Source organism: Dicentrarchus labrax, unplaced genomic scaffold (genome assembly GCF_905237075.1).
Source record: "Dicentrarchus labrax unplaced genomic scaffold, dlabrax2021, whole genome shotgun sequence".
Taxonomy (NCBI): domain Eukaryota; kingdom Metazoa; phylum Chordata; class Actinopteri; family Moronidae; genus Dicentrarchus; species Dicentrarchus labrax.
The window spans coordinates 24,641,953-24,751,871 of record NW_026136723.1 but is presented as its reverse complement, the minus strand read 5'-3'; the positions used below and the strand labels follow the sequence as shown (position 1 = coordinate 24,751,871).

The window sequence follows — 109,919 nt, the reverse complement described above, 5'->3', positions numbered from 1 at the left end:
ACAGAAGAACCAGGACATTATTTGGCTTGAGGTTGGGTGACCACATCACTGGTAAACAAACTCACAGAGGACGTCTTCATGTAACACAGCACAAACAAAGCACCACAGAAATAACGTTGCTCCACGATGCATTATAGATCTTCTTTGTGTTATTTGCAGGTTCATCATCGTACTTAGATTGGAAAATGATCAGAGTCTTATGTGGCTTTTGGAATCCACCATCTGATAAAAAAATTAATAATAATGTAGGTTACTTTCCTACTCTGCTCATCGTATTGACACAATTACATTTACAATATAGATTGTGTAGTAGTTAACTTTAAGAAAATGGTTCTCAAATACACAACATAGAAAAACATAAAGTGATTTTTTGTTCCATGTAAACCTCTTAAAATACAACATAATAGGTCATTTATACTAGCATCCAACAGATAATAAGGAAGATTGTGTGTGATAAGATTTATTATATTATTTTTATTATATTAGGTTAGACCTTTTAAAATCTGAACAAATGTGTGCGATTTAAAATTGAGGTGACATTAGAAAGAAACCATCTAATACAGCGAGGTAGCAGCAGTAGCTTCTCTTTAAGAAGTGACGTGCAGTTTAAAAAACCTGATTAAAATTCCTGCAGTGTTCGGCCAATATGAGCACATTTACCGACAAGCATAAAAATCCTCAGCACCGCAAACTGAATCATTTGCTAATATGGTTACCTAATAGAGAGGGACATCTAGAGGTACTACTTCTCAACACACACCAGTACAAATAAACTCCCGTTAACATGAATCCTATAATCATACAGTGTTTCAACTACTTTATCTCTTCACTCTGAGCTGTGTGTTGTCTAAAAAGTAAGTATTATTATAAACAATTATGGTATACAACATACCGTGATACATCTCAAAAGACCTTTAAAGCCTTCTCGCTTGACTTAATAATGAATAAAGAATTTATATATATAATTTTCTGCCTTGTTTGTATCAGTTTTATATTTATGTTTTAACATTTGTAATGATGTAACCTCAGTTGACATACATGACACAGAACATGAATAGTACAAAATAATTGTATCATATTGATTTGAATCTTCTAACACAATAAAACCAGTAGTTTTAAGAAGGGTTAGAGGAAAAGTATTGAGTTTTTTATTGTTTACACTCTATTTTAATTATTTAAACAACTGTATTGATTATGAATGTATTTTAGTTGTACTGAATGTAGCTTATTAGTGACCTTTTTCACTTTTCAGCCTTCAAAGTAAGACACATTCATCAATTTGTACATTAATTACAGGAATGTCCTCTTAGAAAAGCCTAGAAACAGAAACATACTCAGTTTGGGTTCGATAGTTTTATGCTTCCACTTGTGAACGGATGAGTCTCTCTCCCTCTCTCTCACACACACACACACACACACACACACACAGGCACAGAGTGACTGAGAGCAACGGTGTCCATGTTTCATGAATACTATTACAAGCCTCACAGAGCAAATGAGTGCTCCTGCCCACTTGACACACACACACACACACCCTTCTAACCCAGGGATATAGGTCACCTCTTTTGTGAGTTCCTTGTTTTTCTCTCTCCTGTTTCATTGTCTCTGGAGTTTAGTGCAACCTAAGCTACTCTGATTTCTTCCTGTTGTTCATTAACTACAGTTAGAGAGTTAAAAGGGATAAATTCGCTCATCAAATAGCTGCTGGTGCGTTTTTTCTCTCGTTTTAAATCTGTTCGATTATGTTTTTGATCAAGCATCCATCCTTGTGGACTTTAGGATGTGCTTTTCTTTTTCATCGTGTTTTATTAACTAGTGAACCACAAGATCAATGATATTCATATGCAGTCTACAGGCTGCCTGCTTTGGATAGTAGCTGTTCTCTTTAATCCATACGCAATATGTATGCAAATGTACTTAGGAGAAAAAAAGTGTTTTAAAAGGTCTTGGGTACAACAATGTAAGTGAGGCAGAAAGACGACAAACTACTTGCATGGAAAAGTTTACTTAGCATGGCTGCCAAACTAAACAAATATCTAATGTAACAGATCTAATCTTAATCTTTTACTGGAATTGTTCAAATAACTATCCACAAGAAAGTAATTTTCAAAGTTTGGTTTACACTGTCAATTAAAACTATAAAATAAATAATTGTCAGAGGAAATCTTAAGCAGAATATATTTTGTTATCGGTCACATATATCACTTATAAAGCGTTGTGTCAGCCTTAAAAAGACCACAGTACAGAGGTGTGTCTGTGCTCAGAGAGCTTCCATCCTCTGGAGACAGTTATTTAAAAGGGGAAATACATATTGTTATATATTGCTCACTGTTATAATTACTTACTTATTAGATTTTATGCAGATCAGTTCATAAAATGTGCATCATTTGTCAGAGATTAAAATACCAAGTTCCTTTTGTAGTAACACAAATCAAACATAGAAACATATAAATAAAATACTGTATTACATTGTAAGTGCTTTTTAAATTACCTAGTACTGTGAAGGAGCTGAAGTACATGTAGCACTTAGTTAAACAAAAAAATAACCCCATTATAATAAACTCATACAGCCTGTAACTACACTGTAATTACAGTCATGAAGGAGGGAACACTTTATTTTGCAGCCCAGCATTTAATCATGATTTTACAGACTTAAACACAGCCCATAATACTATAAACTATTTTATAAGTATAAAGGCACACCCTTCACACAGCTTTTGTTTGGCAGCAACAACAATAATGTAAAGAAATATTAAAACTCACCTAACCCAAAGTCATTTTATTTCCCCTTCATTTCACTATCCGCACTGTTAACCCATCGTTTGCCTTGTCACCCAGAAATACTGCCACTGTACCCTGTAATGACTGAATACATACTCAGTAATATAAAAGATTAATTCTTAACTATTTATTTCTAGGTCCCTCTTAAACAGAGAGTAGTGACCTCCTTCTACTCTAACATTTGTCTACTTCCCTTTGTTCTTACATATACTGCAGGCACCCAGTAGGTACTCTGATGCTACCCTAAATATTTACACATTTTACACCCAATTTGAAGACTGTAATCTAAACCCTTACCTATTTTGCTGCTAATACGTTTGTACTTTAACTGAGAAGACTTTCTCATATAACAGCGTATTATTTAATTGTGGCATTGCTACTTTAACATAAATAGAGGATATGAATACTTCTTCCACGACTGATGTCAGCTTTTATTAGAGGCTTCCCATTAACGTTGTATGTTTAATGTCACATTCACATCTGACAAGCTGTTCTTCTTTGAGTGCGTATGGATGCTTGTATTGTTCTTGCTTTCCTTTTTGTTCTCTCTTGCCTCTGTATGTAATGTAAGTAATGTTCTATAAGCCCCTGTGAGCTGGGCACCCTCGGGTGTGTGACACTCGAATAAAAGTATTCAATTCATAAGGACACACACACACACACACACACACACACACACACACACACACACACACACACACACACACACAGGGCTCCACTAACAAATATCTGTTAGAATAAAAAAGAGAGGAGATGCCTTATAGCGTTGCAGCTCCACTCGACTCATAATGATGCACACACACACACACACACACACACACACACACACCTCCCTTTCTTATCCACCATAACAACCACGCTAAAACACCTTTCCTCTGACACACACAAACACACACACATACCTTCTCTCAATCTTCTACCCACTTACACTCTCAGCCCCCTCCTACAACTACCTCTTTCTTCCAAATCACACACACACACACACACACACACACACACACATCCTCTCTCAATCTCCTACCCGATTACACCCGCACGCTAAAACCCCTTTTTGCACACCTCCCCAACACACACATCTCCTACCTTCCCTAAAACCCTTTTCGTTTCCTCTGCTCTGACACACACACACACACACACTGGCTCTCTTTTTGTCAACCACTAACCCCCCCCCTTCGCTCACTCCATCCTCCCCCTCCCTCCCCCCTCCTCCCAGTAATCTGGCTGGCCCGTGGCCTCCTCTCTCTCGCTCCACTGTTCTGTGTGATAGAATATCGATCGGTTTGCCTCGGCTCGGCGTGGAGCAGGAGGAGGGGGGCAGCTGTAGGGCTAAAGGGAGTGTGTGTGTGTGTGTGTGTGTGTGTGTGTGTGTGTGTGTGTGTGTGTGTGTGTGTTAGGGGGGCAGTGGTCAGACATGCTCCAAGGTTGTTACCACAGCAACAGTGGGATGGGTCAGAGGGTTGCCATGGTGCCTAGGTCGCAGGGTCAGGGGGAGGGTCCTGGAGGGCTCTCATTCTCTCCCTATATATGTGTGTGTGTGTGTGTGTGTGTGTGTGTGTGTGTGTGTGTGTGTGTGTGTGTGTGTGTGTGTGTGTGCGTGTGTGTGTTAATAGGGAGGGAGGGGGCGAGGAGAGAGAGGTGTCCAGTCCAGCTATATTGGGTGTGTTAATAATGAATGGTGTTGTATGTGGTCGCTGTCTCTTTCTCTCTCCCTCCATCTGTGTCTGTCTCTCCCTCTGTCTGTGTGTCACAATAATATATGAATCAGTTTAACGCCGCCTCCATTCAAGAGTCCAGGTTGTCTATTTAATCTTTATTTAAAAAATGAACTTTAATAAGAAGACTTTTTGTCGCCAAGCTGTGCTTTAGAAAGCAGAGACAGTGTGAACAAATGCATCCTCAAATCTTTTAGGGTATCCATGTCTCAGAGAGAGCTGACACACACACACACACACAACATACAAGAGGAAACTCAAAGACTTAGCATCAAAATGTATATGTAGTTTAATACAACAAGAATATGCTGAGCAGCTTTTCGTTCTTTGTTTTATTTCATGCCTCCTGTAGACAGATTGCATACACACACATTCACACACTCACTGAGATTTAAAATATAAAATACATACAGGCCTACTGAGACAATTTATGATGAAATAAAACAACCCACATTATTATTACATTTAATTTTTACATTTATTGTTTTTCTTCACATGTGTAAAATTAATTAGATTTAATAAATCCAACTGCAGAGCGATGTGGTTAGATATTTCCAGAAGAAATTAAACTGTTTCTCAGAATGTAAAGTTTTTCTTAAAATCTGAAATATAGTTTTAGTTTTTACTCACACATTCTGAAAGTTTAGGATCTATACTGATGGAAATCCAATATAAAACCATAATGAAATGTGTACAAATATCACGTAAAGTGTAGCTGCAATCAGTTTTGAGCTCTCTTATCGGTCATATAGTGGAGGAGCAACAGTGAGAACACACATAGAGCCCCACAGTTCATTGCTCACTGCAGAATAATACTGAAGTGTTTACAGTTGCGTTGTGTTTAATTAAAACTTCTCCAGGAGTCCTGTGATTGTTTGCACTTCTTCTCTCCTCGGCGGTACTGAACGGGTGTTTTTCAACGCCTTCTTCACGAATACGCCGACCACAAGGACAGCAAGAGCTACAGGAGACACACAAAGAAGAAAACCAGAGTCCGGGTGAGATTCTCTGACCCTGTGTCACCACATCAATACAGCTCAAACCCGGTCATCCATGCACATGTAGATTGTCATCTGTAGAAGTTATTATTAGTTATTATTTAATACAAAATGACATAAAATTGTGAAAAAACAAATGCAATTAAAGACAAAAGCTCTGCTAGAACACTCCCCTTTTTCTTTTTAACTTATACAGTAAAAGGTAAAATACAAAAAAAATGTCATATTTGTTGAGATAAGAGAGATGTGTCTAGGAAATTTTGAGGTATATAATGTAAGGTGAGGCTCATACTTTCATCCACACACCCCATTTATGTACCAGTGTGGCACAGAAAAACAAACTCCATTCAATTTAATAAAAGCCTAAAAATTCTTCAAACAGTGGCATCAGACAACATTTGAAGCTGCACCAAAAACCTTCACATTTTTAACAGAAAATACACTTTAAAAGCTTCACAAAGATACAAATGAACTGCAGGACTGCTGTATTTGATTGGATTAGACTGCAGGTGTTTAAGATATTGGGTCCACCCGTGGTTATTTGCCACTTTTTAACCTGTGCTCAATTCTGTTAAATGTAACAGAGGATGCTTCAGTGTTTAGAGAAGTGAAAAATGTTGCCAGTCCGTGGTTCAGAATACAAATTCACATCCAGCTTGACTTATCTGGTCAAAAGCACCTTAGTACCAAGATTTCCTTTTTTTAGATTTTAAGCCAGTGGACCAAATAGGATCTTAAAGTCACAAGGCGTCCGTGCAAAGCCAATCTCTCAGTGCCGCAGACCCCCAGCCCCTTCCCCTCCAATATCCTGCATTACCACTGCAGGGTTATCAAACAGTCCCTGTGCAGCTTGGACGACTACATCTGTGTGACTGATTTCAGACACATTTCACTGCTGCTGTTAGTGTTTGCTCGCTGCGTGTTTAAGAAAACTTTGTGGCAGGACATGAATACAAATCCACGTTTAAAAAGCATAGAACAAAAGCTCACCAAACACTGCCAGTAGTACGACCGCTGTAGTATCTACCCGAGGTAAAAGGTCTTGCAGGAGGAAGAGGAGACAATAACATCACTGAATTAACACCTTTTTAATTGAATTTAGAAGCAAAATTTCAAGTTATCTTCCATCCTAGACAAAATACTCACCATATGAGGGACATCTATATGTAAAACGTTGTTCCGAATATATTATACTGTGGAGAAGAGAAAAGGGAAACACATAATTATGGATAAAACACTTTGTAAATTCTGTTTAACTCAGTATAATAATGTCTGTGTGATTCAAATGGATTTATTTATCATTATATACAGTCTATAGCAATAAAGCTGGAAAAAATAGTTGATTTGATCAATTTAGCATTTGACAATCATCAAGAAAGGTGAAGAATTGCTGCTTTTCCTGCTGTTTTCTATCATTATAAAGTAAAGATCTTTTGTACCCCCCTCCCCCAGCCTTTTATTCACACCCACACAACTGTCCCTGGAGCAGCTATAACTGCACAATAACTCAATCCATTTACTTGATCAGAGCCAAACCGAGTGTGAAGAGGAAGATGAACATCAGGACACGGTTGAACTTGGACTCCCCGACGCTGTTGGACCAACACTGGCAGTTCGGCCATGTGACCACACGGTGGCACCCTCCGTCCTCCGGCCGCAGCCGCCTGAGCCAGACCCTGCACGGAGGAAGCGGGGTCGGCGGGTTTAAACCAAAGCTTTCCACTGGTGACACTTCAGAAAGCAGCCCACTAAAACACCTCAGCTCCAGGTTTTAGTCTCGGAGTCTGGTGGGTTTGTTTCCCAGGAATTGCACAATAGATTAAATATAACGGGCATTATTATTATTATTATTATTATTATTATTATTATTATTACGGGTTTTAAAGGCCCATATGTTATAGAAACCAGCGATACACACATTTAATATAAAAGTAGGGTCACTAAGCAGTTATAAACACATCTAAACCCCCCTAAAGGCATATCAAAGGGTTCTTATATAACTGCTCAGACTGCTGCGTTCACGTACCTTAGATCATAATGCCTGACGACCTTTAGAGCTCCTTCCTCATTCATACAGATCTCCACCGACCCCATGTGATCCTCCGGGTTATGATCCAGATGTGTTAAAGTGTGTGTTGTGTTAATTGTTCGTTTCTCCGTCTCAAAGCTGCCCTTTAGTTTCCCGTTATCATCGTTTCCTTGTATGTTGATTACGGGAAGTTTCTGCCCACATACAGCAATGGGAGGAGGAGGGACTCAAACATGGGCACAAAGTGAAAGCTCATGAACCTGATCAGAATATGAGTTTACTGTATTAATGTTAATATATATATGTGTGTGTGTGTGTGTGTGTGTGTGTGTGTGTGTGTGTGTGTGTGTGTGTGTGTATCCAGGGTTGGGAGGATTACTTTACAAATGTAATCCCATACTGTTACTGTATTACCTGTTTAAATATGTAGTCAGTAACCTAATTCAAGCATCACAATGTTAAAGCAATGTAATGTGACTACTTTCTGTTACTTTTGGATCACCTCAACACCAAAAATGTAAATAATAACAAGAGAAAAGGAATGTAAATAAGTCTATTGATGCAAGTCTATAAGACAACAGGACAATAACCTTAGAAAATAAAATGGACACAGTAACAATGTGTCCGCTCAGTGTATTTATAAAGGAAACTGATGTAATTTAAAATTGTAATCCTGCTAAATAATCCCAATTTTTCATTTACTAAATGTAACTGTAATCTCTTCTCGTAACTATAATGGATTACAGTTACCCCCCTTTTTTTTATATCTGATTACGTAACTCAGTAACAAGTAATCTGTTACTCCCAAGCTTGTTTGTATCAAATTACATATTAAATAATGTTAAAAGCAATGTTAATGCAATGGACGGCCACAGGAAATAAAGTCTGTAAAACATTTTAATTTCCATCATGGAGATCTGAAGTATTAAGATTTTGTTTCAAATCCAATAGTTGTTTGTTTTTTATTATTGTTGTTGGCCTAAAAGTACACACAGTCACATTTCTACATATTGTGTTAAATTTAAACAATCAATTTTCAAGTTCAAGTTTATGATCACATTGATTCTTTTGTCATAATCTTGGCTGATGGTGTTGTGATAGGAGGGGGTGAAATAACAGGTGTCCAACAGCAATATTAACATTAACCACTACATAAATATATAATTTAATTCAATCCTCTCTTTAGAAAAACACCATTTCACATATAGTGACAGGACGAAATGCGTCACCTTGTGTCATAAATACGTGACTCGTTGGATACTACAGCAGAAAAACACTCATCTAACTGAGTTACATTTGATTTTGTTACTGTTCTTTCTTCAGTTGTTTGAATTAATTTACTAATGCCCAGAGCACACTGATACTGAACTGCTTTTACACCTCAGACAGATGCAGAAGTAAGGTGACAGACAGTGTATGTTAATATAGGCTATATTTTATATGTAATATTATATTAAATGTAAATAATAAAAGAAATGATGATCATTTAGCTGCGTCACTGCCCCCCCCCACCTTGGTGATCCAGGCATTCAGGCAATGACCTTGAGCTTCAGTGTCCCAGGTCCCATTTCAGCTGTTTGTCATACTGTAAAACTATTCCTGTAATTCGAGATATAATCCTCTAATAAGGGAAGAAAAAATGTGCCGTCACTATTTCTCTATACAACAACATTCTCGAGTATCTAAAGAACTGAATGTGGAAAATAACTCTGTACACTGACCGACTCCCTGGAAGTTTCTGCTCTGTATTCCACCACCACATTATGGCGTTAAACCTGGTGTTTTATCCAGATTATATTTTTATTTACATTACCCAGAATCACAGACTTGTGTCGGGGGCCTTTAGAGTATCTTTATCTTTACAGGTCTATCTGCTGTATAGTCTGTACTCTGTTGTCTACAGCACTGTTGAATTTGTTGGTAAAGGTTAAATTTGTTTAATAGTTAAAATTTTAACAAATAAAACGTAACTTTTCACACATAGAAAATTAAGTAAACTACAGAAAGTGTCCCACATTTTGTGATTCAGGCGTTTAGAGAATTCAACAGGACCACAGAGGTGCTGATATTAAAAGTATCCTGATTCACTTTTGCTTACTTTACTTCACCCCTTACACTCTGTGTTTTCTCTCTTTAATGATCATAACAATGTCTGTTCTTGTTTTGTTTTTTTTGTCCCCTTCCTCTCTCTTTGACCTTAATATAACTTTTATTAGACAGGAAAGAAATCACTCTCCCAGATGCTGAAGCACTGTCTGCCATGAGCTGAGCCTCATCACCTGCTGCTGCTGCTGCTGCTGCTGTCCACACACAGACACACGCACACACACGCACACAGACACGCACACACACACACACAGACACGCACGCCCCCTTTCTGGTTGCAGTTTCAACTCCGTCGCCATGGAAACAGCTAAGATGCCGAGTGCAGGAGAGGTAAGGGGTGTGTGTGTTTGAGAGAGAGATGGTGGTGAGGGGGGGCGCTGCGGAGGTATAGAAAAATCTTCTGAAGGACACATATAGATTAAAGGTGAGTGTGTTTTATTGACGCTGTTGAATACCACCCTGCCCTCACACACACACACACACACACACACACACACACACACACACACACTGTGCTGTTTATTAAAATTATTTCTGAATGTGGGGGGGGGTTCCAACACAAACAAATATCTTTCACTTTTCTCCGACTTTTCCAGATTTCTTCTGAACCGCTTTTTCTCTCTGACATTCTCTTCCCCTCTCTCTCTCTCTCTCTCTCTCTCTCTCTCTCTCTCTCGTGTCCCCCCCACCCTCTCACCTGCTCACTCTGACACTAACCCCAACCCCTTTCAGAGCTCTCACTCAAAAGCACCTTACATTACAATGAGAGCCTATATTTTTACCATCGTGACCCCCCAGAGGGAATCAAGCGCCCTAAACGCCTGGCTGTGTTAATGTCACAGTTTCTCCATTGAGCAACACAGGACCCCTCTTTCTCTCTCTCTCTCTCTCTCTCTCTCTCTCTCTCTCTCTCTCTCTCTCTCTCTCTCTCTCTCTCTCTCTCTCTCTCTCTCTCCCTCTCTCTCTCTCTCTCTCTCTCCCGCCTTTCTTCCTGCCTCTAAAAAGCCAGATGGGCCAGCTCCTTTTATTCTTGAGGCCCGGTGCACGTGCCGAGGACACAGGGCCTCACAGCGTTTAATTCACAAGCTTTAGACGCCCCCTTCTTTTAACCCCCCGTGACCAACACCATCACCCACCTCCCTCCTTCCCCACTCACTCTCTTTCTGCTTTCTGTCCTTCCTGGCCCCCTCTATTCTACTCTACTCTATTATCTCTTCTTCAATTACACTCTTTTCTGGCCTGTCCTGCTCTTCTTTGGTCTGCTTTGTTCTATTTTTGTCAAGCTTTGTGTAGTCTCTTCTATTTTTACCTGATCTTTCTGTTTTCTTGCTGTTCTTCTTGACATTTTTCTACTTTGTTCTCTCCAGTCGACTCTATGCTCTTACTTTTTTTATGATATAAAACTGTTTTGTTCTCTTTTGTTCTACGCGTAATTAAAATGGCCTTGTACGTCCAGTAGAAGCTACAGGACATGCACAACATATTTCCCCAAGTTTGAATCCAGTTTAGTGAGTTTTTATTCTATAAACTGAATTTTTATTCTCTAAATAAGTTTATCTTATATTTATTAAACTGCTTAAAATTCCTCTCCAGAGGAAGATTTTATAATGTAATCAAAAGCTCCAGAACAGCTATTTATTGAACTTTACTTTACTTTAGTCAATTATTTATCAGGGACAACACACATTAATTGCCACCAATATGATACAAATGTGTCAGATTTAGTCAAAAAGTCAATTTTGCATCTCATATTTAAATCTGACAGAAAAATAAATTGAAATGCACACACATAAAAGAAGAAATGTAGGTTAAACAACACTTAGGAAATGCATAATTTGGGTTGTGAAATGAATATAGTCAGTTATCAGGTTCCTTATTTCTAAAAGGTCAGAGAGCAAATGCTGCAAAAATACAGAAAAGGTGAAAGTTTATGCTCATGTTCAACTTTCCTTTCACACTGAAACCAGATTTCTATGTACATACCTCCCACACATAACGAAAACATTTCATATTTACATAATGACAAGATGGTGTTTCTTTTACACGGAAAACAGAAAATATATAGTTTCCTCATTTGTATTTTTCAGGAGGAGAACATGAAGGTTGAGGGAGGCAGAAGTCGGAGCTGAGTGTCGGTTGAACTGCTGCCTGCAGGCTTGTTTGACCTCCTCCTCCCCTCTTATAGAGCCACTGAACCTGGCAGAGAGATGCTACAGCTTGACATTTCACACACTGACCAGAGTCAAAGTGACTGATGTGCACAGCAGGCCTTTTAATTGGCTGAGCTGGTGTGTAACAGGATTTAATTAGGGTTAATTCATGAAATGGTGGAGAAAGTGAACAACAAACACTGCAGCATGGACCGAGCTTCCGCGGGTTCCAGGTTATTGGTTTTTAATATCTTTAAATAGGTTTGAGTATATTTGCACACAGTGGCTCTTTCACATGCATTCTGCACCAAAGCATGATGATGTTCAAAGTCAAACCTACATGTGGAACATTTTGAAGAAGATGCATTGATCACACATGTCAAGACTGAAGCACTTTCTCTGCAAAATATTCTCATTTTTTTCCAACTTCAAGCTCAGCACGGATACTTGTGTCCTCTTATTTCAGTGCAACCTGGTCCCGAGGTCATCCAAAGGAAACGGGATTATTTAGTGCTGTCTGCAGTCTAATTGTTATTGAATGTGGTCAGTATTTATTCGGGATTATTCGGGTTAACGTGGAAATAATGAGGTTGCCGATCTCGAGGCGGTGTTGGACGGTCGCAGGCAGATCGATGGACACACTGAGTTAATTATGAGAAATCAATTAAAAGGAAGGAGAGGGGGCTCTGAGAGGAACACCACTGCCGGCCACAGACGACGGGGGAGGACGAAAAGAGCAAAGTGATGTCCCCCTCCCTCGGTTCTTGCTTCTTGCGTTAAAATAAGAGGAAACGATTTATGCTGCCCCCCCCCCCCTTTTTTTTTTTATACGAGCTCTCCTATCAGTTGTGTTTTATGATCCAGATTTTTCTTTCTCTATCTCTTTAAAACACACACCCACACACACACACACACACACACACACACACACACACACACACACACGTGCTCACACTTGACAGCAATTGACATCAAACAAAAGCCCCTCTTCCTCCCTCTTTACTGCTTTCTGAGGCTCATCCTGCAGACGGATCCATCCGTGACATATGTTTGGTTTTCCTCCGAAAACTCCGAGGCTGCAGGTAAATTAATGGAAATCCTATCGGTCAGGGATGTGAACACACACACACACACACACACACACACAGGTCAATGGGATTTCCACCCTGATCTTGAGACGGAGGGTAAACACACTCGGTCCAGAACCTGCTGCCCATCTGAACCCTGCGTGGACGCAGACACGCGCGCTGTATGAGCCATTGATCCCTCTAATACGCCTAATTCCCGATCAATAAATGGCACAAGTTGTAATCAATTCATCGCCATGGACTTTAGCACGCCCTGACACACTTTCTTGAGCCAGCAATATGATTGTTTCAGACTATAAATTCTCCCTAAATCCAGATTCAGCAATGTAATGTTGCTTAAATCAGTTCCAACGTCAGAATATAACAAATCTATTGATTACTATTATTATTATTAGGTTATTGTCAATATGTTCTTTAGGTTATTTAATGTTTACTTCAGGCCTTTTTGCTGCTCTCCAACAAACCCTTTCACCCACGAAGATCATTTAAACTATTTATGAATGAAAGTGAGAAAAAAAAATAGCTAAATTATTCTAATATAGTTGAATTCAAGCACAGCAGTCATATCACCATATAATGACTCCTTTAATGTAACCTGGCTGACCTGGAATCAGCTGATGAATGAGGAAATCAGCAGCAAGTTTTCTTTACTGTTTCATGAATGTATTAATGCCAATCAGAAACTGCACATTTGTTGTTCACATTTATCTGCTCTTAAAAAGCATTTTGTTAAATAAGAGAAAACTAGTTCTGAGCTTTTTCCTTTTCTTTAAAACTATACATTTTTTGTTATTTTAAATTATTGATAGTTTTCCAAAGCTGGTATTTCATTATTTTTCGTTTTGTATATAAAAACTGAAGCTACTTTTGTCAAATTTAAACAAAATGCAAGAAGATTGATGCCCATTCTGTGAGTTTAAATATTTTTGCTTATATGCAAATCAGCCACAGTCAGTGAAAATGCGCAATGGTTCCCATCAACTTCAGTAATAAATACCAAACCGCATTCATGCATACAGTATTAAGTCACTCTGCATGTATTTGTATTTATTTGAGTAAAGTTTTGATTTATGCATCGGATGTAAATGGCCTGTCGACAAAACGCAGGAAGCGCAGAAAACAGTTTATTTGTCACCAAAAAAAAAAATCAAAATCAGAGAGAAAAAGGTTTTATTAAAAGCAGAAAAGTGAAAGTAAACGAAATTAAATGCATGAATAAATTATCTAAAAGGGGAAAAAATATCATAGTATAAAATACATTCAGGAGTCTTGTTTAATTCCTGCTCTGATATTTAGGCTACACATTTATTTAGTTAATATTCATCTTATTGCATAAATGAAAATATATTGAAGTCATTTAAATCCGGTTTCACTGTGTAGATTTTCATATTATTTTGTAAATAAAGTTAAAGACTAAAAAGACTGACCCTCTGGAAAAGCAGATTTCCTCATTGTGCCTGAAAATCGTCAAGGCTTTCAAATGTCCATTTGTCATCGATCGATTTTCCATCAAACCCCAAACAGTTTGACTTTCATTTGAATTGATGAATAACAACCACAATTTCATATCTGGAGGGCCAGCCGTCCCCTGATGCTCACACCAGTTTGCATCTCTTACTGGTCGACATTACACACCTTCTGCTGTCCTTTCATGCAACTTATTATCGAAATGAATGTTTTAACTCGACCTATAGGTTTGTTAGTCTGATTCCTGAAATGCTGAATCTCAAGAAAAACCACTGAAGGCCTGAAAAATCAGTTTGGAGGAAAACAAAAAGAGAAGAAAGAGAAGATGCAGCTGTAGCCTATAGGTGGATTATTATTATTATTATTTAGCTTTTATGGAAACAATAAACACAATCACTGCACTTGAGACATAAACACATCCTTCTTAAACATCTCCAATAATCTGCAGGTGTAATTGTAAATATATTCTCCAGTGAATTTCGATGAAACCTGTATAACAGAGCATCGTTATTGTCATTGAGCTGATGGGATTATTATGGGACGGCGGCTGCTGGCTTTTATTGCAGACTCTATTGCCTTTTTTCATCAATTTGCGGGGAGCGTCTGTCACCGCGGCCCCTCGAGCCAGACCCCGCCGTCCGACCCCTGGGTCAAAGGTCAGCCGGCCACTCCGCCATTACCGCAACTCATCAGCGGCCCTGCAAACCCCCGGCGAACCCAGCTCCGTTTTAATTATGGGTAAGTACCCTGCAGGCCCCACTAATAACTACCCCCTTTTTTATATCTAAAGCACTGTAAAACACGGTGGTTTAACGTGTATTGCTGTAAACAAACGGTTAACACTTGCCTTTGAATCATAAACTCAAATGTAAGTTAGTTTCTTGTTGTATTGATTAGACTGTATCCCTCCGCCCAGCAGTATAGTTCTACTGCAGCGTGGTTGTGCTAGTATAAGAGGTGAGTTTTGGTCAGGTGGAAGCTTTTCAGCCACCTTTTCATCAGGTAATTTGACTGAAAATTACAAGTTAGGATATAAATTGCTTTATTAGTTTGTCTGTTATTAAAAACACGTCGAAATAACAACCGAGGTGTAAGCAGAAGGACAGGGTGTGTTCAGGCCAGGTTCCCTAAGGTATTGGAAATACTCCACTCATTCATCAATACCTCAACCAAATCCCACCCAGAAGCTTTTATACTGAAAGAAATCAGCTTCATTAAGCTTTTTAAACCTGTTTAATGCGCAGATAAATTGTATAGTTGTGTAAAAACGTTTGCTCTGTTAGTGCAAAGTTGAACTTGAATAGTCACATCCCCTTATTTTCCATACAGTTAACTCAACTGTGTTCCTGAACACACAGACACATAAAGCCAGTTACTGTGTCTGCTGCACTGAAGCTTCACTGTCTTCATCATTATACAATCCTTTCATAATTATTGATCTGATCTGCTTTTTTCATGATTACATTTATGTATGTTGTAGGTGAGGTAGGTTACATGTCATCTGAAACGTAACCTTCCATAAGTGTGATCAGTGAGAGAGAGAGGCGGATCATTAGCTGCCCAGTTATTACCAGAATACTGTGACTGTAAAGTTGTGCAGCTAAGCTCAAACTGTAGGCTGTTAAATAACGTTCCCTCCATCGCTCCGTGGAAAATAAGGATAAGGACTGTCCAGTGACTGATAAGAAAGAAAAGCCCTTCACATATAGGCCTACTCCTACCCCCCGTGGTTCACTGTCACCTCTGTGAAACTCACTAGTCTCAAATGAATTAATTCCAAATTAACTGATACTATCTATGAGTATATATGTTTAATTTCTCCATGACGTTTTACTGTATCGAAAATGGTGCAGTCAGCAAAAAAGAAACAACAACCTCAGTATATAAATAATAAATGTAAAATCTTTTCAATCCATGTAACTAACTATTTCTTTTTTTTCTGACATCAAATGGCTTCCAGCTAACGTCTGATTTATGAACCTCAAAATAATTAACCGCAATCATAATACCCATTGTATATTGACTCCAGTCGTTGCATGTATTGACGTCTGTGTAAACCTCACAATAGTCGACGTTTGACCAGCTTTCCTCAATAAATAGTGGAAATGAAGCTTGGGAGGTCAGGGAAACAGTAACTCCCTTGGATTGATTTCCAATAATCTGGTCATTGCCTGTCTGATCCACAGGATGCAGGCTACGGGGAATTGTCAGCTCTTGTCCCGCTGGCTGTTGCCGTGGTGACCGGTGTGGAGATAATAGCAGTTAATGAGATATTAACCCTGAATAAGGAAGAGGACAGGAAGTGATGAGCGTTTGCAGGAAAGACTAAAGACAGGATTCGTCAATGGATGACCTGAGCCTGATCAATATTGGTCTGTTATTCAGCGTCGGTAACAAGCAGTGCGACCCCCGTCCCTTTGAGACTGAGGAGGTAAATCCAATTTCTCAGTATGGACACACACTCACACACAGTCAACATAAGAACATGCATTTACAGACACTTAAATCACACACACACACACACACACACACATCACCGAAACGCAAACCGACAAAAAAATAAAATATATATCTTTGCACACGCGTGCACATACGTACGTACACCGATCGCAAACACACACACATAAACAGACACAGCGATGGTTGGACGGCTTGCTCATTGTCCAGCTGGTTAGGATGCAAGCAGGCGATCATGCCCTCCAGGTCAACGGTCAACTTCATCCCAGACGCCTGACCTCATCCACCAAAGGTTGACCTCTCTGGGCCAGGAGTGTATGTGTGTGTGTGTGTGTGTGTGTGTGTGTGTGAGGGTAGAGAGAGGGGAGGGTGTTCAGGGTGGGAGTGAAGGAGGTGGACAATAAGGTGAAAAGCACAAGTGAAATACAGTTTCAATTGTTTAATATAAGAACCGGCGTGTGATTGAGTGTTCGAGGGACGGCAGAAGAGACAGACAGACGGTAGCAGGTGGGAGGATTTTAAGATATTGATTATTTAAAGGTGAGAAAACTGTTATTTTAGTGTGTTTATTCACATTTTTGTACCAAATTTGGTCCTACAATTGTAAACCGCTGAAGATGAGAGATGGGAAGCGGAGACAAAAAGTGAATGAAATGAGAAAGGGAGAAAAATTAGAGACAGAACAAAGGACGAGCTGGCCTCAATACAACGATGACGGATTGGTGGATAGTTGCAGTTGCAGGTTTTCTTCTTCCTCAATGATTGGCCTCCTCTTCTTTCTCAGTATCACTTTGCTATCATTTCGTCCTTCTCTTTTACTTGTTCTTCTCTCTCCTCCTGCTCCTCTGTTCCTCCATCCCTCCATCTCTCTCCAGCTTTTCTGGCAAATTATCACCTGACCTTGACTTGTGACCCCTGTGTCACACACACACACACACATACACACACACACACACACACACACACACACACAAACAGAAGAGTTGCAGGCTTACAGACTCTCCTGAGTACAGCAGCCCTTGTTCAAGTGGACATCCACACACACATACTGCTGTAGTCGGTTGAAGTTCCCTGACATGCATCAGATATTTTTTACTGTACTGTAGAAGTTTATATTTGGAGTTATGTGCACAGTCGTACTGCTAAAAGAGATTCAACAAATATCTTAAAATCTGTATTTTCGAGGCATTTCTGAAAGTCATTTTTTGAATTTATTTGACACACTCAAATACTGTAAATAGAGCAAGGAAATTGTTTGATTTCAGTACTATTAACGCTGATAGTTTTGCACAATTTGTTTGATATTTGCACTTGATTCTGACAAGACTGCAGGAAACTACTAACAATTGAGAACAATTGAGTATTTGTCGTAGTTTATTGGTTTCTGCACTGTGGAATTTACATATGAATGCAGGTAGTTTGAGTGCAGTATGGGCCCATAGGCACACATGCAGAATAATATAATGGTGAAAATTCAGACCAGAGAGTTATTTAGTAGATTATACTAATATAGGAAAAAAATAAGTCATTTGAAAAATATAAGCATAACCCAGGTCTTCTAATTGATTTATGCTGACACATCTTGTACCTTATTTTAGGTCAGATAACTTGATGAAGATTAAGACAGACAGTTGCAGTAATCAGAAAACCACTATCAATCTCACAATGCAATGTGTTGCATTTTATAGATGCAAAAATTACAGTCGTGTGGCTGCACTTCAGTCAGTTATGAAGCAAAATAAATCTCAGTTTACTGCTCACTGTAAATCAAACTGCTGAGTAGAGAATGAGTGAACGTGTTCAGACACAGCCAGAGAGACATTAAAATGAATAAAGATTTGTCACAATTACGGTGATGTTTTAAACAAATTTATGAATTTATTTTGCCTCCTAAACTGTAAAATCAAAATGCTTTCTGTTTGCTTCTCTTTTTAAATGAAATGAAAAAATCAGCCCTCAGATCGACACCAAGTCGCCGGCCATGTTCTATGGAAACTAAAAGGAATTAAGGTCAAGGTTTTAACTCATTTTTCCAATATTCCCTGATATGTTTCTTGTGTTCGCAGCAAATAACCACAATCAAAGGATGGCGCCAGCAAGTGGCCTCCTCCCTTGTCTCCCTCTGAGTCCTTGCACACCAATCTCGTCATCCCAGAGGTTCAAAGATGAAGGTGAGTGGGTGGGAGGAGGAGGAGGAGGAGGAGGAGGGGGAGGAGGAGGAGGAGGACGGTAGAGGAGGGGATGCAGGATGAAAGCGGGGTGGAAATACGCCTGGCCGAGCACTTGTGTTTCCACCCCTCCCCTTCACCCCTCCTCTCCTCCCCAAAAAAACATTCTTTTCCTTCTTCCAGCTTTCGTTCACCCCCTAATCCCTCGCTACTCCACTGCATATGTTTCCTAATCCGGAGTGTGTGGGAGGCCCATGCACCTCCCCGCCTCCTCCTCACCCACCTCCACCCTCCTCTTTCTCTTGGTGGCTGTAATGCTGTAACCTGCCTCCATTCGTCTTTCTTTTAGCCCTGTTCTCCCTCTCTGTCTTTCATTCTGCAGCTCTTATCGTTAGACAGCAGTGTGTACCAGCCTGCCCCCAACCGACGCCTTGTCTTCTTGTCTTTTTGCCTCCTTTTTTTTTCTTTACTTAGAAAATGTAGTCTGTTCTTTCTTCTCTTTTTTTCCTCTACTCTTTTATTCTTTTAGCCAATTTTCTTGAGCTTGTTTACATTACACCAAAACCAAAACAATTAGATTGAAACACTCTAGACCAAAATCCTAATACAATTCATCCAATTTACCCAAAGCGTATCCTTAAACCTGAAAAGTCAATGGTGAGCAGATGATGAATGCACATTTTATATATTGTTGTAAAACTTGCTCTGTTAAGGACCACTTCACTTCATGAATTACTTGTAATTTAGTTATTTTTGTAGGATATAAAACTAGTGCGACCTCGTCTCTTTTTTCACCACTTGATTATTTTCCACTGGTTTCTCTGCTGCTCATTGATCCTTTTTTTTTCCTCCCGCTAGCTGTCTTATTTTCTCTCAGGTGATTTCGTTCTCTCTCTTCTCCCTCATTTCAGCTGCTGTTGTAACACACACACACACACACACACACACACACACACACACACACACACACACAGGCTTTTTGTCCTGCCTGCTTCTTCTCTTGCTTTGCCCCATTACTGAATAGTATTCCTGGAGCCTTTTGTAGAGCCTTGTATAGGCACATGCCAAGTCAAGTTATTTCAGAGCGGTTTCAATGGAATTACCCACCAAAATAATCTCCTTTTGGCCCCCCCCAAAAAAAAAGTAGAAAAGGACAGAAGAATAGAAGAGAATAATGTAAAATGAACCAGCACCCTTGACACAGAATAAGCCTGTAGTTCCACACTAGAGGAACATGAGAATATCAAAAGATCAGAGAGTCTACATATTAAAGAAGCACCAAGGAATCTGGATATGAATTGTGGATAAAAGCAGGGATGTAGTGGAGAATAAAGCCACCTAACTCAGCTTACCCTGCTTTTTTATGTTGAGAATAAAGACTACTCACCTCTTTGAGCTGACAGAAATGTTCAGGACTCGGTGCAGGTAACTGTTAGTAGTAACTTAGGAAACAGTCTGTAAAGGAAGCAGTACATGGTAGCATTTTTAACATATGAGTGGTTGTTTAATTTAAAGGTTAAACAAATGGATTTTAGTACTAATTAACTATTTAGTATGCAGGAAACAAGGCTTAGTCGTCAGCACTCGAAGCACAATAGAGATATTGAGACATGCAAAGCCTACAACAGTGGAATACATTTAAATTTCAGTTTCACCAACATTCAAAGGCATTAGTGGTGTGGAGGTCATGGGTCAAAGCAGTGGCGCGTACAAAGTAATAAAACTGAATGATGGCTGTTCATTTCAAATTATCCTTAAATGAACTGTGACTACTGAATGGGGATCAATGCATGTTCTGTGTTTTCTGAATGTAACCGTTGTCCTCGGATGTATTCAAAGTATGTCTTTGTTCCAGGAGCAGCAGGAAGCAGAATTACAAAATGGCAAGTTATATAAATGTGTCTTTGTCATTCAGCTGTATTGTCTTACCTGTTTTAAGCTTTGTCGATGTGTATAATGAAGTAGTATTCATCTGTGACAGCACATACCATCCACGTGTGTACATGAGTGTGCATATGATCTACTGTATATCCACAGAGAGTAAATGTGTGCCTGCGTGTGTGTATCAACGACTATTCTGTAAGCGTGTGCCAGTCCACATGTGTGCAGGCGTTGGAGACGCCTTCAGGCATTCACATACGTGTTTCCATCTGCGTGTGTGTTCATCAATACATTTATATATATATATCCATGTGTGTGAGTGTGTGTCAGTGCCAAGTGTCATATCGATAGGTTAATAGCTGTGGTGTCAGATTCAGTAACTCTCTGATTAGTTGACAGTTCACTAATCCACACACCATCCTGAGTTATTGGCCCGGCCCATTGATTTCCAGCCTGCCAGCCAAGCCAGGAGGAACTCAGGGGTCGTAAGAGAGCCTGCCTCTATTGATTGGCCCCAGATCAACCCCACCACCACCTCCCCATAACACACACACACACACACACACACACACACACACACACACACACACACACACATCAAACCCAACTGCAGTCCGATGGTATGCAGCCTCACCATACCTTCAGATAGTTTGTTTCTACATTTCTATGGCTCTCCACTTGCTACCTATCCACCTTCTGTATCTCTCCTAGTGTGCCATTGGGTATATCTGTGTCATGTTGTGGTGTCATCTCCATCAGTCAATTTTTGTTTTTTTAGAGTGAAATATTTTTATTGACAGATTTTATGAGTTGTAGGAGGCATCTAACAAAACTGCTTCTCTCTCTCTCTCTCTCTCTCTCTCTCTCTCTCTCTCTCTCTCTCTCTCTCTCTCCTTCTCTAGCTGCTCTGCCCCACTGTCAATACTTTCATATCCTTTCATATCTCTATCAGTACTTTAAAGTGATACTCTTTTGTGTATCAAAAACCTTCACTGTCTGCCGATTTGAAGGATGGGTGTAAAACATTTGTAGTTTTTGTTCTAGTGAAAGCAGCCATGGTCAGTTTAAAATGTTCCAATGGATTTAGATGGTGTCACGTTTCACAGAGGAAAAAAAATTATCTTTGTAGTAATTAAAAAGTTTAATTCAATTCCACAGTTCTTTATGAAAAAGGAAAGTGCAAACTATTTACAACAGCCTCTCACGCCTACAGAGTTGAATTTTTGAGAGTTTACTTTAACTTTGGATGTGGAGAATCACAGAGTTGGTTAAAGATTTTAGATGTTTTGTTTTTTTTTTCTCATCCAATAAGTGGGAGCTTATTGTTTTATTGTTTTGCGTGGGACTGGGACAACACAACTTGGGAGTGTTGTCGAGGGCGAGAGCTCCTGGCAGGGTTTCCCAAGGCAAATTTATCTGAGGGTAACTAAGAGCCATTCAAAGATTGCCATCTATGGATTGGTACCTCCTCCAGATCTGCAAACCCAATTCAGGGCTTTGAAGGCTTTCTCACCGGCAAGTACTCGATGGCCACGATTGCATCACAACGGCCTGGTCAGGTTCAGTATCGTGCCACCACCAAGAGGACCCACCACCCACGAAGGCAGGTTTGAAAGCCTGGTGTGTAACCAGTTCAGTGGGAGGTGAATGTTAGGGCTTTGATGGATTGGTCTGAAAAAAACTCTCTGTTGGGGAAAGACTTATGCAGGAGGTGGTCAGCTCTGTGTTGGTGGGCTCATCTCTATGCACAGCACCCTGGAACCAAACTCCAGCTAGGGGCTCATTTTTAGAACTGCCCAGAGAGGCACCAGGTGAGTGTGGGAATATATAATACAACCTGGCTGTATCCTGGACCTGTGTGGACACCAGTAGTCGAGGCAGCTGTCAAGCTGACTCTTTGAGCTTGGTTATCCCAGGGAACTCTTGAATCAGCAGATAGCTATAGTAAGGTACCAGCACAGTCAGAGGACTTGGCACAAACCGAAAGAGCAGAGAGTGGCATGGTTTGGTGACCTCAGAATTTTGTCTCAGAGATAATGTGGTTCTTCTGGTTTTTATCAGAGCGTGACCTCCACTGTGCACTGCCATAAAACAGTGCATTGCCCCCTCTGGTTGGGAGTGAGTGGCTGTTCCAAGTAACCTGTGTTCGTAGTCATGAGTCAGGGTGAAAAGGAGCGTGAGATTCGTGCTCCCCACTGGGCTGGAGGTGCCTCAGGATGCCCCAGGAATAATTGGACATAGCTAGGGAGAAGAGCGTCTTCAGTAGCCTATCTACCGTAGCCTGTTACCACCACAGATTAGCAGCCAAGAGTGTATGGATGAATGATGAAGTGATTCTTATTCTGCATTAACAATTTAATATACAAATAATATCTGGACAGTATATTGGTCTTACTGTGTTTAGATTCCTCCTTCTTTGTCAAATGTGTTCTTTCTCCCTCGTTTTTACCGATTATTGTGGGCGACCTGGTCTTGAAGGTGAGCGGAAAGATGAAGAAATGGGTGGACTCCCATACCTGCAACAATTTATAAGGTTAATGCATTTGCTTCTGTTGATCCAAGTACATTCAAACATTGCTGTCATTGTCCTTTCAACATTCCTAACATACCTTCTATTATTTCCTCTCTTTTCAGCCCTCTGTTTTCCTTTCTTCCCTCTGCTCCCTCCATCTCTCCTCGGCCCGTGTGTAAGCATTGGGGTGGGGTGGGGTGGTGGTGGGGGGTTGTTAAACATTTTTCTTCCTTCTTAATTGTTTTGACTTGTGCCATTGGCATCCCGATTAGGCTCCATTGATTTCCCACTGCTAAGTGCATTGATTTCTACATTTCTCATTGATCTCCGCTTCTAAATCTACCGACACACACACTCTGTGTCTGTCTCCCTCTTTCTCTCCATGAACACTACGCAGGCCGAGCATGAACACGTGCGTGTGTGTGTGTGTGTGTGTGTGTGCGTGCGTGCCTGTGTGAAAGAGAGAGGGAGGCAGGTAGTAAATATGGAAGAAAAAACGCACAGAAAAGCCATTTGAGAGTTTAGTCGATGGTGTTTATGTATTACAAGAAAAGAATCTTTGGTGAATTTCATCATCCATAATTTAAGTGATCTTTTCAAATACACCCCCCTTGCCTCACATACAACACACAAAACTTAGCAAAATGAATATAGGACATGAATAGTAATATATCAGCTATTTCTGCCTAATTTTTAAACGATTTTTTGTACACGTTTAACATTTATACATACAACATTTAAATGCTGTTGCTTTAAAATGTGTAAACTTTGAATATAATAGCTGATGCTGTGTGACAAGTTATTTCAGTGCCAGAATACTTGTGAAAGACAACATTCGAAACACCTTTCACTTCTTATATCTGTAGTATTTTTGCAGCTATGTCTTGCTATCATTCTTGTACACACACAGACACATGCACACACTCTTTCCTCTTGATCGTATTCCATGGTGTCCAGGAGAGCTGGGCCTGATCCTCTCAGTGTTTAAGGCTCTCATCTCCCCCCCATGTCTGCAACGAGCACACACATGAACACACACACATACACACACACACACACACACTCCAGGCTGCATGGGCTGGAAAGCTCCATCCATGTCATTGGCATTACCTCAAGCCTTGATGCTGCATTTGTGCTAAGCTAAGCTGTTTGGGCCTCTCTGAGCACAAGAACCAGAGGCTGAGTGTGTGTGTGTGTGCTTGTGAGTACTTTTCGTGCGTTCATGCATGTTACGGTGTGTTTGCATGTACGTGAATATCGTGCATGAGTGTGTTGGTCTGGTGTTTTCGTGCTTTCTGGCATGTTACGGTGTACTTGCGTGTGTGTGCTGCTAAGTTTGCACATAAATTTGTGGGGGGGGTTGTGTGTATGTATACATGTGTGTGGAATACAGGATTGTGTGTGAACCTGATAGCAAGAATGACAGCAAAAAGGCGATATTGCACCCGCTCCCCCTCCCTCACTTCAGTGCTGTCTTGCGTTTTACATCTTAAATCCATTACAACCATCCAGGATGAAATACGATGCAGAACACGTGTGAAATGTGAACAGTGGAAAATTCACAGATCTTCAAAGTCGAAAATAAAATTATGCGTGAAATAAAAGAGAATATACATGAAAAAAAATCACTAGCCTATAGAGATAAGAACATGGGAAGACATCCAGTGAGAGAAAATGCTTATTCACAAACCAATTTTCACGCTAACTATTATTTCCAGCGCGCTCGAAGTCGAAGCGAGCTCATGAGCTGTAAGCAAGAGCATTGATCTGCCTCAATGATCGTATCAAGGTGGCGTATCGACAGCATCGTGTTTTACTCTTTTCTGTGTTTGTCCTCGGCGGCATTAAGAGGAATAATGGATATGTAGGAGAGGTATTGGCAGGGCCCGCACCGGCCTATTGACAATCTGTCAGCATTGATTACTTAGTCAGGCCGCAGGAGGAAGGAGAGAGAGACATAGACTGAGAATGAGAGGGACAGAGAGAAAGAGAGAGATGCTGAAAATAGATAAAATGTCAGAAGCTAAAAATAATGTGTGTTTAGAGTGTGTGTGTGTGTTTGTATTTTTTAGGGTCACATGAATGATTTCTTCTGTGTATGTGTGTGCAAGAGTGTGTCTTTGTGTGTGTGTGTTTTTAATGCAACACCCAAGTAATAATTCTCTCTTCAGTGTGTGTGAGAGAATATTTTAATGTTTATTAAGCCCCATGTTACAGCTAGGTAATGATTCTTCCCTCTCCAGCGCTATCTCTTGGTGGGTGTGTGTGTGTGTGTGTGTGTGTGTGTGTGTGTGTGTGTGTGTGTGTGTGTTACAGCAGAGGGGTAGGCGGTGATATAATTGTAAGCTGGTATTGATTGGCCCCCTCTTGTTATTGATGAGGGAGAATTTAATTCAACCAACTCGTTTGTCAACATGACACTGCCATTTAACAATGAACTCTCTCTCTCTCTCTCACACACACACACACACACACACACACACACACACACACACACACACCACACACACACTCACAGAAAGCAGAGCGATAGAGAGCAATAAGATCTAATTCTGCAATAGACTTCCTTTACTGGGTAGGATGCGTTCACTTACTCGGGTTTGGGTTTTCTTCAGACATGTTTGTATTTTTAGCAGAAATAGTAAAGTCTAATGTGATATTATGACACTAATATAATTAAAATAATGTTACTGTAAGAAGAATTGAATGCGACAAACATTTATCTTTTAGATTTTATGCTTTTAAAGGCTGTCTCAGTTGGAGACTGTGGTGTGTATGTGTGTATGCCGTTGAACCAATTGACTCAATTTATCAGACGTATCGATTGGATATCATTATTTTTAATACCATTAATAGTACAGCGGTGGAGTCTCAGGGCCTGGATGCAGAAACAACAGGTTTGGTTTGATAGGTAAGAGCCCAAGCCTATTTTAGTTTCCTTTTATACTGCTGTCTGGTCATATGTGTGTTTGTGTGTGTGTGTGTGTGTGTGTGTGTGTGTGTGTGTGTGTGTAACTGATCAGAAGTCCACTATGGCTTATAAGCCCACTATGTCAGACAAAGCAACCACCGCAGCAGGTTGCAGAGTAGTTATAAAAGGATAGATATTACAGAAGGGAAAAAGAACATATTGCTATTGATGAGGCCCGCCGTGCGCCATATTCTTCACCTCTCCTTCAAATCCACACACACCTCCCTCCCCTCCTGCGATGGACGCACAAAACACACTATATTCTACAAGAAATAATTGCTTTTGTCTGGAAGGAGTTTGGATCGGGGCTCCTCTGCGCTCGCCCCCATCTGGAGAGAGGGGGGCTCTAGAGGGACAACCGGTCGCTTCTTTCTATGGCCTCTCCTCTCCCTCCTCCTCCTCCTTTTCTTTTTCCTCCCTCTCTCGCTCGTTGGGCTTGTGGATGTCATCTGTCAATGGGGAGTGGGTTTTTTTTTTATGGGGGGGCCTCCTTTGTGATGTGACGTGTGTCTATGCATAGATGACATCAAAAGCGGCAGCGGGTTACGAAAATGTTCTGAATTGTAGGACAAGGACAAGTACTGTAGTAGAAGCAACAGAGACCGCAGCAGCAGTCACAGTATTAGTAATAGTAGGATTAGTAGTAGTAGTAGAAATAGCAATAGTAGCACTAACAGTACTATTATTAATGGAAGCAGTAGTAATAGAGATAGAAGTTATAAAAGTGGCTTTAGTATTGGTAAAGGAGTAGTAGTGGGAGTAGAAGCCGAAGTTGTAGTCACAATATTAATAGTAATAATTGATGGTATAGCAGCATTAGTAGCAGTAACAGTACTACTATTAATACTGGAAGTTGTAGTAATAGAAGTTCTAAAAGTGGTTGCAGTATTTAGAGTAGAGGCTACAGCAGCAGTTATAGTCAAAGCATTGCTGCTAATAGTAGTACCGATAGAGGGTAAAGCAGTGTTAGTAGCAGTAGCAGTACTACTGTTAATAGAAGCAGTAGTAATACAAACTTATAGAAGTGGTTGTATTACTAATAGAGTAGTAGTAGTAGTAGTAGTAGTAGTATCAGCTGCACAAGCATGAAAAGTAGTGAGAGTTATAGTAGTGGTAGTAGTGGCATTAGTAGTTGGAAGCAGTTTAAATATTATAGACTATAATAACTGTAGTATCTGCATTAGTTGCAGTATATAGCAGCAGTTATAGTAGTCTGGGTGGTAGTAATAGCATTAATTATGATAGAAGTATTTTATTAAAGCACACAGGGTACTGATAGTAGCAGTAATAGTACACATAGTAGGAGCACTGGAGTTGTAAAGTCAGTGGTTCTGGACGCTTCTGATGATGTTTTATCCGCGTAGCAGATAGTTTATTTGACGTTTTCTTTCTCTCCCTGCATAGACATTAGCATCGGCAAAGAGCCTGAGGCCTTTCCATATATGAGGCCATAATTGATCGATAACTTATTAACAGCTCAGTCCCACCTCGGAGTGTATACAGAGTGAGTGAGAGAGAGACGTGTGTGAGGTTTTGGTCGATTTTCTTTTATTGACTGCGATATTTAGCGTATAGATTTTTCTATTTAAAAAAATCTATGATGGCGATAATCTTGAGTGTAAATGCACAGCGCAGTTTGGGGCGTCTGACAGCCGGGCGGAGGAGAGTGCAGTGGGGAGAGAGCTGATGGCCGGGAGGCACCTTTCCTCGGACACACACACACACACACACACACACACACACACACAGTGGCAGCCAAAACACTCTCACCGACCCTTAATAGGAAAACATGCAATTTAGATTCAGTTCAACTGACATTTTACGCACATTTTACGCACACGCGCACGTAGCCTTCCCGAGCCCCAAATAATTACTAATTTAACACCCTTGGCTCTGCAAGCTTTGATTATTCACCTCTGCGTTGAAAAAAAAATACATTGGTTGAGTGCTGCAGGTGACCTTGCATAGGCCAGACTCACGTAAATTTATATGAGAGAGAGAGAGAGAGAGAGAGAGAGAGAGAGAGAGAGATCCTCCTGCTGAAATATACATCAAAGGTTCCCCTCCTTTGAATTCATGTCCGCACATTGTGAAGAGGCGATCGATTTTTCGGAGGCCGGCGATGATGTGATTATTGGCTTCATTATAATGAAGTAATCAGAAGATCAATTGGCTGGATCTGTGCTCGTCTTGTACGGGATTATAGTGGTCAGAGAGAGCATGTGTGTGTGCGTCTCTCTCTGTGTGTATATGTGTGTGTAGAGGTGTGTGTTTTTTAAAATACCAGTAATTCAGCATAGACTCGCAGAGAATAAATCATTTAATGAAATTGATTTTACACATGTACATAGTATTTTAAATCGGGTTCTATAATATTAATCCCCCCATATGTAACTTCAATACAGATCAGATACAAGGAACGTAAGTGTCAATACATGCCCCAAATGTGTGCAACAACAAAAAACTGGACAGAGAAAGTGTATGCTTGTGTGCATCTGCGAGTGTGTTGGGGTGAGGGGGTAGAGGGAGAAAAGGGGGATAGAGGTAGAGAGGGGAGGGAAGGGAAGGGAAGGGAAGGGGTTAAAAAAAAAAAAAAAAAAAAAGGGGGCTGGGTATTTCTGTCTGTCTCCTGGCCGGAGCGCTTCGCCGTGCCAGAGTGCGTTCAGGCTGCGCGGTGTCGGACCGAAACCACCGGGGTTCCCAAAATAAACTGAGGGGACGCAGATACGCGCGCACACACACACGTAGGATACACACAGAAAGGCTGAAGAGTGAGAGAGAGATACACACCGTCGGATGGCGGAGCAGAGCCAAAGAAAAGACACTACAGCGTAAAAAGAAAAGGGGTATCGCTTCTCCCCCCCCACCACCTCTTTTTCTTGCTTTCGAGTGCACATCAGTGGAGGAGGAAAGCAGAGGACAGGTGTACTTATTGATATGGATTTATTCATTTATTTATCTATTGATTTTGCTTTAATTAGTGACCCGCGGTAGAGAAAGAGGGCGAGAGAGAAACAACGAGGGGAGGAGAGGGAGGAGCGAAAGTCAGACAGGAGGTGCCTGCATAGCCTTACTTTATTATTTGATTATTTCCGTCTTTTACCAAATAATGCTTTTGCGTTTTATTATTGTGTCGCTTTGTGTGCATGTATTCTTCAGCAGACCAGCCAGCTACTAACCAAATCTTTACGAGAACCAAAAAGAAGCAACTATTGTGTTACACGGACAGTTTTCCCCCCTCATCTCTCTACACCAAGGATTCACCGGTGGACAGTGTTTGTTTGAGACTTTTCATGACAGTGCAGGAGGAGAAATTTCTCTTTTCCCAACCTAAACCAAAGCAAAACCCCGCCGAGGAGAAGAGACCGAGACCGAGAGCCACTGCGATCTTTACGCACAGCTGTCTGGACACAATAAATGGAGTCTAATTGTGTCTGCGTTACATCCAATGGAGAGCAGCTGACAGAGGAGCACCAACTGCACTAGATTCACATGGGTGCGACGATAACAGATATCCTCCACTGTCCAGTCACCTGCAGCCCGTATTAGCCTGTATGGAGAACCACTGGTAGCTTTCTATCTCCTACCAGAGCTGAAACAGTCGTGGCTGCGCGTCCTGCACATCGCTGTGTGTACGTGCGTGTGTGTGTGTGTGTGTGTGTGTCGGACTAGTTGACTCCGAGAAGACACAAGTAAAGGGACCGTAATATCCTTCTGTATCCCAGAGCTATACAAATCTAAAAACCGAGAGATGTGAATCCGCTGAGGCACAGGCTCAACCCACGGAAGAAAAAGCCAAATACAGAGTCTCTCTTTTTTTTTTTTCCCCCCAAAAACCATCCAAGCTTCTTCACACCCGGCTGTCCACAAACCTGGAGAAGCATACGAAGAAAGGCCAAAGAACGACCGACGGACGACGGATCAGAAAAGAAAAGTGAGACTAAAATAAAAACGACGACCCCCAGGTCGACAGAGGACCATGTTTGTCCCCCTGCCGGTCCCCTTCGTCTTTCAGAGAACAGCGTCCGACTTCAGCGCCTGGAGACTCAAGTCCTCGCTGGCTCCGCGGTCCAGCCCCGGTAAGACGCTTTTCTACCGGTCCTTTTTTATCTCCACTGTGCACCTACACAAAGAATAAAACCCGGTTATTATCTTAATTTTAATATCTTTTAATTTCTAATCCAGATTTAGCTACAATTATATTCAGAACATATTCTTCCCCCACTTTAATCTCACATTTAACTAACGGTGCAGTGAACTTATACGGGTATATTACAGGGGTACACATACATCATTTTAATCCTGTCTATATTTTACTTAATACATAACATACAACTCACAATAAGCATTTTTCCACATATGAAAGTTATTTTACAGCTGCGAGATGAGCACCATAACCATAATGTCTTCAAGAGTCTTCAAATGTCATTTCTAATCCAATGTGTTTTAGATTGTTCATTTGTATAAAATTCACATCATCTTATCTCCTGAATTAATAATGATTTTCTTGTGATTTGCCTTATTCTGATTTGTTTCCAATCACACAAACAAGTAAAGCTGTATTCAAAGTTAAATGAATCGGACTCACTTGTGTGAAGAAAAAAAGACTAGATGCTAGGTGCATATCTTTTTTATCATTACCCTCTTTTTTCTCCTATTTATGTCCGCAAATAGAAATAAACTGGATTTATCATTAGCAAGGCAGAGAGTTTAATTAAAATACTTACTTGCATATAAATCCAAAAATGTAAAACACACCCCAAAATTGGATGCATGAATATATGGCTCATTAGCATCCATCACAGTGTCATAGAGGCGCCACACTCTCTGCTCATCTTTTCCTCTTTCATTCAGGGCAATCTATCCATCTCAACCTCCAACCCATCTGTCTCCTCTCCTCTCCTCTCTCCTCTCCTCTCCTTCAGTCTTTCTCGGTCAGGTTAGGGGGGGAATATTCATGGTCATCTATCGATCAGAACGTATTGATCTCTGACTGGGGCCACATTGGGAAAACGGGAGTACAGTCAAGTTGGCTGAGGGAGAAAGTTTGACTTCACTGGAGATAATGTGTGAAGAAAAAAAAGAACACAGTGACATTTTCTAAATGGCTGAAATTCAAATTGTGTTGACAAAATGAAGTTTCAATATTAGTCCCTAAAAACACACACAAGTATCCTTTTATACCTTTACAGTTTTCCTACAGAATAAAAGTAATATTCCTATAATTGTCCTATCACTGAAGGGACTTGCAGTGAGTTTGTCAATCAATAGTACTTACTATAATGACCGTATCATGCCTTTATGCTATGTTTTAATACCCTATGATCACTATAATATTGTTTTAGTGACTTGCAGTGTGATCAATAATGGCAGGGCTCTTTATGGTATTTTTCCATCTCCTATAGTATCACTCTAATGTCCCTGTTATATTCCTTAAGGGCTCTATCCCATATCTGTGATATTTGCTCAGCATTGTAGTCTTAAATTCATAATGAGTTTCCTTCAGTTCCTCTAGCTACAGTACTCCAAAAGTTTATGAGAAATTAAAAAAGAAATCTGGAATTGAATGTGTTGAATGTAACACAAAAGAGAAATTAGTCAAAGAAAATGAAATGTATTCTTCTGTCAGCTGGATTTTTGTTTATCCTGATGCACCTGCTAGAGGTCATCCAGCATCCAACTCGCCTGCTCTAGTTTTTCTTACCACCTGTGGGAGTTTTTAAACTTAAGAGTGTGACTTGTTGGTCACTGTTTCAACATAACCTCTGTGTGTGTGTGTGTGTGTGTGTGTGTGTGTGTGTGTGTGTGTGTGTGTGTGTGTGTGTGTGGTGTCTACATGTTTGAGTGGGGTTCCTAGAGGGTGACAGTGTCAGTGGCTCCCCTTTCCCCATCCCCACAGCCTTAATCCATCCAGGCGGAAATTTCAAATGACAGATGGGGGGTAGGTGTGTATGCCGAGCCGTGCAGGGGTAATTCAGGCTATCACCTTAAGTAGGTGTCAGGAGGAGAAAAACGGTTGAGGTTTTAATGAGAGCTGCTCCTGGCGGCTTTGACAGGCGACATATAACCACTGGCTTGTGTTTTGGGGGTGGGGTCAATTTCTCTTTTGGTCCTTTAAGAAATTAAAGTAAAAGACACAGTGAGAGAACAAAAATGAGAGGTGGAGGCTGGGTCCGAGGGAGTGAATGGATGATTGAATGAATAACATTATGAAGAATGAAGTGCATAAATGAATAATAAATGAATGAGAAGGTGAAAGTGTCAGGGAGGGAATTAACAGGTAAAAGAATCACTGAATTGAATTTATAACAGCAGTGAAATAAACTGACTGAGTGCCTGAGTGAAAGAATTAATAAGCTAAAAATGAATAAACGCAGATGAAACTATAAGTAATTTAATGATTGGGTGAAAGAATCAATCATTTAATGAACAGAATCCAGTCTAAAGAATGAATACATGAGTGTGACTGAATATATGGATAATTAAATGATTTAACGAGTGAGTAGAGAGGTGGAGGGCCTTGGTAGCCGGATTGGTTACAGCGTCAGCCGCACAGTTGCAACTGTCACCGGTTCGATTCCAGCCTGGCGACCTTTGTTGCATGTCATCCCCCCTCTTCCTCCCCCGTTTCCTGTCTGCCTCTTCACTGTCCCTATCCAACAAAGGCAAAAAAATTATATAAAAAAAATGAACGGATGTGTGAGCCAGTCTCCCTCGCGTTTTTTCCTCGTGAGAGGGTCAAAGTGCCCAAACGGGCCACTTTTTTGTATTTAAACATGTCGGTGTGATAAGCAGCCAATACACATGAGAGAAATAAACTTGGTAGGAGAGCAAAGGCCAACACTCATCCCTCATTTCCCCTTCTGTTTTTTCTTCTCCTTTCTCCGTCTTTCATCCTTAATCTCTGGAGAGAAAGAAACTCAGAATCCTCTGTTTCTCATTCTCTCTCTCATTTCTGTGAAGTATTCACTTGACACGAAAGCCTTTTCAGTAAAATGCAAACTCTCCTCTCTCTCTCTCTCTCTCTCTCTCTCTCTCTCTCCTTTCTTTATCTCTCTTTCTCTCTCTCTTGTTCCCTATGGACAGGGAGGTTGTTGAATTGGATTTGCCTGGTGTGGTTTGGCCAGGCCCCATAAGCCACTTTAGCTAAGTCTGTTACCCACAATTCTCTGTCTCTCTCTGATCTGCGCCTTTGACCAAGGTGTGCATGTGTGCAGCTGTACGATTGCCTCCACCTGTAAGTGTGTGTGTGTGTGTGTGTGTGTGTGTGTGTGTGTGTGCATATCTGGGTGTGTTTGCGTTTGTGTGAGCAAAGACAGGGTGTCAAAAGTCTAAGATGAGGTGAGTGAGGTTCAGTGGAGAAGGAGAGAGAGAGAGGTCCTAAACAGCAGACGTTAGCAGACAGTGGTTTTACAGTGGATCTAAACTGAGGGCTTATGGGTTTTTTGTCAGCTCGACTCTTTAACACTACAGTGTTGAGACCGCTGGCCTCAGCTCAGCTGGGCCTAAGACACATCACCACAGTAAAACGCTTTTAAAACAGTCACTGGATTGAATTTGTTATCGGAGATTTAATATATTTTCATTTAAGTGCCCAGTAATATATTGTTGTAAATACATTGTTCATTTGAAGGCAGTAAACTGTCTCAGACTGTCGGCGCTCCATCTATGGAAATATTGTTAGTGTATGAAAATGCAAAAGTTTTAGGATACTGACTATCTGCAGGAATAAAAGAAAATAATCTTGATTGATCAAAGTTTGATATTTGATATTTATTATTTTTCACTCTGAAATTCGCCATTTTTAAACCACCTGACAGTGCTGCAATATTAATGCAAGCTTTTTATACTGAGTGGACCTTTTTAACTCATTAAGTATGCAGGAAAATCCATCAAGTTTACAACTCAAATACATTAAGTATAATACCTTTTCTAGTTTTTTTTCCTGTACTTATTAGCATTTTGATGCAGTGGAGTAAAAACATACTTCCATAATCAAAAGCATAGATTTTAAAGTAGTAATTTAACACATTTGCCCAGTTATTTTTGAAGATATGTTGTCTTTATGTTGATCTTTGTAGCATTCAATGTTTAGTTATTTTTTAAAATTCAAGCTGGAAATTTGAAATTCATCAGTACAGTATAGTTTAGCTAAGAAGGCTCAAATGTAATTATTTGAGGTTTTAATTTCTCTCACTGTATACAGCATGTAATTTCTATATTTAACAGCAAGAACCAACTGTGGGGATGAACCCTGACATCTCTGTGTTGACTGTGGTCATAAACCAGTTGGAAGAAAAGAAAGGAGAGTGGAAACCACATCCTTTGTCCTAAAACGCACCTCATTGAATTCTTTCTTGTTTGCTCCTCATTAATACACTTGTGCTGTGCAACTTTCACAGATTTACTGCTAAAGAGAAGAGACTGATGCTCTGCAGTTCATTTTGAGCATCACATCTTGGCCACAAAGACTTAAAAAGCTTCTCTTTTGTGCAGCTCAGAGATCTGACCAGACAGTCTCCTCCGCTGTGTGGTTTTCAGAGGGCAGGCAGGGCGGAGAGGGACCTGTAGCTGCTGCTGCTCTGTCCCTCCTCTGCACCACAACAAAGGAAATCTAAATGCTCTTTTATTTTATGTACACTGCTGTAAAATCCTCCAGGGCCACTGTGGCCCATATAAAACTGAGAGCTGTCAAATTCTCAGAGAGAAGGCACGTGTCTAGATTGAGAGGGATGGTTTATTTATGTTGGCTACTCTGAGAGGCCTCTTATCTGAGCTGTAGTTATTCAGCACAGTGTTGATTTTATTCTCTGGTCCGACCTGTTCTTTTCTACTGTCTGCTTTTCTAGTTTACATCTTTTACACAGCAGGAAAGCACATAAGTAGAGTGATGGAAAGTCATGATAGGACACGATCATACAGAAAGAGCTGTGTAGAAATGATTGTATGCAGATGGTATTAAAAATATAACAAAGAAAACAGCTAAATCTGATGATGGTTGAATCCAAATCACCACGGCAATATAGATACTGAAAACAATAAGGTAGTGTGGCAATAGTGTTCTGTTCTATTCTATTGTTTAACAGTGTAGAGAAACTTTTATTGCAGAGTTCAAAGCACAAACCTCCTGCCCACACTCGCACACACACATTTTATACAGACCAGAAAAGTGCTCCGTGCTGCTCGATAACTACCTCCTCTCCCACCTAGGATCTTCACCTCGCAGTGCCCAGGAGGGGGTTGTGTTGTCTGGGCCACACCAAACTGGGCCTGAGCAAAGGCCCCTGTGCCTGGATTAATTGGCTGTGTGTGTTTTGTGTGTTTGTGTACGAGCTTGTGTGTAACAGTGTATATTAGCAGCAAGTATTTGTGTTTGTGCAAAGACGTTTGAGAATGTGTTCAAGTTGGAGCAGAATATCTTTGTGTGTCTATGCATATGGAGAGGTTTATCAGTGTGTATGCTAGAAGGTATGTGTGAAACAGCGGTGTGTACAAGGAGGAGTTTGCTCTGTGTGTGTGTGCGTATGCATGAAGCTACCGGTCCTGTGTGTGTGAGCAGGCAGACAGGTAGACGATTCAATAATTGCACGTTGAGGTCAGTTATGGATCTGTCCAGCATGTGTGGTTTATCTGGAAACCACAAGCAGCTCATAGCTGCCCATTGTGTGAGTGGTTTTAACCTTCCACCACTATTGATTAGCCAGCATTGACTACTCTCCCGCCACCCCGTGTGTGTGTGTGTGTGTGTGTGTGTGTGTGTGTGTGTGTGTGTGTGTGTGTGTGTGTGTGTGTGTGTGTGTGTGTTGATATGTGCGCACGATAATTCGTGATTCTAACATGTTTGTGTGGGTGGACTGGGTGTGTGTGAATGTGTGGTGACATGAACGATTGCCGTGGAAGTGTAGGAATTCGAGATAGTGTGTGTGTGTGTGTGTGTGTGTGTGTGTGTGTGCCGCGCATGTGAGGGCACCTGCTTCTGCATGTGTGTGTGTGTACGCGTGTGTGTGTATGGATCAGATTTTAAAAGGGGCAGCGTTGTTGGTGAGTCCTGGTGCTAACGTGATTGCGAATGACAAAGCGTCCAGGCGGGTTTGTTAGCTCCATAATGGGGAATCAATAGACACAACACAGATGTCAATACAACATGCTTTATTGCGTTAAGCCGCTTCACCCCCACCCCTGGCTTTGCACGCACACACACATTCACACACCAACTGTATCTGAGGATGTATCTGCTCTGTAGTTGCTGTCTAAAACACATGCATGCAGATATCAGTGTATTTAAACCTCACACACACATAAGCAGGCACACTGGTATCACTGTCAACCCAGGTCGTACGAGCTGCTACACATACGCGATCTCTTTTGACACCTACATTATGTATTTATGTACCTCACCTTCACACATTTTTATACAGTGTGTACTGTACCCAGTCAGTGTCATGCTATAGCAAACGTTTCTGTAACTTCGCATATCAAACAGGTTACCAGTGACGTGTTTTTTATAAACATCTGTCTCCTTCTTGACGATTACTGTAGTGTTTCTTCACTACATTTCCCAAAGTTCACTGGCAGGGAATAACAAAGAAGCATTTTTTCGTTGCATCCAAAACAGATAGTAGTAGGGTGATTATGTACCTCATGATTAAAAGCTCTTTAAATAACTTAATGCACAGTTACTATCCATGTAGAGGAGCAAAACAGTCATACAGTTTACACACATACATGTACTGTACATTGCCTTCTAAACATGCACAAACCTGTGTGTGCAGCTGTGAACACACACACATACACACACACAGGCCTTTTGTCTTTGTTGCACACAGATGATAGAAGTCATTTCATACCATGGACACTTCCTGCTGTGCAGATATGAAATAAAAATCCCCCCACAGCCAAATATGGTCACCTGAACTCTGCTTCCCCCTCTGCTTGTCCATATGTCGGTCCATCCAACCAGCTCAAACTGTCATTGTTACCGTGGAAACATTCATAGGCCATTAGACACACATATAGAAGGAAAGCAACCTAGGTAAACACTGTCCTCCTCCACACATACGCACATAAAGACTGACACACATACATGCACCCTCCATTGGGCAGTCATCTTCGTCTTGTGCTCTTGATGGTCACAAAGACCATTAAGGGCTAAATTGGTTGTACTCAGGCTACATTTGACTGCCCTGTGTGTCTCACTCTCTTTGGGTTTGTAATCGCCAATCATATGTAAGTGTGTGTGTTTGTGGCTATTTGTGAGGACATTTCCGGTATGTCTGTGTGAGTAAACATGAGTACCCGTGTACTTACGGAGTACTTATTACATGTGTATGTGTAAAAATTGGTGTTTCCCTGATGGCTCATCTCAGTACTTGTGTGTATGTGTTCATATACAGGCCAGTGACTATTTTACACTCTTGCTAAATAATGAATCTGGGCACAGCAGGGGACCTTTTTTGGTTTAACACCAATGCGCACCCCTAATCGAATGCACTCAGCGTGTGCTGCCCCTTTGTCCGACAAGGTGTCCATCGATAGGCTTTCTCCTCAGCGCACATAAATGCCATAAAGAATCCCGTGCCTATTCATTCGTCTCATAGCTCACATTCCTTCTCTTCACGCTCCTCTCCATCCCTCCTTTCACTCCCTCCATCAGTCTAATTCCCTGCCTTGGCCTGGCATGCCACTGGGTGTGTTCGGCTGGAAGAAGGGAAGGTGGAAAGAAAGGAGAACATGAGGGCAAGAGCTGGCGAGAAAGGCCTGAAGGCTGTTCAAATGATTAGCAGCTGGTCTGAGGTCAGGGCTGCTGTTCACCTTCTAATTAAGCAGAATAATTAGGTTCCACACTACACACATATCAGACGTGTGTGTGTGTGTGTGTGTGTGTGTGTGTGTGTGTGTGTGTGTGTGTGTGTGTTAGTGTGAGGTTTAACATATATGTGTTGCTTTTATTGTAGTGTTTTGTGGGCACCTGTTGTTTTTTGCTTATCTTCTTGTAAACTGTGTGTGTGTGGAGTCTGTGAAAAGGTATTCCATCATAGCTACTGTGTAGCTCTTTTAAGGGATTACCCAATGTTCGAATCACGTTTGAAATACGTTACAAGTTTTAAAGGCAGACGGAGAATTTCAAAAATCAAAGGCAGAGTGCATCCGTCACTGCTTAAACCTTTAAATATCCAGGTAAATTGGTTTCTTGACCGCACATACCCTCAGGATTAAGAACCAAGACTTTAGTTCCACTGTTATGGCTAAAAAAAATGATAATCGTCTTATTCTCTTAATCCCTGATCCAGATCATGGATAATATGTAATCTGTATGTCCAAGACCTGTGTGCCCACCAGCTTCCATAAAAATCTGTTGGTCAGTTTTTGAAACATTCTGCTGCCAGGAAGACAAAGCAACTAATGGGAAAAACATATCCCTCTGGCCAGAGAGCGTTCATCAGGAAATACATTTTGGGCTTTTATTGAAGCACAATTTCTGCTGTTAAATTTGTTAAGATGTAGTATTAGATACTCCTGTGAGTAATTTGCTGTAATTTACAAGCACTGTACTGTGTTAACACAAGGAATGAAATGTTTACAGAACATAGTAATGCTATGTACTATATGTTTGTTAGTGTATGGAAGGTCATGCATGTTTGTGATCTCCAGCAGGTGTGTGGTCTGTTAGCGAATGTCTGTCACTACCTGCCGCTGCTGTGTGTAATACAGAAGTGCTGGTCTTTTGTGCCAACCTGAAGGCAGTGATCTTGTTCCCCTGCTTGCATGAACAGAGAGAACAGGGCTTAGCAAAGGCTCCTGTCCTCCTTCACAGGTCTCTGACATAATGAAGCCAGTGTGTGATCTCACGCAAAACCTTTCTGTGGAGCTGTGAGTAAGCTCGTCTTGATGCGCGCTTCTGCCGTCTCAAAGCTTTAGGACTTTTTTTTAATAGAGATTAAAATGACAAGGCCGTGGATAAGCAGAACGGTGTGTGTGTGTGTGTTTGTGTGTGTGTATTCCTGTGTCAGTGTGCCTGTGCATGCGTGTGTGTGTGTGTGCTTGAGTACACTTTGCTCTCTGAGTGTTTGCATGTTTATGTGCGCCACTGTAATGTAATCTCGCCGTTTGCTGCGCCGCAGGGACGTTTTATGCTCGCCAACATAGTTTGTATTGAATAAACCACACACAGAGAGCCAACGCGTGTCCTTTGTGCAGCCCTTTTGCATGTCCGCAACTGTCTGTGTGTCTGTGTGTGTGTTCCTAAGCAGTATGAATCCCTGCAGCCAACAATGCGTTTCTTGCCGCCGCTGATACATTTAGCTAATAAAGTCGGATGACAAAAGTGGGGTTAGTTAGATTGGATTCCACCTCTTTTGTCTCCTCTATCCACCCGTCCATCCCCTTGGCTGGTGGTCAGCGCTGTTTTGGGGGGAAGAGGGGAGATTTAGACCCCCCAATTTAATTTAGCGGACAGGAGTTATGGTAATGAACGTTGGGGAGAGAGAAGGGGCGTGTAAAGAGAGGGGAGGACGGATTGGGAGGAGGGGCGGGGGTCCCCATTTACCTCAGGAATACCACATCCTTCCTCTCCTTCGTCCCCTCGACCCCTCCTTCCTTTCAGCCTGTCTTATTGAGGGACCAGCGGTGACTGTGAAGGGTTTTTAGTGAAAAACGTAATATCATGCAGGATGAAGGGAGGGGGGGCTGTATGTATGCACAGAGACAGAAGTAAAGTGACAACAATAGAGGATGGAGGAAGAGAGGAGGGATTGGGGGGGTGGGGGGTGGACAGGCGCTGGGTCCGGCCCTTTTTAATAAATCTGAGTGCTCTGGTTAGTGCTTCAATCTGCTGTGCTCAACTAACCTCCTACCCACATTACACACAAACACACACACATACACGCGCTTTCAAATACATACATGCACTTACTCCCTGTGACTCATTTTCACCCACATATGCTGTCGCCAGACTACAAGCTCAAGGGCTTTTAGAAGTTGTTTTCGGCAGGCTGTACAGCTGATGCTGCTCCCAATTGTACTGTCTGCCAGATGTGGGCACAAATGTATGAAAAACAGAGGTATTAGTACTCGATATTTGTTGTTTCAATATTATTTAGATTTCTGTTTTTTCTTTTTCTGAACTTTGTTGAGTGTCTTCTTCACTGCCTCCGCTGTGAAACACTGCAGAAACTTAAAAAGTGGAACTGTAAATGTGCAATTTCAACAAGCATAACAGACTAAGAGCAATACTAGACAGCGAGCTATTCCCCACAAGTACCTGGATGGGCTGTATACTGCATCTAATGCACGCAATGAATCCAGTTTGGATGCTCTTTGAGTGCCTGGTGAGTTAAAGGGAAAAATCCACGCAAACACACTAGAAAACAGCTACTGGCTATGTGTCTTGCATTTCTGGGTCCATTTTGTTGTTTGATGGTGTAATTTTCTTATTCGTTATAGATAACTGGCCCAATACAGATGGCATGATGTCACGTTGAGACATCTCGAGCAGCTACAGTGGAGTCTAATAGTAGAAAATCTTTCACCTGTCTGAAGCCTCAACAGTAAACATCAGGTTTTGGCCTGAGATGGAAAGAGCAGGAGCCTGTTTGTAGACCCACCATTTTGTACCATTGCAGAGTACAGTCCTCAATTATATGTTACAGCAGTCACAAGACATGGTGGGTTTTTTTTTTTTTTTTGCATATGGGGTTCAAGTCTCTCCGTACTGGAAACGCTGTTCCTGTCGTTATCACTATAGTTGTTCATGTGATACATGAAACTGACACTTCAAACCCACCGAGTTCAGGCTCATTCTCTGAGTGCTGTCAAAAGGCACTGTGGGAAAAATGCCTGGAGAAATCACAAACCTAAGTAGCAGTAGGCTGGTTCAGGGAAAGTAGGAAAATTACACCACTTCACCATGTAATAACTTCTGAAACGCTGGAATATTACTTTAAATCAAGTGCACCTAAAGTAGTTCACATTTACAACTGCATACAGTATTTGCTCAGGTGAGATATGGGTTAAACTATTACTGATAGCATGCACTCCACCACCTACACCCATACATCTTTAACTGTTAAAACAAAACACAACAGACACGTATTGGCTGTGGTTATGAGGGTTACCTAGCAACCAAAAGGTTACTGGGCTGCTGACATTATACTGACACTTAAAGCTGCTAAACTGGAGAAAGTAACCTACGTGAGAGTGTTTAGACGTATGTAGAAGTTTGTTGAGGAACAGGAAAAGTAGGAACATCGTTAGAAAATAGTTGAATATGAGAGGCATTTCTTATTAAGGTTTTGTTTTCTTTGTTTTCATGCAAGCAAAAGAAATGAAACAAAACCATGAGTGGAGTAGGCTCTATTTTGAAGAAATGGGACAGATTTGAAGAGTAGCCTTCACAGTCTCTCCGTTCTGCATGATTTAAAGTACCTAAGTCAGTCTGTGAAGTTGCGACGTATCCCCCCTCAGACGCACAGAGGCCAGACATACTCACGAGCAGTTTTGAACACATAATCGTCTTCACACTCCGTGACTCCAATCTCTCCCACATACAGTACACACACATTTACTACATCAGATAAAGGAGCGAAAAAACACTTTTTTCTTTACCCTTTTTTCTCTCCTCCCAGCTCTCCTGCTTATCACTGCCCCCCTCCCCTCTCCTTTTTTATCCTCTTTTATTATCCTCTGCTTTTTTTCCTTGAGCAGAGGAGTGCTCAGTCCAGAAATGAAATTAATCTGTTGTACTACACCCCTCCCTCCTTCCTCCCTCCTCCTGTTCTTCTTCCTCCCTGCTTTCCCTCCTCCTCCCGCATCTCAATCTCATTCTCTCTTTGCTCTGTGGGGAGGATTGGACTCGTCACTTTAACCTCTTCATATTGGATATGAATCTGTTAGCCTGCCTGCCCCTCTCTCTAACACTCCCCACCTCAATCCACATAGTTCATGCACACACTGGGAAGTGCATGTACACAAATACACACGCATACACACACACAAAGGCACTGTCACACTTATTTACGCACATGCATGCACACACACACACACACTTTGGTGAACATAAGCATGCACATACACTGTACTCACTCATACTTTCCACACAGGTATCTAAACAAATCTTTCGACAAATCCCAAATCCGCACACACACACACACGTAGACATCTCTGACAAACGGTCCTCTGGCGGGTTTCTCCCAGTGCTTCAATCAAAGCCATTGATATGAATCTGGGCTGTTTTCTCCATACTGGCAGCAGCAGCAATATACCAGCTGTACTTTTTAGCAGCTACACATCTTTCATCAGGGCCTGTGCCTGGAAAATAGCTGTTTACAGCCACCCCCACCCTCCTTTTATTCCTGCCACTTCTACATAGAGACAGGCGATATTGCCAGATTTTAGCTTTGGCCTTGGCTGAACCACCCTGCCTTATTAGTGTGGATATCGAATGAATGAGAGAGGCTCCATACTTCATATGAAAAAGGGAGGCAGGGAGATGCGAGGAGGGGAGGGAGGCAGAAATGGGGGGATGAGGGAGAGAAATGTGGGGAGTGAGCGAGGTTCTCCTTAATGGTTCCCCCTAGGGGTTTTAGCGGCCGTGCGAGCTGGTGCAGCCACATACAGTCATAGCAGCGAAATGGGACAGGTGAAGATCCTCTCCCTCCTCCTCCTCCTCTCTAAAGAGTGGTATGAATATGGTAAATCCGCTGTCCGCTTGGCGGCATGATTCTCTCCCAGAAAATGGCCCTGTGTCTGCGTCCCTCGGGGGTATAAGCTAAGGAGATTCTGCATTTAGGCCCAGCACTCACTCCCTTTCTGCTCTCTGGGGGTTTGAAAGGGCCCCGGCCTGCCCCAATCCTCCTATCTATCTCAGCACCGCAGCAGCAGCAGTGATAGCACACAACACAGCAGCTCAGCTTAAACATGGTGGCTGGAGCTACACAGCTATCGCTGTCTGGATGCATGGGTTTTACACTCACATACACACACACACAAACACACACACACACACACACACACACACACATGCACACACACATGCACACACACACATACAGAGCCTCTATCCATGTCAGTGTCTCGCTGACTGAGTGAGGTACATTTAGCTAGTGCTCGCCTGAGGCAGTGAGGGATCACCGATGACCATCGTCATGTTCTGTTACACTCACACACACACACACACACACACACACACACACACACACACACACACACACACACACACACACAGTTGTTTTCTGCTACCAGCTCTGCAGCTCCAGTCTTGTCGGGGTCAGAGAACATGGTTGGATGGCAGCTCACTCAGACAGTCTGTCAGTCATCCATTACCGGAGAAGACAAAACATTCAGTTTATTTGCACCTAGTTGGCCTCCATAGTGGAGCTGAGAAATACTGACACAATCAAACAACATAATATTTCTGACTCAGTACTTCAGTGTCAATAATATGACTCGCTCATGGATATGATTATTGGCTCTTTCACACAGTATTTAATCTAAACTAGGTAGTGTAATATCATCTCTGAGGGGTTGAAAAGGGTTAGTAACAGCCTGTAATGCAGCCTTTAAGAGCAGGAAGAGGTAACATTTGAGCTGGATATGATTACAATAACCACAGTCCCAGAAGATATAAAGTCATTACATCAAGATATCGCCATTAAATTGATATATTTCCTCATTCTACTCAGTAGGTGATTAAGTTGTTCATGCGATATACAGCCTATGTGTAAATCTTAATCACCTAGGCTTGTAAAATTAAACATTTATTAGGGTCAGGCTGCAGAGAGAAAGAAATTTGGTATCTTGCCCAAGGACACATGACCTGTATATGGAATCAATCCTGTGACCTCTCAGTAGAGGGACAGTTTCTCTAATCAGCTGACAAATTCTAGTAGAGACTGCTGGGAAACCTACACATAAAGACTGATGAAGGGGATTTTTCTTTTATTCAAACACCATATAATAGTGTGTGTGTGTGTGTGTGTGTGTGTGTGTGTGTGTGTGTGTGTGTGGGAGAGAGAAATACTGTGGTCATTTTGTAACATGAAATAGATACTTTTTACTGGTACTTTTTAAGCTATATGATGTTTGTTTTTTTTTACCACCACCAACATAAGTTAAATTGATGCATTTAGACAATGAGGTTAAATAGTGTAAGTGGGCTGATAGTGATTTGGTGTGTTTGAATATAATCAATGATCACTGAGTAAAGTGCTCCCTGCTCATCACAGCAGTGTGCACAAATGTTAGCATTTGAATTTAACCGTGATGAAATATTGATGCAAATGTCCTCAGTGTGTTCACTCATGTGAGTTGAGGCCCAAGTGTGTGTGTTTGTGTGTGTTTGTGTGTTTTCAGATGAAATGGACTTAAGTGTTCGTAGGCGTCTGTTTGTCTGTGTGTGTGTGTGTGTGTGTGTGTGTGTGTGTGTGTGTGTGTGTGTGTGTGTGTCCGAATGTTTTTGTCCTTCAGCTGCGGCACATGCGAGCCTTGGTGTGTTTGCATAGTGCATCTGTGTGTCCATGCATATGTGTGTTAATTTCCCAGCCCCCAACTCTCCCTCCTTCCCCCTGATGGGGGGGCAGCAGGGGTCCGAGCGCCCAGCGCCCCGTGTCATCCTGAACCCCCTCCTCATCTCCTTTGTCTGCTCGTCAGTTAGGGAGCGGTCTGTGCGGGACCCGGGGATGCGGGGGGTTGACCTTTACCCTTCACCCCCTAACCCCACCCCTCCCCTCTCCGTTGCCCCGGCGATTCAAATGCAAGCAACCCGTCACCCGCCTATTCTTTTCTTTTCTTTCATCTGTCCACGCCTGGCCAGGCTGTTGTGTCACGTCTCAAGTTCAAGTCCTGGGACAGGCCAGGCCATCCAGGGCCAATGTTAGGCCACAACAGACCAGACCTGGCAGGCGGCAGGAATCGAGGGAGGGAGGGGAACCAGTGTTTGGCTGCTCATTTTTCATCGGGGGGTCAGAGAGAGACGGTCGGTCGGTGTTTTGGGGATGGGCTGGGGGTCATACACTGAGGTCAGCTTCACTCTGACAAACATGTCTGTTTTCACTGGTGATTTAATCCGCTATTAAGCCTGGAAATGGTATTAGCTAGAGAACAAGTGAAACTTATCTGGTAATTAAATGTGGTGATTTGTCGTGTTGACTTGGTTCAAGTGTTTAAAATATATGACGCACACTCAGTTGCCAGTTTATTAGGCACACCTATCTGTATCTAATGCAGTCTAATGCAACAGTACTGCAATAAATTCTGTCTTCATGAAAATTATAATGTTTTTCTTGAAACTATTTTAGGGAGTGTTGTCTGAACTGTATGGTTAGACATTTCTAATATTGCTGAAGGTAGGCTACATAACAGAAACACCTCCCAGTATAATGCAGTGCAGTTCAACCAAAGCTGAACATTATAACCTTCTTGAAGGTAGGATTTAATGCAGGGCTGTTGTATTAGATTGCATTAGTTTTAGCTAGGTGTTTCTATTAAACTGTCCACTAAGTGTATTTGAAGATGATATGAGTGAAGTACAAAGAAAATAATCTCAATCAAATGTCAAATATAATTTCTCTTATTTTAAAAGGATTTGCAAATATAAAAAATATATATATTTTATTATTTGATTTAGTTTTTATTTGTAATTTTGACTCAAAGTAAAGATGGGCAGCCAGTTGTGGTTCTGGATTTCTTGCAGTGACTCTTTAAAACCAGCCTTTCACCTTTACAATCTTAAGTCGTTACGTTTTTGTCAAGAGGCTCCATTGTAACCTTCACCGAGGGGCCTGCTTTGGGGGGTTGGTGCTGCAGTCTCAGGGTCAGGGTCAAGGTGGGTGGGGCCCGGGTCAGCTAGCCAGACGGACGCACAGACGGTGGACTTGACATTGAGTGGATGAGTGGATTAACAGGATTGGGAGGCTCCTTGTATTTAAGTGTATTGTCAGTTAGGAAGGCTTGAATGTGATGGTTTTGACGGGTAAGGATTGTATTAGTTTGTTCTGGGCAGAGGATTGTGTAGACTTTCCATTCATATTTGTTGTAAGGGTACTAGAAATTAATTATGTCTCTTATCCAGTTTTCGTTTGTGGTGCAAGAGGTGATCTTTTGTGAGTTTGGAGTGCAAAGTTAATGTTCTCCTTGCATTTTTCTTCATGAGCTGACTTATTTATTGCCTTTATTGGAAGGGAGACACACCTTGTAATATATCCACTAACAAATGAAGTGTATATGAGAACACACACACTGTCCTTCAGTTTGTATGTGTAGCGGTGAATGAATGCGATGAATGAACCATCTACTGACAATAACTATGCTTTCATTAAACTGAAAAATACCTCCATTGTCCCAGCGCAGCACTGTTAGTCTGCAGAGGACACTCTGAGATGAATAAACACCCACTCAGAGCAAAATAATGAAAAAAGAAATCTTCGCATTGTACACTTCACATTCCACACACATTATCGTCAGAAAACATACAAATATGGTTTTTTTTCTGTTTTGTGTTAAAGAAGCATTCTGTGAGGAGATGCAGAGCCTCACAAAGTCCAAGGATACGTTAAGTGGGAAACCAATTTTTTTTGGCATCTGACATTTAACCCACTGCTTGTGTTTGGGGCATTCTTGCTGATAATGGGCTGGAGTTTGTTTTGAAAGCATCCCAATTGACAGTTGATTGAGCTGGCCTGAAGGTTATGCAGCAAATGGAGAATGACTTCCGCCCTCTGAGCCAAAGACTTGGCAATGTTTTCATTTTTCAGATGAGCCTGTATCGTATGCTAAGGCTCCGAAAACTGACTGTAACTTTACACAGACAAAAGAATTGTGTTTACTATATACCAGCATTTAAATTTTAAAAGTAAACTGTGTGTCTGTGTAATGCGTTTCTGTGTGTTTGTGTCCCTGTCTATTAAACAGCAGCAGAGGCTGAAGTTTGAGGGCTTGCACATTACAGAAATGCTTCCACTAAAGTCCCCACCACCTGACATGTTAAACATAAAGCTAATATGTGTTTGTGGAAGAATTGTATTCCTAGAAAAGCCACTAAAACAGCATTCAGACACTCATAAGACACACAAACTGAGACAAATCAAAGGTAGGATCCAACTGTGACTAAAATATCAGCGTAACACGAGTTGAAACACTGATTCTATCAGAACTCGTCTGGATTAGTTCGGACACTTTAAATGCTGGAAGTAAACAGTTCTTGTGTGCTTGTTTGACTTTCAACTGAGGTGGAGCCATTGTGTTTGAGTCCCCCTGATACTTCTCTGTGTGTGTGTGTGTGTGTGTGTGTGTGTGTGTGTGTGTGTGTGTGTGTGTGTGTGCCAGTGTGTTTCTTTCTGGCCTTGACCCACATATCAGTGTGCTATATATTAGTTTAATGTGGTCTTTGTTAGTCTTACAATATGACCCATATCATAAGAAAAAATGCCTACACAGTGACAAAAAACAAGAGACTCTTAAACGCAAAAAAGAATCCATTCATGACATTGTGATGAGACTGTTTACCTTTGCTACATGCACCTGACTACTTATTGAAAAGTGTGGACTCTGGAGCGCTTTCGCTTGTTCAGAAAGACATCTGCTCACAGGTAAATAGGGTGAATTCGCAAAAGAAGCACAAATCATACTTTGTTTTTCTTTTACAGTTTTACTAAATAAATTGAGGTATTTGGTTTTTTTTAAATTGAATCTGATGTTCAGATATTATCTTTATCTACCTGTATCCTCAGTCCTACACTGCATAGTGACCGATCGCTGGTGTGATTACAGGTTACTGTAGTTTTGGAACCCCATATGTAATATATTCTGGTGGTTTCAGTTTTTATATTTGAAAAATCGCACTGCTGGCCACGTAGCTTGTAATTTTAGCATTTTTCTTTTTGCTTGATTGAACTGAAAGCTTGTTATTTATGTAATAAGGGAGTTATATGAACCATGAAAGTTAACACCCGATATTACAATTTTAGAAAAATCCAACTGAAAATCTTTCCTGAAAATTGTGCTTTTTGCGAAAAACAGAGTTTTTACCTGACAACGATGATATGCAGTCGCCACTGACAGGAGCATGCAACCTGTCATTGATGGCAATTGCCACTTTCTTCTTCTGTTCCTGAGTGGCAAAATCACTATGTTCCAACTTGTCAGTTTTCTCCCTTCAGTACTGTGTTTTACCATCATATTGATAAAATTACACAGTACATACATCATTTTCTTGAATATGTGCAAAATGAAAAATATACGTTTTTGTTGAAACATGATCCCATTATTCCTGCAAATTTGGAAAACAGTAGGATGTGTTTTCTTTTCATAGTATCTTTCTCACTTCACTCAGCATTAGCCAGCGTCAAATGTAGTGGTCACCAGTGGCTACTCTCAGTCTTAATAACCATCTGAAAAACAAGAAAAATCCAATAGAGCTCTGCTGCAGCTGTAGTTGAGGGTAAGACAGCGTGAAACGGCTCGCTGGTGTTAGAGCCAGAATTTGTGATCTAGATAAAAAGACGATTCTTTTCTCAGGTGGTTCAACAAAATAATGATCAAATGCTGTCTGTTCTGGGTTTTTAATGAGCTAATGTTTTAATAAGACATAAGACAGATTTTTTTTATCTCCAAATATTGGCATTCTTTCAAAATCCCACCACACTCTCGCTCCCTCACACACACACACACACACACGCACAGATTAGTTAACAGGAGTGGTGCTGTATAAGCTTGGAAATGGCCGATGACCCAAACACACACACATACACATATCACTGCATCCTCCACACCTGCCTCCCCACTTTTTTCTTTCCCCTATCCTTCCCTCAGGAAAAAAAATGAGAGAAAGAAAAACAGAGAGAGAGAGAGAGAGAGAGAGAGAGAGAGAAGAATGGTGTTGGGTGGGTTTGGTGAAAGGACAGAGAGAGGGGGGAGAGAGAGAGCATTGGTCAGAGAAGAAAGAAAGTGAGAGAGAGGAAGGGATGGACAGACAGAGAGATACATCAGAGAAAGGCAAAGAGAGAGATGGCTCTAAGAATAAAAGGAGAGGAGGTGAAGATGAGTACTAAGAGAATGGGAGAGAGAGAGAGAAAAAGGGGAGAGAGGGTGGGCGGGCGACAGACAGACAGACAGTGAGGCATTAAAATTCATGGCCTTTTTTATTTTCCGTGCTGAAAATCAATACTGTCTACTATGGATGAGGTGAGATGTGGACAACAGCGGTTGCCGGCCAAAGCAGGGGGGAGTGAGGGAGGGAGGGAGGGGGAGTGAGGAGAGAGAGAGAGAGAGGGGAGAGAGAGGGGGGGTGTCGTCAATATTAGCAGTGACATAGCCACTGCAGGCCAAGGTAGAGTTGGAGAGGAGAGAGAGCCACCGGGGGGGATGGGCGGTGTGTTTATATGTGTGTGTGTGTGTGTGTGTGTGTGTGTGTGTGTGTGTGTGATGGAGCGGGGGGTAGGGTAAGGTTCATTAAGTCTGACCAGCAGAGCTTTTGGCCAACGTAGCAGCAGCAGGCCTTTTGTCCGAGGTCCGGACACACACACACACACACACACACACACACACACACACACACACACACACGCACACAGATGGATGGACTGATGGATATTACCCCTCTTTCCCATTGTAATTTACAACCCCCTCAGAAGCTCCATCATTCAGCCAATGGTGTGTTTGACTAATGTCTGGCAGATGTTCTAACGCTACACGCCAACTATTGTCGCAGGGCTGGGGTCAGTTCGCTTCTAATTCAGGAAATGGAGATTCTTCTGCGCTCCAAAACTATAAATCTTCCACCATGAAAAGCTTCATCCCTTCTAGGCTCTGCGGTTATTACATTAGTTTCATTTTACACTTTAACTGCATGCGGAGGCCACCAAGCCTGTACTGTGCATGTCAACCTTCTGGACAGTGTGGAGGACATGCATTCTGTTTTTTAGTTAAATTATGAAAATACATGCACTTTAGCTAGATTTATCTTTGAGGAAGATAGTAGAGAGCCCTCAAGTATTTTATTTCCTATATTCTGTTGTATCCTGGAGTATGTTTGTAGAGCAGCTGAGCACCAGAGAGGCACAGTAAAGATGATTCTCAAGGGCAGCATGGTTTTTGTATAATACTAACTGAAGTGTGCATATTCTGTACTAAAATGTTGTCAGGTCAGTATTCTCTCTGAGTTGAAAGTCAAGTGAAAACCACAAAGATCCTCTTATAACTTTTATGTTAAATGGGAGTCAGAACGGGTGAATCAGAATTGGTGTCACGCCCTTTTGACTATAGAGTAAACTTGATCCTACCGGTGAAGGAATTTTGTATTTAAAGGAAAAATTACTGTGATTTTCAACCTTTTTTTAATTTGTGGCCATTCTGATATCGGGTCATAATAACTTTACACTCACCACCTTCATTGTAGAGACTCAGGAAGTGCGACTCCAGCAAAACAGTACACAGCGGGGCAGCAAGTATGTTTGGACTAACCCAAATTAATCTGGCATTAAATAAAACCCCTGTGCAGTTAACTACAATCAATTTAGGCAACTACTGTCTGTTTACCTTCAGTTTAAATGATTTATGGATTTATTTGGCCAAATATACATTGTTTTGTTGTCGTCTCTACAATGGAGGTGGCGAATGCAGCCCAGGTTAAAATATAAATATTAATATATATATATATATATATATATATATATATATACATATATTAGATATATATTGGCATTCCCCATCAGCGTATGATAATGTGTTAGAAATAGCCAAGTTAAGTTGCAAGTAAACATGCTGAAAGTGGAACTGAACCGATTATCCATTGACCGATCTTGGAGAGCGCTACTGCCTATGTGAAAAAGGTTGCATAAAGCTTGTGTGGCTCCACAGGAAACTGCCTGCAATCTGACGAACTGGGTCTGAAGACTACAAGTTTGAAAATGAAGTGGGGTTACCAGACCTCTCTAGACCACTCCTCATCTCTGCTTGAGGCTACATTAGCTGCTACTGGCATAACAAACTCAAATCTGTGACCATTGTGGGTAATGTAGGCGTCAGATTTTGACAGTGAAGAAGAGTGTGATAGAATAAAAAAGACAGTCTTTGGTTGTGCTGCAGACATTTTTGATACTTTTTTAAACTATCCATCCATCATTAGTCTGACTGTATTGTAGGAGTGCAAAGCTAAGTCAGTTCAGCACTCTTTTAAGATTTCCATGATATTATGGCATCATGGAACCACATTTACCATCTGAAAAGTCTGATGCTGAGTAAACTGCCACTTCCAGTGTTCCTTAGTTTATTGTCAAAGTACTGTAGATATTTTCATGTATTATTAACTTTCTTCTTATGTTCTGAATTGAAAATATGTTTACCTTGGAACGAGACCAATGGAACTGAAGCTGAAACCAATCCAATAATGGGTTTGTTGCTTGCCCCTTGACAAAATACTACAGGCAAATATATTGTGAGTGCTGCTTGTATCATTTCTAACAATGGGTAAATTGTTCTTCCTTGATGTAACCGGTATATTCCAGCTTCTATTTTATGTTGTTGATAGTGTTGGTGCTACAGTTTCTCACTATATTTCCCATAAACCTTGTTACATCCTGTTGTGAAGGGGATGTTGCCACTGACAAATAAGGTGAAATAAAGAGTAGATGTTGTCAGCAGCGGGTTCTAGTCTATTGTAAATACTTAGATATCTGATAACTATTGTGGCAGTAATTTGTGCATGTTACAGTAAAAGGCTTATTTTGCATGTAGCATCTTTAACTTTGTAGAGATTCTACATGTCTGAGGATTTTAAGCATCGAGCAGAACTTTGTTTTTAGTTGAGTGTGGATATGCAGTTCCTGGCAGTGCAGCATCTCGCGTGTCAAGATAAAACTCTGCTTCCTTTCAGGCAGGGAGACCGACAGGAAGACACCAAAGAGGGAACATTTTGACGTGGAATAGATGTCGATATGACAGCCGCTACTATCGCTGAACCAACTTGCAGATATAACACTGAAATGAAAGTTGAGAAAATATCTGTAGTCATCTGTAGCTGTTGTCTGCAACCATAAAATCTTCCTTTCGGTCTTCAGAGATGTTTATACATCAAGTTTAGTATCGTGTTTTGATAATTCAGTGATCGTCTAAGTTTGTTTGGAACTTCCTGCCTGTTGTCACCCCATCAAATGCCTGATGGTACCGAACCATCCTGCAGGCCGCTGTCTCTTTCTATACACACAGGCAGTGCTGGAGACCCAGGGCTAGTGGTTACTATGGGGATAAGGGGAGAGAGAGAGTCGGAGTGAGTGAGGTAGAGAGAGGCAGGCCGTGGTTTTGAGGTGTAAAGCATCATAAATAATGGAGGCTGCACCTCACATTGAAATGCAAAGGCTGGAGCTCGGCCTGAGCAGAGGTAATGCTGGCTTTTTGAAATTTATTTTTCATAAGCGTGATTCCCCCCCAGCCTCCCCCAATCACACACCCACACGCATACACACCCATTGCTCCTTATAAGCAAGGCAAGTCTGCACTCCCCCCACCCCCGTCCCATACAGAAAACATACCTTAACATACGTTTGCATTCCAAATTTCATCAAGTCTGCCAGAGTAGATTGTATTTTATTGAATTCAGTCATTCATCAATCGCACGTCAGAAGCAATATCAAAGCGAGGCTAGTTACTGAGGCATCCTCATAACAATATATCAAAGTATTTCATCTTTTTCCTCAGTGGAATGAAAATTTGATGTGGTAATAACGTATCTGCATATCATTTATGTTGGACAGGTATTAAAAAGCTGCACTCCTTATTTAAAGTCTCAGTTGTTGATAAACTGAAATTAATTTTGTTTTTCTGATTAAATCGAGGGTTAGATTTCTACATCCGTTTGTGTGAGAATGAGAAAGTGTGAAAGAGGAGAGAGACCAGACATCGTGCGTGTGCATTTATGTTTATGTTCATGTGTGCGTATGTGAACATACGCACTCCTTTGTGTTCACATTGTGTCCACAGTAACATGCCAACGTCAGCTGAAGAAAAAGAAGCCAGACATTCGGCCAGAATGTGGATGAGACTCCTAACTACATATGACTGACTGAGGCCACTCATATGTAGCCTTCACGTGTGTGTGTGTGTGTGTCTCTGTGTCTGTGTGTGTGGGTGTGTGGTGAAGCAGGAACCAGAGATATGGCCAGGCCACCGCAGTGGTTTTTCTCCACAGCGACTAGAGTTTTGACACCAACATGCGGTTATCAGTTCCAGTCGTGTTTTTAAAGGATTGTGACCATTGGAGGATAGAGATAGAGGTTTACATAAATGCATCATGCCTGATTAGACGCTATTGATGAGGCTTGATTTAGCTCTTTTTAAAACCACTAGAACACAGTGTGAACATGTGTTATTACTTGTTTGACAGCACATAATTTCATGTTTTGATTTGGAAGGGAATAACCTTTTTAAAAACTCCCCTTTTACACTCAAATAATTCAGAAGAGTTTATCTGGTCAATCAGAATAACCTTAAAGTTTTAAAAAGGACACTTTATTGTTTGGGTCAATTAAAAGGCGTCAGGACTTGAGTAAGAAACAGAAAGGTTCTGTCAATAGAAGTCTATAAATGTCTCAGATCCCCTAATGCTCCTTTAAACTCTAAGGAATTGATGTGGTTTCTTGTGATGTGCCAACTTTCATTGTAGTGACCAAACATTTCGTGATGACTCTGAACAAATGTGGCTCTTTGTCAGCGTATTACAACATACACTGAAGACTCTCACTGCAACTGATGCTGGTGAATCCGTTTGCTTTTAACTGCGAAAAACTTCACAAGAAGCTCGAGAGCAAGGGGAATGTGTTCAAGCAACATTCTCAATTTAGCTTAAACCTACATAATCAAAGCAGATGTAGAATGAATCAGTGCGGGCAACACTTGCAGTGCATTGCAGCAGAATGCATTCGCAAGAGAGTGACGGAGTGAAACAAGCTAAATCCAAATGGATCATTTCGGCTTATTTTAACATATTTTCGTTACAGATCAGAATGCGCTTAAACATTTTAATTCCATAAATGTTAAACAAGAGTTACTTACTTCATGGAGGTTTCCATTACTTGTTTTTCCATTTAACTCATACATACACAGTCTATTTAAAATTACCCAACTCAGTGCATGAAACCCGAACCAGTGTTGTGTTTTCCACCTGTCTCTGTCTTGTCTCTCCACACCATCTGTGTTAAGAAGCTTTCAGAGAGGTGTAGGACTATTCTGTATAATCAACATAGCAATCAGCGCCACTCTCCCCCTGACTCTCTCTCACACACACACACACATACACACACACACACACCCCACACACACACACAAAGTGTTGAGGCTAGCTGGCGTCAGGCCAGAGCATCAATAAAGCCAGTGTGAGTTTGAGAGCCATTTAAGGGCCATTTCGCCCCAGACCTACAATCCTCCATACTGCTCACTACAGCACCTTGGTGACCATCGGACTGACCCTGTGGAAGGAGAGATAGAGTGAGAGAGAAATGAAGAGGCAATGAATAGGGAGTAGCAAGACTGAAGAGAGAGACAAATTGAGATGGAGAAATTGTGAATGAAAGTGGGAAAGTGAAAGAAAAGAGATTGTAGAGGAAAGAAGAGAGAATTAGAAAATAAAGGAGAGTTAAGGAAAGTGATGATGAGGGAGATAGAAAGAGAAGCTAGTTCTATTTCTAACATTTGCATGATTAAAAAGTGAACAATAAAATGATCAATATGACAGCATCAGACAGGCCACACAGCTTGAATGTGTAACCGTTGGGACTGCATTGTTTATGAAGACTTTCGAATTCACTCTGACTTGCCCCAAATCACTTACATGCAGCAGCAGTAATTTCCTAGCGTACTGGCTAATTATCATGCTGTAAAACAGCAATGAGCTTGTATACATGGAAGTGAGACCTGCTTTATTGAGTTTATGTATTTGATGGATATCTACTGTCACAGTCAACAAGCCTCTTTGCTCCAGATGTGGTTTTCTGGTATGCAAATGTAACCCACACATAAAAACCACAAACATGAGATGGTGTCTGAGCAGCGTTCGTTCCCCCAGCGATGGTCTCCTCCTGTCCCCAGAGAGCGACTGAGGATGATGTTACGCACATACGACCAAACAGCTGTCCTTGTTCCATCTCTCTGCTCATCCATCTCTTTCTTTGCTCCTCAGCTCCATTTTTTTGTGTGTTCGCCTGCTCCCTCCCCTTCTTACATCCTGAGCCTTTTCCCGTCGTCCTCTTCAGTTTTTCTCCCCTTCCTTGAGTCCGTCCATCTACACGTACAGTGGATCCGTCTACTTATCGATCTCCTTACACTCTCTTCCTCAAGTACATTACATGCTAAGTCATCAAATACCCACCCGTCATTTTCATTAACACTTTTACTATCATCGGTTAAATTCATCGACCTCATCCCTCGCAGTGAGATTTCTTGCCAGTCATCTCTTCTTCACCGCCTCTCCCTCTCACTCCTCCCTCATCTTGCTTTAATTCATTTTCTCTTTTTATTCGCTCGTAATACTCTGTCTCTCAACTCACTTTTTCATCCGTCGAGTCTCGGCCTCGTCTCTCTTCAAGCCCTCACCGTCTCGTCTGTCTCCAACTATCCCTCTTTCCTCTGCCCTACATCCCTCTCTCCCTCCCTCCCTCCCTCTCTATTGATCCAGCCATAGTTTTCTGTCTTCCCTGTGCTGGCTGGCTGGCTTTAATCAATATAGATAATTGTCTGCTTTCTCTTCATGCCAAACACGCTGTGTTTTTTCTCAATGAATCCAGGTCTTTCCCCTACGCAACCCGCCTGCCCCTCCCTCCTTCCCTCCACACGGGAATCCCTCCGTTAATGACAGGAGATAACCTGCTTTCCTTACCGATTTTTTCCTTCCCCCCCCCCACCCCGATCCCTCTCACCCCCTCCCTCCCCCCCTCTCGTTCCCTTGTTCATCGATTACCGTGAGATATCGCCCCGCGTGCCCCGTCAACAAATGTAAACACACCGGGCCACGTGGCTCGCCTGTGAGTACACACACACGGCGATATACAAATATTCAGATGTACACTAAGTTAGACCAACACACGACCACACACGGCCAGGTGGGAGCCACCAGGGAGATCCTCGTGTGATATTATAAACATACTCGGGCATTGGGTTTGTGAATACGTCTTATATATGTGGATCTGAACCAGTACTACAAATATTATTCAGTTTTCGGAGGCATAAACCCTCTCATTTCAATATAACACATCACTTCCTGTGTACCACTTTACCTGAAACAGCTTAGAGTTTCAAACAATTAAAGAACAAAGGAAATTTATATAGGAAAACATTTGTAACTGCAGAATATGTTGAAAATCCGGTGTCCGACTGGTTCATGCACTCGTGCCAACAAAGGAAGCGCTGCTTTCTTGCACACTACTGATCTGACCTCTAATAATCTACAGGTCAAAATGCAGTACTGTGATTTTAGAGCGACAGACAAAGGTATCCTACCCAGTAATCTCCAACCGCACCATCAAAGCATCAATCACTCCGAATAATTTGCCAGAGTCAATAGAGTCTCAAAACAAGTGTGGACCAATACAGCACAGCAGTTACTGGCTCGAGAAGGCAAACATGAATATATCTGTGTGAAAAGCATAAGAACATATTGGACACAGTGTTTGAGCTCTTCTGTGGCTTGAATGAAAAAAACTGCACAGAGAGCAAAGATGAGAACTGGGAAACAATCATTTTTAATTACTTCTATTAAGATTAGGAGGACTTTTTCCTCTGGCTTTTGTGTCTAGTTTAAAATTTCTCAGATGCACTAAAACTGCACCCAGCTGGTGCGTACATACATCAAAGATGACACATGATAACACCTGTATTAGCTCTTATTCTGTTAGTGTCAGATAGTGTATGTAATTAACTGTTATTTGTTCAAAAATAAACTGCTTGCCTGCTTTGATTTTCATGATTTGGATTCATGTATTGTATATCATAGTGTATGGACTCAGTTGTTAGTTTATTAGGTATTAGCTAAAACTGCTACAGTCTAATACAGCTGCTGTAACTCCTTCCTTCATACACTGTTGTTGAGAAGTGCTAATTCAACTTAATGGTCAGTTTGAGAGGAGTTTTTTAATTTTCTGTCCGCCTCACTTATATAAATGTGGGTAGACTCATTTAATATACAGTACATTTTAAAACTAAAACACACAAAGTGGATCAGAGTTTGTAATATAGTATCACTTTTTGAGTTAATTATTCACCAGCATTTGTCACATTATCTGTCTTTTACCAGATTCACTACACTTAAAAGTAGAAAAATTAAAAAGTAGATTATTTGTCCAAAAAGAATAGTAAGGATTAATTACACCACTTACTATTTAAACCACAGAACAATGAACAATAAACTTGACCTAAGGTTTTTCGCAGATAGATACACCACACCAGCATTCAAAGACGGAGTCAGAATGCAGGACCAACGAAGGTAAAACACATTTTTCTTTCCACCGCCCTGCTCATATGGACATTAGTACACCAGACCTGCACATGAAGGCAAACATCTGAAACCTACACAATGCAGCCGCTCCCTAACAGCATGCAGTCCTGGCATCCACACAATTAGGCGCTATAGGGGGGTATGGCAAGGCCACGCTGTAATTACATAGCTCTATATGAAGCTGAGTGGGGTGGGGACGAGTGAAGCAAAGGGTAGCGTGCACTATATACTGTGCTGCATTGTGACCCAAGCTGCCGCATTGAAAACCTGGCTTACAATCAATAGTCTTTCATTGAAGTGAATAGAGAGGTGAGAACATTGAGTCAACTTTATTTATATAGGCCAATATCACAATAACACGTTTTTCTCAAGGGCCTTCACAATGTGTATAGAATATGTCCGTAGACCCTCAATTTGGAGAAGGAAAAAACTCCCCAAGAAATACAAGAAACCTCAAGAAGAGCAACAGAGGAGGGATCTGTCTTCCAGGAAGGACAGACATGCAATAGAACATTAAATCACAGCAATAAAATTAATACGAAACTGAGAATATGAATCCAGGGGTACGTCAAGCAACTTTACTTTACGCTACCATGGAGACCTGGAAAGATGACAGGCTATTCCCACAGATAGGAGAAACAAACAAACACACAGAGGGAGAGAGAGAGAGAGAGAGACATAGGCCACATGCATTCAAGACAGAGAACTTAGATCCAGATCCAAAACATCTGGGATCGACAGCCAGGGGTGAGAGAGAGAGGTTCCAGAACAGCTGATGGTCCAGCAAAGAGAAGCCTGAGTGAAAAGAGGACAAGGGGGAGAAACCAGGGACAGAGAGGGCGAAGAGAGAGATAGGCACACAGTGTGCATGCTCAAACAACCAGAGGGTTAAACAGATGCAGTGGTCTTAAGAAAGTTTACTGTACAACACTGTCAGGACTGTCGAGGTCAATAGTAGACGAGACACCCTATCTGCAAAGGCGGAACAATTAACACAAACCATCGTCACGCTGTTGGCAGTGTCAGGTTAGGTTAGAGGCTAAGCTAACAGGGCAGCACCAGAACCCCTGCCACTAAGATCTTTTCGAAAATAAAAAGTCCTTAACGCGAAGCAGCATCCACTACAAATACTGTAGAAATTGTGGGTTTGAAGTATGCAAGGTCACACTGTTAATAAAGAACAGCTGTACACGCATTATTAAACACAAATTTAACAAAAGGCAAAAGGTAGGAACAAATCCTTGCAGACTGTTCGTGTTTAGTCTTCAAGGAAACTCAGCAGCAGAAATGACAAAGTGGGATCTTAAAGCAGAAAGGAAAGAATGTACAGAGACCACTGAGGGTCGGGACATGTAGCAACAAGGTCTATACTACGATGACAATAACATGTATGATCATCAGTGTGAAGGAGAGATGGGGCTGTTTAGTGTGGGAAGATCGTGATCGAAATTTGTTTTGGTTAGTTTTGAGCTTCTAATCAGCTTCAATTTTTTTTTTTTTTTTATGCAGTCTGTAAAACTGAACAGAAACATTTAAATAATCACAAAATCTGACAAAGTTTAGCACAAAGGAGAATAAGAAGCCACAGGCACCTTCCTTATCTCACCTCTCCTTCTCTTTCTGCTCTGTAACTTTACTCGCCACTGAGAGGCCGACTCTAACCGCAGCGTTTCGGCCATTTTGAGCTTGTTGTGTAGGGCGTGTTTGTGCATGCGTGTGTGTGTGTGTATGTGTGTGTGTGTGTGTGTGTGTGTGTGTATATCTGAACTTGTGCACATTGTGTCTGTGTGAAAGTGTGCTGGTGCAGAGAGAATGGACCCTTATCCAATTTGTACTGGTCAGTAGTGTGAAATGGCGGTAGGTCAGTCAGCCAGGCAGCGTGTGTGTGTGTGTGTGTGTGTGTGTGTGTGTGTGTGTGTGTGTGTGTGTGTGTGTGTGTGTGTCTGTCTGTTTGTCTGTGTGTGTTAAGGAGAGAGTGGTCTTAGTTGCACATAACACTGTGGTGGTCCAACATGTGCCAGCGTGTTTTCATCTACAGTGAATAACGACCAATGTCCACGCACACACTCACACACAGCGAAGAAAGGACATGATTATAGTACAAATAATAAAGACACGTAGTGTAAAGCATAATATTATAGTGGAAAGTATAATGGCATCATGCTGGCATCCCTGTTGTGTGTGTTGGTCTAAATACACACACACACACACGCACACACACACATACATTCCACCCACGAAAAGATAGACTTTTCCATTAAATTGGTCGTTATTGTATAGTCTACCCCCTATGGATCTGATCCATACAATGACACACACACACACACACCTGTTCTCTCTATGGTTGTTACAATTATCTCTGCTCTGGAAGCCTGTAATTGTGCGTGTGTATGTGTGTGTATCTGTGTGGACTTTAACCTCACTGATGTGATTATTTTCAGTGTTATTATTTGTCTATATTTTCAGGTGTTGTAGGAATCATCAAAGCATCTTAAACTGCCTCTGTGCCGCGCGTTTGATTTTAAATTATTTACATTTTAAGAGAAAAATGTGTTTTGCTTATAAAATAGTGAAATAGTTCAGATGAAAAAAAAAATCACCTGAATGGAACAACCTTGATATACCTCAAGTTCTTATCGGCGTTTTGGCTTTTTGTTTCCAAGGAATTCACTGAGTCAAATTTAAAATCGCTTCACATATAAAACATTTCAGAGAAACATTTCTAAACCAGCCTAATGCCGAAGAAAGCCACTCCTGATCAAACCTCTGGTCAAACAGCAGGGCAGCAGGTGATTTGCAGTGTCTGTAAAAGGTTACGCACTGCACATACAACCCACGTAAAAAAAAAAAATACACTCGCACTCGCTTAATGACTCACAGTGGCTTAGCAGCGCCACGGTCATTGTCTACATCTGTAATTGTGTATTTTTCTGTGTGTGCGTTGTGTGTGCGTGTCCATGTGTCATTTGGTGAGTGAACATAAGTGGGTCTGGGGCGGTCTGTTGATGGAAGGAGTGTAAAAATAGAGAGATAACAGCCACTCTGGAGCGAAAGAGTTGAAGGAGGAGGGGGGGTCAGAGCAGGGTGGCCTTGAGCACCCATTCTTCCCTCCAGCCGTCGATTCGTCCATCACTCTCTCTCCCTCTCTTCTTCTCTACCTCCCTCTCCCTCCGCGGCTGGCTCGCCGATTCGTTCAGCCCACCTCAACAAAATGGAGTTTGTTAAGTGGAAGGCTGCGACGATGGCCAGAAGGTTACAGATTCAGACGAGCGGCTGGAAAGTTGGAAGGCTTGAATCCAAGATCATCCTGGAAAGCCTTGAAGGAAAACATTTGATTTCTTTTGTTTTGGGTTTTTTTTTTTTTTTTTTTTTTTTTGTAGTAATTTATGTTGGTCAGGCTGTTTGTATGCGGTCGGTCACTTTAATCTCAGATATCTTGGACCATTTTACACCAATCAGAAGAGGCCATATGCTGCCTTCATTCTATTAGATTATGAAAACAACTTCCACTGAGCGAGATAATTCATCTATCTCTCAATCTCTTTTTTCAAATAAAGATTTTTTTTTTTTTTTAATATGTGAAAAAAAAAAACTTGATATAGTGCTGTAACTCTAAGTGACACCGGTATTCTCCTCTCCACTTCATATCCAGTTGCTCCCGCAGCCAAAAGCGGTTGCAGAATTACAGAGGCGGTCATTGGTCCCCATGTCTCTCCACTGGCCCCTAAGAATGCTGGGAAGTTGGGTGCACAGTAAGGGGGCACATGGGGGCAAATCATACCACTCACCCCGCCTTTCCTCCAGCCCCTCTCATCCCTGGCTCCATCCCATCCCTCCGTCCCTTGGGGTGATTTCAGAACCTGCATCCCCATCCCATCTTATCCTTAAATTCGGAATCTGCCCGGAGCGTCCTGATCCCTGCCTGCTGGAACTGAGGACCGTCACGCTCCCAGATTAGGGATTTCTGATGCAACTCTGGTCAGGACAGCAGCTCAGCCCTGGAGCCTGGGATTGTGTTTTGGCAATGCGTGTGTGTGTGTGTGTGTGTGTGTGAGTTTGTGTACTCCCTCATGTGAGTTGCTGCTACATATGAGCGTATTCATGCGAGTGCTGCTGCTCCCGGCGAACGTGTTTCACCTCTGCTTGTGTGTGTTTGGGTGGAAAGTCTTTTGCGAGAGAGATCGTGTTTTCATTCACTCTCATTTATGCCTCACTCTTGCGAGGCTTTCTGTGTTTGAGTGCGTTGATGTTGCACGCAGGTAAATAAAAGCTGCCGCGCTTCGTCTCTTGACCTCTCGAAACAAGAAAGAGAGACCGCAATTTTAAAAGTGCGAGAAAAAGAAGGAGAGGTAGAATGAAAGAAGAGGGGAACGGGTGTGTTTGGCTGCTGCGAGGTGGGGCGAGGCGGGGGCTATAGGCAGCAGTCAGCGGCCTCTGCGAAAGGGCCTCCAGTGTGCGCGGGTCTGGCTACCCCCTCTGCGGGGCCCCGATCGATACAAACTCAGAGCAATAAAGCTTTCCCCCTGTCATCTCCGCAGAATACAAAGCAGAGCGGGGAAGGGAAGGGGGAGGGAGGGTGAGGAGGGAGTGAGGGATGGGGTGGTGGGGAGGGAGGGGAGCTGTTCCGCTAGCCACACCAATTTCCTAACCCCCCTTTCCACCTCCCTCCTCTTCTTTTTCTCTCCCCAATTTCCAACCCTAACCACAAACCACCTCACCCTCCACCTTTCCTTTACCTCCCAATACCCCATCTTCTTCTTCATCCTCTTCTTCTCCTTCTTTTCCCTCCCCATCCCGCGTTGGTCGGCCTCAGCCAAAGCGGATAGACTGACAAGCTGCCTATATTTTATAATTAATGCTGTTTGAATAAATACACTTAATAATTCATCGTTGTTATTTAAGGGGAGATTGATGGATTGACTGAGAGAAAGTGTGAGAGAGAAACAGAGCAAAGATCAGATCTGGCGAAAGGTGGGAAATGGACGGCGAGTGGAAAACGAATGCAGCGCTTGTACAGTGATAGAGAGAGAGGGGTTTAAATAGAGGGGGTAGGTGCTGGTAACAGAGAATGGGGATGGGGTGACGGCCGTAGATGAAGGGGGGAAGGGAGTAGAGGTATTACACTGAGCGAGAGATGGATGTGTCGATGGAGAGGAGCTCGGTGGGGAGAATAAGGAGATGGAGGTCGGTGGTGGTGGGAGGGGGGGGGGATATTTAACGGGACAGGAAAGGAGAGGACAGGAAGGGGTAAAGAGGTCAAATAAGCGCTCTGTTTAATTGGGAGCCAATTTAAGTCGGGTCCAATCGATAAACCTGTAAACCTAACCATCTAACGGCTCGCAGCACGCACCATAGATCACCGGGTATGCATGGCCGGAGGAGAGGACGGCGGCCTGGTTTCAACACACCTCATTCAGTCATTCATCCATTCATTCATTCATTTATTTGCACTTGTGGAGCTCCAGTACGTAGGTTATCAAAGACCAGGTCCTGAATCAGAATTAGAGGTGTGTCACAAAAACAAAGAAAAAGCTTGATTTTAAAACGTCTTACAGACAGGACTGGGATTTTTTTTTTGTTTTTTTTTCTCAAATCCAAAACGTCCGAACATAAATATCTCTGCAGTCGCATGACAACCTCATAACTCCAAATTGAAGGATAATATGATCTTCTATTGGTGGAGAAAATTCTGCCTTATGAGATCCTTTCAGCCCCCATTGAATAAATGTGGTGGTCAAGCTGAAAAGGAGGCTGCAGGATTTTGACTCAGGATTAGTACCGAAGGATCTGAACTTTATGTAGGAATGAAGAATAAGAAGAATTCTTTATTTTTATTTAGAATATTGTTTTTATCAGATTTATTCTGAGTTTTTTTGTTTAGCAGAAAACTCAAAGAAAATACGTCAGTGAACAAAGTATTTTTTCAAATGTAGTCTCTTTTGGGACAGCACCATGCACTGTCCTTGTATTTTGCAAGTTTAGGAAGAATTATTATTATTATTATTATTATTACAGTTTTATTTTTTCTGATTCAAACTGCTACCAGAACAAATGTCCAGCATACAGCAGTAACAGCGATGATACATCCAGCTTAGTTGGGACATGAAACTGGGATTTCACAATGCACGTTTCATGTCTCGGAGGCTTTTATCTGACCTTTTTTCTGTCCTTTTTTGAAGCCCCCCCGCCTACCCCTCTTCCGTCTCATTTTTTGGTCATCTTTCTGTCCACTCTTGTCTGTTCATTTTGTCATTGACTCTGTTGTGCACAATCTGCCCCCTCCCTCCTCATCCAATCACTCACACACACACCATCAAGGCGAGGCTGTGTGTCTTTGTTAGTCCAATTGTCACTATCTTTTCCTTCCTGCTATTTCCTGTGAGGATGCTCTATCTCACTGCAGTTTACCCTGCTCTATACATGTCCATTTTATTTCTTTTTTCAGTTTATTCTCTTTCTGTTTTTCACTTCATTCGTATCCAGTTTTTAATACCCTCTGCCATTACCACCCAACGTTTCTGCAGTTTTGGCTGCTTGTTTCTCTTTTTGTTCATCATTGCACATTTATTTCCTTTCCCGGCTCTGCCCTGTCCCTCACTTACTGTCCAAGCATCGCTCTACTCATCCTTTCACTCACTCCTGCTCTTCCTATCTGACCTTGCCTCTCTTTTTTTTTAGGGGGGGGTTTTCCCTCTAATTCTCTTTTTCAGCACACCTCGTTATTTTTTCCCACCTTCAGCCATTATTCCCAGATTTCTACATTTTTTGTCGCCTGTTTGTCATTTGCTAGTGTATTTATTTTTTTCATCTCCTCTCCTCGTTTGTTTTTGCTCCCTCCTCTCATGTGTCTTCCCTACTGTCCCATCACCATTCTCCCTCCGTTCTCTCCATCACTCCCCCTGCCATTTTCTGTCTCTTTACTCCCCTTGTTTTCTCTCTTTGAAACCATCTCTGTCATGTCTCCTAGCCTCCACCATTATCCCTCCAAATTTCCTAAATTTTCAGCATTTGCTCGTTGTCTTCATCCCCTTGTTTTTGTTGCTCATTTGTTTCCATCTCCCACCATCCTAGCCCCGTCTTCCTCTCTCATCCACAAATTTTCTTCCTCCGTCTTTACGAGCCAGCGCAGAGATTCTGGAAGAGGAAGTAACACACAGTGGCCATTTCCTTCTTCCCCCTGTCCTCCCTCCCTTTATTTCTCTGTTTCCATCCCTCCATCCCTGCATTGTGCTCCTTGGGGAGGGCAGTAATAATGGTGGAGAGAAGGAGAGAGGGAGGGCGGTGCGATTATTGTCTTGTCGGGAGTCAGAAGAATCGATCGGCACAGAAATATGTGGTGCGAGAAAGAGGTACTGTATCGGATATAATAAACACTCTAGAGACATATTCGGAAAACGCTCGCCCTCGTGCACGTTCACATACGCTTGTGAACACACGCATAAAGCCGCGCGCACACACATTCACGTAATCACTCTCTGTCTCTGACTCACACACGCACACACACATACATGGTACACAGTTGTGCATAAACTCACACAAACACAAATCACTAACAACACAATGTTACTCATTCACTCTGCAGACGCAGATACAATGAAGCCTCATCAGTATATAGATGGATGAAACAAGCCACTTGTGAAAAGTATCAACTTCTTAGCGAGAGTATTATACACAGATCAATGTTAGTACAGTCTGCATTTTGTTCATACAGATCCTGGAGGGCTTTTTTAGAACAGGAAGTGATTGGTATGTCTGTAGAAAACACTGAAGACAGTTTTTCTGTAGCCATGAAACACATTCTTCACAACCCATTGAAACTGCAGTATCATTATTCATTGTAATCTGTTAGCTTTTAGCTGTTGAACCGTAATGTACAGTAATTCCGAATTTAAGTGTGATTTCATTCTGGTTTTCACCTTTTTCTCATCAGACAGCTATGATGTGAAAAAAACAAAAAAAAACCAGAGTAATCCTTTAATACTGGTTGTTAAAGTGTAAACATCAGTGGAGACATTAGCATGCAGCACTTTGTTTGCCTCACACCGAAGCCTCAGCTACAGGCAGGGAAACATGTTTATTTTTAATGATTAACACTCTCACAGGTACACACACAAACATGTGAGCAGCAGACATGCGCACACATACACTTGTGCACACATGTGGACACACGCACACACAGTGATCTTTCATTGCTGTTGCCTGGCAACGGGTCTGTGTGTCCTGTGCTAGCAGAGCGCTGTCCAGTGGTGCCATGACCGCTGCGGCTGACCACTACTGAAGGAGAGGGGGAGGAAGGTAGAGACAGAGAGAGGAATGAAGGGGGGGTGACAGAGAAATATAGACACAGAGGGAGAGAGGCAGGCAAATTAGAGTTTTAAAACTATATAATCATTAGTCTGAGACAGAAATAACCTATTTTTGGCGATGCTTAATGAACAGAACATCAGACTGAAGCAGTGAAAAAGGCCTGTAATAAGAGAGGAAGGGGCTGATATTAGGAAGCAACATAGTGTCAACAATTACTCAAATAAGACCAAATTCATATGTACAGAATTGTATGTATAATCGAAACTGTGGGCAAAGAGCAAAGTGAAGATTATCAGTTATATAATTTAGTGTCTCCACAATCAGAGAGTAAGATTTTACTTTTATCATCACATTAACAACATTTTAGTTTGCATGGGGTGAGGTTTTGGTTAAATAAGAACTGTTATTAACAAAGTAAAACACCACCCAACTTCAACACGCTCAGTTTGTGTCAGTTTTCTCTTTTCTTTTCTCTTTTGTAAAGAGTTATTTGCATTGTATGGACTCATTATTCCATGAAACTTTATGAGACCAGGTGGCTCTAACTGTACTGCAGCCATAACAACTTAAGTGTCTTGGTGAGCTAGTTAGCAGTCTGCTGACCCTCAAGTTTGCATCTCACTACCTTGCACAGAAATATCCACGTAATGAGAATTATCTCCACCAATGTGTTTATCTGTCTCCAGAGAAGCTTAGCAAATGTTGGTACAAATTCCAAATATATTAAAGACAATGTGACACAGGGGGAGAGAGAGAGAAAGAGAGAGAGAGAGAGAGACGGGATGTTAGAGATTAAATTTGACAGAGAGAGGGAGGTGGGAATGGAGGAATTAAGGGAAGGAAAACGGGTAGAGAGGTTTAGATGGAAGGGGGAAGGTTAGAGAGAAGTTCAAGTGAGATGGTCATATTATAGCTGAGGGAGGAGAGCAAGAGAGGAAATGAGAGAGATCAGAATAAATCAAGAATGGACCAAGTAGAGGACAAAGAATGGAGGAGGGATGCTAATAGGAAGCGTGAAGGTGGAGAACTGACCGCACATTTTCTTCCAGATCTTACAGCAACCAAGTCAAGTAGCACGCTGGTGTTAACCAGCGATTTTCTGTACAAGCTACCTGTTGGCACTAAAACTCACTTCTTTCTATTTTGTAGTGTTTTCACAGGAGTGTCAAAGTGCCGAAAATGCTCACCAATAATCCAAAAATACTTGGTTTATGTTGGAAAATGACTAGGGAATTGGCATGCACCCCAGTAGTGTGTTTCTCTGCTGCTGGACTTATTAAACCAGGGTTGAACATAGAATGGATCATTTTTCAGTAGGGGTGAAGGCGTGGGTAGCCGAGAGCGGCGACTTAGCTCTCGGAGAAAAAAATACCAGATTACTGATGATGCAATTTAAGAAGTGTAAGAACTGTGTGAATATGCTCATGGGTCCAAGGGCTAACCTCAGCTAATGTGAAAAAGAAAACATTCTCATTATATGTTCATCCTTTTTGTGTGGTTTGAAACGTGTTTATTTCTGGGGCAAAATGTGCTGTTAGACCACATAAATATCCAACAAGTTGTGAACCCTGTTAGTAGTAACTATGTTACAGAATGTTGAATATAAAATGAAATATACGCAGTAGGTGACATCATTTGGAAGTATAATTTCTATATTAAAGGATTCAATATAGAGAATGTAGTTACTTAATGCTGGTACGGTCTACATGCAGCAGCTCCTTTTAAAACAGAATATATTCATAAATGCAGACAATAGGATACATAGCTCTGTTCTTTGGGTTTTGTTGGCGTGATGGTCATTAAAATGAGACATAGAACACATTGTCCTTTTGTGTTTGTAGGGGATCAAATGTTGAAGCAGAAGAAGAGACGTGGCCATACATAATACACTGCTAATTATAATCGCACACACTTGCTATTTATGACACTGGTTCAGTTTAGCTTTAAGTTCAACAATTAGTCATGTGTCTAACACAACTAACGGAAATAACAATTTAATGCAAATGTGAGACTTTTAGAAGACTCACAACAATTCCCTCATTCTTGGATCAGCCGGGTTCAAAGTGTTTTATTTCAGCTACAGCTTTCTAACAGTAAAGTTGGAATATGTTTTTTTTTATGGCATTCAGAGGTCATAACACTGAACACCAACCTGCTGTTAAAGAGTTGATAACTGATACTTATTTTCTTATTTTGACACAGATATATCTTCTCAAAGCTCATGCTGCAATAATTGTATGACTAAATATAGTTTCTGTGCAAACCAGTGCTGTTGAAGTTTTACAGTAAGGAAAATCAAAATCGTTTTATCCTGTAATCGCTGTGGAGCTTTTTGGCCCACAGATTCAAGTCTCTCCCGTTCCTGTTTATAATCAGAGCTGCAACGATCGACAGAAGATTAGCTGGCAACCGTTTTGATAACTGATTAATCGTTTCAGTCATTTTTCAAGCAAAAGGCCAAATATTCTCTGGTTTCAGCTTCTCTCTTGTGTCTCTTCTGTGAGATTTGCTGCAGTAAAAAACAAGTCTTTTAAGGTTTTTAACTGTTGGACAAAAGAAGAAAATTGAAGAGTGGGAAATTGTAATAGAAAATAAACAGTAGATTAATCAGTAATATAAATATCTTTACTTGTGATAGCTGATAAAAGTTGAAAAGAGCAGGGATTCTGTTTTAGGGTGTAACTGTGTTAGAGTTTAGGTAAGTAATAAATATCTCACTGCAGCTTTTACCCTTTCTAGTCTTGTTTCTGATTCATAGCTGATTTGAAATATCTCCTCATTACAGCGGTTGCAGATTTTCTCGTTGACGTGTGTGTTTGTTCAGGAGTGAATGGGGACAGGTGGAAAAGGGAGGCGGCAGGCAGCTTGTGTGTGTGTGTGTGTGTGTGTGTGTCACTGCGAGGCACGAGGTGGCCGAGACCATGTGCCTGACCTCTGACATCCACACGCCAAACAGCACGGGTAACCCCCCCCCCCACCCACCTCCTGAAACACACACACAGAGACCCACGCGCCGTCTGTCACCAGCCCCTGACAGGCGTGACCAAGGCGGGGTGGGTGGGCAAAAAAGGAGGTGGAGGGGGGGGGGCAAGTTTAGGACCCCTCCAGCCATCCCCTATCCCCCTCTGTCCCCCCCCTCTCTCTCACTCATTCCCCCCTTTTCTAATTCCCTGACAGTGACCCTGCACCCCCCCTTTTCCCCCTCCACACACACACACACACACACACACACACACACACAGAGGCAGGCTGGCCATGTCAACCCCAGAAGACAGATACATCATCTGCCCAGCGGCCTCTCTCTCTCTCTCTCTCTCTCTCTCTCTCTCTCTCCTCTCTATGCTATTAGCACTGATAGGATGAGTAAGGACGCGGCAGTGGAGAGGGGGGGGGGTCTTCCTTGTATCCAAGCGGCTGCAGTCAATCCGTCCTGGGAAGGAGGAGTGTGTTTGGACTCTGGTCACTGTAATTTTTTACACTAAAACAGTTCACAATATAGAAGTGGTCACAATCGAAGAGTTGCGAGGTCGCAGTGATGTTTTCTGCGACATTCAGGAGACAGCGGAGGTTTATTGTGAGGGAATGTGTAGATGCAGAGACGTGTATGTAACGTATTAGAAAAAAACGTAAATTGGTCTAAAACCTGATCAGAAAAAATAAAAAAAAACCTCATGTGTGGACATCTGTGACATTTGGGGTTTGGTGTGTTTGATTTGTTAGCATATATGAGGTGGTCTGGATGGATAGGGGGGTGGGGGTTGAAAGGCCCCCATGGCCAGAGGGGTTAGGGGCAGTTGAGGCGTTATGGGGTGAGAGAGATGAAAAGGGGGGGGGTAGTGGGATGATAAAATGATTTTATGGTGTCCCTCCCTTCATATGCTGAGAGGGTGAAGGAGCCTGGAATAATAAGTGTGTGTGTGTGTGTGTTACATTTAATCCCATGTTTGAATGAAATGGATGCAGCATTTTACTAAACTGTATATTTAGATAGTGTTGCACTGGTATCAGTGATAGCACTAACAATTCTAAGAGTCGAGTAGTATCAGCACTGTGTCACTACTGTTACAACCTAACAGCAGCAGTACTAGTGACAGTAGCTCTATGTTGGTGCTACCAGTATCACTGATTTGTAATAATATAAATACAGTACATCTGATTAACAACATCCAGGTGTGTGTGTGTGTGTGTGTGTGTGTGTGTGTGTGTGTGTGTGTGTGTGTGTGTGTGTGTAGAGAGAGAGAAGCTATGATAGGAGGTAATGACCTAATAAAGAAGGTGATTTGTTGCTGAAAGCCACAAAAGTAAATTGTGTTTGTAACTGAGCTGAACTAAGATCTGATATAGTTGATTCAACTTTAAAATGTGTATTTAAAATGTTTCTGCATCTTTACATCACACATTTAGAGAATTTTATTCCAGTTTCAGGCTCTTAGTTTATTTCCCAGTGTACCTGTGACTGTAGACTTTTGCACTTTTCCAGAAGATTATTTTTAAACTGAAAGGATTCAGATGACTCATTACTGTGTTTATGATGCTTGGTACAGCACACACACACACACACACACACACACACACACACAGCCCCGGCTCAGCATTTCCAAGGTGCGTGCTGCCACCATCTGGTTGTGATCTGCAACTGCATCCTCCCACTAACCGAGCACACTGTGAATAAAATGTATTTTCCCTTTCATCACAATATTGTCGGTGGATTTCGGTTAATGCATTTTTGATTTAAGACAGCACATTTTGACCTAGAAACATTAACTTCTATCATGTTCTTTGATGGACGATAAAACTTTTGACATTTAGCTCAAAACACATTAACACAATCTAATGAATAAAAACATCACAAGATGCCAAAGAAGAAAGATTGACCAAAACCTCTTCTTACCTCTTTTTTAGTAGCAGATTTTGGTAGGAAGTCGCCATGCAGGTTGAGGTCGGCATTAATGTGCATTGTTGTAAAGGAGTGTGTGTGATTTTGATTTTCCACCATTTTGCTCTGGATTCAAAAATCTTTCTCAGTGCAGCCTCACATCACTCCATCTTTTTACCTCTCTTTCTCTTTGTCTCTTTCTGTCTGCCCCCCCTTCCTTTCTTTCCACCTCCTCTCATCACACCTTGAACTTGTCTGTGACCCTGATGATAAGATTACACAAACACACACACACTCTCACACTGAGCTAATATATAATTTCCAATAAGCCTTTCTCTTCTTTTGTTTTCAAGTATTCATTCTTTCCTTGTCTTACATGATCATACACAAAATGTGGGCTTTCCGTGTGTGTGTGTGTGTGTGTGTGTGTGAGTGTGTGCGCTCCATAGGATGTAAAGGAGGCAGTGAAGCAGCAGGACAGAAGCTGAAGTTATAATTATAGCAAGGATGAAGAAGAAGAAGGGCAGGCTTGAGGATGTTAGCTGTGGTTCTATCAGATACTATCAGACACATGAACCTCCTGCCGCGTGCACTAAATCACACAGAGCTCAAATCAAAGCTGGTGCCATAGACGGGCAGTTTCTTGCAAAAGTCTTGAGCTGAAGAGGGAAAACGGGTTATAAAAGCACAAGACAGACACAAGTTAAGAGCCTAGTGCAGGAGGTGAAGGAGTGTTTTATCCAAGATGGCGGCAGCGGCGGTGGTGCTGAGTAATGTCTGGTGCTCAGGTAAGCAGTTCCTCTGGCGTCGTCGTTCCTGGACCAATTACTTCTGCAATCCCAGAAGTCACCGCAAACAGAAGAGGGTAGTTAAGATATCTGCCATGAATAGCTGATCCTTAATCCCAGTTCCACGCCTGAGTCAATAAAGTTTACATTTAAAGAACTAAATTAGAGCACAATATCATCAGTTTTCTTGGGTCAGATACGTTTTTGCTTAGCAGGGTTTTCTCTTGGTTGTTTGTAGGTCATATTTAATGAAAACAGGATGAAATTATCAGCAGGAGCCATTTTTAAAAGTCCCACATCATCACTGCAGAGTAAAAAACTGAACTGCACCTTCCAAACCTGAACTTTTTAGGAGCTAAGAATGGTTTTATCTTGACAGTGATGTATCTCTGATTTTATCCAGCAAAGCCCTCAAAGGGTTTCATCATCAATACTGGAGTAAAAGGTTGTCACAGAACAATATCAATATCGTTCTATTTCCACTTCTTGATGTCAAAGATACAGCTACTCGGGAGGATTTCTTGAAATTATCTGTTGCAGTTGTAATTTGTTCCCTCTTCTTTTGAATTTGAATGCCTCCTGACACCAATGATCTCGGTTGAACTTTGACCTGCAAAAGGTCAAGTACAAGCACTGTGGGACTGACCTCTCGTTCAAAAAGCAGTGATTGTTTGTACCCTTGTTTTGTACGTGTGAATGGTGAAAGAGAATGAGCAGCAGAGCAGGAGGGATGGCAATGAGTGCAACGAAAGAAAAGAGTTTGTGTGTGTGTGTGTGTCTATTTCTTTAGTTTCATCTAAGGTCTCTGCTGAAAATATGTGGTTTTATAAATTTTCTTTTCACACAATAATTTGACTAAAATGTTAAAATTCGTATTTCAAGAGATTCTCCTTGAAAAATACAAGTTGTAAAATAGCTGTGGTTAGACTCCAGGTTTCTTTTCTAAAACTAGTTAAAAAAAAGGAATTTCCTACCATTTGAATATGAAATTATTAAATATTAAATTAATGCATTTGAAACATTAATATCTAACTTATGATCATTACAATGCTCATAATAGTTGCAAATATGGAAATGAACAAATAATAAGTTTAAAAATATACGTTATTTCCCTATTTGCATTGTACTCAATATTCTTAATTTCTCAGTAACACAATAAACACTTTCACTGCTTTTTTGTGATAAAATGATTCAGCCTCTGTCAGATTTATCAGCATTAGTGTGTGTGTGTGTGTGTGTGTGTGTGTGTGTGTGTGTGTGTCTCACAGCGTGTCCTCAGTCGTCTGCTCGTGACATACAGTGTGGTTGTCAGATCTTTTAAGGGCACCTTGACGGTAGTTGTTAAATGTGTGTTTTTCCTCCATCGGCCTGGAATTTGAGCCAACAACGCTCTTCTTTTCTAAGCATGTTGCATAATCTTATGTACCTCTTTGTGTTTTTCATGCCCCTTTCTAATCTGCGTGTGTGTGTGTGTGTGTTTCTTGCAGATATCAGGATGTCTAAAGCAGCAGAGGAGGAGAAGCCTGGGGCTGACTATCCAGGGGACAGTTCAGGTACACACAAATACATATTTCATGATATGAATAATATTTACATGTTTACATATTTTAATTATATGAACCGTTTTAGAATCAAAAAAGGTGAATTCTTTTGTGATTGAGAGCACTTTTCTCTCTTGAGTGAATGTTACATCCTTTAAGTCACCACAATTGTACAATTTATTCAACCCACTGAAAACACACACACACACACACACACACACTGTTTGATACGTGGTCTCTCTTTGTTTCAGACTCTGACAGAAACAGCCCTGATGACCAGGTTGGTGTTTTACTTTTATTCTTAACACTGATGCTAATAACACTAAAGGTTTTATTGTATTTACTTTAGCTGTAGTCATTCTTAATATAATAAATGTGGCACTCTATTTAAAAACTTTGCTTTTTGTTTTAAATCATTTTTTGATTGAAATATTAAATTATTACAGTGCAGTAAATATATGAACAATATCGTTATCAAAAAGAATAACATTTAATGTTACTTATTAGTGTGGGTTGCTATTTAGTGGGTAGTAAACACTTTGCCCTTTAAATCATCCTACATGATTATCAATATAAAAGAATAGCTATGTAATGAGACTGTTTGATAGAGCCCTTCTCGTAGAGTAGCATTGTTTTGGGAAAAACTTATCTTTTTATTTCATTTTGAGCAACTTCCCTCACAGAATCTTTGTGAAATCTATCCACATGTCTCAACAGTTATTTTGTCGACTTGATGCTGTCTTCTGTTTGTTATTGACGTTTAAATGACTAATTGCAACATCAGCTCATTTAAACTCCACCCCTCTGTCCAATCAGCTATAGAGTGAGAACAACTGTAACTGTGATTCACTGTGAACATCTTGGCACAGATTTCAGGGCCGCGTTTCATTGGAATCTATCATCTGATGATGTGTGTGTGTGTGTGTGTGTGTGTGATTTCATCTTTCATACCGTGCGTGTTTTGCTGCAGGTCCAGCCAATGAAAACCAGCCCCTTCAGCCTCTCTCCCACACCGGCTGGCACCAAGGTGAGCCACTTCAGACATGCAGTGTGTGTGTGTGTGTGTGTGTGTGTGTGTGTGTGTGTGTGTGTGTGTGTTATAACCTCCCATGAATATTGTCAGTCAGCAGCTTCAATGCCGAAAACCTGTACCAGTCAAACGGTTACATGTGTGACTATGAACAGTAATTATTTTTATATCCAGTTTGTGTACATCCTTGCATACACAGATGTGATTAGGGCTGCAACTAATGATTCATTTTTTCAAAGATAAGTCTGTCAATCATATTCTCAATTAACTGATTAGTTGTTTGATCCATAAAATGTAAGAAAAATTATGAAAGATGTTGATCACTCTTTCCCAAAGCTGAATGTCTTATTTTGTCCACAACCCAAAGATATTCAGTTTACTGACATAGAGGACTAAAATATTGACATTTGAGAATCTGAAATCAGAGAATTTGGACAGTATTTCTTTAAAATGGACTCAAAACAAATAATCAATTATCAAAATAGTTGGCGATTCATTTGATAATTAACAACTTATCAATGAATCAACTAAATGTTGCAGCTCTAGGTGTGATTAAGTGTTTGTGGCCATGATTTCAGTGACCAACGTGCGTAGGCCACACTGAATACGTTTATTCCCGTGACTTTGTCCCCACCCAACTTACTGACAAACAAAGATCTCTGAGACAAAATGCAGGAAGAAAAAAAGGATGTGAATGAGGTGACAGTGAGTGATAGATGTAAAGATGTAGCACAGCGCAGAGGTGATGGATGGGTAATGACAGGTCTGTGAGCAGGTAACGACAGCTAGAGGTCAGAGGTCAGCTGCTTTGGAATGTTTCTGACACCATGAAAACGAGGACGATTGACTCATCCTTCTGGACAGATGACCGGTAAACACTTGTACCTGGGAATCTGTGTAAGCAGCAGTAGAGGGGGATTCAAGTTCAAGTCAAAGTCAAACAAAGGAGTACTAATGACAGTGTGGTTTGTCTTCTGCATTCTGACGAACCTGTTCCATGGCTCCAACTGGTTTATCACTCACGCTTTGCAGCACTCATAATTATGTATGAGAAAGCAAAATGCAGAAACTTGAAATTAAGTCTAAAGTGGTACGTTTGCAGGTCCAAAATGGCTACAAAAATATAATGTCTTGCACTGGCTTTGATCACTGAAGTGTGTGCACAAGTTGATTGACATTTCCTTACAATTACGTAGAATGCAGCCTCTTACGTTCGCTGCCTCTCGCTACAACACAGTCACACAATTAGTTGGGTTTTCACATTTATAAGATGAATCATTTACCAGGGGATTGCACACAAGGACTATAACACAATAATATATTTCATGGTTAACCCCGTGATTTTCAAACTCGGCCATCTGGAGTCTGTAATCAAACAGAGATTTTCTTGCAGCGTCGCATTTAACAGCAGTTTAGAGATTCTGCGCTGAGTATGACGTTAGAAAACCTTTGGTTGCTAACAGGAAATTTACCTTTGTGATCTACTTCAGGCAAAGAGTGAGGAGAGCTCTGAGATGACCCATATCACCATTGCTCATCCTGCACCTCCCTCCCAACAGCAACAACAGCAGCAGCAGCAGCAGCAGCAGCAGCAGCAGCAGCAGCAACAGCAGCAGCAACAGCAGCAGCAGCAGCAGCAGCAGCAGGCCCAACACCACCACACACAGCTGATGCTGGCTGGTAGTCAACTAGCAGGGGTGAGTTAACACACACACACAGAGTGAATTGAGTTTAGAAACAAGTCTGATTCAAGTCTCTTCTAGACTATATATGGAAACACTGAGTACTGAGCACAGCATACAGGGAACTGCAAAATGTTATAACCTACGATCCAGGGTGAGCACATTTCTGTCTTTTGATCTCTTAAACATCGAGTGTCATAATGAGGCACTTTTTCTTTGATCTAAAGTGATGAAAAGTTTCTGTTCACTCTGCTCAATTACAAGTGAAGCACGGCTTTTAAACAAAAGATGCATGTAGCCACATTGTTTATTTGACAGACAGTTTTGATGACTTCTACTTGAATTTTTAGCACAGCGTGGTGGACTCCAGATTTCTGTTTGCACTCAGCTCATTTTACTGCTCTAGGATTTTTAAAAATGATGAACTGCTAGCTACAAGATGTCCACGTCTGTGTCTAAAATCTGATCATTTGTGGTCATTTCAGTTCGTATCCACAATTACGCTTCGCTCATATGTGGTAAAATGAACCAAAGTCAGATGAAGCTCCATACATGCCTTTGTGTGAACATGCCTTTCAGTTCAGAGTAACGTGACAACTGTCATGCACTAGTACACAAGAAAAATATTCAATTTAAGTGCATAACTGCCCTCAAGGACATGAGAACACTTGCACAACTTGTAGTACAGTCTTCTAAGGCACTTTCAGAGACGTGAAATACCCAAGCTTAATGTGCTGTAAGTTAAATAGGTGGCTTTTCTTGCTTGTCTTGCTCTGGCATGCTTTTACTGTCTGCTAACAGATTCACCTACGACTCCTGGAATGCTTAGCTGACACTGTACTTTGTTCTCTCTCCAAACTCGTCTCCACTTTTGTCTGCATTTTATTCTACCTTCCTCATTCTCTCGTCCTTCTTTTCTGTCATTCTTGGATTTGTCCTTCAACTCTCCTTTCATCCCCTTTCTTGCCCTTTCTGCACATTTACATCTTCATCTCATTTGCCATCGCTGTCCTCATTTCTCTCTCTCCTCATTGCCATTGCCCCACTCCTCCTCCTCCTCCTTACTCCTCTACCCCAGCTTGCCGCTCTCCTCCCGGCTCAGCAGCAGCTGCTCCTCCAACAGGCTCAGGCTCAGCTACTGGCAGCCGCCGTTCAGCAGTCGAACGCTGCCCACGCTGCCCATGCCGCTCACGCTGCCCACGCCGCCGCGCAGCAACAAGCCAACCAGCAACAGCAACAGCAGCAGCAGCAGAACCAATCACAATCCCAGCAGCAACAGCAGCAGCAGCAACAGTCAACCAAACAGGAGCAAGCCCCGCCTCCACCGCAGCTGGCCCTGTCGCAGCCAATCCAGCTCACAGCCCAGGTATGAACAGCCAAGACTTTGAGTATCAGTCACAGTGACTTTTGTAACAGTGAGTAAAGCATGTTTAGTTGTACTTTTGACACTTTAAACTTCAACTTCCAATCTTTGGCCATCACTTTATTAATCAATGAATTAACTGTTAGTTTGTCACTAGGCGGCAGTGATTACCTTTAGTTTATTTGTGCTGTATATTGAACCATGTTTGCGTTTTTTGTTGCAGGACATCCAGCAGCTGTTGCAGCTCCAGCAGCTGGTTTTGATGCCGGGTCACCCACTCCAGTCTCCTGCCCAGTTCCTCCTGTCTCAGCCAGCACAGGCACAGCAGCCGCAGCAGGGTGAGGGCAACTCGTGGTCTTCAGTTCTTATGATTGAAATAAAATGCACACTTAATAAAATACAGTTACGTAAAAAGTCTACCCAGTAGCTTCACCGGTTAATTAATTTGATCATTTAATTGACTGGCTGGTTGATTGTTTGCTTTACAGGTTTGCTCTCGACACCAAATCTGATCCAGCTACCTCAGCAAAGCCCAGGAGGACTACTGACAAGTCCACCTCGCCTGGGACTCCAAGCACAGGTAGAAAACTCCTTTGTGTGGGCGTGTGTGTGAGAGTGAGAGTGGGACAGAGAGAAAGAAAGAGAGATAACTTGTGAAGGGGAAATTATAGACTTTAACTATTTTTCAGGCAAATCAAACAGATACTGAATCTCTGCACCACAGTGCGTCTGTAATACTGACATTCACCACTATCAGTCATCATATGCAGCAACCCACCTGCAGAATGCAAAAAACACTTGATTGTCTTTCAGGTTGTGTTTTCCTTTATCAGACACATGCAGCAAAGTCACTTTATATTTTAAACAAATGGCTGATCTCTGTTGCAACAATCTGTTTCGCCAAAAGGAAAAGGTCAATGTAGCTGAATACAAAATATATTCCACAAAAAAGAAGATGCAGTTTCTGAGGATCTTGAATCTTGATGATATATTCACTCTCAAGTCAAACAGCTCACCCTGTTTCCTCAGCCTTTATCTTCAATAACATAATGCATGAATGCATCCCCACACACCCAAGGGCCGTTATAGATTTTTCATTAAGCTGTGATGAAGTCATGTCAAACAAGACGGCACTTGTTCCCTGCTTGTTCATGTATTTTATGCACAGAGACGATAAATGCAAATGAGGCGTGTAGCGGCAGATATCCTGCATGATGTCTGGTCACTTAGTTGATACTCCCAAAGCTCGTAGGGTCAAATTCCTGCTTTGACGTACCGCGTACGTCTTCTTGTTGCCAGCTGACCTAGTGGCAGGCTGAGGTTAAACTCTATTTCCAGATATTAAAATCATAGTATTTTTTTCCCCGTTTAGAATAAGAGACGGGCATGTTGCATGATGCCTGTCAAATCTGTATAATTTGTTAAGGCACCCAGGGTCAAATTATAGCTTTTTATGCATGTTTCCCAGTTGATTACCTCATATGTATTCACTGACCAGTTTATTTCAATTCCTGGAAAGTGAAAAAGACATTCTTTTCAGAGAATGTTTTTCAAAACCTTAACAGCTCCGTATAATTTAACAGCAGACCATAGTACCAGCACATGCAGAGTTTATTCATTTCATTTCTAAAGGCTCACAGGCTCAATCTCTATACATAAAATATGATATATTTTTTTATATATGTTTTGTTTATTTACTTCTCCGTCTTCCTGACACCACAGAGGGAGAAGAGCGGTGATGTTGTTGTCGGTGGAAGCAGCGGCGGCGGCTCTATAGTCGCCACTGGCAGCAGTGGCGTTGTGACGTCTGTGGGATCCACCTCGGCGTCCAGCAGTGCCATGGCTTCCTCGATGACGTCCGGCTTGACTTCTGGAGGTCACGGGGGTCACGGGGGTCACATGGGGGAAGAGCCCAGCGACCTGGAGGAGCTGGAGCAGTTTGCACGCACCTTCAAACAACGACGCATCAAGCTGGGATTCACCCAGGTAAAAGACATAAAAAGAAGGAGGACATGAGTGTGTGTGTGTGTGTGTGTGTGTGTGTGTGTGTGTGTGTGTGTGTGTGTGTGTGTGTGTGAGTCTCAGTTTCATATCTGACACTGTTTATCTGTCTCTGTCAGGGAGACGTCGGCGTGGCTATGGGCAAACTGTACGGCAACGACTTCAGCCAGACCACCATCTCCCGATTTGAAGCGCTCAACCTGAGCTTCAAGAACATGTGCAAGCTGAAACCACTGCTGGAGAAGTGGCTGAGTGATGCAGGTAAACATCTGAAACCATCTGAACCCTATCAGAGCAGGTGTCCTTAAGCTGGTTGACACACGTCTGTCATTTATTTGATCTGAAACAAGCTGGAGTTGTTTCTAAAAAGCAACATCAGAAAAGAAGAGTTTGTTCCCTGCAGTTATTCATTTTGTATGACTTTAACATTTTTAGATATGACCCATAAGGAGCAGACATCTTTGATGGAGAAGTCTCAGCACAAAATAAAAATATGACTGCCTTTCAGCTGTGAAAATGGTCTATAGGCTACTGCCTATATATAAGTATAAGTTTTTCTTTAAAAATACACTGAGCAGAGGACAAATCTTCGTTTCCATTTTCTTTTCTTGCATTGTTCTGTTGTCTTATAGAATAATTCATCTTTACTTTAATGTTGTGATACTAAGATTAGGTTACTGACAAAACATTTTAACAGGTAATTAGTATTTGTATTGTTTTGTATACTGTACGTCAACAACAGTACTACTAAAGCAAACCATTGTTATCTCCACTGTTTTTCTATGTGTTGGCCTGCGTGTCTTCATGTCTCTGCCTCCTTTTCTATTATTTCTCTCTCTACCTCTCTCGTTCTGTCAGAAACCATGGCAGTGGACAGCATGCTGCCCAGCCCATCTTCTCTCTCCTCCCCCATGTTGGGTCTTGAGGGTCTACCTGGCCGACGCAGAAAGAAGCGCACTAGCATCGAGACCAACGTGCGAGTGGCTTTAGAGCGCAACTTCAACGCGGTAAAAGATTGACTTATTTACCAAGTATAAAAAAAAACTCATTTTGAATTTCTAGCTGAAAGGTTTGGCATTTATTGCAGATCTTGAAATCTACAGATTTATCTGGTAGCAGATTTATGATCTGATTTTTGTGAATAATAAATGTGATAATGAAAACAAATATTACATTTCTGAAAAATAAGTATTAAATCGATGATGCAGGTTATCATATCAAGTTGTTTGTAGCATTTTAATGCTTGCTGTATATGTGCTTTCTTGGACTTTCTCTCCAACTGTTTTAGATAACTCAACATCTTTACCTGAAGCTACATTGGTTTCAGTATCTACTCATCCGTCTATTTACTAATCAGTCTGATGTTTTCCTCCTCAGAACCAGAAGCCTACCTCGGAGGAAATCCTGCTCATGGCGGAGCAGCTCAACATGGAGAAGGAGGTGATTCGTGTTTGGTTCTGCAACCGCAGGCAGAAAGAGAAACGTATCAACCCCTCCAGCAGCACCACCCCTCCCCTGCCCAGCCAGACCTCGCCTGTTGTGACGCACAAAGCCTCCTGCTACAGCCCGCACATGGTACAGTCCACTAACCCTTTTCTACTGAACCACTTTTTTGTGTCACTTCAGAAGTTGGCCTGATATTTGTTTCACAGACGGACGGAACTATTTCCTGATTTCTCTTTCCTTCTCTCCCTCTCCAGATATCGAGTCATGGTCTGTCCCAGGTCACCACCAGCCTCAGCACAACAGGTGAGCTGTAATTACTGTTTGTGCCTGTGTAGAGTCTTATCAATAAATAATTAAAGGTTAGCTTCTCAGTAGTGTTTTTGGAACCCTGAGGTCGGTCACAGGAAGATTAAACTGGTCCTGACGTTATTTGGAAAAAGTTGATATTTCTGTATTGTCGGAGCCTTTCGCCGGTTTGATGAAACACGGAAGAATCATCACTTAAAAAAATGATTTCTGTGAGAGAAAGATTGAAATAGAAAACAATGATGTTTTGTTGACAACAACATGGAAGCACTGGTCCCATCTTGAGTTGTTTACCTCCATGAGTCATGACTCATGATTTATAGACCTTGGTTACAGTGTGAGTTATCCCAGGCTTCACAGATATGACAGATGGCCTGACAGGTAACAAACACAGCTGGAAATTTATTGGCCTGTTGAGCCGAGGCTAATACTTTCCAGTCGCAAAACTTCTCTCTCCAGTCTGTAGTTGAGTGGAGTTAAAGAAGACGCTCAAAAATTTGAGGATCCTGACTGTTGATGTTTATTTAGCAATAACGCTGTAACTCATCCGTACAGTGACAAACAAACCCGCAATATGGCATCAACACCACTCTTCTTCTCTTCCCCTTCAGCCGCCAGTTCATCACCTTCAGCATCCTGCCCCATGACTCCCGTCAGCTCGGCTGCAGTAGGCTCCACCTCTTCTGCTGTGACCCCGCCCCCTCATAGCACAGCCAGCCCCGCCCCATCCAGCCTCGGGGTCCATGGGCTCAGCACCGGGTGAGTGTTAATGTAGCGCTAAATCTAAAGAAATAAAAACTTTACTTTAGCTTCAGTCAATGCAGTTTTTGTCCATCATACATCAAGAGCCTCAACAGTCAGCAATACACCTGTTCTTTAAAGTATGCTCGTCTCATTTTTGCCACTAGAGTAACAAGATGACTGTAAGTAAAGCAGAAACAATTAGTAGATCAACAGAAAATTTGTCCATGTGTTAGTCTTTTAAGTCACTGAAGCAAAAGTAAATCTATCAAACACATTTCCAGTTCCGGCGCCACAGATGTCAGAATTTTCTGCTTTCATTGTTTGTATCATTGTAAAATAAATATATTTGGTTTTTGAACTGGATCCAGAAATTTGAATACATTATGCCTTATGTTAGATTCTTTCTTCTTAAGAAATTAATCTAAAAGACAGTGTATTGATAATAAATTAATCATTAGTTACAGCTCTTGATAAAAAAAAAGAGAAACATGTTTGAAAAATTCTCTTTTTACGGATGTGTTATTTAAGTTGATGACGTTTATAGACCCTCTATGTTTAAGCTTGACATCGCCTGATACATACGTTGCTGCATGTTGCAGAGAAATCTATAGCGTTTCGCTGAAGGTATGTCAGACTGCTGTTACACCAGTTTGACAGCAATTCTGCATGTTCACACACAGAGACAAGGCTAAGGCTTGTGGTTTTGTTAGAAAACGTGAGGTGCTCCTCAAAAATACAAGAAGCTGCTGGGGCCTCAGTTACACATTCACAGTACAGATGAAACTGAATCCTTCAAGTACATTGGGTTTAAATCACTTAACCTAAGCCAACTGTTTCTCTACATGTGTGAATGTTCGTGTGTGTGTGTGTGTGTGTGTGTGTGTGTGTGTGTGTGTGTGTGTGTGTGTGTGTGTGTGAATTTTCGGTACATCCACATTTCAGGAACACAATGATGGGAGTAAGCACAGGGATGAACCAGGCCCTCATTGGCAGCAATCCCCTGGCTACCATGCAAGGTGTGTTTGTGTGCACGTGCATGTTAGTGCATGCTGGCTGTCCCCTGCAGCCCGGCGAGTCTTCATGAGTCTCCATTTCTAAAGACCACTTCCCATTTCACCCTTCATCCATTCTGTCCAAACTGAATTCCCCTCGCAGCCACACTCCTCCTCCTCAGCACAAACTTTTTGAATCGCTCAGTATGGTGAAAGATTCAATTTGATTCTCATACAATAGCTTGCTATTATCACAAAGTGACAAGAGCCCCTTATGGCAAAGCTTAGGAAGCCAAGTCAGCTTACAGTAAACAGTTGAACAGGCACAATCCCCTCCCTCTCAATATCAAGGCCTGTTGGCTAAATAACTAGTTTCCACTCAAAATTCCCCTTTTTGAAAGAGATGATCTGCTGCCAAATCAATTAAGCATCACAAATAAGGTTCGTTGAGCTCAGCTTTGAATCCGCCATGTGGTCCATCTGCCTATAGCGCCGATTCAGACCTTCCCCTCTTTCTCCCGCTCTGTTCGGCGTCATTCAGAGCCGGCCTCCTCCGGGCCATGTGTTGATGAGGAGGTTACAGTGTGTTATGGAAACTGCAGCTCTAGCACTGCCGGCTCTGATAGAGTTATAGGCTGCAGGAGAGAAGAAAGAGGAGCCTCGGTGAAAAGAGGGGGTTGAAATGAAGCGTTGACGTGAAAGGATTTCTGGTTTGAATCCCTCTGGGGCCGCACACGCTATCAATGTTTACACTCATGGTGCTGTAATGGATAAAAGCGTGGACTATTACACTGGAATTCAAAAGTCGGCAGGTGTCACTCTGTTGCAGTGGAGTTGTGGCTGCAGTCATTTTGCAGACAAGTATAAGATTCTTGGGGTTTTATTTCTCAATATAATGATGCCACATCCTTAAAAAATAAACCTCTTTAGGTCATTAATTGTTTTTCTATGAACAGTGTGCCCCCTGCTGTTGATTTTATATATTTTTTAAATTTCGTGTACTTGGCTTTTGTGTGATGATAGTCAACAGATACTTGGTTGACAACAGGAGATAGAAATTGTTCATTTTCACATTTTCACAATCCATCATGCACCACCATGTAGACGTGTGTGTTTGTGTGTGTCTGTGTGTGTATGTGCATGTGCATGTGTAGTTCATCTTGCTATCATCACTGCTATCATTTGTCTTCTTGCATTATACGGTTGAATATCCATCACCTCCTAATGTAAATAGAAACATATTAATTTCTAAAGGGGCAGTTCACCCAAATTACGAAAAAACAATCATATTTTCTTACTTACCTCAAGTGGTATCTTTCCATGCAGATAGTTTTTGAGATTTCTGTCTCTGAGACAGTACAATGAAATTGAATGGAATGCAATTTTTCGAAAATTTTTGAAAAATTGCATTTCAGCGTTCAAAAATTCAGTAACAGTGTGTCTTTCCAGGATTAGTGTCCTTTAGGGATGTACACTCAACATACAATTCGATATAATTCATGGTACTGCGTTCACAATATGATTCTCTCACTAGTTTTTTTTCGCGATTTAACTGTCTTGCAATATATTTTTACATTCCTAGTGTCATCAGTTTTGAAAGGAACTACTATAATTCATTTAAAAATGGTTTATTTGTGACTTGGGTGAACCCACCCTTTAATCACTAACACGTGCCCTGTCAATAATTCTGTACTGTAGATGAGACAGAGTGTATAAACTGTTTCTGTATCCGCTCACTCTGCAGTCTGTCCTCATCTCTATCATCCAGGTTTTAAATGTTTCCCGTTACTGTTGCGTCTGATGTGTTCACTGACTCCTTACATCCTGTCTTTTTCTATCCTCTCTGTCTTTCTCTTTTCTCATCACCCCGCCTGCTTTTCTTCAATCCATCTCTCCTTTTGGTCCTCGTCCTCCATTAATCCTTTTCTCCATCTCGTCTCCTGTCTTCTCTCAATTTCTACCATCTCGGCCCTCGAAATCCTCTTCACTGCCACCACGTTTGTCCTGCTCTTCTTTTCACTCCTCTCCCATCCTCGATCTTTTTCTACCTCTCTTCATCATGTGTCACTTGTTATTCATCACTTTTTTGTCCTTCACTTCTGTCTATTTTTATCCGACTGCTCTCTCCTCTCTCTTTCACCTTTTTCTCTTTCTTCTCATCCCCCTTTATCTTTCCTCCTCCTCCTTTTCTCTCAACCCTTGCCCTTTCTCTCCATCCATCTTCCTCCTTCCCTCTATGCCCCCGTCTTCCTGTCCTTCCTCCATTATTGTCTACTTATACCCTCGTCTTCCTCTCTTCCACTCCTACCAGCCCTGGCAGCCAGCGGTGGACAGCTGCCCATCTCCAGCCTCGAGGGGGCAGCGAGTCACATGCTTCTGGGTGGACCTGGGGGTCCCGCTTCCCTCCGCCAGTCCCTCTTCCTCAACCGTCCCACTCTCCTCCCCATGGTGACCGCTTCCATGGCGACCGGTTCCACGGCCACTATAGGACTGGTCAGCGGCGGCAGCAGCAGCGGTGCAGGGTGCGGTCCAAGGCCCCCCTTCTCCCAGTCTCCGTCCCATGGTGCCAGCGACCTCATGAGCCCGACCTCGTGCCCCGAGGAGTCCGCATCTCCTTGTTCAAGTCCCGCATCTTTCTGTTCCTTCAGCGAAGCCTCGCCACCGCCCCTGGGAGGGGCCATGGCCGAGTGATCCCTGACTGACAGCCAAAGTATCCTATCAGAGGAGGACGAGGAGGAGGAAGAGGAGGAAGCAGAGCGTTAAAGGAGCTTTAAAAATCTAAATTTACAACCTCGCCTTTCAACCAAAGCCATCTCTCTGTCTGATCCATCTCTGATTTCGCCTCTCTCTTTCTCTGTCTCCCCGCTGAAGTCTTCTGAAGCCAAAAATATACACAGATGGATGAGGGGAGGAAGCAAAGAGAGAGGGAGGATGGAGAGGATAGAGAGAACTGCAGAACGGAGGGGGGAAATTTGAAACCAAATAATGATCTACAGCTGGAGAGGTGGCATTGAGGAGTGTTTTTGCTTGGCATCGGGAAACGAACACCATGCTTTTTATCGGCTGGAGAAAAAATAATGAACTTGCTGAGGGCAGGGATGAGAAACTGTGTGTGAGAGATGGGAGGCAAAAAGAAAAGACTTGTTTAACAAGCTTGGAAGGTCATGTGGTTGCAACCAAATTTAAAAAAGAAGAAGATGCTAGAAGAGAAACACACACTTACAAAGATGAAAACCAAAATCTCCAAATACCAAAAACTGAAAACCAAAAATGACACAAAAAAAAAACAACAAACGGAGAGAAAAGCTTTAGTTCAAAAAGACTTTTGCATTCTGATCTGACCCAGGATCAGTTCAGTACTCCATTCTACTTCATGCCAAACATTTTCCATTTCAGTCAGGATTTCCATCGTTCTCATTTTCAGTTAAAGATTTACAAAACATCTATTTTTCTATTATTTTGTATTCTTCGCTCTTTATGGTATTTCTTGCCAAATACGTAAGTTTAGTCTTTTACAGCTGTTCCCACATGCAGGATATCTACCTACCTCTCTCTTTACAGTGCGAACCTACCATACATTAGAACAGACAGTGTTTGTTTTAACCAGCCTGGAGTGGCAGACGGGTGGGATTTACTACTATAATTACCATAGCATAAGGTAAGATGCCAATCCATACACACCGTAGTATAGAAATAACTTCAAAAAGCTTTCCTGTGAATGCCTGAGCTTTCTGACATTCATTAAATCCTACTCTGTGGCAAAACCTACCCTTCTGGCACGTAAATAGGATCAAACCAACCACACGCGTTGGAGAATCCCATTTGACCCGGTTGGTTGTTTAGCTGTTAATGTCCATTTAAAAGATCCACAGTGATTTTTGGGGATTGTTTACATTTTAATTTTCTGTTCAAGAAGAACATTTCTATCAGGATTTTCATCACTATCATCATCATTATGAACATTTCCATTGTTATCTCGAATGTTTGCTCAAACCTAAACAGTATTTACACTGCCTACCAAACAATACACACACACCACAGGCAGATGTGGACAGTCTTGGGATTTTTCAGCATTATTTGCCTTCTTTTATTTATTATCACCCCATACCATCATCATGTCATCTTCCAGACTGCTCATCTACCACCAGACAGTCACTCTTGGATACCAAAGCATCGCCTCTGGCAGCGTTGTCTCTGGATTCGCCCGGGAGACGAGTGTCCAGACAAAACCTCAGCAGTGTCAAAGGAAAAAAAACACACACACACACACACACACACACACACACACACACACACACACACACACACTACAAGCATAAGAAAGAGTCCAAACCAAAAAAAAAAAGAACAAAAGAAAGAGGTGAAGCACCGGCGTTCCCCTTACTGCCCCCAAACCCCTGCCCTCCATCCCTCCCTCCCATCTGCCCCTCTCCTTTGTCTCCAAAGATCAGATCAAAGGGCCAAAAGAAAAGAGGAGAAGAAGAAGAGGAGGAGAAGGAGAAGCGGTCAGGAGCGGAGGAGCCAAAGGTATGAAAAGCTGCAGGGGGAAAGCAAGAAGAAGAGGAGAAGAAGGAGGAAGAGGAGCAGGAGGAGGTGCGCTTGAAGCAGCGGACCAAAAAACCAAAAAGTAACCCAAAACCAAAAGCTACTACTACTGCTACTAGTTATGTATGAGTGACTGAACCGTAACTAAACCAAATACAAACAAAGAGGGGGAGGACGAGGACGAGGGGAGAAAAGGGGGGAGTAAGGCCCTGTCTGTCTGTTCGTCTTTAGCTGTGATTGCTGTTCTTGTATCGACAGACAGAAATCGTTCCCTCCCACCCTCTGCCAGCGACCTCGGCTTTGTTCTCACTTTCTTTTTCCTGGAAGGATAAAATATGGAATAACCTCAACAAACTTTGACTTTGAGAATATATATATTTTTGTTTTTGCTTTCCATAGTGTGTCTGTTAATGATGTATGGATTTGTCTCATTGCTTTCTACTTATTATGCGGCGGGAAGGAGGGAGGGCGGGGGGGCGGGGAGGTGGCGGGTTGGGCGACGTGTTGCCTATTTTCATATCTTCTTGTCTCTTCGGTTGTGCTCTGGGTTTTTATTTTTGTTAATGGTTGGAAATAGCTGTGAAAATGTAGCTTCCAAGACTTAAAAAAAAAAAACGTTTTTTAGTTGATCCAGAATGTTGTGAAAAAGCCAAAACTGAAAACCAAAAGCTAAACTTTTTAGACATACAACCATACCAAATAGAACAACCAAACCAATGCACAAAGTTGTACGAGTGGCTCAGCTGACGCGTGTGCATGTGTGTGTATGTGTGTGTGCGTATACGTGCATGTATGAGTGTGTGAGCATGTGTCGGTATAAAGGTAATTCTCTTGCATACAAACCAAACCGTAAAAAACACACAACACACACTTTCTGTCGCTGAAACACGATGGATAAAATAATATCGCTCAATGCTTAAAAGCTAAACTCTGGTCGTTTTCAACCTGGACCTGTTTTCCCATCAGGCTTAGAGCCTCCAACTTTCCCTCCCGCTGCTCCGGGTGCAGCGATACAGAAAGAAAGTCCAGAATATCAACTCCAAAGCAGCTTCAACCCATTCGTCACCTTGTAAAACGCTCAGTTTTGTAGTTTATTTATGATCAGATCACATTTTATTTATTTAGGTAGCAGCCAGCTTCTGAAGCTTGACTGTACTGTAGCTGTCGTTCATATCTTTTTAACAGATGTTTCTTTAGTGTGAGTGAGGTGTTAATACATGTTGCTGTTTCTTTTGGCCACTTAGAGCTGAGTTTTAAAGCAAACGGAGAAGGAAAGTTTAATGACATCAGCTAATAATTGCTCACAAATACCCTCAGTGTGATGCATTTCCAAGTCAAGCGAAGTAGATTTTCATATCACATTTACTTTATCATAATCAAAGCTAACCAGTGGTGACCTGGAATACGGGAAAATATCTAAAAACTTTGATAAATGATCACCAATAAAGATTGATAAAACATGCAAATCTACCGGTGAGTTCCTTTAAATAGCTCTGCAGTGTAGCAGTTGGTGATGTCTCTCATGGAAGAACAAAGACACGGCCCAGGTTGAAAACGGAGTTGAGCTTTAATGTAACACACACAGACACTGAAGGCAACCAATGATGAAGATGATATGGGGAGGGAAGCGGGTGGTGCTGACGTCCGAGACAGATTAAAGGCTGTTAACGTCTACTTTTAGAGGGAATGTATCCATTAGTTCTTATAGGTTTTTGTAGGGGGAAAATAATATATGTTCAACTGCTCTTACTTGTTGCTGATGTATAAAAAGGCTGGGACTACTATCCTTTGCTGATGACGACCGAAGACGATGACTTGATTTAAGAACCAAAAGCTTTAAAACTCTTTATCTCTCACGGGCTCTTTGTTGGAAAAAAATATTTGTATTTATTGTATGAGGGGAGGTGTGTGCTTTTTCGGGGATGGGAAAAACGGTCCGTTTGTATTTTATGAACTTCTTTGTCTCTCACCTTGTTTATTTATTGATTCTTTATTTATGTATTTATTGGATTCTATTTATGTCTTTCTGGATCTTTGTAATAGTTTTTCAGGGGTTGTTGTGAGGCTTGTATCTGCAGAGAGGGGTGTTCTTGAGATCAAGACAAGAAGAGAAGATGCCAAACGAATGTTTCAAAGCAAAACCAAACCTAAAGACTGTTGTAACCCGAGACAGAGAGAGAAAGTAGCAGGGAAACTGTAACGGAGGAAAATGCTGTTTTTAAACTGGCTTCGTGAGAAATGTGTCTCTTGAAGTTCACTGTCCCCTGTTTCCCATATCACGCAAAACCTGGAGTGTGTGTTACTGTTTTATAATCTTCAGTCAGTAATGTTTACTTCACTATAGCACTGATTTCTTTGAAATGAGCTTTTATAACGTTGGGTTTCTCATTATGGATCAAACATGGGTGGAGAAAAGGTTTCATCCATTTTGAGTTCACCAGGTCTTCGCTCAGTTAGAACATCAGTGTTTACTGTTCACACGTGACTAAATTAAATCCGGTTGCACACAAACTAGTTAATAGAGATTAGTTGTCAGTAAATATTTACACCCAGTAACTGCCAGGTGCTAAAGGAACTAACGTTAATGGGTAAAGTTAATGTTAGCTTGGTAATATGCTAACATACAGTGTGGACACAGCTGACCTGGCAAGTGATCAAAATGCTTTTAAAAATAATATAAGAAGAAGAAGAAGAAGAACGCTATAGCCATCGCTCATTAAAAAAAAAGCGTTATTTAATTTAATTGAATATAAACTCAAAACTTTCTTCACATATGTGGATATAAATAAAACAAAGTCATACATTTACAAAGGATTAGCCGTCATGTTTGATATATAGAAAAGGCCCATAACACTGTTATGTTGAGCCTGATTAAACCACGCTACAGATGTTTACTCACAGCCAATTTACTCATTAAAGAAGTCTTTAAGACATCTCTTCTTATGGTGCTACCTGATTTAGTAAATCACTAGCTAGTTTCTCAGAAGGACTTAAATTTAGTGATGGGTTTTATGAAACGCCTGTGCAACCCAGTCCAAGTGGATCCTTTTCGCCGCTTCAGGACATTTCACGTAGCTTCAATGGTCTGGTGTGCTGGAAAGTAAATTAATGTGACTATGAAATACCAACTGTTTGACCCAGCTCAGTCTCACACACTCCAAACTGGTTAAACTGGTCAGTGGTTGTCACATTTCACAGCTTTTGCCCCGCGTTTTGGTTTAAAATCCAACATTTCCGTCCCGTTGAGTGAATTTCCTCCGTTCATGTCTCCTCCTCTGCTCTCAAAGACGCTTTCTGATTTCCTCCGTCCCGCTTCAGGACGAGGGGCTTTAACTCATACCTCTAATACTCTGATGAAAAACCAAATAGACATTCAAGCTTTAATGACAAAAAAAAATAAAAATAAAAAAGACGTGACTTGTCTGAACTCAGGAGTGAGGGATGTGAAACTGGCCCTAGCAAGTTAGTTTGATGAAGGAGAAACAAAGATTTTCATTAACCAGTTGTTCTTATGGCTTTAACCTACAGAATGCACCACCATGTCCGCCTGCGTTCACTGTTTGGAGTTCAGTGACGCAGATGATGTGGCTGTGTTTTGTGGAGAGGAAGGTGTGTGTATATTCATCACTGCTGTCGGAGGAAAACCTTTGAACTCCAGGTTTAGTGTTTCTACTTAAAATACGCGTGCTGATCTATGTTTTTAGTGTGTTCCTCGACCCTTGAGCTGTTAAAAAAAAATCCACTGCAGAGCTCAAAAACTGCATGGATGTCGAACCGAACTTGAGAAAATACAAATGTATATTTTTGAGATTTGTGTTTTTGTTTTTGTTTTTTGTTTTCTCCGACAGCAGTGCAGCTCTGTCTGTATGTGTGCCTGTGTAGTCCGGCTCGGCTGTGGTGGACAGAGAATAATACCAAAGTTAAAACTACCACAGCGAGACCCTACACTACAAACACAACACACACACACACACACACGCTCACAGTCATTCCATGTGTATATAAACATTCAGGATTCTTGTTAGGGACTGTAACTGCTAAAATAAAAGGTATCCAGCGCCTGTCGTTAATATAAAAACACTGTCAGATAATAAGAGCACTTCAGGCCTTGACAGTTTTCTACTGTAGTTCTTCTGTGGCTGTGAATGTTAATTTTACTACTATGCTCAACTTTCCAAGTCACCGTGACATATAAAAGACTCTTTTTTTTTTTTTTCGGCCTTGAGAACACAAAATGTAATACCTAATAACAAATAATAAGGGAGAGAATAACTTCAGTTAATATTGTTTGCCCCATTTTGTTGTTCATTTATATAGGAGAAATTTAAAAGAAACATTTTCCTTTCTATTTTTTCTACAATGCAGCTTAAATCCAAAGGTTAAGAGGACAGCAAAGATAGATTTTACTGCTAAAGAAAAAACCTCAATAGTGAAAACCAAAGAGCTCCACTGTATCTTCTTACCTTGATTTTACTTTTCTCCGCATTGTACAACTCCCAGTTTTTATGGCTGTAAACTCCAAAAGTATTCTTTAATATAGCCTAATGATGATGATGGTGATGATGATGGTGTTGATGAACATAAAAGATGAGACAAACACTGCTCTGTAAGCTTTAGTATCTGTTTTTTGGGTCTTTATTTCTGTTTTAAAGTATGCTTACAATATGCTGTTTTTTGACCTCGAGGCTCTCTCTGTCTGAGTTGATTCTATAACCTGATTCTGTTGGAAACGTTTGGGTTTGAAACTGTTCTCTACTGTCCCTTAACTCATCGCTATCTGTGTGCCTGTTGTTTTGGGGGCCAGGGAAACGGGGACAAAACAAACCTGTAAGTGTTAGGAATAAAGTGCGAATTTAGACCAAAGTCATCTCCTGTGTCTTTGTTGTTTTTTTCTTTATTTCTTGCTGCATTTAAAAGAATGAAAATGTCGTAGTTGTGAAAGCATAAAATCAGACAAGATATATGATACATTTCCGAGAGGATGAGATATTTGTGGTTTATGAACATGAATGTATAAGAGTTTAAAGGTCTAGTGTGTAACATTAAGGAGGATCTATTGGCAGAAACAGAATACAATATCTATAGGTATGTTTTCATTAGTGTATAATAACCTGAAAATAAGAATTGTTTTGTTTTTTTACCTTAGAATGAGACATTTCCTTTTCTATGGAGTCCGCCATGTTTCCATAGTAACCCAGCGGTCACTGTAGTTTCTCCTACACACTTAGATAACTGCGTTGTATTCAAACGGTTGCAAAAGTACAATCTTTGCATAGGTGAAAAAATAGCCCATAAAAAAATCAAAAGGATATAGACATCTGGGAATGGCTGTAAAGTTGTCAGTATTTTCTAATGTCTATTTTTTATTATTTGCATTATTTATAAGTTTTATTTCTGTATGTTCTTAATGGTAATTTACAGCTTCTGTAATGTTTTAGGTCGCTGTTTTAAGCTATATAAAAGTCTCTAATAAACCCACTTGCATCAGACAAAGTTAGTGACTAGAGGAGCATTTAGCAGCTCAAAGGCCAGATGATTTTCTTAAAAGTTGAAGACAAAAAAAACAGCCAAAAGGGAAAGTGACTATAGGCCTTGAATGATTGTGGTCATTCTTTAAAAACAGAACAGTACTGTCTCCCTTGCTCCCGTCATAATTCCTGCAGCCACTAGAGGGCTTTCTCACTTGAAGATTTAAGGCTCGTATACTCGCCCTTCCCGATCTGTCACACGACAACGTGACGTCAAAATGAACTCATAAAAAAAAAAGCTAAAATTAAAAAAATAATCCTTTTATACTTCAAAAACACCAATTGGTTAAATTCTATACCAAGCTGTGTTTCTGTGCTTCCCTAGTCTCACTAAACACTAATATTTTATTTAAACTGCAAAGTCGATATTTTCAGGAGATTGGTGTGCAGTGGAAACAGTCGAGCTAAAACATGTTGCTGTCTCTGTGTACAGTACATACTATTACTACATGATGCAGATCAGCTGGTGTGTGGGCGATGGAAGGTTTTATAGAAAGAAATCCTTTCTCTTTGATTCCTGCTTAAAGAAAATAAGAAAACATCATCAAATCAAGATCTTTCTGCTGAAAATATATTTATTCAGTCCTGAAATGTTGTTACATGTCTGTCTTTGACTCTCCCATCCTTCCTTTCTCTGCACTGTTTCTCTCTAAATCCTCTCAGTTTGAGACTTGCTCACAAAGCAGGAGGATTTTTAGCACACGTGCACTTTTCTTTACATTCTTGCAGTTACACATGTTGCAGGGTGCCACCCGGGAGGGAAACCCCTGAATCATTCAGGGTGCCCGGAGCAGGACAGCCGCCCTGCAACCTGCCAGGGATTATAGATATTTAATGTGTCAGTGCTCTTGTTGAGCTCAGAGGTTCCTAGCTAGCGGCGGCCCTGCACACATTCACAACTTATTTCTGCACAGAATTACCAAAGTCCTCCACACTGCAGCAGCTGGAGCTTAAAGTGTTTCTTGTTGTTGTTTAGGGAGAGAAGATCGAACTTGTTTTCTTTCCACAAATCTTCGCAGCCAGTTTCTACATGCTTCCTCCTCCTCCTCCTCCTCTCACACTTCTTCGTCTCCTCCTTGCTCTTTTTTTCATGAGTTGGATCCAGAGGGGTTAGCAGCTTTGTAATGTAACTGATCAGCCAAACCAAAATCCCCACGGCTCCTGCCATCTACAGTAAATTACAGCAGTGCATCCAACTCCACATACAAATAGCTTCAGGGTAAAAAAAACAGGGTAGAACTTAGTTTTCTCAGTTCTCTGTCCAGCAAATTTCTGGATTACTGGATACAGGGTCAAATCTATTGGTTCATGCCGTGGTCGCCCATTTAAACCTGTAACATAGTAACCTGCAGTTTCATCCGAGAACTCAAGACAGCACTGTCATTTTGCTTTGTAATATCACTGTTTTTTTTTCTTTCTCAAAGAGCGTAAACCTCTGATGTTTTACGCTGTATTTAGTTTGACTTCGTCCCAGTCGTATATGAAACATTTTCTCCCATCAGCTGCCAGCTGTGGTGAAATAAAAGGCAGATATGAGGCTTCTGTGTGAAACTGATGATGTGTAGTTTTGACATTCAGCCACCTCCCTCATGAACTGATCTCATGAAATAATGATGCTGCTAGTGGTCCTGGGTGGTTCAGAGCTGGGTGGCCTGGTCTGTGTGTGTGTGTGTGTGTTTTCCAGTCAGTCCCAGTCTCTCTTCTGGGAAGTAACATGTTGTAACCCACAGGTCCCTTAGGAGCAGCTTCGCCTGGTGCAAGGAAGAAACTAACTCTGTCTGTCTCTGTCTCACACGCTCAGTCGCTCGCAGTCTTATACTCTGTAACCATGAATGAACGTCTATGTTTGCACCTTCACACACTCTGCGTGCCAGATGTGTATGAGCCAAATGTTTAGGAACCAAACTGAAATACCAGGTGTGAAGCAGCCGTGAAATCGGTCTGACCACAGCACGGACGCTGAAGGGTGTCGAGGTCGCAGAGTGCCGGGAATGACCAGCAGAAATGATAATAACTAATCTGTTTCCATATCAAGAAAAACAACTTCTTACTCCCCCCTCCCAAAAGAGTACATGCAAACAACAACAAATAGCATAAAACTAAAATTAAAAGCCAATTAGGTGCAGGTCCCCTTTACTGGCCTGATCTGGATTTTATAGAAATTCTGGATGTATAAACCCTCTTAGATCCCACCGGGTCACCCACTTAAGTGAGTTCTAAGCTGCTTAGCTCGCCTACACACATATAAATGTTTAAACTTGTGTCATTATGGACATACTGCACATTGATCAGTTAGATTCTCCACAATTCAATCATTAAGTTAATTTTACAGAAACCATGAGCACCAAAATATCAAATAATCAAATGAATGATTCATAATTGATATGTTACCCAGTTTTACCGTATATATATATATACATAGATAGATAGATAGATAGATAGATAGATAGATAGATAGATAGATAGATAGATAGATAGATAGATAGATAGATAGATAGATCAACAACATAATGATGAAATAAAAAACAAAATAGTAGTTTATTTCTGTTTGGGGTTTTTGTTATAGCACCCATTCAGCAAATTAATATCCATGAAATGTTCCAAGCTTTTAAAATTAATTTGTGGTTTATGTAAATTCTCATCAAACCACACCGATATGGAGGTCAGCAGCAGTCGAATGCTTTAATATTTAACACAATCATAACGTAATTGTTTCTATTTCCATCACATATTTTGAGATTTCTTGGCGTCTGTTTAAGACCAGGTGCAGTGTTTCCTTATAATGACAGACATTTTATTCTTCCTCTCAGAAGAGTCATATTGAGAGAGAAAACTGACCACTGCCTCTAGCAGTCAGCATGGGCAGTGTGTTTGGTTGCAGTACCACAGAAACCACTAGATGGCGCCCATTCACTATAAAAAAGATCCTGATGGCACAAGAGACTCAAATAGTTCAATGGGAACATGAAAGGGCTCCTTGTTCAAATAAACTTGTTTTTCACTTTACTCTGTTGTCCATCTCGAGCAGAAATTAAGTGCTGATCATATTTATCTCGTCTCTGGGGAAATATTTTTAAATGTTTAATTTAAAGTCATTTATATCAAATCCTCCTCAACCTCACTCAGGAAGCAACACAGATGTATCTGAGAAAATATCTGCATTGTGACTGAAGGAAGAGCTTGACACAAAAAGAAAAGTATAATATTTAATTTGTTTTTCATTACTGTCTCATTAAGGACTTGGAATACAAATTAAGATGTACAAGAAATTAAGAAATACATGAAAAATTCAGTGAGACTGTGACTTACCACAGAGACAATAGGAGGGTTGTTTCTTTAGTTGCAGGATTTTACGACACTGCCAACACTCAGACAAACAAGCTATCTAGTGTCAGGATTTGAAAACCATAGATCTTTTAGCATGTTATCTTGTTATAGTCAGAAAAACAAAATCACTCTCCATGTTGACCTGAAGGCGGAACAATTGAAAATAGAAAACACACACATACAATGACCCCCCCCTATTCCCTTGACAATATTTCTATAAAACATTCCTCCAATAGATAAAAACTGCCTTTTAAACTTTATCTTCAGCTGTCATTAGAGCTTTCTTTAAATCACAATCAATCTGATCTCACAAGAATCCAATTGTTGAGCTTCTTGGAAATGTTGTTGAATATTTTGCTGCCTCGCTCATTGTCAGGTTTTGGTGTAGAGCATTAGGGGTTTTTTTTCTGTGAAAGCGTTATACTTCCAGTTTAATAGGCTTTTCTATTTCACTTCAGCTGAAGGACAACACACTCATAACTCATCAAGTGGTGGAGGAAGTATTCAGATACCACACAGTAAATACTCCATTACAAGTAAAAGTCCCGAAAATGTTACTTCAACGAACTAGAAGATGTTTGTAACTGGTTATGAAACAGTCTCAGTAAGCACAGGAGACCACCAGTAGGAAGATTGGATATTTCTGTATAGTTCTTCTTAATGCCTGCCACCGTGTCAGATTCCCCTTGAAATCAATGACACTAGGCGGTGAAGACACAACAGCTTTTGTCCACAGGGGCCGCCAAAATCAGCTAAATTAAAGTTCCTCGTTGCAGCTTCAAGTATACGTGCATACATTAGGAAAATCTACCCATCAAAAGTAAAGGTAGTCAGTACAGAGTAGTAGGAATTTGTGGCTGTGGTAATACAGAGCTGCAACTAATGATTACATTTAATGATTACCCACAGTTCAAAGTGACACCTTCAGATATCTTGTTTCAATTTAAGACGAGGAACAGCAGTAAATCGTCACATTTGACAAGCTGAAAACATTAAGTTTTTGGCATTGTTGCATTAATGACTTAAACGATGAATCTGTTATAAACAGTCCCAGATTAATTTCTTTGATAACTGACTATTCAACTAATTCTCTAATTCTAAAAGTAAAAAGTTGTCAGAAAAATTAATGTAGTGGAGTTGAAGTATAAAGTTGCATAAAATGGAAATACTGATATAAAGTACAAATACCTAAAATGTGTACTTAAGTATAGAACTTGAGTGAATGTACTAAGTTTGCATCACTGTCAGTCAGATAAACTCACTGTGGTCAATCAGTTAAATCAGTCAAGTGTTAAAGATGGAAAAGAACTCTTCTGTCTGCTCTCAGTCTCTGTTAGAATACATGTAAATTGGTTTTACCTTGTTTTGAATTGTAGAGTTTGTAATAGCAGTTTGCTTGTTTTGGTGTATTTCACATGTAAATTCTGTCCCAACTGTTAAACTGTCTCTGTGCTGTAAAACCGGTACAAACATGTCACGCTGGGTTGAGCCATTTTGAATAAATATTAAAATTACTGGGCAAACAGCTCACACTATATGCTTTCATGAGCCCGGGCTGTTGAGTTTGTATTTGTTCAGTCAATTATGTTTATTCAAGGTAACCCTCAAATTATTTGTGCTTCCCTTGATAATATTCAAAATCAGTTAACACATTATTAATTGTTATTAATACGGATGCCTCAGTGTGTAAGCACTATTTTACAGTTGCAGCTGGTCGGGGTGAAGCTAGTTAAACATATTTATATATTTAGTTGGTTTATTACAGTGTTCCCGGCCTTGGGTCGACGCCCTCCGAAGGTGATTTTTGCACTTTTCATTCTGTCATTTACTCAAAAGTTTAAAAAAAATATATAAAAGTGTCTGAGAAGTTTAGAGGGGAAATGTCTCACTGGTGAAAATGCTAACATCTCATAGACATCTGAAATGTGACAAGGAGCACAAATTAGACACGGTTTTCAAAGCTTTTATTGCCTTTAATCAATAGTGACAGCTGAGGAGGGACAGGAAAGGCGGGGAGAGAGAGAGAGAGGGGATGACACGCAGCAAAGGGCCACAGGTCAGGGTCAAAGCTGTGGCTGTGACGGCAAGGACTCAGCTTTGGTACATGAGGCGCCAGCTCTACGAGTTTAACATGGCAGACTCCATGCAAGGCGACCCACAGCGTCTGTAGATATAAAGGCTCACTCTGAGGTAACAAATACATAATGATTCCTATATTTAGGTGATTATACATAGTTATTCATATTGTATTCCTTTTCTACAAACATATCCTTCTAAATGTTACACACTGACCTGGATACTGGAGTAAATGTAATCACAGTTGCACAGATCAATCTAGGGGGCAGACTGATTTGGTTAAAGGGTCAGAGTTATGTACAAATCTGTAAAATCCAGACTATTTGTGCGTCTATGACCCCCTCCGATTGGGGTTTCCCCTCCTAACTGTCAGGTTGGATGAATTTGGTGCGAACTGGCCTCCTCATTTGCCCCCAGCCTTCCTGTCTCTGCATGAGAGCAAATGGCTACACGCCTAAAATATAAATACACAAGCCAACACGACACCACATCTGCTTCTGACGTTTGACTGTCTCTCTGAGGTTCTGTAATCCAGACACCTCCAGACACAACGTCCCCCAGTAACCGCGGTGATGCACACAGTCACTCCGTAGCTATAGAAACAAAACTGTGCACTCGGGGTGTGTGGTAGGTGGCCGGCTGCTTGCGGTTGGCTGGATGGCTGGTTGGTTGGCACGTTGTCGGGCTGGCTAATCACCGCAAGCCTCGGTGTGATGTCTGTTGCCATCACGCTCTTGACTTCAGCCAGAAGGAGCGGGACCCTCGCATACTGCTGAGACTATAGGCTGCTTCCCGCCCGGCCAACCCCACCAACCCAGCCAAACCTACACAAACACAGTGCCAGCCAATCTCAACCCAACTCAGACAAACTCAGTCTCAATCCAAACCCATCCAAGCGTAACTGTGTGCAGCTAAGCCCACACTCCACCCTGCCCTAACCCAACAGTTGATATTTAATACTCGAGACATCATTTAGCCAACACTCCTCCAGAGTGACTTATAACTGCAAACAGTGGAAGAAATCATCCTAATTATAGGTGGCAGGATCGCCCTGTGGGTTCAGGGAGCGTCTTGTACCCAAAAGGTCAAAGACTTGATCGAATTGACAAGTGATTTGTTTGTCAGTCTAATGTCAAAGTGTTTTTCGAAAGACACTAAACCGCGAACCACTCGGTCTTAGTTACTTTGGGCAAGAGTGGCAGCCAAAACCACAAATATATCCAAGTATAGGAGAAGCGTAAAAGACAATAATTTAAATACGAATACCTAGAAAATAATAGAGAGGTTTTGTCTTTGACTAGTGGGAAAAACTAAGCAGCCAAACCTTCTCTGTGATGCAATTTTTCAGTTTTTATTTCAGGTTGTGGGAGAGAAACAGCCTTGTCTTGACCGTGGAACTCGCCAACAAAACACTTTGTCGGGCCCAGGGTTTTAAATCTTAAACTGCTTTTATTCAAACATAGATTGGAAAAAGAAGGAATCTGAGTCAGAGTCACCTTAATCCCGCAGCCCAGTAACTATCATTTTTCTCTGAGACACGCAAGTACAGACAAGTGTTGAGATACACCGGGGCCTTGCATGCTCGTATAGTACAAGACAGTAGACTATACATGTCAGTCTGAATATATACATTATATTCAAACAATAGGGACAGGGAGGATGAGGGGGAAGGGGGGTGAAGAAGGCTGCTGAATCTCAGATCTGTTTTCTTGTCAGCGGGACGCGTAGAGAAGGAAACAGAACAGAGAGACTGACGAAGAGCAGAAGGAGGGGGAAAAGGAGAAGATAATATAGAAAAGGAAGTGAGGAGAGAGAGAGGCAGTGAGTTAGGGGAGATAAATGAAGGAGATAGTGAAACCTCCCTGAAAGGAAAGGTTTAAAACTTCTAACAGAAACGAGAGTCGCAGCGGGAAAAAACACACTCCTGCGCCTGCAGCTTTGCATCCAAGCCACAGACTTTTAGATCAACACTCAACCAAATCTAAGCACATAGTTAGTATTTTCATTGGCCTGTCCATGTGTTAGTGCTGTTGACCTTTACATACTCTTCTGTATCTGCCGTCAACAGACAGTAAAATCAAATGAATGAACTACTGTGGGATTCTGGAGGGCAAAGAGCCTGTTAGCATCACTATCACTATTCACTGAAATCTAATATCTAAGTCAGTTTTCTGAGAGCCATTTAAGGTCAGTTTGAACGTAGATTAAGCGTCCTGAATAGTGGAGTTCAAGGATGTGACTTACCGGTATGTTTTTTCCTTCAGTTTATGTTTTGCGCAGTGGTTAGCTTTAGAGAAAAATAAAGTACAGCACTATATGAGAATTGGTTAGGTATACAGACACACCACCTCAGGTTCAGGGTTGTACATTTTGTGCGAATTGGTCGCCAGAGGTGGAAGAAGTACTTTAATGTTTGATTAGTGTTTGATTGATTTATTGAGCGCAGAAAAAAGGTATAATTTCATATGTAAAGTTGTGCATTTTAATATGGGGCCTTAACGAGATTGACTAACTTCTGTAGCCAGCCTCAAGTGGCCACTTATGGAACAACATGGCCACAACTACAGCATTATACTGCACATGCCCATATAACCCACCTGATTGAACTCAACAAGTTCAAGCATGTTCCCTAGCTCCCTGCTGCAAGTATGTCTGGGAAATGCAGGAGGTCACTTCATAAAGTAGACCTCCAGACAGCAGACTGCAGGAACATGATTGATGATGTGTGGTATTAATACACAAGTTTGCAGTTTTCCTTTGACATGCAGGCAGTGTGTTTCTATATTGACAGAGCTGACGGAGTAGTCTGGGTATTTGAGGAGTGTATTATGGGAGGAAGCAGTGCATGGTGCCAATAGGAATAGGAAGAGGGAGTTCCTCCAGAGATAGACAGAGGAGACTGTTAACACATACACACTGAGCTCTATATAGACTGACACCGTTCCACACATACCTCGCTCTCACTCTGACTGTCTGACTGCCGGCTCCCCGACTTTATAATCCCCCCTTACGCTCTCTCTTTCTCCTTCACTCTTTCTGCTTCCTCCTCCTCTTTCAGCGTTGACCCCTTCTCCCCCTCTCCTCCTCTCCCCCTCTCCCCATCTTGCCAACTCACACTTCTCCCCTTCACTCGCCTGAGTCCTCTACTCTGCCTCTCAGGTTTCCCTTACTCATGTTCTTCTTCTTCTGCTCTCTCTCCATTACAGACCTGGCACAGGGCCGCAAATAGGTCAAATATAACTCTCACATTCCTCTCTGCAGTCCCTCATCCTCTTCAAGGACTGAATGTGGCCTCTATCTCTCTCCACATTAAAGGTTTATTAAATGTGACTTATTAAATGCTCCCTTTTTTCACATTCTCGTCACTTAGTGAGTGTTTGAAGATCTCCAGTGTTCTTTATTCTATATGCAGAGCAATAACATGTGGTGGTTCATTAGTGAAAAAACTATTGAGTGAGCACAAAACAAGTGGTAATCATTCTGCAAGTCAGGAGAAGCGTGCATAGGACAGATTCACAGAGTAAGTTTTAAGCACTCATTCTTGGTTTTACACGCAGTTTCTTTTAGACTATGTCTATATTTAAAGCTATGATATGTAACATTTCTGCATTGAAATGACTACAAACATTAGACCTATGTTATATATGTTGTTGGGTGCTGTACTGACATTATCCCAAATGTTTGCAACAATGTTCAAACCCAGAGATCTGTCATTTTATTCAGGTTAAAGGTGTGTTTCATTGGTAGCCCGTCAGTGGTGTCATATACCCTTTGCATACATATACATGCAGACAGTTCCTTTAGCCATTTACCAGTACTTCAACTCTACATTTTTCCATGATAATGCTATCGTTTGTTTGCCTGTAACAAACATAGATCTAAAAAGATTTTCTTATATTATATTCTTTAAGATAACGGCCTAATAAATAGAGCTTGGACTGTGAAGTTCAGTTTAGGGGGAAATGAGAGATATGTGACACAGATACCCAGCTCAACTCAAACCAGGGACACTGATTATGATCGACACCTTAAACCCATAGGACACCGACGCGCTGTTGCATTTATTTAAAATTCCATTCTCCATTATATTGGGATGGCAACATGAATCTTGAGACTGATAATTCAAAACCTAAACAGATACAACCCAAACTGTGTGCATGCCTGCATACCATTAGTAGGAAAATGATTTGAACTGCTCCTTTGAGCTTGGCAAAAAACACTGCAAAGAGTGACAGCACTATAGAGTCAGAGATCAATATCAGCTGTTCCTCAGTCAAATGTAATGACTCATCACTTTTTATGAGCTCAAAACATCCGTAACGCTCACCAGTCTGTGCTTGCCTGCTCTCATCATTTGTTTTTCTCTTACAAATCTTCCATCTGCAGATTGATCCCAACTCTGATTTGTTTTCTGTTTGTTGAGTTTTGACTTTAACAAACTTCCACAAATGATCAACTCAGGATGATTGATCATTTTACCGTATCAGATGGCAATTTATTGATAACTGCAGTTAATTATTCAGGTGCTTTTTGGTCTGACTGTATGCAGATTGAGCTTCAAGGGGGCTTTCCTCCCTGAAATTCAAATGAGCCTGAAATGTCCCCTGTGACCTCCTGTAGCCTAATAACAAGCTAATGGAAAGAGCTCTGCCACCCTTCTTTCTATGCATTTGTTTTCCTTTTCAGGAACCCCGCTTTCTCCTCCCCCTCAACCTTCCCCTCCTTAGCCCCCTCTCTCTCTCTTTCTTTCTCGCTTCTCTCTCCTCCTCCTCCTCCTCCTCCTCCTCCTCCCCCCATTTCTTCCATGGCCTCATCCTCCCCTCTTTCCTCAATTTCTGTCCTCTCTCTCTCTCCTCCTCGGTGCAGGAGCGTGTTAATCCCATTACACATGTGTGAATACCAGCTGGAGGAGAGCGGGAGAGAGAGACAGACAGAAAAAGAAAACAGAGGGTGAGGGAGAGAGGAGATGGGGAGGCAGAGGGGGAGAAGGGAACAGAGAGTGTTTGTGTCCAAGTGTGACTGGCTGCATACTCTACTGCTGTGTCTGCTTGATGCAAAATCCCCTAATGTAATGTAGTGAAGTTTATGGTAATATAATGCAATGCATTATAATGAAGTGTAATGTGGTGTAATGTAGGAGTCTTTCAGTTTTCTGCAGAGGAGGACTTCATCATACAGGCTCAAGTAAAAGTAGTACTTAAGACAAATGCTCAAATTTTAAATATTTAACGTTTTTACCTGAGTCAAACCCAAAGTACTTTACTTTAAATTTTACTGGGTATATAAGGGTCACGTATATTTCTTAAAATACAAAATGTCAGGAGAAACAGTTAAAAAATTATGCACAAGACCAGGAAATTGAACTGTGCATGAATATTTCATTCAGTGTAATCATCATATTCCTTCATTGAAAAGCTGGAACAACAAACTACAGAATGTACTATATGTTACTATTCGTCTGAGTGGAATTAGATGATTTTTCAAACCTTGAAGCTACTAAACTGGAAATTAAAAAAGGATGTTAAGGCTTAAATGCAGTATATTTCAAATGTGTTTAGTAAGAGAACATTGTAGATCTTGTTTTCTTTCACATCTGATGTAAGGGTGTCCTTTTTGCCTTTCTGTGCTCCACACTCTCCTTTCTGAAATATCTGAAACACAAAAAGGGCAGGTAGCTTCGCAAGGCCACAAAGAAAAATGTGTTTAGAATTATGTTGGATAGGAGAAATAGTTATTTTTACTCATATCGTCAAAGTGCTTCAAACATTGAATTACTGATGTGTAACATGGAGAACCAGTTCTATATATTTATTATATATATATTATAAGACCATCAGCAAGAAGACTGGCTGTTTCTATAGTTGTTCCTAAAGGTCCAGTGTGTGACATTAAGGAGGGTCTATTGGCAGAAATGGAAAATCATTTTCATAGATATGTTTTCATTAGTGTATAATCACCTGAAAATAGAATTTTGTTGTGTTTTCGCCGTTTTTATCTACAGATGCCACAGGCTGCCTTGCATGGAGTCTGCCATGTTTCTACAGTAGCCCAGAACAGACAAACCAAGTTCGTATTTTTTTCCAACACACTTCACAGCCCGTTCTCGTTCCCAGGTTGTCGAATACAGATGCCTGCAATGTTCAGTTAATGGGAATCTGCAACGTCACCAGTAGATGGCACTACATACTACACACAGGTCCTTTAATGCCTGTCACTGGGTCAGATTCGGTCAGATTCCCCTTTCAATCAGTGGAACGAGATGGAAACACTCCCGCTTTTGTCCAGAGCCGCCAGAGTCAACACAAGATGAAAGCTCCCTGTTGCTGCTAGTAACACGTGCTAAAAGTAGCGATACAACAAAGTAAATATCTAGTAAAAGCTTTCAAAATACAACAAATAGTAATAAAGTACACAAAGTATCAAAAGAAAATGCACTCATACACGTACCTTAAAACTGTACAGTACATGAGTTAACACTTTCCACCACTGGAATTTGATGAGGGAAAAAGTCAAATAAAAGCACATGCTTTGACTGAATTTTCTCCTCTTCTAGAAGTGTTCAGGATGTTTAACCGAGTGCGTGTCAAACCGTTAAAATTGACATGTTCTGTGTTTTAGGTGCTTGTTTTGGTTCTGACATGGCCCGGCTTCTCTTTGTGATTCAGGGCCAGTTGCTGGGATGTCGGGGAGGCGATGAGGCCGCGAGCTAGACAGTGCAGACAGGCCCAATGTGGCTCCTGAGGAGTTCAAGCGCCAAGAAAATAAACAAGCCTTTTGATCACAAAGGGCCCATTCACTCTCTCTCACTCTCTGCCTCACTCTCTTTATTTCTTTCTGTCCCTCTCTCCCCCTCCCCCCTCCACTTATCCGTGGTAGTTTCTCCTCAGCTCTCCTCTCCTGACCTCTAATTTCTTACCCTTTTCCTTCTTTTAAAACCTCTCCACGTGTCTCTTCCCTCAATTTTCAACTTTCCTTTCTATCTTATCTCCACATCCAACTCTGCCCTCCTGCTTTGACTGAAAGACAAGAGCAGCAGAGAGACAGACCTCCGCAGAGAGACAGACAGACATCATCTGACCAGCCAGGGGGCAGACAGACAGACAGACGGACAGAAACACACACAAGGGCCTCCTTATTCCACAAACATACGGTCATGGTGCAGAGCGGAGGAACACAACATGGAAAATGTCTTCATCACCCCGTCTTTAGCACAAAACACGAACAGGGACTCAGAAGGAAACTTTCCCCTCCGGCCACTCAAACGTTTTCTGCTGTCACGAACACACTAGCTGCCTCAATTTGACTTGACTGCTGAGTGTGTGTGAGAGTGTGTTTTCTTATGCATACAGATGGAGCTGGTGTGAAAAGGCCTCTCCCATTACAGTTTTGTTGTCGTGAGTGAGTGCTGCTCACTCTGGGTGTGGCTCGGTTACCATTTGCCCCCTCAGGCCTATTTTCCATTTTAAAAACACGCCAGATTTCCTCGGATAGAAAACACTTACCTAGGCAAAACAAAGACAGAAATGTAGTTCTATTTGGGCTTTGCTAATGGGGCAAAACCAAAGAAAACACCTAAACTTCACATTGTGTGTCATTCATTTTTAATACAATTTGAATGTCATGCTTTATTCACAATATAAAGCATAAAACATTTCATAGTTTTTTGTGTACATTCTTAAAATCAGTGAGTCAAAATGACCAAATTTGGGTCAATATAGCACCAACTCAATAAGGGTTAACTTTACCCAGGACCCATGGGAATAAAACCAAAATAATGGGTTCTTTTGGGTTAGAGTTATTTTTTATATGACTCAGGTAACATATGGTATGGCTGTGAAATGTTATCTATAGCACTGTAAAAATGAAGGTTTATACATTTCTGATTGTGTACAGTATATACATGTACTTTTGTAACCAACGATACATTTTTGACAGTTTAAAGGTAAAACCTGAGCTACAGTTTCTAAAAAATGGGTCGAAAAAACATTAGTTTGAGTAAATAACCCAACAGTGCTATAAAACAGTGGTTCCCAGCCTGGGGGTAGGGACCTCCTCTAGGGTCACCAAAGCTTCACGGGGGGTCGCAAGGCCTTTTTGATTTTAAGGGCTGTTACAAAACTTTAAGTATACACAGCAGGCCTGTGTCTTTGCATTTTGTTCATTTCTGTGACGAAAACTGAATGAAACTGTTATTTTTTTAAAGGTTAGATTATTATTTAAAATCTAAACTTTGAAGACCTGAACACAAGCTATATTCAAAGGGCCTTCACTCTCTGCTCGTCCTGCATTAGAAAAGGTCAACCAAAGGGCTACTAGGACAATCGGGGAGGGAGGTCAGGGAGAAGAAAACACTGAATTCGCAAAAAAAGAACCCCATTAAGTATGTATGATTGTTAAAAAATAATAATGAAAACAATACAGACAGTGAATTGTATAAAAAAATAAAAAATATCAGGGAAACTCATCACTGACATTCACAGGAAATAAGTTTTGAAAATTGCTGAAAAACTAATCTCAATTGCTCATTTTATACAAACTTCCTGCAGTTATTGTGTTCACAATGTTGGTTAATTGTACAGTTTATCAGTTGTTCTGTAATGTTATTGTTATGCATTGAGTATAATATGAAATATCTATCAAATATGTCACTTAGTGTCAATTTAATGATAGTAAATGTAGGAACTATTGATATAAAAAATAAAACTCAAACTAGGTCAAAACAACTCATTAATATTGGATAAAGCTGTCCACACATTGAGTCAGTGCTATAGTGACCTACATTTTTTGACCCAGTGATCTCTCCTGTGCAACAACATTAAAATATCCTCATTCATTAATCCTTCAATCCCTGTATTTCTTCATCAGTTACCAATCATTGCTGATTGATTGCTCCTGTTTACTGATTAGGGTCATTACCACCTCTGTAATGAACTGATAGTGAGTCTGGTGATCAATTAGTCCCAATCACCCCACACATTCACACGTATGCAGCCGTCACATCTCCTGCTGAGCCTTTGTTGCCGTTGCTTTCACATGCAGCCGGTGTCTGCAACCCCCTCAACCCGACCGTTGTCACCGCAGACAGTCGCTCTGCGTCCCTCCTGTTTCATCAACAGACTATTATTTCCAACACAACGTTTCACCACCGGCTCCTCGACACAGTGTCAGGCCAGCGCAGACACACTTAAAGCTGGTGTGAGTGAAGAAATTGGCTTCAAAAATAGAAATTCAAAGTTATTTAGCACAATATTTCAACCAGACTCATCACACTTTAGTGGCTGAAGCCACACACAGTGAGACATAAGGCTTTGTATTCAAGGGGACATTTTTCCAAAAAATCTGTGTTTTGCTGTTTTATGTTGGAATTAAACTGTATTGTTTTAAGCACAACGACCAATATCGAATACAGAAGCCATATCATTAAGCACTGAGTCAGAAAACATCCAACAAATGCTTAAATTAAATTAAATATATAATATATAAAGACAGTCATTACACACATTTCTCCCCTTTTGTTTGCTACGAAGGTGAATACGCATTATAATTATATAGCCTATATTAATGTATATTAAGGTAAATGACACTTTCAAGTTTAACCATTCTTGAATGCACTAATGTAGATAACCAATAATTATAGGCCAATAATCCAATGATACCTATTAAGTTTGTTTTAGTTTTAGTGAAGCTTTCTGATGACTTTATTCCATCACTTTAATGCATTACATTAAGTTTGTCTGATCAGCGTGTAAAGAGGAGGATGTACATCTCATTCTGATTCAAAGTGTTCACCGGCACATTAAAAAAAAAACACTTTTATTTGGTTAAAAACTGCAATTTTTTTAAAGGAGGTTTGGTAGGAAGATGTACTTGGTTCTAGTTTTTTACAGAGGCATCTCCCCACCTACACAGCTCCACGTATCTGCGGTTGCTGAACACCAACATCTAACTAACAAAAAGAGAAACTGTTTAATTTGCATTATATTATTATTCACTAGAATATTTTCCCCCCAGTAAACTGGTTGGTTTCTCGTCTTTAGTTTAGTTTTGTGTTGAATGTGTGTTCCTATTTTGAGTGCGTGAGACATGAATATGTTTGAGGACATCTGTAAACATCCGTCTTTTAATCTCACAAACACATTGTTCTCGCTGATGTCGTCACGCTGAGCAGATCAGGCACAACAGGACCGTTCGCGCGTCCCCTTCCTCAAGGTGTTTGTCTTGACGTGTCCTCAGGTGGAGCAAAAGGTCAGCCGCAGAGCCGAGCAGAGAGAGGGAAAGCGACACAGAGCTGACAATTAGTCTTTTTCACGGCAGCCGGCCTTTTGAGTTGTCGTAGCAGGAGAAGCAAAAGTGTCCCTTGACAGTGAGCCACCATGCACAATCCTAGGACCCTGAAACTGAAGCAGCTAAATGGAATTCAGCCACCATGCATTGTGTTATTTACATCCTTGCTTTTCCTACTGTGACGTGTCAAAAAGGCGTAATTAATTCAAGAAAAACGTCTTCTCATGTGAATATTTGCTTGTTCTTAGTCAGCTATGACGGAAAACTGAATATATTTCAGTTTTGGACTGTTGGCAACACAAATACAGGAATTTTCCAGTCATATACTTTACCGGTAGGCTTGGTATTGATACGTTTAACTCAAGTTTTATTTCTCCTTTTAATGATGCACGGTTGGTTTTACTCTCTAGTGAATTCACTACATTTTACTACAGTTTTTCCTCTAATAGTAACATTAATTTGGCCGCAGCCCATAAGTAACAGTTCAAATCAAGCAGAATTTATTATATTTTACATAAAATGAATCTTCTCACCTACAAGCCAATTAAAAGAAGAATGAAAAATGTGTTTGTTGCACGTACAATTAAGACATTTTTCCACTGGGCTTTGGTGAGAATTGTGCTCGCAGCTACGGAAAAAAATAGACCTGACTGCCAAACTTTTGCTGCAGGTTCCTTCCACGTCTGGTAAACCGGCTCGGAAGTGTCATACGCGCAGGTTATCCTATCAACAGTCGAGTTTTAATCAAAATATGAGGCTTAGATTTGAGTAAATATTGCCAGAACAACTTAGATTATTTCCAGGATATTTGGTCATTTTTATCAATTTCTGAGTGTTTCCGTGACGAGAAAACTAGTCTCTCTCTAATCTAGACGTCACTTTAGACCTTACACAACCTTCAGATCTTTTATTTACCAAATCATAAAACAACTCAAGGAACACTTAGGAAATACTCTTATTAAATACATTTAAAAGTAGCCAAAGACAGCAAAATATCTGCCTACCAGGACAAGCACAGAGTCAGGATGAATATGAGATATTATATTTTAATTAGTGTGCTTTAGAGGTGCTGTGGTCCTGTGGACAGAGCGAGGCTAGCTGTTTCCACCCGCTTCCAGTCTTTAAGCTAAGCTAAGCTAACCTGCTGCTGGCTGTGGCCTTGAATTGAACAGACAGATTTCCCAAAATGTCAACAATCCCCTTAATGCACACACACACACACACACACACCTACATGCCTGTAGGAAGAGAGGGACATCGTGAAGTCTTGTGGTGAAGCATCATATGGAGGA

General features: G+C 41.3%; 1 protein-coding gene across 3 annotated transcripts; it reads left to right on the top strand.

Moving 5' to 3' along the window:
• The first annotated feature begins 28,912 nt into the window (after positions 1-28,912).
• On the top strand, positions 28,913-86,190 carry LOC127358413 (POU domain, class 2, transcription factor 1). 3 transcript variants are annotated; one of them, XM_051391499.1, is made up of 16 exons: positions 28,913-30,399; positions 73,250-73,315; positions 73,555-73,583; positions 74,274-74,330; positions 75,893-76,030; positions 77,094-77,381; positions 77,602-77,716; positions 77,867-77,958; positions 79,101-79,364; positions 79,499-79,640; positions 80,238-80,386; positions 80,757-80,954; positions 81,080-81,128; positions 81,743-81,890; positions 82,818-82,891; positions 85,179-86,190. In XM_051391499.1, exons 1-16 carry the CDS (start codon positions 30,300-30,302, stop codon positions 85,556-85,558), a joined length of 2,289 nt encoding a protein of 762 aa, XP_051247459.1. In that variant the 5' UTR covers positions 28,913-30,299; the 3' UTR covers positions 85,559-86,190. The 3 variants fall into 3 exon arrangements, with proteins under 3 accessions (XP_051247459.1, XP_051247457.1, XP_051247458.1); XM_051391497.1 differs by having other exon boundaries at positions 75,824-76,030; XM_051391498.1 differs by lacking the exon at positions 82,818-82,891 and having other exon boundaries at positions 75,824-76,030.
• Positions 86,191-109,919: the final 23,729 nt, after the last annotated feature.

Coding starts and splice junctions, on each gene's coding strand:
- LOC127358413 (XM_051391497.1), top strand. CDS start 30,300: ATGTTTGTCCCCCTGCCGGTCCCCTTCGTCTTTCAGAGAACAGCGTCC. Junction 77,717..77,866: donor GGCACAGCAGCCGCAGCAGG/GTGAGGGCAACT, acceptor TTTGCTTTACAG/GTTTGCTCTCGACACCAAAT. Junction 79,365..79,498: donor TCAAGCTGGGATTCACCCAG/GTAAAAGACATA, acceptor TGTCTCTGTCAG/GGAGACGTCGGCGTGGCTAT.